Below are 137,804 nucleotides of genomic sequence, written 5' to 3' on the forward strand. Positions count from 1 at the left end.
CATTCTACCCCTGGGTGTGTCTCGAGACATCCTTGGGACTCACATTCACGCCTGCCCCTGCGGTCCCACAGCCCACGAGGCCCACAGCCCTTGGACTTGGCGGCCCTGAGCTCCACACTTCCCACCCCTCTGTGGGGGCGTGGCCACGAACAGGGGGCACCTGTTCGCGGCAGGGGCGCGCACTGGTCAAGGCGGGGCGCGCACTGGCCAAGGCGGTGCACGCACCCCTGCCGCCCGCGCCAGGTCTCTCCACCCGACGGCCGCACCGTCACCGGGGCCCCGGACGCCCACCCGGCGGCCGCACTCACCCATGTTGACGAAGCTCATGACCAGGTCGGCGCGGCCCTGGGGCCGCTCCGAAGGGCCGCCGTCCTCGTCGTCGTCGTCGGCCATGGCGTGGTACAGGTCCAGCATGAAGAGCGGCGCCGACGCGGGCAGCCGGGCGGCGGCGGGCGGCGCGCGGGGCCGGGGCCGTCCGGGCAGCCCCAGCACCGCCAGGATCTCGCGCTGCATGTCGCGGCGCTCCCGCGGGCCCAGGCGGCGGGCCGGGCAGCCGGTGCCGGGGCGCGGGCCGGGCCGCCGCCGCTCAGCGCGCACAGCGCCAGGCCCACGAGCCACAGCGGCCCGGGGCGCGCGGCCATGGCGAGCCGGGCGGGCGCTCAGCGGGCGCGCATCCGCTCCGCGGCCCAGCCGAGCCCGGGGCCGCCCCGACGGCGAGTGGCCGGCGAGGCTCGGGCTCGGCGGCTCGGGGCGGGTTTGCCGGCGGCCGCGACGCTGTCTCCGCTCGCCTCCCGCGCCGCACCTGCTGGGCTCTGGGCGGCGTGGACGAGGCCTCTGCCGCCTCACGGCAGGAGCTCCTCCGGGGCCCGGGGTCCGGCGGCCAACGTGTCTGTGGCCGCCGTACCGACAGACTGCTGCTGCCGAGGCCGGCTCAGAGGCAGGGGCGGCGGGCGAGCTCCCGTAGGCGCTGCGGGCGGCGCAGACCCGCGGACGCCTCTTCGGTGGGACCGGCAGTCTGAGCCGCGCGCCCCGCCTCCGCCGCCCGTGGGGCCCGCGCCCCGCCGTCGGGCCCCGCCCCCTCCGGCTCCGACCAATGGGGGCGCGGGGCGGGGCCAAGGGCGCGGAACCCACGCCGGGAGAAGGGGCTGTGGATCTCGGTTGGTTTCGTGGGTGCCGGCGATCCCGAGGTGTGAGCAGCTGTTGGGTGCTGGACGGTTCGGGTGAGGGGTCCCCTGTCCGGACGTCGGGACTTGGGGGCCGTGCTGGGCTCCTCTCCCAGCCGCTGGTGGCGCCGTCGGCGAGCGTGGGGCCTCGGCCTGGGGACGTCAGGGTAGCGGCGCTGTCGGGGGAAATCGGGGACCTGCCGTCTCGCGGGCCGTGTCCTCGAGCGCTCTCGCCGGGCGGGGATCCAGAGTCTCCGTCCCGCCAGCGAGTGACCCGGCCGCTCCGCCTGGTGCGCGGAGTGTCGCTCCGGGACCTGAAAGGCCTCAGTAGGGTCTAGAGGGAGAGGGGCCTCTCAGGTGCCAGTCGCGCCGGGTAAGTGGGACGCATTCCTCTGCCAGCAGCCTCCGCAGTTCCTCGCTGGCCACCCGGCGCCTTCCCCGCTGTTCCCCTGCACGCGCTGTTGGGGGCTTCTCCTACCCCGACACCTGCTCCGTCTCTGCTCCCGGGCGCCTAGCCACCTGGCTCCCGCGTGCTCCAGGCCCGCGTCCCAGGCGGGCTCCCCACACTCCCCGATGTTCCCGCGATGGCGCTGTCACTTCCAGCTCTCGCTGTGCGCCCTGCGGCCTCTGGTGCCGATCTAGCCTCGCACAGGAGTCGCGCACCAGCCTCCAGCTGGGCCAGGGAGCTCTGAGGCCCTTCCGGAGCGCCCGGAAAACTTATGCGCACCTTTATTGTCAGGGCCCCCAAGGGCTTGCAAGAGAAGGCTCTACACAGAAACCCCTCCATTGACTTAGCCCCCCTCTGCACACTCTGCTCTTCCTGGCGCTCTCTCGCTGCATTTATTCATTTATGGCTAAGGCGCTGCGCTGGGAGTCAGTGACACCTAGACTGAGCTCCGAAGGCTGGAAGAATGGGCCTGGGATGACAGGAAGGGTCAGTGGGAGAAGAGTGTACCAGGCCGAGGAAACTGCTGATGTCGTGAGACTCTGGGGAGCGTAATGCAGGTACCACTCTGCACTTACCATGTGCCATGCGTGCTCTGAATCACTGCTTTAATGCGCGCACATATAGGGTAGACGCCATTTCGACCCCCTCTTTGAACAGATGGGGAAACTGAGGCACGGAGAGGTTAAGGGACTTCCCCTTCACACAACAGTGGAGCTGGGCATGGACAGGTGAGCTGTTCAGTGGAACCTGGAGAGCCTGGGGGCAGATGGCCCTGGGTGAGGCTGAGGGGCTGACAAAGGATGGACCCAAGGGGCCTTTCAGGGAGACTAGATGAGAGCCCTGGACAACAGATGGTTATGGGGCCCCAGTGTGGATTCAATATTAAACTTCAAAATAAATTAAGAAGTCCACCAAAATGAAGAATTTCCCATGATCACTTCACACTTTTAAAAAGTATCAAAACGGGGCACTTAGCTGGCTCAGTTGGTAGAGTGTGGGACTCTTTGATCTCGGGCTGTGAGTTCAAGCCCCATGTTGGGTGTAGAGATTAGTTCAAAAAAATCTTTTAAAAATATCAGAACTTTGGGCCACCTGGGTGGCTCAGTTGGTTAAGCGTCTGCTGTCAGCTCAGGTCATGATCCTGGGGTCCTGTGATCAAGCCTGGAGTCAGGCTCCCTGCTCAGCAGGAGGGTCTGCTTCTCCCCTTCCCTCTGCCTCTAACCCCTGCTCATGCTCTCTCTCGCTCACTCACTCTTTCTTTCAAGTAAATAAATCTTTAAAACAAATTAAAAATATCAGAACTTTTACATCACATTTTAAATCTGAGCGGTCATTTGCTGGGGCACCTGGCTGGCTCAGTCGGTAGAGCGTGCGCCCCTTAATCCTAGGGTCCTGAGCCAAGTCCCACATTGGGTGTGGAGCCTACTGTACATAAATTAATAAACAAAGAGTCATTTGTTGGTGCCTTAAGCCCATGCTTAGTCTGCTTTTATCCAACGGGTAAATTTCCACACTGCTTATACGCCCCTTATGGGTGTTGCAGCTTAGCCACCGAAAGTGCCCAAGACAGAGTCTGCCGCAGGGGTGCATATGGATCAGAGGGCGAAGATTAGAGTCAAGGCCCACAGTTGGAGGCAGGTACGGTAATGAGGGCGGGGGGACAATGACCATGATCCTTTTCCAGGACAGGGGGGAGGGCGGAGGAGAAAGCCATTGAGGAGGCTGCATCCCCAGGGCTCGGTGACTGCGTAACAGAGGCAGGGGCAGTCAAGGGGGCATCCCCATGTCAGACTTGTTCAGGGACTCTGAATCTCCCGTCTTCCTCACTGTCCTCTGGGCATCCTTCTGTACTCCCCTTGGAGTCCACACCACATCCTCTGGAGTCTCAGATCTAGCCTGTAATCCGCAGGTCGTGTATCGTGCAACACTGGGCTTCCAGCCAGATTGTAAGCAGCCCAGTGTGGGCCTGATTCTTAGAGCAGAAATCATTTCTCTCAATTTCGGGTGAGCAGAGATAGCTGTGTTCTTTTAACAATGGGCCTCACATTCCCATAAACCTAAACATCAGGTTTTAGCCATCCCAAAGGGTGTCACCCCACAACTCAGTTCAACAGCAACCTCCATGGGCTGCTCCGTCCGCTGCCCTGAGCCAGAGATGAAGCCGACCAGTCTCTGCCCGAGTGGCTCGCCCCCCAACGGAGGTGATAAGTCAGGTGATCATAGTCTTTACAGAAGGCAGAACCAAGGCTGTGCTCAGAGACCCTGGGCAAAGCACCTGGAAGGACAGAGGACAAGGAGCTGGGACGTGGGGGCGGGGATGTGAGCGGAATCCTGGAACTCAGGAACCGGAAGGGAACCGAGGTGGGGAAGGTTTCGGAGAAAGTAGTGTCAGACAGGGCTTTCCCCAGCCTCCTGCCACGCTGTGACCTTGGGCAGTTTCTGAACCACCCAGGCTGTTGCTCATCTGTGAATGGGGTCACGATGGTGGCGTTGTAGATAGAGCACTTAGCACAGTGACTGGCCTATGGCAAGCGGGCAATAAGTGTTAGCTGTCGTCATTATTAAAATATTATTATTACACTATTCAAAGTACTAAAAAAGTAACTTGCTTATTGTAGAAACTTTTGAAGATGTAAAGAGGTAAAAAGAGAACAAAAATCACCCAAACCCATATTCCAGAGAGAAATACTGGTTAATATGTGGTATGTCTTTTTCTTATATACATCTATATATTTTTAGTACAAAAAACAATCATGTTTGCTTTATTGATTTCATAATTTATTGCAATATTTCACCATGCCATTATTTATTTCACATGTAGTATTTTACCGGTTTCATATTTTTTTAATCATAAGACTATCCTAATGTTTTTAACCAGTCCTATGTTATTGAATAATATGTTTCTTTCTTAATATTACAGGCTATGCTGTTATGAACAATCTTGTTCATCACCCTCCATGATGATTTCCTTAGGATAAGTTTCTAGAGATGGAATATTTCGATCAAAGGGCATACTCGGTTTATAAGTTTTTTGCTACTTATTGTCTGTTACCCAAATCATATGAGCGTGCCCATTTTCTTTCACCCTTGCCAATAGCAGCTATTCTTGTTAAACACATGAATCAACACATCTCTGCTGATGGACAAGTGAATACACCTCTCTGCTGTTGTAATTTGCACACAGGGGGATTACTAACCTCTTCTCTTCCTGAAACCCTCTCCTGCCTTGGCTCCCAGGACACTGCTCTCCTGTTTCTTTCCTTCCAATTACTCCTCCCTGCCCATTCTTAAACACTGATGTTCCTCTGCTTCTGTCCACAGTCCTGTTCTCCCTCTTGGACTTTGAACCTGGTGATGATGAGCTGACCCACCAGAGACTTCATTGCCGTCACACGGTCATGCCTGACTCCAAATGTATCCTACACAGACCCTCTCCTGAGCACCGGGAGTTACACCCAACAAGTGATCAGACATGGTCGAAGCCAGAAACCTGGGAGCCAATGTGTGTTCCTCCCTCCAAAGGCAGTTCAGTCTATTGACTCCTCCTTCTGATGTTTCTTGAATCCCCTGAGACTCTCCATGCCCTCCTCCTGTGTGGTTCATGGAGGGTCTTTTCCACCCTGCATGGCTCTAACGGGCTTCCTTTCGACTGGTTTTCTTGTTTCCCATTCCCCATCCCTCCCACACTCCTCATTCCCCAGAATGAATTTCTAAATGAAAATCTGATTTCTGTAATGGCTTAAAACCTTCCATGGCCTTTCGTTTCTTACAGCAGGATTACCCAAACCCAGGTTCGTGAGGGGGTTCCTACAAAAAGGACTTTGGTAAAGGTCACACACCACATTTCTCCCTTCCCCCAGGGGAGCCCTCCTGTAACCGGCAGGAAGCTCTGGCAAGTCCTGCAGTGAAGGAATTATTTAGCTCTCGTCCATCGTCTTCCAAATGCACTTGGCCATGTTAGGGGGCTGGGGGCTGAAGGCCACATCTTGGGGACCAGGAGGGCAGGATGTGATCTGTGATCAAGTGCCGTGCACTCAGTGGTCCGGCCTGCACCCCTGAGTCCCTGCTGCTCTTCCCTCTTTTTTTTTTTGTAAAGATTTTATTTATTTATTTGAGAGAGAGAGAGGGAACACAAACGGGGAGTGGGAGAGGAAGAAGCAGGCTCTCAGCAGAGGAGCCTGATGTGGGGCTCGATCCCAGAACGCCGGGATCACGCCCTGAGCCGAAGGCAGACGCTTAACGACTGAGCCACCCAGGCGCCCCTGCTCTTCCCCCTTTATAGTCTTACTTAGCCTCCAATGGTGGACGCTTTGATGCGGTCACGTGGGATTACTTGTGGTCCCTTCACCTGTCCTGTTGCAGACATTTCTGTCTCGCACCTGTGCTCTGTCAAATAAATAAAATCTTTAAAAAAAAAAGAGAGAGAGAGAAAGAACAGTTTTCCATAAGAAAGATACTACAGGAATGGAGATTATGCAATGTTCCACCAACATATTTAACCTTTGCATTGTGTGATCTGAGCACCTGTTTAATGCTATCACAGGATCCTGTCCAGAGCTCCTTTGTCATGACTGTGTCAGACCCAGAGGCTGCCAGGGGCACTATCTTGCTTCATTAAATGACTGCTAAGAGGCCCAGAATGCGCCTCCCTTACCTTCCTGGTTGGCTGCATCTAGAAGGCTGGGAAAGCCGGCTCATTGTGTCCCCAAGGTGTGCTGACATGCCGAGAACAAACCAACATAATGACACGGTTCCTTTTTCATGGGGGATCTCCAGCCAGTGGGTCAGGTCACCTCCTATTAATGGACTAAACGCTCCAATTATAAGTCAAAGATTGTTAGATGACTTAAGGGAGGGGGGAAAAAAGCAAAAGAGCAAAGGACAAGCTCTCTCTAAGAGATGCACTGTAAATACAACAATACAGGTCGAAAGTAAATGGATGGAAAAACAATGTTATGCAAATAAAAGAGCAGGCTGGAGTGGCTTAGTAATATCAGGAAAACTAGTCTCAAGATAAAGAATATTGGGGCGCCTGGCCGGCTTGGTCGGTAGTGCCTGGGACTCTTGATCTCAGGGTTACGAGTTCAAGCTTCGTGTTGGGTGTAGAGATTAAAGAAAAAAATCTTTTTTAAATATTTTTTTAATTTATTTGAGACGGAGAGAGAGAGAGAGAGTGAGCACAAGTGGGGAGGAGCGTCAGAGAGAGGGAGAAACAGACTCTCCGCTGAGCAGGGAGCCCGATGTGGGGCTCGATCCTAGGACCCTGGGATCATGACCTGAGCTGAAGGCAGATGCTTCACCGACTGAGCCACCCAGGTGCCCCCAGAAAAATAAAATCTTAAAAAAAAAAAAAGGTAAAGCATATTAACAGAGATAGTGATAAAAGTGCCCCGTCATCAGCATCCTTCCTGCCGAGACAGGAGGACATTATGTGGCTCACGACAGGCCACGCTACATCCTGAAGTGGCTGGTTCAAAGTGCTTCAAAAATTCTCACATTTATTTTGGGAGACCGTGGAAATGGGTATGTTTGAAATTTCCACCTGAAATTAAACCCATTTGTGACCCAAATGAGGGATGTGACCCCATGGATGAAAGGACTGCGGATGGGCAGGGGTGGGGGGTCCTCTCAAGGTGAACTTTACACACTGCCAAATCGGAATCAAAGCAATCGGTAAAATCTGTGTGACTGACGCAGAATCCCAGTAATAGTCTAAGTACACAGAGTGAGGAGCGGCCGTCTCTCCGACGAGGGGAGACAGGCTCATTTTGACGTCCTTTCTCCCCCGGATGGGGAGCATGAGCAGAAGGCCCGCAGAGGCGGACGACCCGCCGGCTCTGGCTTCAGGCGGCCCGGCTCCCGCCCCTCACCTTATGGGCGTCCATGAGGTTCATGACGAGGTCGAGGTCCCCGTGCACGGGCTGGTCCTCGGCCAGCTGCGGCTCCACCTTGTACAGCCAGTCGACCAAGGCCTGCAGAGCGTCCATGAACTGGCCCGAAAACAGCAGGGCCTCCTCCAACTTGTGCTGCCTGAGAAAAGCACACAAACCTCACTGTCTGCAGAGATCCCTTTTCTTCGGGTGGCTCACAGTTCTGACTGCGGAATGGAATACTGCTTGAGCTCGAGAGAGAGGGCCCTCCATGCTGGACTGGTTTGCAAAGTCATTGGGGCGCCTGGGTGGCTCAGTCGTTAAGCGTCTGCCTTCGGTTCAGGGCATGATCCCGGCGTTCTGGGATCGAGCCCCACATCAGGCTCCTCTGCTGGGAGCCTGCTTCTTCCTCTCCCACTCCCCCTGCTTGTGTTCCCTCTCTCGCTGGCTGTCTCTCTCTCTGTCAAATGAATAAATAAAATCTTAAAAAAAAAAAAAAGAAAAGTCATCAAGATGTGTTCAGGAGCACAGGCAACAAAAGAAAAAATAGATCAATTGGACTCTTGGACTCAAAATTTAAAACTTCTGTGCATCAAAGGACACTTATCGATAGAGCAAAAAGACAACCTATGGAATGGGAGAACATATTTGGAAATCATATATCCAATAATATCCAGAATATATAAAGAACTCTTACAACTCAACGACAATAAAACAGACAACCAATTTAGAAATGGGCAAAGGACTTAAGTAAATATTGATCCAAAGAAGATGTAGAGATGGCCAACGAGCACAAAAAAAGGTGTTCAGGGACACCTGGCTGGCTCCGTCAGTAGAGCGGGCAACTCTTGGTCATGGGGCTGTCTGTGCAAGCGCCATGTTGTGTGTAAAGCTTACTTTAAAAAATAAATAAAATGGATGTCTGGGTGGCACAGCGGTTAAGCGTCTGCCTTCGGCTCAGGGCGTGATCCTGGCGATGCAGGATCGAGCCCCACATCAGGCTCGTCTGCTATGAGCCTGCTTCTTCCTCTCCCACTCCCCCTGCTTGTGTTCCCTCTCTCGCTGGCTGTCTCTATCTCTGTCGAATAAATAAATAAAATCTTTAAAAAAATAAAATAAATAAATAAATAAATAAATAAATAAATAAATAAATAAATAAAATGGGTGTCTGGGTGGCTCAGTCGGTTAAGCGTCTGCCTTTGGCTCAGGGCATGGTCCCAGGGTCCTGGGATCCAGTCCGGCATCAGGGTCCTTGCTCAGTGGGGAGCCTGCTTCTCCCTCTGCCTGTTCTGCCTGCCACTCCCCCTGCTTGTGCTCTCCCTGTCTCTCTTTCTCTCTCTCACAAATAAATAAATAAAATCTTTTTGAAAGAATAAATTAATTAAATGGGTCTTTTAAAAAAAAGATGTTCAATATTCCCAATCATTAGGAAAAGGCACATCAAAGCCACAGTGAGATACTTTACATCAATTAGGATGTTTATTTTGAAAAAACAAAAGCCAAAACAAAAGAAAACTATTATAAAATAAACAAACAAAACAAAACAGAAAATCCCCAGTGTTGGTGAGGATGTGGAGAACCCGGAGCCCCGGTGTGCTGCCGGTGGGAATGCAAATGGCGTGGGACGGTATGGTGGCTCCTCAAAGAGTTAAACACGGAATTACCGTAACGTCCGGCCGGTCATATGCCCCAAAGAACCGAAGGCAGGGAGTTGAACAGTTACTTGTACGCCGATGTTCATAGCAGCATTCTTCACAATAGCCGAAAGCTGGAAACGATCCAAACATCCCTCAACAGGTGAACGCAGAAACAAAATGTGGAATATACGTACGACGGAACATGATTCAGCTTTAAAAAGGAAGGAGACTCTGACACATGCTACAGCATAGATGAACCTGGGGGACATTTATGCTGAGTGAAAGAAGCCAGAAAGAAAAGGACAAAGATTGTATGATTCCACTTAAACGAGATACCTGGCGTAAAGTCAGAGACAGAAAGTGGAAGGGTGGCTGTGCGGGGCTGGGGGGGTGGGTGAAGAGTTATTCTTTAAGAGACACAGAGTTTCATTTTGGGATGATGACAAAGTTCGGGAGACGGATGGTGGTGATGGTTGCACAACAGTGTGAACGTACGTAATGCCACGGAACTGTACGCCTACAAATCATTAAAATGGTAATTTTCATGTTATGTATATTGTACCACAATTTTAAAAGTGGCCAAAAGTAATATCTAGACATTTTTACCCAAACCACACTCTTGAATGAAGCTAGCAGAGTGCAGGGGGTGGGTATAGACTACCCCTGGCATCTCACAGTCCAAGGACAAGGCCTACAGACACACGCTCATGACCGAATGCCTGTGCTGATCATAGGCTCCCACAGCAGAGGGTCGTGGTCGAGGGCAAGTGGCAGTTTAGAACACAGGCTCTGGAATCCCACAGACAGGCGTTCCTATCAAAGCTCCACACCAGCCCTGGGACACTCACCGTCTCTCAACCTCTGACTTCTCATGCACAAGTTGGGGTCATGAATGTACCTACCGAGAGAGCCCAGACGGCCTGAAGCTGCCCCTGTTCACCGCAGGGCCCAGGGCCCCAGGATCCCCCGCTCTGGACCCTGGGCGCCTCACTTCCTCTTCTGTAGAACAGGCATCAGAGACACCTGCTTCCCTTGGTTGCCAGGCAACCTGCTATTCATGATGAAATAGGAACACACAGCATTCACTTCTTGCGAACTTCCTCTGGGTTAAGTGCTTTGCATGAATCCTCCCAACAGTCTCGCGAGGGAGGCGAGGGAGGCGCTCCCCCCATGTTACAAGGAACTCGGGGATGACTCCGTGATGATGAGACTTGCTCAGGAAAGGGCAGCTGTATCCGTTCTGTGCGGGGCCACGGGTGTCTGTGGAGTTCACAGCTGGGGTCAGAGCCCCGGCCACCGTCCAGAATCCAGGCCCAGCGTGTCTCCCCCCAGGTGCTGAGGGTCACCTGAATCTAGGCCAGGGGTCCAAGCAGCTGGGAGGCTGGAGTCTTGGGCTCCGGTGCACTTCTGCTCCTGATCGGCTCTGCACCCCCGCGTGGGTCCCTATCCTTCCCTGGCCTCAGTTTCTCCCACTGTGAAGGGAGAAAGAGGGGGTCAGATCCCTTGATCACCAAGGTCTCTGCCCACAAAGGAAGGCAAAGGAAGTTCAGGGAAACAGGGAGCCTGTGTCTGAATTCTTGGCTTCTCTCTGCCCCCTGGTGGAAGCCAGCAGCCTAGCACCCAGGGGAAAAACTTCCTGGGTGACCCCCTCTGGGGAGTCCAGCCCCAGCAGCCCCAGTCCCCATCTGCTAAAGGGGGATAATAAGAGTACCTACCTCTTTGGAGTGCTGTGAGGATGCAAAGAGATAATACACGAGAAGTGTTTGGACGGACGCAAGTACACCCTCGTCAATCAACAGGAGCCAGATCCTACAACTGAGATGGCAAGTCCTGTCATCAGTGAAGCACGCAATGACTACAAGCTTATAAGACTTGTTTGTTATTGGAAACCGAAGTTACTTACTTAAGCTGTAAGTGAATTCACTGTGATAATTAATCCACCTCTGGATATCATTTTACATATATTTTATTACATACATTTACATATTTTTATATTTTTTATTTAATATATTTTATTTATTTTTTCAAAATACCAAATTTATTTTTCCTTCTTTTGTTTGTTTTCTTTCCTTGGTTTTTGATATTTTTATTGTTCCCTTCCTTCCTGTTGTTTTTTTTTTAATTTTTTTTATTTAAGTAATCTCTACACCCAACGTGGGGCTCTAACTCACAACCCAGAGATCAAGAGTCGCGTGCTCCTCCGAAGGAGCCAGCCAGGGGCCCCCTTCCTTCCCGTTTTTAGATGTTTGCTTCATTGCTCTCTTTTCACCATCTTAAATTGAATGCTTGCTCTGTTTATTTTAACATTTGATTGAGGTATAATTTCCACACCATAAAATTCACCTGTTTCAAGTGTACAATTGAATGTGTAACCATCACCACAATATAATTTTAGAATATTTCCATCACCGCCAAGAGTAAGCGACGTCATACCCATTTGCAGTTTATCCTTAATTCCACTCCCAGCCCTAGGCAACCAATAATTTACTTTCTTTCTTCATAGATTTGCCTTTTCTGGACACTTCACAAAAATGCAATCATACAATACAAAATATTTTGTGTCTGGTTTCTTTTACTCACTTAACATAATGTTTTTGAGATTCATCTGTATTGTAGCGTGTAACAGTGCTTTGCTCTTTTTTTTTTTTTTTTGCCGAATAATATTCCCTTGTATGGACATACCACATTTTGTTCATCCATTCACCAGTTGTTGAGAATTTGTATTGCTTCCATCTGGGGGCTGTTGTAAGCAGCTGTTGCTATGAACATTTGTTTACAAGCGTTTGTGTGGATATATGATTTCATGTCTCTTGGGGGGTTGTTTATGTTTATCCATGTACTGTTTCCTAATAAGTATCTTTAAGATACAAATTTGCCTCTAAGTGAAGCTTTAGCTGTGTCTCACAAACTTTGCCGTGTGGTTTTTGTCATTATTATTCGAGCTAAATACCTCTCCGATTTCTTTGTGATTTCCTTTTCTGCCAAAAGTTGTCAATACAATAGTTACCAAACATATAAGCCTATTATAATTTGTAATCTCACTGAATCTTGGTTGAGAAACATAGACTGTATGACATTAATCCTTTAGAATTTGTTGAGACTTCCTTTATGACCTTAAAACACATACTCTGTTTTTGTAAATGCTCCACCCATGTTCCCTGGTAACGGCTTGAAACGAATGGTTTCTGTAAAAGATTGCAACCTAAACACAATGTGAAATCACCAAGATCCTCTGAGAAGTTCCTGCCTGCAGAGAAAGACACAGGACCACCGTCCATGACTCTGCTCTCCGTCCATGACTTCTCGTTCCTCATCTCCTCACCCCCAGTGACCTCCTTCTGCACTTCACTACACCCCTGATGTCCGTGACGACCCCGTGCACCCTGTCAAAGCCCAGGATCACTGTAGCCCACAGACTCATGTCCTCCCAATTTGCTTGCTCCACCAGTCAAGCCCCTCCTCTTCTTGGACCTCCTCAAGGCCTCCGATCCACTGAACACTCCAGCTTCTCCCTATCCACCGACTCGTTTCGGCCTTCATTTTGCACTTCAACCAACGTCAATGTCATGTTCCATCGTTTTGAACACTTCCTCGCAAACATCCTGAACTCCACCGCCTTCCACCACCCCTTAGCACTTACCTATCAAAACCGCAACCTCTGGATGAGCCCAACCATCCATCTCCTTCCTGCCTGCATCCAGGCGGCAAGCATCGCTGAAGAGCATAAACCACGCGGCATAGGTGACCCCATAAATTCACAGTCACCAACCTCAGCGCTGGTCAGCACTTCTGTGTTTGGTTGTTTAGATACAGTGTTCTCAGACGTCTGTCTTCCCTTCTACCCCTTCCCTCTCCGCAGATGACCTAATGTTCTCCCTGACGGAGAAAACGGAAGCTATCACACAGCCGCCTAATCCTCCCTCCCTCCCCTCCTGTCCGAGGACACTCCTGTGCTCGGAAATCCACCCTTCTCAGGAACCTCACGCTATTCATTGGAGAGAAGTGAGCCAGGGTAGGGGAGAAAAATCAGGAAGTAGTTGCGGGGGTGCTTGTTTGAAAATGCAAATCTGTGGGATTTGCTCGGTTGGTCGGCGGACCATGTGACTCTGGCACACCGTGCGACTCTTGATCTCACAGTTGTAAGTTCCAGCCCCATGCTTGGTGTAAAGATTACTTAAAAATAATAAAATGCAACTCTGCTTGTGTTTGTTCCCAACAAGTAACACTTCGACACCTGCCCATGGCTCTGAAGAGTAAAAACAAACAAACAAAAAATTGCTTCACACGGTCCTCATCAATATATAATTCACAAAACAGAAGATGAAAATAACCACTGCGTGTATTGAAATATACCAATTTTACTCATTATGATAAAAGTACAAATTTAAATTACACGGAGCTAAAAAGCTAGCTTTTCTCACCTATCAAAAGAGCAAACAGTTAAAAAGATTTTTTAAAAAGATTTTATTTATTTTATAGAGAGAGAAAGAGCATGAGCAGGGAGGAGGGGCAAGGGGAGAGGGAGAAGCAGGCTCCCCACTGAGCAGGACCCTGGGATCATGACCTGAGCCGCCCAGGGGCCCAAAAATTAAAGTTTGACAACACAGACTGATGGTGAGGCTGTGAGGAAACAGGCACTCGTAACTTGCTGATGGGAGTACAAACATAGTGCAGTCCGTATGGAGGGCAATTTGACAACATCGACCAAAATTTCAAATGCACACTCTGACCCAGCAATTCCTCTTCTGAGAACTTATTATATAGATATATCTCTGTACTAAGAAATGACATATGTGCAAAGGTGATATTCCAAATACATAACTGGGTATGATCATTAAAATGTATAGGTATGTGTATGCATGTCAATAATTTTATAATAATTATATAATAAATTTAAAGTATTCCTTGTATTCTCTAATTTATCTAAATTATACTTACATGACCGTCTAACGAGATGCAAATTGTGGGTGCTAATCTACTTACCAGATTATTCTAGTGATGCGCAAATCCCACGCGACGTTGGTTTTTAGACACTGTTGGCCTATCGTTTGTACAATGCAGTCGTCACTAGCTAAATGATGACCTTGTCTGAGCCATGATTTGCCATTAAACTCTTCCAATGCCATGTCCATCAAATCGACCATCCTAGTGTGACTTGTACTCTCGAAAGAACATTTTTTCTTATTTCTTGTCTGCTTCATTCTATCCATTGCTGAGAAGTATGTCAAAATTTTTCACTGTAATTTTAAATTTGTCTATTTCTTGTTCACGTTCTGCCAATGTTTGCTATAAATATTTTGAGGTTATGTTATCAGAGAATATAAATTTAGAATTATTTATCTTGGGGCGCCTGGGTGGCACAGCGGTTAAGCGTCTGCCTTCGGCTCAGGGCGTGATCCCGGCGTTATGGGATCGAGCCCCACATCAGGCTCCTCCGCTATGAGCCTGCTTCTTCCTCTCCCCCTCCCCCTGCTTGTGTTCCCTCTCTTGCTGGCTGTCTCTATCTCTGTCAAATAAATAAATAAAATCTTTAAAAAAAAAAAGAATTATTTATCTTTCTGGTGAATTGAATTTTTTACTCTGAAGAGTCCCTTTTTATCACTAATACTATTTTTTTGCCTTAAATTTTTTTTCTGATATTAATTATCCATAACAGATTTCTTTGGGTGATATTGGCATGATAGATCTTTTCTGATCCTTTCATTTTGTTTTTTATAAACATTTTCGTCTGAATTAACTTCAAACTTGCACAAAAGTTGTGAAAATTGGACAGAGACCACCCATATACCCTTCACCCAGATTATCCATTTGCCTATCTTTCCCAGTCTCTCTCTCTGTTTCTCTCTCTCTCTCTTTGGAAGATATATATTATATCTTTTGTTTTTTGGTTTGTCTTTTGAGATAGATATATATATATATATATATATATTTTTATATATATATATATATATCCCTCTGATGGAATATCAAGGATGTAGGAAGGAATAGACAGACAGATAATTAATAATAGATAATGTCTTTGGTTTTTAGTTGCTTTACCCTGATGTGCATAAGTGTGCTTTTCTTTGTATTTATTTATTTTTTAAATATTTTATTTTTAAATAATCTCTACACTCAATGTGGGGCTCGAACTCACAACCCCAAGACCAAGAATTGCATGGTCTTGCAACTGAGCCAGCCAGGTGCCCCAAGTGCTTTTCTTTTCTTTCCTTTTTTCTTTTTTTTTTTAAAGATTTATTTATTTATTTTGGAGCGAGAGAGCATGCGCAGGGGAAGGGCAGAGGGGAAGGGAGAGAGAGAATCCCAAGCTGACCCCCCACTGAGCACAGAACCCCACGGGGGCTTGACCCCAAGACCCTGAGATCATGACCCAAGCGGAGATCACCACGTGCTGAAATCAGGAGTCGACCAATTAACCGACTGAGCCACCCAGACGCCCCAGTGATTTCTTTTCATAGTGTTTGGAGTTTGTTATGGAATGAATGTGTCCCTCCAACAAATTCTTATGTTAAAGTCCTAAACCCCGATGTGACTCTGTTTGAAAACAGGACCTTTAAGGAGGCGATTAAAGTCAAATGAGGTGATTAGGCTGGGGCTGTCATCCAATATGACTGAAGAGGGCTACCAGGGATGCTCGCAGGTGGGCAGAAAAGGCCGTGTGAGGACACAGCCAGAAGGTAGCATCTGCAAGGCCATGAGGCGAGGCCTCGGGGGAAACCAGCCCTGCTGACACCGTGGTCCTGGACTTCCGGTCTCCTGTCGTAAGCCCCCGTCTGTGGCCTACTGTGATGGCAGCAAGGTAACGCAGAGTCTGTAAGCCTTCCTCAATGTGGCTTGATGTTTAACTGTGTCTTGACGATTTTTATCAGTTTGGGGAAATTATTGACCATTCTCTCCAAAATATTGCTTCTGCCCCATTCCTGCTCTCCACCCTGGGAATACAAACACGCGTGGGTTAAACCCTCTCACGGAATCTCTCTCCGTTGGAAAGGCAGTCTGCCATGGGCCCTCGGCCTCTGCCGTCCTTGCCGAGGATGTCAGACTTCAAGGTTCCTTATTCCCTGACGCTGTGCAGTTACCGTAGCTAGTCACAGAGGATCAGCTGTGGGGGAGCCCACTGCCTGTATAGCTTCCATATTGGCCCACGTGTCACCCCACGGGACATGTTTGGGGGGGAAGGGTGGGCCGTGGAATTTCCATTAGAGATGGGGGTTGCTTTCCGGCTTACCTATCATCTTCTGTGATTATTGACAATGACACTGCCCCTTGGGCCATGTTTCCCTTGTCGGGTCCCCAGGTGAAGAGGGCAGTCCTGCCTGGAGCAGACACTGACTCCTGGTTCCACAGAGCTGTGTGAGTCTTGGTGTCTCCCAACAGAGACCATGCTGCAGACCCAACGATCAGAAACCTACCTTCTACTCTAGCTACCACAGCCAGAGAGATGGCACAAGGCCCAGGTTAGCGGGTCGGTGTCAACTCTCCCGCGTGGCTGTAACAGGTAAGGGTCCGGCGTTAGACTACATCCTGAACGAACAGGGAGGAGCACGCAGGGTCGTCAGCACCTTCTGTTCTATTTGGATGAAGAGCACAGTTCAAGCACCGCGTCCATCCACAACACAAGAAAGGAAGCTAAAGGGTCGTCTGAAGTCATTCCTACCAGTGCCCCCCTGGGACTCATTCACTTGGCTGAGTCAGAGATCCTGAGGTGCGTGACCGAGGTCAACACTGCCTCATGCTGCTGGTTGGGATTCTGTTCGCAACAGCCTAATCAAGTGTTGTATGAGTCAGACTGAACGGATTTGTTCCCGGGCCCAGTCAGTATGCCCAATCTGCGTTTCTGACAGGATGGCGTAGTCATGAGAAAATTTGAATTCACTTATGAACATGGAGGGTGCAGGGTGGATTGTTGGAAAGGCAGGCCGCCACGGGCCTCGAGAGCCCCTTTTATCCTTCTTGAGCTAAACTAAACTAAACTACCTGATACGGGGTAGTCCCTGTAGCCTCACACGAAGGTGACGAGGCAGGTCAAGGAGACCACGGGTGACTGCATGCGCCTGTCCACTCTCCAGAGGAGGGGGCTGGTTTGCTGCTTGCTGCAACAAGTGCCGGGCCTGGGAAGCCTGGGTGGCTTAGTCAGTTAAGTGTCTGCCTTCGGCTCAGGCCATGATCCCAGGGTCCTGGGATCGAGTCCTGCACTGGTCTCCCTGCTCAGTGAGGAGCCTGCTTCTCCCTCTGCCAGCCATTCCCCCTACTTGGTGTGTGTGCGCTCTCTCTCTCTCTTTCTGACAAATAAATAAATAAAATCTTAAAAAAAAAAAGTGCCATGCTCTTAGGACACCTGGTTGGCTCAGTCAGTTAAGCGGCCAACTCTTGATCTTAGTCAGGTCTTGATCTCAGGGTCATGAGTTCAAGCCCTGCATTGGGCTCCACACAAGGCATGGAGCCTACTTAAATAAAAATAAAAATAAAAAATAAAAAAATAAAAAGTGCTAGGCCCTTGGCTCTGGGTTCCTCAGCTGTGGCTGGGGCACAACTCATTTCATGTGCCATTTCCATCATGTCACCCCCATGGGACTTGGAGGCAAGGGAACAGACACCCCCGTGCTGCTGTTCCTGCCGTTGGCTGTGCTGCTCACAGCTGTCAGGGCCTGTTGTCGATGTTCAGCACCTATGGACTTGTGGCAGGTTGACTACCTGCTGCCCTCTAGGAGGTTAGAGTTCTTTCTTGACAGACTTTTACTACCTGTTTTGTGTTCGCCATCCTTTTGTCTCTCCGGGCTTCGTTCTGGGTACTTTTTTCTGACCAGTCTTCTGGTTCACCAATTCTCATCCACTGAGTTTTTACTTCCAGTTATTGTATCTTTCAACTCTATGCTCTCTGGATTCATCTCTTAGGGCTGCAGGAACAGGGTATCACAAACTGGGTGGCTTAGAACAGCAGAAATGTACTCGCTCACAGTTCTGGAGACTTCTGGTTTCTGCATGGCCATCCTTGGTGTGTCTTGGCTTGTAGATGCATCACTCCGATCTCTGCCTCGGTCATCACATGGCCTTCTCTTCTGGTATGTCTTCACCTCCTCTTGTTTAAGGATGCCAGTCGTACTGGACTCTGGGCCCATGCTACTCCAGTATGACCTCATCTGAACTTAACTAATTCTATCTACAGTGACCCTATTTCCAAATAAGGTCCCATTCTGAGTGCTCAGGGGTTAGGACTTCAACATATCCTTTTGGAGAACACAACTCAACCCATACCACTTTCCTTTAGGTTCTTTTTTTTTTTTTTTTAAAGATTTTATTTACTTATTTAGAGAGAGAGAAAGATCATGTGTATGAGCTGGGGGGGGGGTTGAAGGGAGGGGCAGAGGGAGAGGGAGAAAGGATCCCAAGGAGACTCCACCCCGAGCACAGAGCCTGACAGGGGTACTCAATCTCCCGACTCCAAGATCACAACCCGAGCTGAAACCGAGTCGGTCGCTCAACCCACTGAGCCACGCAGGCGCCTCCCTTTTGGTTCTTTTTATAGTTTTCAGTTCTCCGCTGAATTTCAAGCTTGCCTTTTTTTTTTTTTTTAAGATTTATTTATTTATTTGAGAGAGAGTGCAGGGAGAAGGGCTGAGGGAGAGAGAGTCCCAAGTAGACTCCGTACTCAGCATGGAGTCCTACACAGGCTCAAGCCCAGGACCCCAAGATCACAGCCTGAGCTGAAACCAAGAGTCAGTTGCTTAACCGACTGCGCCACCCAGGCCCCCCCTCCTTTCATATTTTTTAATGTAGGAAGCTATTTGAACATCTGTGTCTATAATTCCAATATCTAAAGCCTCTGAGGGTTCATTTTTCTTGCTTATTGATTCTACTTGTTTGGTTTCGTTCATGTCAACTGTTCACGTACTTGTTGCATGAATGTGCTGGGCATTGTATTTGCAAAGTTCTTTGTAGAAACGATTTCAGGCTGAGCGTAGTATTATCTTCCTCCAAAAGTAAGTCCAGAGAGGACTTACTTTTGCTTCTACTCAGCACCCAGGGACTTGCAACCTGGGATCACCTTAACACAATTTCAGGGATTGGGATGGTACGGAGCTATGGTGCGTTCTCTGTGAAGATCTATCTACTCCCCATTCATCCTTACTTACGCCTAGAGTTTAGCCTCTCGGGGCTCTAACTCAAAGCCAGAGGATTTCACTAAGGAACTCTCCTTGATGGTCTTTGACTCCAAATCCTGTCCCACTTGCCCTGCTAGTTCATGGAAGTATTAGTGAGCCTCCCAGCTGCCCTCTTTCAGCACCAAACATAAGGCTCACCTCCCTGAGCCTTTAAGGGTCCTGGCCCAGTTGGTAATTCTTCACTAACTTGTGAGCACTCCACCGCCTTTATGTGAGTTACCTATTGCTGAATAACAAATTACTACTAAACCTAGCATCTGAAAATAATAAGCATTTATTATCTTGCACAGTTTCTGAGAGTCAGGATCCAGAAGTGGCTTTGCTGGGTGGTTCTGGCTTCACAGGTTGCAGTAAAGCTGTCAGCTGGGACTGTGTTCAGTGCTGCTTGTTGGTGGGAGGCCTCAGCATCTTCACCTTGCAGACCTCTCCATGTGCTTAGGTGTCCTCGTGACATGGCAGTTGGCTTCTCCCAGACTGAGTAATCCAGGAGAGAGAGAGCAAGGAGGAAACCACAATCTCTTTAATGATCCAGCTGCTTGCTGTCACCTCCACTTCATTCTCTTCATCAGAAATGAGTCATGAGGTCCAATTCACATGCTAGGGAAGGGGAATTGGGCTCTACCTCTTGAAAAGAGGAGTATTGGTGACTAAAGGGACACATTTAAAACCCGTCACGGCTGTTAAGTAGGATTTTTAAGTGATTTTGTTCAACTTTTTTAGTTGTCCTCAGGAATACGGTTGATTAAAATTACCCAGTTCATCATAACCTGAAGTACAAGTCTGTAAATTAGTTTTTTATTCTAGAAATACAAATTATTTGTCTTATGTTGTATTGATTCTTATTCTTTTTTTTTTTTTTGAAGGAGAAGGCAGCCTTTAAAAAATATATATTTATTTATTTGTCAGAGAGAGAGCACGAGCAGGGGGAGCAGCAGAGGCAGAGGGAGAAGGAGACTCCCCGCTGAGCAGGGAGCCCAATGCAGGACTCAGTCCCAGGACCCTGAGATCATGACCTGAGCCGAAGGCAGACGTTTAATGACTGAGCCACCCAGGCACCCTGTACTGATCTCACACGCTAGTCAATATTCTACTGTCTTCAGATTTTTGCACAGTAATAAAAGAATATTCCAGGCTGTGACTGATTATTATTTTTTCCTTTCTTCTTCCTCCCAGGAAAGGAAGATTCATGTTTAAGACAGTTAAAAGAAACCTTACGAACACCAAATTTTCTCATCTCTGTTTATTTCTAATATTTTACTACAAATCTTAAATTTTCAAACATCAAACACTGCATTCATCCTACTTAACAAGAATGAAAACAAACCAATAAAAAGCCCAGTGGAAACAATATCTATGAGCAGTAGCAACCAGATAACTAGGGGACAATGATAAACCGGTGACTCTTCTTTTTTTTTTTTTTTTAGGGATTTTATTTATTTATTTGACAGAGAGAGACAGCCAGCCAGAGAGGGAACACGAGCAGGGGGAGTGGGAGAGGAAGAAGCAGGCTCCCAGCTGAGGAGTCCGATGTGGGACTCGATCCCAGAACGCCGGGATCACGCCCTGAGCTGAAGGCAGACGCTTAACGACTGCGCCACCCAGGCGCCCCACCGGTGACTCTTCTAAGACACTGGGTGCTCTGTAAAGAATGCTTAGTACGGTCACGCAGTCACGCAGTCACAGGGCTCCTCTGGCTTAGGCGGAAGTCCCAGCTGGCCCTCGGGTTTCTAACAATCTAGACGCATGTATGGCAGGTGGTCCGCTGAATGAGTCCTGACGTCCCACAGCCATAGCTTGAACTTCAGAATTGATAACAGAATTCATATCCTTAATTATGTTTATCGATTGTTACTGTTGCAATTGTACTGTTTACCAAACACTAGGAAAGTATTTCAATATTTTAATAACCGAGACAACCACGCCCTTGATACCCCTGCCTAATCATCAGCCCTGAGAAGGGAAGATTATTCATTTACAGTATTGTTTGTGATAGCAAAAACCCCAGTGCCCCTTAATAAGGAAGGAACCGGCTAAATAAACAAACAGTGGCACGTCCCCACTATGGAATACTAGACGGCTGAAGAAAAAAAGAACAAGGAATTCTCTCCGGATTGATTAAGCCACAAAACACACTGTTAAGTAAAACATGAAATGCAGAATACTGTATGCCCTTCTTTGAGTAAAAAGGGGGTGTGAATGAGTAAGAATGCATATTTATATTTGGTTTTATTAGTCACATGAAAAAGATACATAAGAAACTAATAAAATCGAACACTTATCATTCCATATATGGTTTCTTGGATGTTGTGAATATATTATTTAGCCGAAACATTGAATAGAATAAAAATGAGTTGGGGCGCCTGGGTGGCTCAGTCAGTTAAGCATCTTCCATCAGCTCAGGTCATGATCCTGGGATTCTGGGATCGAGCCCCACGACGGGCTCCCTGCTTGGGGGGTGTCTGCTTCTCTCTGCCCCTCTGCAACCCCCCACTTGTGCCTCTCTCTTTCTTGTTCCTGCTCTCTCTTTCTCTGCTGCTCTCTCTCTCTCTCTCTCTCCTGCTCTCTCTCTTTCTCTAGCTCATGCTCTCTCTCAAATAAACAAAATATTTTTAGAAATGTGTTGAATTGGGGCGCCTGGGTAGCGCAGTCGTTAAGCGTCTGCCTTCGGCTCAGGGCGTGATCCCGGCGTTCCGGGATCAAGCCCCACATCAGGCTCCTCTGCTATGAGCCTGCTTCCTCCTCTCCCACTCCCCCTGCTTGTGTTCTCTCTCACTGGCTATCTGTCTCTGTCAAAATAAATAAATAAAAATCTTTAAAAAAAAATGTGTTGAATTACTGAATGCTCAGTATAACCCTAAGAAATTTATTTCCCCTGATCTTGATCTCAGTTTCCCTGAGTGGCCTGGAGGACTGCTAAGGGCCTCCCCCTTCATCAGCTCCCCCCACTTTCCATACTGGCTCCAGGACCCTGGTCCGCCACTCTGCCCGCAGCCCTGCCAGCCCTCGCCTCTGTCCAAACACTTCTCTTGTATTATCTGTTTGCATCCTCACAGCACTCCAAAGAGGTAGGTACTCTTATTATCCCCCTTTAGCAGATGGGGACTGGGGCTCCTGGGGCTGGACTCCCTGGAGGGGGTCACCCAGAAGTTTTTCTCCTGGGTGCTAGGCTGCTGGCTTCCACCAGGGGGCAGAGAGAAGCCAAGAATTCAGACACAGGCTCCCTGTTTCCCTGAACTTCCTTTGCCTTCCTTTGTGGGCAGAGACCTTGGTGATCAAGGGATCTGACCCCTCTTTCTCCCTTTACAGTGGGAGAAACTGAGGCCAGGGAAGGGTAGGGACCCACTCGGGGGTGCAGAGCCGATCAGGAGCAGAAGTGCACCGGAACCCAAGACTCCAGCCTCCCAGCAGCTGGGACCCCTGGCCTAGACTCAGGTGACCCTCAGCCCCTGGAGGGAGACACGCTGGGCCTGGATTCTGGACGGTGGCCGGGGCTCTGACCCCAGCTGTGAACTCCACAGACACCCGTGGTCCCGCACAGAACGGATAGAGCTGCCCTTTTCTGAGCAAGTCTCATCATCACGGAGTCATCCCTGAGTTCCTTGTAACATGGGGGGAGCGCCTCCCTCGCCTCCCTCGCCTCCCTCGCAAGACTGTTGGGAGGATTCATGCAAAGCACTTAACCCAGAGGAAGTTCGCAAGAAGTGAATGCTGTGTGTTCCTATTTCATCATGAATAGCAGGTTGCCTGGCAACCAAGGGAAGCAGGTGTCTCTGATGCCTGTTCTACAGAAGAGGAAGTGAGGCGCCCAGGGTCCAGAGTGGGGGATCCTGGGACTCTGGGCCCTGGCGCCCACACTTGCCTCGGAAGGGCCTCTTTCTTTGGACTACTGCTCATTCGTTCATCTGACTGAGTGTGTAGGATGCTCGGTGAGCCTGGTCCTGTGATGGGCACGGGGGCTGTGCCCTGGGCCCAGAGCCTTCAGGCTCCCTGCGTCTGGGCACTGAGTGTGGGCCCGGGGGACAGAAAGCCGGGCTGGAGGGTGCAGCTCCGGCCACCTTTGCCTGACAAGGGCTTGCTAACCGTCCGCACAGAGCCACACTGGGGGCAGAGCATGTGCTGGACAGCATTCTGCCCTCAGGATAGCCTCAAGGTCATACCCACAGCTCCCTCATCCAGGGGCTACCCCAAGGCCAGCCGGTTCTGCCTGGGAAGAAGCCTCCCGCCGTGTGGTTACAGAGAGCTACTTCTAGGGAACCCCTCCTGAGTCCCTCCCTGTTGCCTAAAGTGGGTTCGTGCTCATGAAGAGAAGCCGCCTCTGGAATGGCCGCCTGCTGCCCAGCCCACGGACGATCCCGACCGGGGGGAGGATTTCACCCGGGAATCCGGGGTCCAGGGGCGCGGTACAGGCACCGCCCCCACGAACGGCAGCAAAGGTTGGGTCTGCTCCAGCTTCTAGAGACGCGAAGCAAGCGCGCTGAAGCCCAGCTGCACTTAGCACGGCCGGCGGCCTTGGAGGACGGAGGTGGCCCCTGCAGGAAACCGTCTCTTCTTCTGAGTCATCACAAGGCAGCACATGGGCTGGAAGGGGCCCTGACAACAGCAGTCACTAAAGCCTAGGGTTAGTGGGGAGGCTTACGGCTGGCCTGGGGCTGGGAGTTGGGCCGGGGCTCTCTCGTCCAGATCCATGCCCCTCTGGTCTTGCTCATGAGACGGGGGGAAGGAAGGAGAAGGAACTGGTCACAGGCTGGCCACCCCTTCGGGAGGCCAGCGCTCACCTCTGAGGAGCAGCTAGTGCTTCGCTCGAGAGGCGTCCAAGGAGGAGGCGCTTGGTGGCCTCAGTCTGTAGGGCATGAGACTCTCGATCTCGGGGCTGTGAGTTCGAGCCCCCTGGTGGATATAGATTTTACTTAAAAACAAGGTGTCCAAGGAGAACCACACTACTACCCTTGCGGTCTCAGTCTTTGCGTTTCATCCTCCCAGGCCTCTAGTCCAGATCTACTCCCCCAAATGCCTGCTATTGATAATGCCCAAACTTCCTTACGGGGCCCCTGATTTCGCCCAGACCACATCCGTCCACTCGGCACCTGACAAGCCATTGCTATGAGACGGACGTCCAGGCTGGGGGATTCCAGGCCCAGCGCTCTGAAGCCACCTGCCCTGGACACCAAGGGGAAGGGTGGCTGTACGGGAAAGTTTGGGCAGCCCAGCAGAGCCCCTGGGGGAAATCAACCTGGAAGCCTCTGAGACACCCACCCCCCAACCCGGGGGCAGCTAGGGAGGTGCTCCAGGCCGGGCCCTGACGCCTCTCTGCAGCCTCCTGAGGCTGTGTAATGACCTGACCCGGCCTGGCCTGGAGGTCAGGTTCCTTAGCGGAGGAGCTGTGGGCACAAGGAGAGGCGGCCAGTCGTGGCGGGAGAACTCCTTTGTTCCAGGTATTTTCTCAACGGTGAGGCTGGGCCGCCTGCCAGGTGCCAGGGCGCGGCTCTGGCCTCCCGCCCCACAAGCAGCTTTGCCGCCAAGCCCTGTACCTGGCTCGGCGGCTCCTTCCCGCGCTTCCTCTGCCAGGCCCGGCAAGCGAGAGGCAGGACCGGTGGGGCCGACAGAGGGGGCCGGCCTCCCCGCCCACCCAGCCTCATTTCAGAAAAAGGGACTCACCCAGGGCTTCTCATGTGTTTGGCATGTAGAACTACATTCTTCTAGGACAATGGGCTAAAAACACAAAAATACAAACTTCTGCTTGACAAAATATGGTAAAACTGCCACATTGGATGTAGGCTCGGTCTGGATTTGAACCCCACCACTTACTAGCCGTATGACATGGCAAGTTACGGAACCTCTCTGTGCCTTAGTTTCTTCATCTAAAAACAAAGGGTGATCGTTGCACCTACCTCATGGGAATGTTATGAGGCTTTAACAAGTTGTTACACGCAAGGTCTCAGAATAGAGTCCGGGCCTTGTAAGCACTGTAAGGTATTTGCTGTGATCATGGTGTGACATCAATGAGGATAATGTTAGTCAAGACGCTTGGTTGCACAGAACAGAAACCACTCAAGCAAGCTTAAGCAAGAGAAGAATTTAATACAAGTCTTCAGAGGTGTCACATGGAACCAAAGGGTAGGGGACAACCAGGCCTCAACAGTAATAAGAATCAGGATCTTAAAAGTCATTGAGCAGCCAGGAAGCTGGCTCTCTCTCTCTCTGAGCCTCACCTCTGTCCACTTCTCTGAACACATGGCCAAACACGGCCAGCTCTCCGTCTCCAGGTCAGGAGCCCAGCAGAAACGGACTGGCATCTCTGAATCCCAACAGCAAAATCATGGGAGGGAGAACCCATTGCCCTATTTGGGTCATGTACCAAGAGTCCATCAACTATGGCCAAGGGCACTGCCAGGGACCCAGTCCTGTGGGCAGTCTAGTGCCCAGACACAGCAGCATGGGCTGGGCAGACATTCTTTTTTTTTTCTTTTAAGATTTTATGTATTTGTCAGAGAGAGAGAGGGAGGGTGGAAGGGAGCACAAGCAGGGGGAGCAGCAGGCAAAGGGAGAAGCAGGCTCCCCACTGAGCAAGAAGCCCAATTCAGGACTCGATCCCAGGACCCTGGATCATGACCTAAGCCAAAGGCAGACACTTAACCGTCTGAGCCCCCAGCCGTCCTGTGGGCAGATGTTCCTACAAGCATCTCTCCAGCGGTGCTCCGGAGTGAGGGTCACAAGACTTGTGCACCAGTCCCGCTGTTGCCTCAGAACAGCTCCTACGTCTCTGGACCCTTCCCCCTTCTGTTCACTCAGTGCCTTCTGCAGTCCGTTATCACAGAACTCGGGCTGTATTATAATTATTTGTTTATGTATCTGTCTCCCTCACTAGACGGTGATTTTCATTCATTCTTTCAATGTAATAAATATCAATCAAGGTGCACAGTCAGTTAAGTGTCTGCCTTCGGCTTAGGTCATGATCTCAAGGTCCTGGGATCGAGTCCCACGTCAGGCTTTCTGCTCAGCAGGGAGCCTGCTTCTCCCTCTTCCCCTGCTAATGCTCTCTCGTGCTCTCTCTCAAATAAATAAATAAAGATTTTATTTATTTATTTGACAGAGAGGGAAAGCAAGAGAGATCGCCGAGGGAGAGGGAGAAGCAGACTCCCTGCTGAGCAAGGAGCCTGAGATCATGACCTGAGTGGAAGGCAGACGCTTAATCGACTGAGCCACCCAGACGCCCCAAATAAAATCTTAAAAAAAAAAAAAAATCTGCTAAGCACCAGCCATGTGTTAGGGACAGAGAGAGGAATCCAGCAATGCTTGCTGCCCTCCCAGAGGCTCGGTCTACGCCCCAGAGGCACGGAGTCACCACATGAATCAGGTCGGCCTCATTGTCCAGCTCCTCCCACGTTCAGGTGCTGGGGACTTTCTTTCCCACACCATTGATTCTCAGTGTAAGACCCTACCCTTCTGGGCACCTGGCTGACTCAGTCAGTAGGGCATGCAACTCTAGATCTTGTGGTTGTGAGTTCAAGCCCGGCACCGGATGTAGAGCTTACTAAAAACAGAGAGAGAGAGAAAGAAAGAGAGGGAGGTTCTGCTTTTTGTGTGATGAGGCTTCCAAGGTTCCTGAGCTGTTATGAAAAGTGGGTGCCCTCAGGAAATGGCTCACATGGGGCACAGCCTGGGTAGGCACCTTTTCTGCTGAGTAACGTAAGGGCAACAGCAGGCGGCTGACAAGAGGACTTCACCAGCAAGCAAGGAGCAGAACGGTGACTGTACCGCTCCGCACAGGTGACGGCAGTGCTGACACAGGGGCCACGGACGGGGGCCACAGACGGGGGCCACGGACGGGGGCCACGGACCAGTACTGTGTGGGCTCGGCTGCCAACATGCCACCTGGCTCTGCTGCTGGGCAGTCGGCTGGTGCTGACTCTGCCCCTCTCTGATCTCCAAGTCCAACTCCTGTCCCCACTCGATGCCTAGGTGACCCCTTTCCAGCCTTCCCGTGAGCAGGATGGGCTGGGCGCTTTGCTCGTTTAGTCCATGACCGAGGCGCACACAGAGAGATTCTCAAAATCTGTCCTCTCCAGAAAGCCCACTGCTAGGCTTCCAAAACTGCTCGTGTGGGTGTCCACGGTGAAGCGTACTTTGGAAGTTGAACAGCTAAACGTAATCTTTTCCTCTCTCCTGGCCTTCTTGTTATAAGGACTAATTCTTGAAGATGATGGGAATGCCTCTGACTGAGTGCGGGAGGGTCCCATACGAGGAAGTGTGCAAAAGAAAAACACAAATAGTATTTCAGGATGTTCCGTCTTACACACGTCATGAAATGATTGTAAATACGTGATAGGGCCTCTGGTTCAGGACGCAGAGCTCCCAGAGTGCCAGCATGTGGTGGGAGGAGGCAGCAGGGAGGCCTGTGCCTGGGAGGTGATCCTGAGGGGAGCCTTGAAGGGGTGGGTAAGAATTTCCAGGGAAACAGGGTCATGGGGAGAGCATTCCAGACAGCATCAATAGGACTGAGAACATGGAATGATGGAGGAAACCCTAACTGTATGCCAAGCACTGTTCTAATAAGTACTTTATTTATTTATTTATTTATTTATTTATTTATTTATTTAAAGATTTTATTTTAGGGGCGCCTGGGTGGCTCAGTTGGTTGAGTGTCCAACTCTTGATTTCGACTAAGGTCATGATCTTAGAGTTGTGGGATCAAGCCCCACATCTGGCTCTGCACTCAGCTGGGAGTCTGCTTGAGGATTTTCTCTCTCCCTCCCCCTCTGCCCCTCCCCCTGCTTGTACACTCTCAAATAAATAAATAAAATCTCACCCACCCCAAAATATATATTTTTTATTTTAAATTAATCTCTACACCCAACATAGGGCTCGAACTTACAACCCCAAGATCAAGAGTTGCCTGCTCTTCTAACGGAGCCAACCAGGTGCCCCTCTAATAAGTACTTTAAGTAATTTAATTAATGTAATCAATTTAATCATCACAATAATTTTTGAAGGTCAAAGTTTTAAAAAGATGAAACGGAGGTCCAGAGCAATTAAGTTACTGGCCAAAGAGTTCGTGTTTGGCAAGTGGCAAAGCTGGGACCCCCGTGCCTGAGGAGTGCGGCTTCAGAAGTTCTGTAATCCACACCGTTCTGTCTTGAGCAACTCCAAGTAGCTTTGTAATGGCTTGTAGGAGACTTGGCTGAAAAAGTGAGCAGAAGAAGGACCACAGAAGACCTGGTATACCATCTCAGGAGCCGAGACTATCCTGAGAGGAGAGGGGAGTCCGTAGAAACTTTCAACCAAGAGAGAGACAAACAAGATGCAATCAGAAGCATAATGGATTAGGGGCGTCTGGGTGGCTTAGTTGGTTGAGTGTCTGACTCTTGATTTCGGCTCAGGTCATGACCTCAGGGCCATGAGATCGAGCCCCACTTCAGGCTCCGCGCTCAGCGTGGAGTCTACTTGTCCCTCTCCCTATGATCTTCCCCCCCGCTTGTCCCCTGGCTCACCTGCTCTTTCTCTCTCTCTCTCTCTCTCTTAAATAAATAAATAAATAAATAAATAAATAAATGTATGTCATTTTAAAAAAATGAAGCATAATGGATTGGAGGGGGGCAGGACCAGAAGCAGAGAACCCACTGCACAATTGGGGTCATGCATCAAGAGCCCACCAACTAGGAGGTGGTTTTAACAACCTAGATGAGACAATGTGCTCTGAAGACTGACAGTTGGAACACATGGGTTCCAGGAATGTCGGGTGGGTGGGATGGTGTTAAGACATCCACTTCCTAATGCCTGGAGCCTGTGAATATCACCTTATTTGGATTATCTTGGTTACCTGGGTGGGCCCTACGTACATCTCTAGGGTCCCTATTAGAGAAGGAGAGGTCAGAGGAGCGGAGAGAGGGCAATGTGAGAGGAGGGCAGAGCCCGAGGTGGTGCGGCTCTAAGCCAAGGAACGTGGGTGGTCTCTAGAGGCTGAGGCAAGGAACGGATTTTCCTTCAGAAGCTCTAGAAGGAATCGGCCCAGCTGACACCTTGATTTTAGTCTCATTAAAACTCATTTCAAACTGTCATAATAAATGTGTGTTGTTTTCAGCCACTAAGTTTGTAGTTATTGATCAGCAGAAGGAAATAAATACAGATGTTAACACCTGGCGACCAGGTAGTTACTGAGGGGTGTCCCAATTGGATGGGGAGGCCACCAAATGTGGGGTGCCCTGATCGGATGGAGGCCGGCGGCGCAGATGGTGATATAACTCACCCCACGCAGAACAAGAGAGAAGTGTATTGAATACACTGCAAGGAAGCAGTGCGCAGGCCAGCAGAGGACAGACTGTCTGCTCCGAGGCGGTGGTGAGGGGCCACAGTCACAGGGCGGAGTGAGGGAGTATGGGGACATAGGGAATTTTCCCCTTTTTGGTGATCTTAGGAACCGCGCCTGGCTATAACTGGTCAGTGAGGGCCTATGGCTATTTAGAGGTGGGTCGTTTCATGAGCCTGTTTGCATTGCCCGTTTGCGTTGAGCTCAGCAGTCACTGGGGGCCCTGATGCCTTGCTCCACAGTTCCAAAAGAAGGAAAGGGAAGGGTCACAGAAAGGGTGGAGGATGAGAGCCAGGATTTGGCTTGGGTAATGGTGCTGGTGGCGAGAGCATTACAGTCAGAATCCAGACTAGCAAGGAAAGGGCAGTTTGGGGAATAGTGGAGGAAAAGTGGCATGTTCAGTCTGGAATGTATGTTTAAAGTGCCCATGGGACGCCCAGGGGAGACATCCAGAAGGAAGGTCTGAAGCCTCGGGCAGAGCTGAAAGCCATCTGTGTGCACTGGTCTGACACTTATTGGGAGACCCTTGCAGCCACAGAGGTGGGTTTCCTTTTCCAGGTCAGACCCTGTGGCATGAGGTTGAAAGTCACTCCTAGAGATGCCTGGGTGGCTCATTTGGTGAAGCGTCTGCCTTTGGCTCAGGTCATGATCTTGGGGTCCTGGAATCAAGCCCTGAGTCGGGCACCCTGCTGAGCGGGGAGTCTGCTTCTCCCTCTGCCTGTCGCAACCCCTGCTTGTGCTCTCTCTCTGACAAATTAAAAGAAAAAGGAGAAGAAGAAGAAAGTCTCTCCTAAATGCAGCTGCTGAGCGCTGACACACCTGTCCACACATCCTCCTCACACCCCAGTTTGGACGGGGTGGAAGACTGACTCCAGATGGGAGAAGCCAAACGGACTCTTCCAAAGAGGTGCCGCGTGTGTCTTCACGGCCGCCGGGGCCTTGCAGGGCAGCCACGGGGCAAAGGTCCAAGCAGGTCCGCTCTCTGGGCTGCTGCTGGGTGAGCGTTACTGGCTCCTGGAGGGCTCCCTGTCACACTGTCCATTTGAAGATGCAGTTTAGTGAATAGGCCGGTGTAACTCGAGGTTTACCTGTGGACGGCACCAACGTGTTCCCAACAGTGACAGAAATATCTCGGTGGAGCTTCCCATGGGTCAAACTAAACATTCAAACACTGAATACAAAGTGCGTGGGGTAGAAATCACGTATCAGTTAAAAAAAAAAAAAAAAAGCCTGCTCACCCTGCAGAACGGGTGTGAGCTAAGGCCTGAGAGCAGATGAGATCATTGGGGAGGGGCTGCGGCCTGAGAGGGGAGGGCCGGGAACCAGCTTCTAGAGGGTGGGCAAAAGAAGGGTGGGGCCCCCCAACATGCTCACCTTATGTATATACCTGCACGGTGGGAATTCAGAGGATGCTTGATGAATGGATTAATTTGTATTTTGTCCTCTGTGGACTATGAAAAGGAAAGGGAAACTACGTAGGCCAAAAACAAACACTGAGATACACATTTAGTATCCGAATAACTGAATAACTCTATTAAGTATAACACTGGTGTTCAGTCAGAAAGGCCTTATTTGCAAATAATATGAATATGAAGTTTTCTCAGGAAAATGTTGAGTCTTACCAGTGAATAAAATAAAAGCAAATTCAATTAGCTTAAGATAATATTACAGGCCCATAAAACTAGAAAAAACAGAAATAGGAGACCAAGCCCTGAGCGGGTGAGGCCGTGAGACACGGGGGAGCACGCTAGCCACAAATGCGACCAAGGCACCCATGAAGGACAAGGGCTTAAACGACATGCTCAGCCTGGACTGCGGTGGGGGGGTGGGGGGCCCTTGAGTTGCACATAAAAGAAATCCATGGAGGCAAAAATAAAACCTCCGTTTTATTAAGGAAATGAGGTTCCCAGGAACCCAAGGAAGCACCTTAGGCCTCGGGAGAATGAGAAACCAGAAACCAAACCAGGAACCAGGGAGTCAGCAGGAACTTCTCTCCCCTCGTACACCTGCATCCTTTCTCCTTCTCTGCAGATCTTTTTGGCCATGCACCCATTCATACAACAAATATTTATTTGGAGTATGTGCGCAAACATTACATTTCCGTGTTCAAGGGTACCCAGCAAAGACGGAGTTGCGGTTTGACATTCTCAGGCGTCTGACTGGCCCAGCCTGGGGTCCTCCACTGGCCTATTGCTGCCGGCTAAGGGTGTTGGGGTCTCTGATCTTCTTTCCCACCAGAGGATCCTTCAGCTCCTTGTAAGTTAGTGAATGCGATTACATAAACCGGGAGGGGATGCCCCAGGGCAGAGAAACAGCTAGCATTAACCATTAACGTACCAAAAACTTCGGAGCTCTAGGCCCTGCTTCCAGCCAGAACATCCAGTTAAACTTTTTCCTGTTTCCTCATTCCACATCCTTATCACTACAGTCTATTCTCCGCATAGCAGCCAGACTAACCTTCTAACATGCACATCAGGCTATATTCTTCCCCTGCTAAAAACAGACAAGCCAAACCCATAACCTAAAACACAAGAACAACAAAGAACCCTCTTTAATTCCTTCAGTTTCAATTAGAATAAAATCCCAAATCCCTACCATGGCCCATCAGGCCTTACCTGATCTAGCACCAGCTATTTCTCTTTTACACAGGTCCCACTCACTCTGCTACAGGTACAATGGCCTTCTTGCTAGTCTGTGAATATGCCAAATGCAATCCCACCGCAGGCCCTTTGCACTTGCTGTTTCCTCTTGCTCCACCGCTGACTCTGTATTATTCTCGACTCAGGTGATGTCCTCTCTTCAGAGGGTCTTCCCTGGTCATCCCACCTAAAGTAGAAATACGTACCTCAACACACACATAATTAGTGACTCTCTACCTTGGTTTTCAGTTTTTTCTTCATAGGACTTAATACTTCACATTCTCTTAATTTTTTACCAGTATATTTTCTTCTCGGGATAGTAGAATGCAAGCTCTGTTTGAGCAGGGTTCTACTCTGTCTTGGTCTTTGATAATTTCCCAGTAGTAGAACTCAGCCGACATTCAAGAGACACCAAAAAACCCTGAATCATTTGGTCAATGCTCTGCCTCGTAGGCATGCGGCTCCGCACTTCAGAGTGAAGGCTTTGAAGCTGGACTGCCTGGGGTCACAGCTCCCTCCCTCACTTGCTAGCCCTGTACACTTGCACAAGGGGTTGAGCCTACCTGGGCATCAGTCTCCCCGTATGCAAGATGGGAAGGATAATAGTACCCGTGGTGTTGAGAAGTGTTCACACATGTGAAGGGCTTACAAAGTGCTTGTACAGAATAAGCACTCAGTGTGTTTTCATTTATTTTATTCTTTATTAATCATTAGTCCATTCACTGGAATTTTTTTTAATTTTTATTTTTGAAATATTGTAAAATGTATTTTATTTTTAAATTTTTAAAATTTAAAAATTGTTTAAATTTAAAAAAATTTTTTACATTCATTTGAATTCTTAAAATTCATCTTTCATTGTTCTGCCCTCTGGATCTCGTCTTTTATTTTCCCACCTTCATCAGTTTCGTCTGTGTTCTCGGAGATCATCTGAAGTCCATGTTCTGTATTTTGTAGACCTACTGTGCTCAACCTGGCATGCATTGCTTGCATGCAGTTTTTAATTCAAGAGCCACAGTTGTAATCTCCTCCTCCTTCCTTATCTCAGATTATTCCATTTGTAGGATCCGTTTCTAAGCTCATGGTGTACTTTTCTTTTGGAAGCCGACTGGAGTATCAATCAAGTACTGGCTACCTTACCTTTTCTTCTGTTCCTTACAACAGGTCTTTTTCTAAGGTAGGCAGTTCCTCTACGTCTTTGGAGAGATGACAGGTCATGCTCTACAACCACAGAACGGTTCTTTTTTATTGTTATGGGGCATCCTGGTTTGCCCAGAGTGAGGTGCTTCCCAGGACATGGGGCTTTTGATGGTGACACCAGGGAAGTCCCAGACGAACTGGCCAAGTGGGGCACCTATCTCCAGCTGCAGAGAGCATCAAGAGGAGCTCTGTTGTATTGGTGCAGACATTCCCCCAAATCAATTTTTTGTTGTTGTTTATTTACTTACTTACTTACGATTTTTTTTTTAAAGATTTTATTTATTTATTCGACGGAGATAGAGACAGCCAGCGAGAGAGGGAACACAAGCAGGGGGAGTGGGAGAAGAAGAAGCAGGCCCATAGCAGAGGAGCCTGATGTGGGGCTCAATCCCGTAACACCGGGATCACGCCCTGAGCCGAAGGCAGACGCTTAACCACTGTGCCATCCAGGCGCCCCCAATTTTTTTTTTTAAGGCATCTCTACCCCCAGTATGGGGTTGGAACTCACAATCCTAAGATCTTAAGCATGTAAAAGTCTCTCAGCAATAAAGGAAAACAACTTTCTTCAACCTTAAACCTCTAGCAGCCACCTTTTCCTTCCATTCATTACTTAAGGAGTGGACCGCTGTCACTATGGCTGGCCGCTCTCCTCCCATTCACTCTTCAAACCATGGAGATGTGGCTTCTGTGTTCTACCCATCGGCTGAGCCTTCTCTTATCAAGGTTACCACGATGTCCTCATCACTAAAAGCCACAGAATGCGTCTTATTTCTTATCAGACATGGCTTCTCTACACATTCTTCCCTGCTGACTACTCCCTTCTCAAAGCTCTTTCCACTCGGTCCATGACCCCAGCCTCTGGTTTCCCTGCTCTCTCACTACGCCTCCATTTCTGATACAAGCACCCCTTCCTCAACTGTCAACTGTTCTGCAAACTCTGTTCTAGACCTTTCTCTTCTCACTACACACCCAGTGACCTCATCTTCCACAGCTTCAAATACCACCAAACCTGATGACTTTGAGATCTCTATCTCCAGCCCAGAATGCTCCCTGGGCTCAACCTGAATATCCAGTTCCTCACTACTTTCCATTTAGGGTTCTCTGCAGACACTTCCATCTCAAGTCCCAAAGTGAAGTCATCCTCTGCCCTGGGCCCAATCCTACTTTTCCTCCGGTGCTCTCCATCTCGGCCAAAGGAACCACCATCAATCAACCGCTTGGGTGAGAAAGCCTTCCTCTTGACCCCTTCCCTCTCCTTCACCACCCATATTTAACCAACCATCAAGTCCTATGAATTCTACGTGCCCTACTTTACCATCTCCCTGCCTCTTGGCTGTTTCCAGCCAATTCATTCTCCAAATTGCACCAGAGTTATCTCTCCAGTCAACACATGTGATGTTTTTATCTTGGGGTTAAAGGTTTACAGGGCCTTCTGTAACCTGGTTCCTGCAGAATTCTCCAGCCTTTTTTTCCTAACACTCCCCTACCTGGCTCACTCCCATTCCTTTTTCTGGTGTTTTCTTAGATGCCATTTCCTCAGAAAGCCTTCCCAGATGCCTCCGAACCGGGTCAGGTGCAATCATGTGTTTCCTGAACATCTCTGTAACAGTATTTATCACATCCCCTGAAACAGCACGGAAGACTCGAACTCTCTGCAGACAGGAATCGTCTTGTTCACTGACATATCTCTAGCACCTGGAATGGCGAATAGTAAGCACTCATTAAGTCTGTTGAATAAATTAACAAACAGAAGTTCCTAATTATAAAGCTCTTATCTGTTTACTAGACTAGGCTCTCAAAGTCCTCTACTTGCCTTCGTGTTAGTTCCTGCACCTCAAGACAGTGTCGGACACCTCAAGGAAAACGCCACTACTTCGTCGGAGTGCTCTCTCCGAATAGCTGGAAGCAGCATGACACGGTAAAGAGCCCAACTCCTGAGCTAGTAGACCAGGGCACCAGTCAGCTCTGCTCCTGTGGGTGCTCTTGTGGGTGACCCACTTAACCTTTCCGGGCCTGAATTTCTCCATCTGCAAAATAAAATGGCTCATCTAGATCAGTGACTTTCAAAGTGTGTTCCATACGGGAAGAGACGTGAATCGGAGCGTCCAGAGGCCCCTATGACCCACCAAGACCCAAGCCACTCTGCTTCGATCTGTATTATGTGTTAGGAGTTTTGGTAAGGTTTTACTTGGGGGAAAAAAAAAGGATCCATAGCCAAAGCTAGTTTGAAAACAACTCTACCAGATGTACAGTTGAATTCTGCGCATGCTGACATCTAAAACAATTGAAAGCATGAGTGTCAGTATCGAGAAGGCAGTTTCTAAAAGCATGTGAAGATTCTGTGGAAGTTTGGAGAGGGTGGGCTGGCCCTTCCATCTGCTGGCAAGAAACTACTGGTTTTCATGCCATTCCACCTCATTAGGCACATCTAGGAGGACACAGAGGCATTTCTGAACCCACAAAAACAAGTTATATAAAGGTCTATCCCGCAACCCTCGATATTAACAGGGAAGCTCAGGCAGAAGGCGTAGGCTAAACGGTTTTGTGTCCCGCTTCAGGTAGCTCCTCACCCCCATCCGGTGACTCCGAGGCTGATCCAGCCTCACACCTGAGAATGCACTGTCCTGGGGCCTCGCATAGCTAGGCCTTCCTTTTGTGTGGGACGTACTCAGTAGTTAGCTGTGCCAATGACTATATTCAGACCTGGACATCCCCTAATATGCCACTTGCTGGCCCTGAGTCTCAGTGGGGGACACCTATTGTTTGATCTTTCAGCATCAATCCCACGCCCACCCTCTTCTTAAAAACTGTTTTTCCCACAGCCCCATTTTTTCTAATCAGACAGTTCTTTTTTTTTTTTTTTAAGATTTTATTAAGTAATCTCTACACCCAACAATGGGGAGCAAGCTTACAACCCTGAGATCAGGAGCCATGTGCTTTACCGACCCAGCCAGCCAGGAGCCCCACTAGTCATATATTTCTACGGGGAGTAGCCATATTCTTAGGTGACCGGCTCTCCTGCTTAATCCCGGGGGAAGAACAGAATTCAGCTCTACTACTCCTTTCTCCTTCCTTGGGATTTTTAAGCTTGCAAATCAGGTGTACTTCTTTGCCGGGGGGGGGGGGGGGGGTGCAAAGCTATAAGAGGTGAGGTGTGGAAGCTTCTAGTAACCGTTTGAGGAAAACTTGTTTGCCTGGAGAAAAAGGCCAAGTCAGCAGGCAGAGAAGAGGAAGGGGCGGAGACCAGTGCTGGTTGTGTGGAGTCCCTGATGGCAGCTGAGCCCCATGCCCAACTGCATCCCACCCGCACTTCAGAGGGGCTCGGTTGTTCAATGTGTCCTGGATCCCATGAGCCAACAGGTCTGTCTTTATACCTAAATTAATTCAAATTGGCTTTTAGTCCCTTACAATTGAGCTGACCCCAACTCTCCATTAAGTCACTTCAAGAGTAGCAGTCTGTTTCCTCATTTGCAGAGCCTACTTGAAAGGTTTTTGGCAAGGACGAAGGAGCTATGTAACTTTGTTAGAACGGTCCTAAGCTATAAATATTTAAGGACTGACTAGTGACTATGACATGTCTGATGATGAATATGATGGCAAGTGCTACCCCGGTGGTGTTAGCACAAATCACCCTTGCTGCGAGAAAGACAAGTGTCTTGTTGAGTAGAAGGCAGGTACTCAGCGGTGGAGACCCACTGCTCATCTGTCTAGCTGCCCTCCCCTCCCAGCTCACACACCCTGCTTCTGGGAGTCACTCCACCTCCAGGCCATCCATTGGTTCCCATGGGAACTGCCCTATTCTTTCAAAATCCCACCCCTAGCCTGATGGATTGACGGGCCTCAGGATAAGCACCAGAACCAATCGAGGCTAACGAGTCCCTTTCCTGGGGTTCTTCTTCTTCAAACTGTGGTAAAATATACATAACATAAAATCTGTGATTTTTTTATAAGACTTTATTTGAGAGAGAGTGAGTAGGGGAAGGCGCAGAGGGAGAGGGAGAGAGAGAATCTCAAGCAGATTCCCTGCTGAGTGTGGAGCCCTACACAGGGCTTGACCCCAGGACCCAGAGATCACGACCTGAGCTGAAACCAAGAGTCGGACACTTAACCGACTAAGCCACCAAGGCGCCCCTAAAATCTATGATCTTAAACCATTTTCAAGTGCATAGTTCAGTAGTGTTGAGCATTTCACACTGTTGCACAACTTATCTCCAAAACTTCGTCTTACAAACTTGAAACTCTATACCCATTAAACAACTCCCCATTTCCTCTGCTCTCCAGGCCTTGGCCACCACCATTCTCCTTTCTATCTCTATGAATTTGACTACTTTAGATCCCTCATATAAGTGGCATCATACACTACTTGTCCTTTTTGTGACTGGCTTATTTTATTTAGCATAATATCCTCAAGGTTCATCCATATTGGACCATGTGTCAGAACTTCCTTCCTTAAGGCTGAATAATATTCCATTGTATGTATAGTTCACATTTTGCATATCCATTTATCTGTCCATGGACACTTGAGGGTTATTTCTATTTTTCGGCTACTGTGAATAACGCTACTATGAACATGGGTGTACAAAAATCTCTTCAAGACCCTGCTTTCAGTTCTTTTGGGTACAGACCCACAAGTGGAATTGCTGGGTCATTCGGCAATTCTATGTTTGATTTCTTGAGGGACCACCATACTGTTTTCCACGGCAGCTATACCACTTTGCATTCCCACCAACACTGCACAAGGGTTTCAATTTCTCCACATCCTCGTCAACATCTATTATTTCCTGGTTTTTGATAGGAGCCATCCTAGTGGGCGAAAGATATCCCGGCACTTTTGAACTTTAGAGAAAGAATCAGCACTCCCTCTCTGACGCAAAAGCTCTAAGAGGTAAAGCTGCTACTCGCAGCCTTGTCTCCCACCATGTAGAAAAAGCCTGTTTGCAATGAGAGAAGAGAGAGGGGTCTACACAGCGTCAGATTAGGTAGGACGGGTTATGCCTGGGCCTTTTCTGTCCTTGAATCTGGTGAGGCACCTAAGTAACCCTCTCATAAACTCAACTTTTTGATTCAGTTAGAGTTTGGCTTTTTTTTTTTTTTTTTTTTTTAAGTAGGCTCCACACTGTGTGACCCAATGTCACGCTCCATCTCACGACCCTGAGATCAAGACCTGAGCGGAGATCAAGACCTGAGCGGAGATCAAGAGTCGGACGCTTAGCCGACTGAGCCACCCAGGTGCCTCAGTTTGACTTATTTCATTGGTAACCATGAGTCTCAACTAAAATAAACATCTCAGTGGAAGGGTTCATTCTTCGGGCATCTTTTTTGCTTTCTCTTTTCTTGATTCCTTCTTACAAGCAGTTGGGATATAAATACTTCGTACAGTTAAGAAGCCCTAAAGGAATGCCCTTAATGAAGTAGAGTAACGGTTAGAGCATGGGTCAGAGCACAGAGTCTGCCCAAACTGGCTTCAAATCCTAGCTCAACAAATATTTAGTGAGTGCTTGCAAGCCGCAGGCCCCCAGCAGGTGCCAGGGATAAAGCGGTTAACAATGGACAAAACCTCCTGCCCTCTCTCTTTCCAGTACTCAGCAAATAACTGTGCGTCGACTATGTGCCAGGCACTGGTAAGCACTCTGAATATACACGCCTGCTTAGAAAACAGGGATAGTACGTTACCTTGTCCGTCCGTTTAAAGGAATCATCATAAGGTAGGCATGTGCTTCACACGCAGGGCCTGCCTGACACACGGCAAGCACTCGGTGAAAAGCAGCCACGTTTGTGTTTAGACAGAGTCATGCCTTGCAGGAACGAGCCTCAGTATCTGTTGGGGGCCCCGTGTATGTCCTACATTTGTCTCAAAATGGGACCGACATCTTGACAGAATTTCCTCTCCAACTGAGCCAGAGATAGGTACAGGGGGTATGTGCTATAGCAGGATAACAGGCAAAAGAACACGGTGGGTAAGAACACAGACTTTGGAGTCACCCGCCAGTTTCAAACCCCAGCTTGTGCTCAGGAAAATCAACTTTTCTACTCAGTTTCCTCAGTTGAAAAATAGGGCTGATAACAACAATGATGGTATTATCACAGAGAACTGTTCTGAGGACTAAAGGAGTTATTATATGTAAAGTACTTAAAACCTGTCTGGCACATACTGCTATGTAAGTACAACCTGATGTTACTTACAAACTGCTGTGCAGGGGCACCTGGCTGGCCCAGTGTGAGACTTGATCTCAGGGTCATGAGTTCAAGTCCCACACTGGCCAGAAATTACTTTAAAAAAACAAAACAAAAAACTGCTAGAGGAACACATAGGAAGGAGACACTAAGCCTCCTTAGGGGTGCCAACAAAGCTTTGTCCAAGGAGAGGACATCAGATTTGGACCTTTAAGGATATATAGGAAGGAGTTCACTAGGTAAAAAGTAGCAGAAAGCATTTCAGATGAAGAACACAGTTTAAGTAAATGAGCTAAACCATGAAGAAATCATATGCATTAAAAAACAAGAGGGGTCCTGGGGCGCCTGGGTGGCGCAGTCGTTAAGCGTCTGCCTTCGGCTCAGGGCATGATCCCGGAGTCCTGGGATTAAGCCCCATGTCAGGTTCCTCTGCTGGGAGCCTGCTTCTTCCTCTCCCACTCCCCCTGCTTGTGTTCCCTCTCTCGCTGGCTGTCTCTCTCTGTCAAATAAATAAATAAAATCTTAAAAACAAAACAAAACAAAAAAACAAACAAGAGGGGTCCTGGGTGGTTCATTCGGTGGAGCATTCGACTCTTGATCTCAAGGTCGTGAGTTCAAGCTCCACGTTGGGTACAGAGTTTACTTAAAAAAAAATTTTTTTTTAATTAAAAAAAAAAAAGCAAACATAGGTGGTAGATAATGTGTGAGGCCCTGCTTTTGGCCATTAGCACTGTGGACCACCAAACTAATCAGTTTTAAGTCAGAGCTTGACCTGATAACTTCTGGGAACTGACAGTACACCATAAACCAATACTTCAATGGCATTAACAATTTTTCCACAACGAAGCAAATAAACCCAATTTATACCCACCATTTACTGGGCACTGCATTGCCAGTAAATGGCAACAACTATGCTGTTTTCAGAAGGACCTCATTTAATCCTTACGATGTACCCTGGAATGGAGACAATAACTCCATTTTATAATATAAGGAAACTGAGGCCGCTTGAGCAATTTTCCCAAGGCCACAGAGACAGTATACTAGATAGGAAAGTGTTAGGTTGCAAGTACAAATAGCAGTTCGGGTTTGTTTTTTGTTTTTGTTTTCACATAAACAGAAGTCTGCAGGTAGGTAGTTACAGCCCTCCGTTCAGTGATTCCACAATGCCACCAAAATACCTATCATTCCTCCCCACCATCTTTAGAACACTAGCCATTGGCCCCATGGCTCCCGCGGTCTCGCGTTCCTTATGATCGTTTTTAATACCCATCTTTAAAAATCTCACCAGCCAAGATTTTGTTCAGCTTTAATTTTTGAAATATTTCAGCAGTCAGCTCCTACAGCTCATTGACTTCACAGATGGGGAAATAGATTTGCCCCTAGCAAGATATCAGAGCTAATTAGTTACACCAGCCTGGAGTCCGGTGCTCTTTCCACGCTACAAGTATTTAGTGGAGACTGCAAGTTGCCCACCAAAGTCTGTTCTCCCATTTTTTCTTGGCACATGGCTTGACGACATTTCTCAGCCTCCTTTGCAGGTACGTGTGGACGGCCATATGACTAAGTTCTTGCCAAAGAAAAGTGCAAGGTATGTGTGCCACGGCAGGGTCCAGGCCTTAAGGCTCCGGGTGTCTCCTCTGTGCTCTGTGTCCCCTTCCCACTGGCTGGAACCAGTGATGACCCAGCTTCACTGATGCAGATGATAAAATGACAATGCCCCCAGAGGATGGAAAAGCAACGTGATATAAGGTACTCATGTCCCTGAATGACTGCTTGGAGCACAGCTGACCCACTGACCTGGACCGCTCACTTCGGAAATGTTAACTCCCCCTCAAGAGTTGTTATGTGAGAAAGAAACAAATTTCGTTGCTCCTTAAGCCACTGCACTGTCGGGCCTCTTTGTTATAGCAGCTTAGTCTTTTACCCTCATACAACCATGCAGCTTCCTCTCGTACGTATTCGGAATAGCTTTACAAGTGACCAGGTACCATCTTTTTAGAAAATAGCCCTAACTGCCCAAGCAGGTGATAAATAATGAAATTCCTTCCTGTGGCTACCATCTCAAGATTTCTTCATACTGGTTAAGGTTATTTAATGATTAAAGCAGATCATTTATGCAGAGACCCACTTAGCTGTTATGCTTTCATGTAATTGTTTCAACAAATATTTGATTTTCGAGATGCTGGGGATATACAGACAAGTTACTGCATTCATAAAAAGCTTGCCTTCTAGTGTTTTTTTTTGTTGTTGGTGTTGGTGTTTTTAATGTTGTGTTTTAAGCAGAAAAACCTCTCCATAGGAACTGAGACTAAGAAGACAGTTACTGAGGTTACAAAGGATCAAACCATGTACCTAGAGTATAGATGAACTGTTTTCCTGCTTAGCCCTAAAAATCAAGCAAAATATTTTAAAGACTAAGAACCCAGCTCTCTAGATTTTGAGTTGAAATATTTCCCACCCACTTACAAACAGCATTGCCTGAAATACAAGAAATGTAAAGCCTAGTTAAGATTGTTTACTTCCTATGTCGACTTTAACTCAATAAAACTGGGGCAAAATTTTTTTTTACTGACAGAGGTAGATGGATCAAATACCTTGCTGAGTGCTGGAATTAATTACCAAAGCCATTTAGAGAGCACTGCTGTGTACTGGAGACTCTGAGCACCTGGACCAAAGGGCTCTGCTTGTCTGTGGATTAGCTGAGGCCAGATGGTACAAAATGGCACTCTTCATCCTCCCTCCAGGCTGAACAAATAGCCCAGAGCTGGTCTCCGTGGTCCTTTCCAGCTCTCAAATGAGATCTGGAATGAGATATTTAGTAGTAGTAACAGAGGGAAGCGGAGGTTTGTCCTGGCTTTGCCACAACTTGCTTTATGGCTATGGGACATCCATGTATTGGGCCTCAGTGTCCCCATCTGCACAAGAAGGTGCTAAGGCTCCTTTCATCTCTACATTCATGACAGTCACTAGGAAGAACGACTTTCCTTCCCNACACGCAACAGCAAGGGCACTCAGAAGGCAGCCGGCAGAGAAGGGGGAATCTGCCTCAGGGCAGCGCATCGGACCGGGCACCAAGCTGACTCCTAGCGGGTGTTCCTCCTCCGCAGGCTCCCTGCTGATGGTGAAGGAGTTCCACCTTGTTGAATTTACAGTGTCTGAGAACAGGGGCAGTGGGCACAACCACAGTGCCTTCAACTTCGTAGGTACTTCGTAAATATGAGCACTTGGATTTCTTTCTTTCAGGAAATTCCTATTTCCAATGGCCATAGAGATAGCAGTGAGTTCAATGAGAAGCTGCGGCCCCAGGTATCTCAGATGAAAGGATTAAAGGCTTTTTGAGGTAGGATTATTAAAACTAGTTTTTCCTGCTTCTCCACTGAAACTTTTTTTAAGCTTTACAATATATTTAGTGACTTGAGTGAAGAGCATTTCAGAGACTAAGGCTCCTCCTAAAATTACAGCCAGCTGAACGGTGCCTCAAGCCCCGCGCTGCTGCTCACCGGTTGGGCTGAGGCCCTCTGCCCGCTGGTGAGTGGGAAGAGAACAGCGTCTCCCTCACAGGACTACGTGAGAAGAGAAAGTATAGAGAGCGCTTGGTCCTGTTGGACTCACAGTTAAGTATTCATGCCACTTCCGGTGGGAAGATGGGACTTTCTGCTCTGTCAGCTCCTGGAGTAGCTCATATAAAACTGACCGGGAAAACTATATTATGTTTCATGTAAAGAACAACACGGGGTAGATACAAAGATAACTTCTTCTTTGAGTTAGAAAAATTTCTTCTTGAAATTCGAAGTCGTTAAAAATGGGTAAAGCTCAATAAAACTCAAGGGGTCCAAGATATCCCACAGAGTAGGGAAGGAGGGAGGAGAAGCCCCTGAAGTCATGTCGAGAACCCCAGCTTTCCAGGTCACATGGTACCATATCTGCAGACCTGGCTCCAAACTCCTGCCCTAGCCTCATGCTGTGCCATGTCACGTGCCTTCCCCCAACACATGCACACACTCCCACACACCAAGGGGGCAGGGGGCAGGTCCTCGGATTATTTGTCCTTACAGCAAGTGTGATTTCTTTGCAGCTTTATTACAGCTATAATTCTGTAATTATTTAATCAGTGTGGACTTTCAGGATCACCACTGTATCCTCTGAATCTAGCAAAGCACCAAGCACATGGTAAGTTCTGAGGTATCTGCTGGCTGAATGAATACACCGGCCATAGCTTAAGAAATCGTCAGAGACAGGTTTTGGCCTAAACCCTAGCATCTGAATGAAGTTCAGTATACAAGGTAAGTGAACCCGCTGGGGTTAACTGCGGAAACCTAGGTAGATGGTTAAGGCCCCAAACAAGAGACCCGACAGAGGTGGTGGGAGAAACGCACGCACACCCAGATGCTGCTAACAGGTGAGGTGACAGATGAAGACAGTATGTGCTAAACGCTATCTTTTCGGTAAGGGGGGAAACAATATATATTTCTACTTGTTCATTTTTGCATTAAAAAACTCTTGAGAGAGATATAAAAAACGAATAAGTAACCATTTGGGGAGAAGGGGATAGAGATGGAAGGAGATTTCTCCAAGTATATCTTTTGTTTGTTTGTTTGGTTGGTTGGTTGGTTGGTTGGTTGGGCATCAGCCTTCTGCTCAGGACATGATCTCTCAGGGTCCTGGGATGGAGCTCCACATCAGGCTCCTTGCTGGGTGGGAGTCTGCTTCTCCCTCTGCCCCCCCCCCCCGCCACCCCCTGTTCATGCTCTCTCTCTCAAATACAGAAAATCTTTAAAAAAAAATAAAGATTTATTTCAGAAAGAGAGAGAGAGCCACCCAGGTGCCCCTCAATGAATGTCTTTTGATGTCATTTTGATTTTTGAACTATATAAACAAATTTAGTGAAAAAATAAAACTTTTAAAAAACGTTAGAAGGAAAAAGAAGAAAAAGGTAAGGTATGGAATGCAGCACTGTTTAACAAGGTCAGCCAAGACCGATAGTTCTTTACCCTCTCCTCCTACACACAGCTAACCAAGAACTACTTTTTAAAGTCCAGCAGAAATGCTCCTTCTTCCACGGTCCTCCCCCCCCCCGCATCCTTCCCTCCCCTCCAAAGAACAATTCTACACACCTCTTAGGCCTTTAGGTATTCTCTTCCCTAGACTGGCTGTTTGTACAGTATGAACAAAACTCCCTGAGAACAAGAACAACATCTCATTTTATCTCTGTACTCCCTCTAGCCTCTCATCTCGTAGATTCTGAACAAATAATGTATTACTTGAGTGAGGTTATGGCTTAATGGATACACCCCATTTGGGGTGATGAAAAAGTTGTGGAAATACAGGTGATAGTTACATAGCACTATGAACATAATTAATGCTGCTGAACGGTAAACATAAAAATGCTTAATTTTATGCTAAATACATACATACATATACTCAACATTGCTGGAAATCACACATCTCCAAGAACCCTCTATGTCTTCCAGGAACATAATAAGTGCTCAATAAACACTTGCTAAATAATGAATAGACAGTATGACCATGTGAAGAATGTCAAGTTTGAGAAAAGACTATCATGGTTTGGTTTGGTTTTGTGTGCGTGTTTTTTCTAAGTAGGCTCCAAGCCCAGGGTGGAGCCCAACGCAGAACCTGAACTCACGACCCTGAGATCAAGACCTGAGCTGAGATCAAGAGTAGGATGCTTAACTGACTGAGCCACCCAGGTGCCCCAAAGCTATCATGTATGTTGATAACAGAGCCTACTGTGTATAAACTAGACATGGAATTTATATTTTTTTAAGGACTAAAGAGACTCTTGGAAACTTTTTATTTAACTTTTAATAAAAATATAGACTCCTAACTCAATAGAAAGACAGCAGTGATAGTAATTATCACACAGGAGGAGCTCAACAAATGTCAGTCTTTAGTTTTCAAGTGTCACGTCATGACCACCTCCTTCTCTCCTCAGTGGAATTCCAAGAACTGGCTGAACTCACTTAATCATCTCACTGGGGCCCTGCCATTCACGCAAATCCAGAACTCCTGATTTATGGCTCACAGTACTTTAGTCATCTTTTATAAAATCTGGAAATGAGATATTTTTAGCCAGACCAGGGACATAAAACTTCTTTTTTAAGGGATATAGGAAATTCAGGTATTCATTACCAAAAAGATCCTCAAGTATTAAAAAGTACAAACTGTGCCTCTTTCAAAAATAGAACCTTTAAGGTTAAAAGAAAAAAAATTCCTTCCCAAAATCATCATTACCACTGGGTACATCAGCCAAACAAGGAGGTAACAAGCCCTGCTGTTTCCATGACAGAGAACACAAGACTTCAAAACTACACCACTGAAGAAAGAAAACAGTGGCGGCTTTCTGCATAGTACTCCTCAGTCCAGACGGGGACACAGACATAACCGTCCCTCCTGAACTGGGTCCCTACCTGTGCAAAGGCTACTGGACATGTCTCTTTAAACACCAGATTTCAGCTCTTTCTCATTCTGCCCTGGGGATCCTTTCTCTTTAAGCTCTTTGTCACGGTCTGGAGAAACACTCTGACTTTCCATGGTAGCAACAGCATCCAAGTCCAATCTTCTTCTCTTCTTCAGTTGGTGCAAGTGGGATTTGGATTTTATATGTGCTAAGACAAAACAAAACAAAAACAACTCATTAGAACTTTCTAGAATCAATCCTAGAAGCACACAATATTAACTGTACAATCCTTTTCTTTAATAATAACAGGATCAACATGTACTGGTGTAGCTGCTTACCATTTTTAAGGGAAGGCAAAGTTTCATGGCCAGCAAGCTACCATGCATTAAGTGTACCCTGCTGGGCACTTTACATCACTAATCCTCACAGCCATCTCCCAGGACAGTATTATTCAGCTCATTTTATGCCCGAGGAAACTGAAGTTCACCGAGGACTTAGATTTTGTCCAAGGACACACCGCATGTAAGTTCTTCGGCTCATCTACAGCTCGAAAAAAGACCAAATTTTCCAGAATCAGGGCTCTAGACTCGATTTTCCAGTACGGGGCTTCTTGTTACACATAGATTACCTTTCAACTCATTCAGCTAAAAAGGAACAAATCCACATCCTTGTCTGTACTGCAGGACAGATGCTCTGTCCCACATCAGACCTAGAGCTGTCCTTGCACTTCTTCCCTGCTCACACAGGTTGCTCCTCCTGATCTGACGTCCCTCTGCCTGGGTTAGACAGGCCATGTGAATGACTAAGCCACGAGGTTCACATTCTCCAAGCACACAATGCTCCAGGGAGATAACAGGAAGCATTCTTCTCTGTCGATCCTTTTTGAGGGTCCACAGAAGCAGTAAAGCTGAAAGGCCACTGTTGCCTGAAACCAATTTCTGACCTCTCACCCCAAAGACTGTTCCCACCCTCTGACTAACTCATACTAGCTTCTTTTTACTTATTCTTTTACAAGGAAATTTTCTTTGAAAGCCTCTAAAGAGATAGATAACTAGATTAAATGATCTTTGATATCTATTAAAAACATCATTTTAAGGGTTTCAAAGCAAAAAACAAGTACGGAAGAGGTTAGAAGTCAAAGAAAAGTTTACTTGGGGGAAAAAAGTCAGCTTTATTCTCCAGCTAGAGCCTAAGGCAAAAAAAGGCTTCTGGCCTGGCTCTCCATGGCAGCAGGAGATGGGAGCAAGGACTTGACAGATGGCACTATAGAAGGGCTCACACAAGCTAAGCTCACAAAGGCTCACAAATGTTGTTTCTTTAAGGCTAACCCTGAAGGACATTCGACAAATCGAACCACTAAGTTTCCTTTAGAAAAAAACAATCAGACACTCTCCTTCTCTTCCCCTTTCATCATTATAAACCAACGACAATCGAGGCTTCTTCTGCTGCTTGGGCAAATCACAGCCATCCCCAGTCTCTGACAATGAAGTTCATTTTGCCAGTGTTACCAGTTAACAGAACTAATCCTTCTATTGGTTGGTATGGGGAGAAAACTCTATTTCTAGGAGAATCCCATGCAAGGCAGTACTCTGAACAGGATTCCAGCCACTGGGTCCCTACAAGCCCTGCTGTGCTCAAAAGGAGTGAGCCTTAAACAAGTTTCCAAACCCAGTGTAAACTCAAGACTTGGGAGGCCCTGGCCCTTTATGGGCTTTGACTAGAGGGATACAAGAATCTGACAGGGGAGCTCAGTGTGGCTCTGTGGCAGAGGCAGATCCGGGCTCTGAAACAGGGGAAGAGAGCCTTAGGTCAGGGCTCATGCTGTTGGTCAGGAGTACCTTTAAAGAAAACATCGCCCTTTGGCCAACTTCTTTATATGAGTCTGACAGTCTTGCTTTCACAGCTGCTTTTTTTTTTTTTTTAAGATTTATTTATTTGAAAGAGTATGTGCACATGCGCGGGGGTGGCGGGTAGTGGTGACAGAGGAGAGAATTCCCAGACTCCCCACTAAGTGCGGGGCTCGGTGAGGGGCTCCTTCCCACAACACTGAGATCATGTCCTGAGCTGAAACCAAGAGTCGGACACTTAACCTACTGATGCCCCTGCTTTCACAGCTTAACACTTTTCATCACAGTTTTAGGAATCACCACCATTTCAATATATTACCTTATAAATCACCAAAGAGACCCCATTTTCAAAGAATGTACTCGGGAGGAGTAATTGCACTTCCTCCTACCCTCCCAGCTGTTTCTGCTTCTTTGGTCTCCTGGGTGAGTTGACTGGTTTCCCACCTCACCTGCACTGAGTTCTAAACATGAAAGACCAAGAAACTCCTAGAAGGTAGGATCAGGAAAAGTCAAAGGAGCTCGGGAAAGTTAACTGCAGACCTCTCGGTATGAAATATCTACTCTAGCTGAAGTTGGAGCACATATGATCTTCCTTTGAAATTCAGAATACAAAGATAACTCTCCAAAATGGGAAAGTCTCCATGAAATTTGAGTACTTAGGGGCTCTTAGAGGAATCTGGCCATCCCTTTACAAATAAGCAGACTCCAGCATTCAGCCTACGAAAAACCTTAAATATCACAAAGTCACTGTGAGCCACCCTTACAGATTTCTCTGTGCCCTTCCCCAGACTCTACCTGCCCATTCACGGTCCCCAATGATGATTCGATCACAGAGGTCACACATGTGATAACTTCTCTTGTTCTCCGTTTCACTGCACGGCATCTTTACTGGAGCAGCTGCAGGCTTGTGGCCCTGAAAAAACGGGGGGTGGGGGGGTGGGAGAGAAGCAATCGACTCAAAGAGATTTGGGTCTCATTCTCTGATATTAAGGGGAGTGGGATTTTCCCAAGGTTCCTTTTTCTTATCCCAGAGAACAGGTGGACTACGGACAGATTTTAGCAACAACCTTTCTAAATGTGAAAGTAGAAACACAGCCTCCAGGGATCTAAAAGCAGCCAGCTCTCCTGCTCTATTCCACGGAAAAAAAAACTTGGTTCCCCACCAACAAAGGTGCCAGCTAAGGAAAGCTCTCTGAAAGCCAAACAATATGCAGTACTGTGATTAATAATCACCTGGACGAAACTTTGCACGATCTCAAGAGCAGGTTCAAGAACAGACTCTTCCCACTTCGAGACATCAGATACGTCTAAGCCGTATACTGGGGGGACACTGGGACCAGGTCCTAATGATGACAAAGAGAAGTGTGAGAAGTCAGCCTCCAAGACCCAATCAATTCTGCTCCCAGGACTCCAAAAGCCTCCAAGGAAATATATGGGGTCAAAAGAATAAACATTCTGATCATGCCATTCATTCTAACCAGAAACATGAACCAAACAACTACATACAATCCAAGAATGACCTAGAAGGTTCACTGATCTGTAGCCAACAAGTCTAGCTGTATAATCCAGAGACTTCTAGAGACAGCATCTTCCAGATCAGTCAGAAAAACAGAACAGAGTAACGGCTCTAGTAACTACTACATGGGCCACAATATGAAGATGGCATACATAGGAGTAAATAAACTAACAGCTTGAAGTAAATGCCTGTTCTAAGTTGCCTCTCATGTTGCAGTGACGTTGCTCTTGTGCCAAGAGAGTTCACAGCTTTCTTTAGGAGCAGACACTAGTCTCAGGTTTGTATATGCCCCTTCAGCAGTAAGGCATTCATGAAACTTGCTGATACCATACAGATAATCAGGGACTGGGAACAGAAGAATATCAATCAGTGAGCCACTATATCTGAGAACTAGAAAGAAGCCTGGAAACTGAACTAGTTAAGCCCCTTCTTTTAGGAAAGTGATCTAGAGGAGTATTCAAGAAACATCCTTTGGTAAATACTTCTGAATGGAAAGGCAACTGGGGATAGCCTAGAGTACAGCTCCAGGCATTCTGTCCACTGGAGCCAACCCTGTTAAGTCTCTGCTGGTAGCTTCCCCTGTCTATGGACACACTAAATTGCCTTCCACAGCTAGGTCAAGTCAGTTGCCTAAAGGCAAAGAGCATCTCCCCATGGACAAAAACATCAAAGTCCTTAGGATGCCAACGGCTGGCAGGTGCTGGCCTTTTGATTGTGCCAACCACAAGTAAGATTCTTCATAAAATGGACTGGGCTGCACCTGCCACCACACGGAAAGGTGAGACTGGGAGGGTGCAGGCAGCACCCACAGCACACCTGGCCTTGGCTAAGCTCTGCACCTGTTTCCAGGCCACTCTATATTTTCCTTTCCCCTCTGAGTCCTTTGTTGAGCTTCTGTGCCCTGTCTAAGCACCTTTCAACAAGTTCTCGGCTCCCAGCTGCTATTTCTGGCTTGGGTCCAAGGCCAAGTTGGGGCGGGGAAGTCCCTCTGGCTTCTTGCCAGAACCATGTCCCAGCAGACTAGCCCGGGCCAATCACACACAGCTCCTGGTTTACAAGGCAGCTGTGCCTTTCACTCTAGCACCAGGACCGAGCCGGCGTACACACGAATGAGGAATGCAGATGATGCGCGGTGCCGTCAATCCCTCCCGACTCAGAGATGGGGGAGTTACTGTGGCTTTACCACAGGAGGAAGTTTCAAATCATTACAAAAAACATCTTTTGTTACAGACTAACTGTCAGTCCTGGAGAGAAGAGAAGCTGCATTAGAAATCTGTAGTAGTGAATTTCAGTAGATGCAATTCAATTTCGATTTTAGCTGAAGCGAAGAATTCTCCCGACAGGACATGCAGAGGAAGGAGGGTAAGCAGAAGGAAGTATAAAGAGCCCCTTGGTGCCAGAACTACCCCAGAGAGGCCTGGCAGAGAGCGGGTGTGGAAGAGAGAACTTCAGCAATCGGTGGTCAACAACGTGGACGGAGGTATTTCTGTTCAGAGACCCTGAAGAGCAGCGTGGAGGCCTCAGCTGTCCTTATCTATAACTGAAAGCAGAAGTCTAATGGCAAAAGGCAAGCAGGGGATGATTCAGAAGTGTATTTAAAAGGTGCCTATAAGATAAAGTTGGGTGTTTCGCTCAATCTCCTTTAAGTTAATCTCTTTTTAGCTCATAACCACACAATTTCTTACCTGAGGCCCAATTCCAATGCTGTCTAGCTAAAGTTATAGCTACCGGAAACAAGAAGAGTGCTCTAAAGTACAGTGTATGTGGGGGGGGGGGCAGACCTGCATTCAATACTGCTTATTCAGCTGGCAGATTTTGGGCAAGATATTTAACTTCTTGAAGGCTCCATTACCTTATCTGCAAAAATAAAAGAGTAACATCTACCTCGCAGGGTCAGTAATATATGTAGAGCACCAAATTTAGTGTCAAAGACACAGAACAAGGTCAAATGAAGGAGAATATCCTTCCCTGTTCCTTAAAAGTGCTGTTCAATTAAAGGCAAAGCTGCAGCACTCGGAAGCACCGAGAACCTGAATGTGAAGGCAATGCTGGGAGAGCTGGTGAAGGTTTGACTCTTTACACTGCTCATCTGGCCTAAGAACCATTTTCTCTCTTTCTTTTTTTTTACTAATCTCTACACCCAACTCGGGGCCCAAACTCACAACCCCCAAGATCAAGAGATACATGCTCTTCCAACCAAGCCAGCCAGACGCCAGAGAACCATTTTAATTAGGAAAGCCTCCCTACAGAAATCTGACTGCACTTGAGGTACAAACTCTGAAGCTCAAGTCAACCTGGAGCGCCGACTGTGCGGAGATGTTGCTATTATGCTCCTACAGCCGGCACTCTTGTGTTCAACTCCTCACTGGAAAGATTTCCTTTGTTTTCTGAGACATTACAAAGAAGCATTCCTGCATAGTCATTTATATAGTAGACCCTCTCCCAGATCAGGTCCCCAAAGCTTAGGACAGGTCCAGACACTAAAGTTCCTTTTCTGGGTGAGCTAAGGACATCTATATTCTACTGGAAACAGACCAGGGGATAAGGAAAAACACGAGACTTACTGCTCAAAAAACGGTTTTTAACCCATCGGTTTTGCTTCCGGGCATATCTCTTAGTCACTTGTTTCAGAGACTCAATACCTGAAAGACAAGGTAGATCTAAGAACCTCTAAGTTCTGACCCAGCCGAAAGGCAAGCCCTCCCAGCCCAGCAGAAGAGAAAATCAACCACAGCAGCACACGGGAGTACACTTGTTAGACAAAAATCTCAATTCTGAGTTGAAGGCCATTTGGGACTCTTCTGGCCTCAGCTCTTTCTCAAACCATACCAGCGGGGTACTCTGCCACCCAAGGATGTCCAAGGCTAGGTTACATGCAGGAATTCACACCTTTCTTTAGGAGCTGGTTACTAGTCTCTGGTGTGCATTTTCCCTCAGTGACCAGGTACTCGTGAAATTCCTTGAAGCCAATGGATTGGAAGATACCATGCTGATAGTCCTGGCTGGGAACAGGAGAGCATCAGCAGATGAGCCAGTGCATCTGAGAGCTAGCAGGGGGCTTAGAGAGGATCTAGCTGAGCCATTTCATCCCACAGATGAGAAACTGAGATCCTGAGCAGTTACTGCCTCTCTAAACTCCTTCCTCCACCACCCCCCACCAGCTCCCTGGTTAGTTCCCCTGAAAATTAACTCCTGGGAATGTCTGCCAGATTAGAAAAGTGCAACTGTAGCAAGAACACCAGACCTCCTTCCAACAAGCCTTGCCAAAGCCAAGGACAAAGGCTAATAAACAAGTAGATCGCAAGCCAGAATTACATTTATGGTCTTTTGACTATAAGCAAGGGAGGGAGAGTAGGTCAAAGAAATGGCCAAATCCTCACCTATTTTCTGCAACCTTCTTCTGATTATAGCGCCTGTGAAAATCTCTTAGTTCATCCAAGAGCCCAGCAGCAAGCATGTCATCCACCCTCTTATCCAAGCGCTCATCTAGAACTGCAATCACAGCAGCCCGTCAACCAGCAAGCCTGTTGCAGGTGCCCACTGATACTTACATGATGAACGGACGGGCTGCCACAAGAAGAACATTTGTTCAAACGGGAGAAAGGGTTCAAAGGCCAAAGATCACAGAATAATTCATTTTATATTGGTCATACTTAAAACTGCACTTCAATAAAAACAGCCAAAATGAAGCACATGTCTTATTATATACAGAGAAAGCATGCGATTACAGCTATTAGAAAGGACAAATATTTTATTATGGAATGTATATTCACTGTTTACTTTAGAGGCAGCTGAGAGACCCTGGGTTACCCTTCTTACTTTTTTCCATTATATTTGTTACTCTTAGTGTTCCTGGACAGGAACAAGGAACTTTAATCCAAAGCCATCCTAGGTACATCTTGAACTACTGAGCCAGACAAAGGAGCAAAGTCAGTGGTCATAACCACTCAGATGCGGTGGTCAAATTTTATTATGACCAAAGGTGGTGGTCAGCTTTATTATGAATCAGATTCCATTATTTATGCCAAACTGCAATACATGTTTTTATTTACAAAAATTTCATTTAAAAAATTACCTTTTTCTATAAACTTGCACCTGAGATTAATTTAACAGCAAATTTTCACCATTTCAACCATGCTCTACAATATCTGCCATTGCTACTTCTCAGCCTGCAGTAACGGTAACCTTTTATCCTATCTTCCTAAACAGTTTGTATTTATTAAGGACTCACCACATGTTATGCACATTCCAAGCACTCTGTATGTTGTAATTCATCTAATCCTCAATACATGTATGTATTATTACTATTATTATCATTAATTCCACTTTACAGAAGAGAAAATTGTGGCACAGGAAGGTTAACTAACTTGCCTTGAAACACGCATAGCTAGAAGACGGTGGACCAGGAATCTGAATTCAGACAGTTTGGCTCAGAGACCATGTTCCTAATCGCTACACAATACTGCCTTTCACATACACACCTAGCTCATAGGTTACCCTTAAAAAATGAGTATTCCTTCTCTATGGCCTCACAGCACTTTCTAGCCCAGCATTTATCACAATGTAGTATCTATCTTTGTTTGCTGTCCCACTAGACTGGGAGCTCCTAAAAACCAGGCATGGTTTCACATTCATCTCTGAAATCCAAGTAACTATGCAGCATACTTGGCACTTCACTGAATCCTTACTGAACGTTAGCTGGTTGAAGAAGTTAGTACTATCACAGGGCATTATCATACTTTACAAAAAAACCCACAAAAACATAATCAGGCTAGCTAACTAACTATCATACCCATTTCTTAGGCCTGCTACTTCTAGAATAATCAGTGATGCAGCCTCCACCCAGCCAGTCCAGGGAGGCAGACCTCCTTCCACAGAGCCTTCCTTCTCTTTCTCTTCAGACCTTCCCTGGATAGCAGTCTCTTACCCATCCCACCCATCTCCTCTTATCCCACCCTTGGTATCTTATCCTAGTGCCAGGGCCACCCTTCTTCCCTTTCCAGACAGATACCTAGCGGAAGGGCACTATGCCTTACTAAGTTAATGAATAATGGTGATTATAAAATTAACAACTAACACTTGTTAAGTGCTTATTATGAGCCATTTGTGGTTCTGGGCATTTTATTTATATATTTACACATACATATATGAGCTCTATCTCAGTTGGACTCTAAGGCATCAAAGGGCTTTTACCTGTCTGGTCAGCATGAAGCCAGAAGATGCAAAGGTTAGGGAACTTCAGAGGGCCTCCAAGGGGACCACCACCTTCCTCTGCATGTTGACGATGAAGAAATTCACTATGAGTGATTCCCGTTTCTTCAAACACTTGCAAGCTCCTAAGTCATTTAAAGGGGCCGGGGCGGGGGGGACACCCATAAAAACCATTAGAAAAGATTGATTCTCAAATGAAACAAGGAGAGAGGCTATTATAGAACACCTCTTTCTCAATTTCACTGCATAAGCTCCCGAAGCCATGAAGGTCTGGGGTTACTCCAATCCTACAGCTACTCAGACAACAGTCCCAAAGAAAAATTTAGGTAAAGTAAGAATAATACTATTCTTCTACACATACATTAGTTTTTCTGAACTCAGGTTCAGAAACAGCAGGCTTCTTCCACAGAAACAGCATGGGGCTCACTCACCTTCAGGTGAGCAGTAAAAGAGCTGTCTGGGAGACTGGTACAAGCCAGCAAGTCCAGTCTCGCCGGAACGCCTTTCCCACAGTACAAAAGTATGTCGTACACCCAGCTCATCAACTTTTTTTTTACATACGTCTAGAATTAACGAAGAACACTTCTGGCTGATTTGGTACTCTACTAGCACAAAGACCACTAAAGAAAGAACTCACATACTTACTCTTCGGCCACTCTCTGCTCTGTCCGCCTCTATTAGTTATGCAGCTCTAGGTAATGTAACTCTCAAATCTACACTCCCCCACTCTGGGTGACTGCAACTTAGCAGCTTGAAAGTGATCTTTCTCTCCCTGACCCAATTCTACACCCTAACACAAGAGTAGAGACCCCCTGTCTTTCCATACCATTGGTCACTCAAAGAGGACCTGTGAGGGAAAATCGTGTAATAGGTAATCCCAATCATCTGGAGGTTAGGATACAGTCACAAACTAAAAGAAAGATGAGGAACGCCTGGGTGGCTCAGCTGGTTAAGTGTCTGCTTTCAGCTCAGGTCATGATCCCGGAGTCCTGGGATCAAGCCCTGCATCGGGCTCCCTGTTCCGTGGGGAGTCTACTTCTCCCTCAGCCCCTCCACCCCCACCCCTTGCTTGTGCTCTCTCTTTCTCTCTCAAATGAATAAATAAAAACCTTAAAAAAAAATAAAAGATGAACAAAGTCCTCCAGTCCTCTCTAAAGACGAGACTCTAGAGCTCTTGCTTAGAAGCAACTGACTCTTACTAAGACACAATTCTTAATTTATCACTAGTTTAGATGTAGCAAAATGAGGAGAGGTGGAAAGAAAGAACTCATTAATAAATAGAGAGGATAATAAAGACCAAGCTCTAGAACTGTCATAAAACAACATAAAAATGAATGTTCATCTTAATGTTCCTGTTTTCCAAAAATTTTTGAAAGATCTCTATTAAAATGTTTTAAAATAAAATGTTTGGATACTGAAAGTATAAATTTCATTTATCTAGAATGTGCATTATCACCCAAGGTGACACTGCTCTCAAGGGGGGCAGAAAAACTTAGACATTACAATGGTGTGTGACACTCCAAGGGGCAACCATACCCAAAGAAATATTATCCTTTAGTACTAAACTTCATGGAGGACAGGGAGGGAGGGAGGCACAATTAAGAAAAAAAAAAAAATTCTAAAAAGGCTCTGGGTGTGTGTGGGATGGTGGGAGATAATGAAAAAGGATTAAGAAACACTGATCTAGAACATTTCATTTGAGTGGAATACTTCATAATCCCTACCAATACCAGATGGTGCTATAATATTTAATCTGTGTAATCAACCATCTTTCATTAGATCTTCTAACCTGCCAGATACAGTATCACTCCCAACACTACAGAAAATTAAACCTAACACACGAGGCTGCAATTTCAAAACAACCTAAGAAAACGTGACCTTATGAGTTCATTCACCACCTCTCTCTTCCCTTCAAGAAAGCCTCCATAAGCAAAGGCGAGCTGGTCTATGAGACAGTTTATAAAATCTACCTCTCACTGGGAAAGCTGCTGGGGCAGAACTCAGCATTGCGCCATCAATTATGAAACTCAAATCACAATGTAAACCAACTGCATGCCAGAAAACATTTATATGAAAACTGTTATACAAGCAAAGATCAAATAGAAAACGAAGCACAATTACCTAGGCCCTAGGGGAAACTCTATTGTATTATACATTCTAAATTAACAACAAAGTTGGGTGCAATTATTTATTGAGGGAGCTGGACTCAGGCAGTACGTCAGGGCCTCGCGACCTGTGAGCTGGGAACACACCAATCTCCACCAACTGCTATTACCAAACCCCTCTCATGACCCAGGCACACTGAAGAATTGACTGCCCAACTCCAGAGGCTTTTTCACCTGGCCACTTTGCGTTTGTCATGTGGGTGCAGCCTGGAAGCCATTTCTGGGTCCACTTGGCTCAGGCGTTTGTGGAGTGCATGGCGATCCTCCTTTTCAAGCTCTACTTTCCGGTCAATCACTCTCTCAGTGCCCATCTCCTGAGGCTATTAAAAGAAGGTTTAGAATAAATTTAATTCCACAGTTCAACAAGCATTGTGACAGTGTATATGCCAGGCACTTTGCTAGGAGTCAGGAATACAGAACGGAGAGAAATCAGAAGGTCTTGCCATATAGTGAGAGACAGACCACAGAAAATTCCAATACACTGTGGTAGTGTTGTGAGCCCACAGCACACAAAGGACTTACTGCCCAGGGAAGTACTCAGGTACCTGCTTCCTTGTCAGAAGTACAAACAGGAACCAGGGCTAACACATCTGTATTAACATATCCAGGAGTCCAGTCTTCTCAGCAAGCGACCCGGGGGGACCAGGATTGCCCACACATTACAGTGTGCGAAGTATCACCCTATTGCAATAGCATCTCCATAAGAAAGGTTAGTGTTGGACATCTCACTGATGTACAGACTGTTACAGCCAAGAAATGCTGAGTCAGACTGATGTACTGTTAACTTACATGGAGATGCTAATTAATTCAGAGAGGAGCATTTTTCCCACACACGTCCCCTGCCCTCAGGCCACCCTGGAGGAGCACACTTCACATATGGAGGTGGCATTTGCTTGAGAATATTAAGTAAGAAAATTACAGTTGATGAGTTTAAGAAATAGACAAGAGTCAACCTTCCTCCCACTAAAATTAGCTAGCGAGAAAAAGGAACCCATTTCCTCAGTGACTTATAAGTGAACTAAACATACCTTAGTATTGACAAGAACTTTCCAGAGCAGAGACTCAATGTAATAATTGGTTCCTCCCACGACAATAGGAATTTTGTCTCGGGCAAATATATCTTCAATGTGAACGTTAAGAAAGACATCACAATATTTAATAGCAAGAAAAGCATCCTGACTCACTTGGGAAGGAGGTATTAGCAAGAAACCACACTCATTTACTTGTCTAGAGACCAGAGGAGAAAGGGTGGAAACCAAGATGAACTGATATCAGTCTTCACTGTTTCCCATGAGTTCTCAGAAGCATTTCCTCTTAGTTCTGGAGGGACTTGCATAAACCAGATACAGATGCATGATGGTAGTTCCTCCCAGTTCTAGAAATTTCTAGGCCTTGCTGCTAAAATTCAAAACTTGCCTGGTATTCCAAATCAGTTTAACAAGCACAAGCCCAAGGGCTCTCAGAGAACCAAGTGTCAGCTGCTCAGGAAGCCTCCAAGGTGACGTCCATTGTGTGACTGCCTTCTAAAATAAAATACAAGCTGGTTTCTCTACACCATGGTTCTTAGACTCAGTCAGTCCCCACCATCATGTGGTAGTACCGCAATTTCAGCCCCACTTGAGACTCCGCCAGATAAACCGAGAAGCAGCAGTTCCAAAGACAAATAGATTTCAATTACCAGCTCCAACTCTGACAAGTTATTCAGCCTGAGCTTCAGTTTTCTCACCTGTAAAATTCTCCCGAATTCTAAGGGGCATTAAATGTGACAAGGCATATAAATCCCCTACCATGATGCCTGAAATATTGGCTTTCAATTGAGTAAGCACTGAATTAACTTGAGCCACTATTGTTTTTATATGCCTGCTACTTTGAATTCTTCTCTTTAGAATCCCTGTTGAACAGATAATTATCTGCTTTATGAAGGGCTTTGCTTCTGAGGATAATTGATAAAAAGAGACTTTCAACCTAGACAAAGACTCATTTACACATTCCTTCCCCTTGCCAGCCTGTCTGTGGGCACAGATAGATGACCTCTTTTCTACCAGAAGCCCACTAACCCCAAGAGGTTGGGGTGGGGTGGGAAGAAAGCTGTTACCAATCAAGGATCTTAAAGAAGAAACATTGTTTCTGTATTTTTTTTTAAGATTTTATTTATTTATTTGAAAGAGAGAGTGAGAGACAGCATGAGCAGGGTGAGGGGCAGAGGGAGAAGCAGACTCCTTGCTGAGCAGAGAGCTCAATGCAGGGCTCCATCCCGGGATTGCAGGACCGTGACCCAAGCCAAAGGCTGACACTTAACTGAGCAGCCCTCTCTATTTGCTTTTTAAAAAGAGAAATACTATACTCGCCCTATTAAGTATAGGGAGCATACAATTACAGTAATTGTAATAGAAATTCAAATATATACTATGATTGACAAAAGGGAAAGGGAGCAAGGAAAGTAAAAAGGGAAGGGGAAAATGGTGAAATGCCAAAAAGAGAGAGAGTGGAAAAGAGGGAAGGAGATGGGATAGGAGATATTTGTTGGGAAAAGATTTAACTTGTTTGCCCAAGCCATGAAACAACTGTGATCCTGGGCAAAACCCTTCTCTCTGGGCCTCCGTATCTAATACCTTATTTAGCTTGTCAAATCAAGAAGGTTAACTGGCTACTTCTTAAGGTTCTTTCAGTTCTGACATTCTGATTTTAGGTTCTTACCTAAACTCAGAAATCTCCAATCCTGTAGGTGATGTGATTAAGTCATCCCTACTGCCCTCTGAAAACTCCATTTTCTATCAGCTCTTTCTAACAACCGAACTGTCTTAAAGCAACAACATAATTTGGTGATATGTTTTAATTTGCCAAGGGCTTTCATATACATTATCTCATCTGATACAACTGTCTCGTAAAGCAGGTAGGGCAAGAATTATCTGCATTTTAATCTCTGCCTATTTGATAGGCAAAAAAATATGATCTCATTATTTTGATTTGCATGGCCTTAACAGCAAGGGTAAACCCTTTTTCATGTTTACCATCATTTATATTTCTTCCTTTGTGAATTACTACTCAGGCCCTTTAAGTATTTTTCATATTGATTCATATGCCTTCTTTATATATTAAGGATATTAACCATTTGCCTTTCGTATGTTACAAATATTTTTTCCTCTGGTTCGTAGTTTTTTTAATTTTATTTATAGTGGGCTAATTTTTTAAAAATTATAAAATATTCAATACATACAAAAGAACATACATAAATTATGAAGCCTAATAACAAACATATACTCATGAACCCAATGTAAGAAAAGGAGTATTATCAATTCCTTTGAAGTTTCCTGTGTATTCATTCCCACCCCAACCCCCTACTTCCCCTTTCTGTCAGGAAACCTGAGATTTGCTATCCTGAATTGTTTGTTTTTTCTTGTTATCATTCCCTTGCTTTTCTTTACGTTATTCCTTATGTATATGTAACGACCTAAAAGATATATTGATTAGTTTTGCTTGCTTTTTAACTTTTATAATAAATGGTATGAATGTGTATGGCATGAATGTCTAGAATTTCTCACATTTTACATTGTTTCTGAGATTCTTCCACATCGATTGCCATGTATAGCTACAATTTATCCATTTTCACTGCTGAAAAAGTACTTATATGAACAAAGCAAATTTTATACATTCTTCTGTAAGAATTTAGGTGTTTATGTTTTTGCCATTAAGAGCAATGCTGCCATGAATGAGATCTACCACCTATCTCCAGTTACACTTGTGGCAAGGTTACTCCATGGTGGATACTTAGTTCTGGTTGGTACACATTCTTGCCGACACAAATTGTTAATTTGTACATACTCAAAGTTAGCTATTTTCCTTTAAAAAGGTGGGAGGTGCCTGGGTGTACAGTCAGTTGAGCATCCGACCCTTGGTTTCAGCTTAGGTCATGATCTCATGGTCCTGGGATCAAGCCCCTTATAGGGCAGGGAGTCTACCTGGGATTCTTTCTCCCTCTCCCTCTGCCCCTCCTACTCGTGCTCTCTCTCCCTCTCTCAAATAAATAAATCGTTAAAAAAAACAAAACAAAACAGAAGGTTATGGGGATGGATGGTGATGACGGTTGCACCACACTGTGAATGTATTCAATACAACTGAACTGTACACTTAAAAAATGGTTAAGTGGTAAATTTTGTGAATATTTAACACAGTAAAATAAAGGAAAAATTGAGTTAAAAAAACCCATTAAAATAACTTTTTTAGAAACTAGGTATCTACAAAGTCCTTCCCTACTCTAAAATCACATAACTATTCAATTATATATTATCCTATTTGTTTTAAAGTTTCAAAAATACATATATTTAATTCTGAAATCCATCTGCAACTTATATATAATGAGGTCGTGATTTTATTTTTTTCCAAAAACATTAGCTGTCCCAGGAATACTAACTACTGCATTACTTCTCTATTGTTTTAAATGCCACCTTGATCATAAGGTAAATATATACATCCATTTTAATTTGTATCTGAGTTTTCTATTCTGTGTCATAAATTTGTCTAGTGTAATTTCCATACCATTATAATTATTATGAATTTTCCTTATGTTTTAATATCTGGCAGTCCAAATTTTTTTTTTCTAAAGCAATCTCTATACCCAATGTGGGGCTTGAACCCACAACCCAGAGATCAAGACTGGCATTCTCTACCAAGTGAGCCAGCCAGGCACCCCATCTGGAAGTCTGGACAATTAAAATGTAAGGACAATCCCCCTTATATTATTCTTTTTTTCAAAATGTATTGGTGTTGAAACTAATATAACACTATATGCTAACTATACTGGAATTAAAATTTAAAAAAATAACCAAGAGGCACCTGGGTGGCTTAGTCGGTTAAGTGTCCGACTTGATCTCAGCTCAGGTCTTGACCTCAGGGTTGTGAGTTTAACCTCCATGGTTGGGCTCCATACTGGGTGTAGGGCCTACTTAATCAATCAATCAATTAAAGATCACTGATCACAGAAGAAAAATTTTCTATTGTTTTGCAGTCCTCCCTCACCCAACAATTCCTATTAAATTCTAACTATAACTCCATTATATTTATAAATTGATTTTGTATCCCCATACAACAAAGGGTGGGAAACTGAAGCTGAGTCAGGTAAACGCTCTACCCAATAAAATTCACTTGGTCAACAGAGGCAATTCTGGGACTAGAACACAGATTTTCTAATTCCTAAATCAGTGTTCTCTCCACTAAAACAGCTTCTCAAATTTTAATATGCAATGAATCACCTGGAACTCTTGTGAAATGTAGATTCTGATTCAGCAGTCCTGGAGTGAGGCCCAAATTCAGCATTTCTAATAAACACCCAAGAGATGGCTGATGATGCAGTCTGACAAGACTCAGACGCAAGAGTATTGTATCTCTTGATCCATATAGTTCTGATGGGGGTGCTACCTCTTGGTTGTTAAGTCTGGGTACCCCTGCTTAGAAGAAATTGTCACTGAAAAGAAAACTTCCTTCTTGGCTTGGACTGGCCTGCACCCACCAAGCCTAGCTGCTGTCTTTCCTAAGGATATCAGAGCAGTTGCCTTGTTCCTGAAGTCCACAACTGTGTAATTTGTCACCAGAGGATCCACAAAGCTGAGCATGTGGTGCTGGCACATTCTCTGCTCTTGGGCAGAAACCTTGTTGGTGATGATGTCTAGGCCTTCATAAACCTAGGGGAAAGAAAATTAGCATGAGAAAGTCACCTGCCTCCATAAAAGGCACCCTTGCCCTCCAGCCAAACACGTGACTGACCCAAAGCACCAGCATAGATGTATTCTAAGCGTACATGTTCAGAGCACAGCAGATAGACAAAAACCTAAGACAAAGGAAGCAGAAGAAAATGGAACACTGGTTTTCTTATCAAATAGTGGCTATTAGCTTAGACTTCAAGATAAAAAGTGTATGTAAATCAATGCTCAAGTGAGAACTCATTCTGCAAGATTAACTGGAGGTTCTTTCAGTATTTAAAAATGGGCAGGTTGTTTTATTTTAATTATCATAAGTCTCCAGAAAGGTAACATTTTGCATTGTTCATAGTTCTACTTCAAATGCTTAGATATTTCTTGGATTTAAATGGCTCTGAAAGAGTTTTAAAATCTTGGCTCCATTTGTAGAGAAGTGGCCTATTTACAAAGATACATATAAAACACACACATACACACTTTGAAGTCAGACCCCCTAATACTGCTGTACTCTAATGGAAACATTGTGATCTAACCAAATTACTGCTTCAGGGGGTCAGCACATACAGTCTAAATACTCAAAGGCAATATCCTGTCTGTAAGCTCTTGATCTGCCAATTCAACTAAAAAGTTCAAATGTACTTTTTCTAAATGCAAGGTCTCAGATGGAGAACAGATCTGAAAATACTACTTTGAAAATAGGGATGAATGCTTTGAGATTAAATGTTCCCTCTGTAATCACTGATTCTACAGGGAGCATTGAATGAACAAATAATAAGTTCCATAGAGCCCACAAAGATGTTAAAAGCATTTTTTATCTCACATTTCCCTTTACTTACATGAGTGTCGATTAAGCACAGTACAGTATAATGGTTAGGAGGAAGGACGCTGGCGCCAGGCTGCCTCAGATCAATTCCTAGCTCTGCCGCTTACCAGTTATTTGTACTTGTGGAGTAGTCAGTTACTAACCTCCCTCTGCCTCAATCCCTCATCAGTAAAACGAGGATAACAGTATCTATCTCATGGGGTTGTTATGGGGATTAAGTGAGTTAATACATGTAAAGCACTTAGTTTTTGCCTAACACACTGCATACGCTCTACAGGGTCACTGTATAACTACCTATATTACAATCACTAGGACTATCACAACGCCAGGAGAATGGGAAATAAGTTTAGTGTCATTATCACTCTGAAGCTTCTGTGCTTTTAACTACTGAGGTTATTTACCCAACAAGCATATAAGCTATCTTCAAGTAAAAGAAAATTGTTAATTGGTAAAATAGTCCACAGAAGAAATATAAAGAGCCATAGGGAAAGAACCAGCTCTGCCTTTAACTCCTTTAATCTGTGCCTGACAACAGACTTGCCTTCTTACACCTGAATACTGATGGAATCTTCAATCATAGGGTGTTCCTTTTTGTGTATCTTGAACAAGACATCCTTCTGACATTATAAAGTGCTGCAGCATATAATGCACAATGCAGTCTCCTGCACAAATTAAGAAAACTGAAGGAGGGAAAGGAGTTAATAATTGTGTGTTCTGAGTGCATGGGTGGCTCAGTTGGTCCAGTGTCCGCCTTCAGCTCAGGTCATGATCCCAGGACCCTGGGATGGAGTCCCATGTCAGGTTCCCTGCTCCACAGGGAGTCTGCTCCGCCCTCTGCCCCTCCTCCCATTCGTTCTTTCAATCTCTCTCTCTCAAATAAATAGAATCTTAAATTAAAAAAAAAAAAAAAAAGGAAAAGCATAGTTGCAAATGCACAATTACCATCCCCCACCTCCAAAAAAAGCCAAAATGTAAACATCTCTACCAGTGAATTCTATCAGATACATAGATAACTTTGTAGATAAAATTTCGTCCTGAGTCCTGCCTTTATGTGTCTCTTCTAGAACTCCTAAAAATGGTTAAGTTTAAATAAACACATCGACATAAATCAAACAGAAGGGAGCCCCAGAACAAGGCTCACCTTATTAAAGGAAGTGGCTTACTGTACTGTTTATGGTATATACAAATGCCAATAAATACCAGAAAGAAGAAAAGAGTTTTAATGGTTTAAGGGAAATAGACATCTTGCTCACATAGTTAACAAACTAAAAGCTGTAATACACACAAAAGTACTACATCTTGGTTACCAGTGTAAATTGTCATCTTTGAGTGATCTGCCAACTTTTCATTTCCTGTACCACCGGATTAAAAGAAACTGGGCATAAAGATACGGGTGATACTAACTAGATGTTTGACGATAAAAGGATTGTTTATTTTTAGGAATCATATGGTTTTATGGTTATGTTTTTTAAAAAAAGGAGTCCTTAACTTTGAGGTATGCAATATATTGAGGTACATATGAATGAAAGTATATCTTTTGTTAAAAGAAATACTTCAGTCTTCCATTCTAATATGACTTCTTTCAACAGTTTACTCATGTGCTATTACAGTTGAGCTTACGAATGACTGCAACTTGTGATCACAGCTACTATGTATTTTTTCATTTTACCCATGAATAAATTTTTTTAAAAGATTTTATTTATTTATTTGTCAGAGGGAGAGAGAGCACAAACAGGGGGAGCAGCAGGCAGAGGGAGAAGCAGGCTCCCCACTGAGCAAGAAGCCTGATGCCGTACTCGATCCCTGCACCCTGGGATCAAGACCTGAGCCGAAGGCAGATGCTTAACCAACTGAGCCACCCAGGCATCCCCATGAATAAATTCTTAACAAGCAAGAAAGCAAGGGTAGATGAAGAGCATATGTAAAATACATCTATATCTGCACTGCATGAGAGCAAGAACGATGCTGAAAAGATATTTGTTAATAATGATACAAGAATTATAATCACTGGGGCACCTGGCTGGCTCAATGGGTAGAGCATCTGATTCTTTTTTAATTCAATTAACCAACATATAGTACATCATTAGGTTTTGATGTAGTGTTCATTGATTAATTAGTTGCAAAGAACACTCAGTGCTCATCACATCATGTGACCTCCTTAATGCCCATCACCCACTTACTCCATCCCCCCCCTTCCCCCTTCTGTAACCCTCAGTTTGTTCCCATGGTTTGTCTTCCTCCCTGATTTCTTCCCATTTAGTTTTCCCTCCCTTCCCCTGTGGTCCTCTGCACTATTTCTTATGTTCCACATATAAGTGAAACCATATGATGATTGTCTTTCTCTGACTCTTGATCTTGGGATGGTGAGTTCAAGCCCCATGCTGGGTGCAGAGATTACTTCAGAAAAAAAAAAAAGGATTATGATCACTGAATGAAAGGCAGAACAATGATGCAAGTAAAATTTGCAATTACATTCATAACATTAAAATTTTATGTTTATAGGGCACCTGGGTGGCTCAGCTCGTTGAGTAACCGACTCCTGATTTTGGCTCAGGTCATGATCTCAGGATCCTGGGATCAAGCCCCGCGTTGGGCTCTGTGCTCAGCGGGGAGTCTGATTGAGGATTCTCTCTCTCCTCCCTCTGCCTCTTTCTCTGCTCTCACATTCTCTCAAAGAAATAAATAAATCTTTTTTTAAAAATTTATGCTTATTTTCTGCTTTTAATCATAGGGAAAAAAAAGAAAGTATATGAAGACTGAGATCTGCATTCCAATAATCGGGTAGGAAGGGCAGACTAACTGAAATAAGTTGGCCAAGTGTTCCTAACTACTGAAGTGAGGTGAGACACATAGCAGTTCAACTGGTATTCTGCTTTTTTGTATGTTGGAAACTTTCTCTAACAAAAAGTTTCTTTTAAAAAATTTGGATGCACTTCACACCCACTGAGATGGCTATTGTCAAAAAAACAGAAAATAACGAACATTGGTGAAGACGTAGAGACATTAGAACCCTTGTGCATTGCTAGTGGGAATATAAAATGATGCAGCTATGGATGGAAAACTGTATGACGATTCATCAAACAAAAAATAGAGGGGTGCCTGGCTAGCTCAGTCTGCAGAGCATGTGACTTTTGATCTCAAGGTTGTGAGTTCAAGCCCCATCAAAATATAAAAAATAGAATTACCATATGATCCAGCAACTCCACTTCTGGGTACATACCGAAAAGAACTGAAAGCAGGGAGTTGAACAGATATTTATGCACCCATGTTTACAGCAGCATTATTCACAGAAGCCAAAAGGTGGGAGCAATCCGTGTCCAGCATGAACGAATGGATAAACGAAATGCACTGTATACATATAATGGAATATTATTCAGCCTTAAAAAGGAAGGGAATTCTGACACATACTATAACATGGAGGAACATTGAAGACATTATGCTAAGAGAAATAACCCAGTAACAACATGACACAACTAAAGTAGCCAAATTCAAAGGCAGAAAGTAGAAGAGTGGTTGCCAGGGGCAGGGACAGAGAAGAATGGGGAATTAGTATAAAACAGGTACAGAATTTCAGTGTGGGAAGAAGAAAAAAGTTCTGGAGACGGAGGGTGATGATGACCGCAGAAAAATGTGAATGTGCTTAATGTATGGTAAAATAGTAAATTTTATGCCATGTATATTTTACCATAACAGAAGACTTGGAAGACATTTTTGGTACAATGAGAAACCAGTGATTATTAGCAAAGAAATGAAATTTTGAAAAATGTGTTGAATTTTTTAATTCTTTTTCTTTTTCATTTTTTTAAGAGATTTTATTTATTTGAGAGAGAGTAAGAACGCACAAGCAGGGGGAGCAGCAGAGGGAGAGGGAGAAGCAGACTACGCTCCTGAGCAGGGAACCCAATACGGAACTTGATCCCAGGTTGCTGCGATCATGACCTGAGCCGAAGGCAGACGCTCAGCAGACTGAGCCACCCAGGCACCCCTTGTATTCTGCAATTCTTTTCAATATATAGGAATTGAAATGGAAATGGAATTATTGGATCATATCATAACTTTCAAAATTATTGAGAGGACTGGTAATGTTCTATTTCTTGAACTGAGTTTTGATTACACAGGTATTTTCACTTTTTTGATAACTTACTGAACTGTACAGTTATGAATTTTTATGCATTTTTTAAGATTTTATTTTTAAGTAACTCTACACCCAATATGGGGCTTGAACCTATATCCCCAAGAACAAGAGTAGCACACTCCACCCAACTGAGCCAGTCAGGAGCCCCATGAATTATGCATTTTATGACAAACATTATTTATCAACTAAAGTCATACCACCCAGCCAAAAAGCAAAAACAGAACACATTTTACATTTGCACTAAGGATAAATATCTAAACAAATTTAGAAACGAATCAATTTTGTAAAGGTCACATTTGGTCCATACAGATATTTGCATTGTAAATCCCACAACTGGGCTTATTTTATTACCTGTCCAGAAAACATCATCCTACCCGAGTAAGTTAGGTTTGTAGCTGATCGCCTTATATTTTCCAGCTTCAATTACAGTTTCAGTGTGACTCCACTTATAAAACAGTCAGCCCTTGGTGCTAGGAAGAGCCTGAAGGATCTGTTTTATCTTCTAAAGGCAGCATGTCACTCTGGTCCACCTCCTACTCTCCTAGAGGACACCTGTGATCTGCGTACACAGAAGCGACTGGATAAAATGTTTCTCTCCGCACAAATCAGATTTCGTCAATACTAAGGGAACTCTGACCTCTTTGTGAGGTCTGATAACTGAATACTTTGAAAAATTACAGGTTTAACCTACTTAGCAAATTATCAACATAACTGAGTTATCTCAGCAAATATTTACTGAGAGTCTACTATGTGCCAGGTACCCTGCAAGACGTTAGGCATGCAAAAAAGATTTAAAAAGGGTCCCTGTCCTCTAGAAGTTCAGGCTAGCAAAAGACACAGATACAAATAACTGTACTACAGAGATAAATGATATAAAAGTTTCTGAGACAATAAAGTTTGACTGTAACCATCTTCTTTAAATTTCATAACCATGAAGCATTTAATGTTCTAGGTATTTAACTGGGTATTAGAAGGAAATACGCTTCTGTCTCACCTCTACTGAGAGTTCATCTCCAGATTGAAAATGTTTTGGGAAAAGGCCACAAAACTGCAATAACCCGAACTCTCCAAACCAACAGAGCTAAAGTGCCCAGAGGCGCTAATGAAAGGGAGTGAAATTTACAACAGAGACCTAGCGGAAAACCAGCAGAATGGAGAGCTGTGTTATCAGCCAGAAGTGAATTGTCCACCAGGGGACATTTGGCAATACCTAGAAACATTGTTGGCTGTCACAACTGCAGGAGTGGAGGTACTGCTGGTATCTAGTGGTTAGAGGTCAGGGACGCTGCTAAACAATCCTACAATGCAAGGACAACGCCCCCCACCCACCCACCCCCACACACAACAAAAAATTATCTGGCCCAAAAATGTCAACAGTCCTGAGGCTGAGAAACTCTGATCCAAAGAAATTCTACCTTGGAGAAACTCCCCCAAATCTTTAAGTGTACAACTAAAGATCCACTCGTGTAAGGCTCCATCCCTTTATGGTTGTCAGGCTGTAGGGTGGTCCTACTGAGCGTGTTGATCAGCAAGATCCTGGGCACTGGGAAGATCATGGAGCTCTGAGTGCAGGCTGGCTAAGACTGCCCAACACTGCTGTCTACAAGCACGAGGAAAAGCTGGCCCCCCTTATTTGTTCTTCTTTTTTTCCCCCTTTTGACTTCATTTCTTTCCCAATCCAAATTAGATCCTGAAGTCCTTCAATCACTTTCTTGCCTCTATGGATTACATCTGCTTTGAAAAGCACAATCACAGATTATGAATCAACACAATCACCTACCTTCTCTGCTGGCCGCTCCCCACTGCTCCATGGATATTTCATTCTCTGAGATCACTAATGAACCCTGTCAAATATTAACACTTTTCTACTAAGCTTTCAAAACACGTTTAATAGAAAAACCAACAATCTGATACTACTCGTCTCTCTCCATAATTCATTCTCCTTTGGAGTTTCAATGGCAGCAATCTCTCCAGTTTTTCCTCCTATCTCACTGGCCCTTCTTCAGTTTCCCTACTGAAGCCAACCACTAATCTATTAGCAGTATCTGTCATGGTGACAATATTGAGAAATGGCCATCTCTATGGCATCTACCTGCCATTTCTATACTACAAACTGTCTGACACTCATGGCTTCTATAACCATTTTTGTGCTAACTCCCAAAATTCCTATCTGCAATCTAGTTCTCTCTTGATGCCAGACCTGTATATTTAACTGCCTAGTGGACATTTTCATCATCAATGAGAGGCATTTAATATAGTGAAGTTGTTAACAGTGAGGACTCTGGAGCCAGGTTGCCTGGATTCAAGTCCTGGCTCCACTACTTATTAGCTACGTAACCTTGAGGAAGTTATTTAACCTCTCTGTGCCTCATATTTCTCAACCAGAGAGAGAGGGAACACAAGCAGGGGGAGTGGAAGAGGAAGAAGCAGGCTGCCAGTGGAGCAGGCGGCCTGATGCGGGGCTCGATCCCAGGACTCTGAGATCACGTCCTGAGCCGAAGGCAGACACTTAACGACTGAGCCACCCAGGTGCCCCTCATATTTCTTATTTATAAAGTGAGGATCATCTTAAACCTAACCTCAAAGGACTATGGTGAGAATTAAATAATTAATACATGCAAAGCGTATGGAATAGGGCCTGCTCTATAGGAAGCAGTCAATAAATGTTAGCTATCATCCTTATCAGAGTCATCATCATCACCCCAGACACCTGTAACCTGATATAACCAAAACTGAACACCTTATCTTCCCAGCCATACTTGAGTGAACCATGAGATAATCAAACCAAAAACCTCCAAGTGATCCTAGTATCTCTGTATCCCTCTCTCTCCCCACATTTCCAATCCCTCAACTTTATCCACACTAGTCCCTAAAATGATCTCAAAGCTCACCATCACCACTTCATCATCACTTCACTGCCATTACACCAAATGAAGGCTTCATGATTTCCCAACTAGACTATTCATTCCATCAGCTTCCTCACTGATCTTCCTACCTTCACAGTATAATCCCTCCAATTTATGTCCACACTGCAGCCGGGGAGCTTTCTAAAATGAAAATCTGATCTCATCCAGCCCCAAACTCTTTAGCATCACCCCCTGATGAAAGCCTGCCTAGAGATCACTCCTCATTCCTACCCCATGTGTGTCCTCTGTAGCCTCACGGTACCCTGCATTTACCTCTATCACAGAAGTAATTTAGAGTCTTATACAATAAGTTTTATCTCCATTAGACTACAAGTTCCAAGGGAAGAAACTGGGTATTTTATCGCTAGCCCCAACACGTAACACAGTACCTAATGACACATGGAGTGTACTCAGTAAATACTCTGTGCCTGAGGTAGAGGGCTAAATCCTATGTTAAAAATTCCACACCCTATGAAGTTATGTTGGCCTCCATTTTACCAATGAGGAAATGAAAACTTACACACGTTAGGTAACCTGTCCAAAGTCACACAGCAAATTAGTGGCAGAGGAAAATTTTGAATCCACGTCTTCTGACTTCATAGTGTTCTTTTCCCATCATGTTGCTAATCTCTGTTACATACAAATCAGCTCTCTGACTCTGGGAAGTCAGCTTTCTTTCCTGGAACCTCAAGTTCCTCATTTCTAACATCCCCTTTAATTCTAATAGTCCAAACTTCAGACGAAAAGAATCATGGCATAGAAGGGTAAAAGGAAAAAAAATTTTTTTTTAAGGATATTGGCACTCTCCAGAAAGCTGATTTTCCTTTTTTATTAAAGGGATTTCAATTTGAATTTGATTATTCAACCGAAGAGATGTGGAAAAGTAGGGAAAAGATCAATCTCTTGCCTAACTTTTCTTTCTTAATAAAAGGATGACTTTTTAAAAATTTTACACTTTATTAAGAAAAAATGAGTTAGCCGCAGGAACATCATGGCAGGCAACTACTCCTTTTAGCTTTGTTTGGCAGAAGTTCAACTGCAGACATGCAGACTAAATCAGACAGATTACGATGCTCAGAAAGTAGAACTCGTACCTGACGTGTTCAGTCAGCCTGGTGAGAGGAGTGGTTTGGAAATTGCAGTGCAGTCCTGACTTTTATTCTTCCAACGGCTATCCCTACTTAAGAGAAAAGGGGGGTGTGCCTGGCTGGCTCAGTTGGTGGAACACGTGACTCTGGATCTCAGGGTGGTAAGTTCAAGCCCCATGTAGGGTGTAGAGATTACTTAAAAACAAAATCTTTAGGGGCACCTGGGTGGCTCAGTCGTTAAGCGTCTGCCTTCGGCTCAGGGCGTGATCCTGGCGTTCTGGGATCGAGCCCGCATCGGGCTCCTCCTCTGAGAGCCTGCTTCTTCCTCTCCCACTCCCCCTGCTTGTGTTCCCTCTCTCGCTGGCTGTCTCTCTCTCTGTCAAATAAATAAATAAAATCTTTTTTAAAAAAATAAATAAATAAATGAAAATAAATAAAAATAAAATCTTTAAAAAAAAAAAGGAAATGGGACTGGAACCTTAATACAAGGCCATGCTTCTCAAACCAAGAAGTGCATACATAATAAGTATACTATGCATTTTTTGAGAGCATCAATCTTACTAAATGGTAAAAAGAATCTGAAACATTTTTATATCTAAATAAATATAGACAGATCAGGGCAGAGAATGCAAAACTGGCACATACTTTTAAGTTAAAGCATGAAAAAGCGCAATGGAGAGCCTCTGTCATGGCTGCTTAGAGGTTCACCTGCAAACCCTGGCGAAGCACGGATATAAGGAAATTCAGAGATCATGCACCCAGTCCGATCACTTGAAATTTTATACTTGAGAATATGGAGGCTCAGAGAGCTTTCCTGGACATATACACTGACTGGCAGCAGAGACACAACTAAAGCCTGGATGCTCTGCCTATAACACAAGCTGTTTCTGCTGCCTCTTAGCAGTGGAATTTTTATCTCCATTTGACTCTGGTCTGTTTGTATGCTTGAAGTAATGAATTCTTACTAAGGTGAAATTAAATTCCAGAAACTGAGGAGAAAACCACTTCCATACACTGAACCCCTTCACGGTTCTGAAGAGTAAATGTGACAAAAAGCTAAAAATATACACAAAGACAATGCCATGTGACTATAATGCTGGGACAGAAACAAAAGGGGTCTTTTGAGAAAATAAAATTAATAATAAAGTTTCTCTCCGTGGTCACTTTTACAGCCTCAAGATTGGCCCACCTTTGAGGGTTTCAGTGTTATCTTATTTTAAGATCCCTATGATAGAGTATATATTATTTGGAGGTCTGTGTCTAAGTTAGGGAGAGACAGTAGAGTATAATGGAGCCAGAATGCCTAGGTTCATGTTGCAGGTTATTTAAGTATCTAATTTTTCTTTGCCTCAGGTTTCCTAATCTATAAAATGGGAATTATAATAGCACCTACACTCCTCACTGGGTTATTCTGAAGATCAGAGTTAATATAGGTAAAATATTTAGAATAGTGGCAGGCAAATGGTAAGCACTATATAACTGCTTGATATTATCTATATTTAACTGGTGGTGGTTAAACAAGATTTTCCTCGGTTTTTCTGGGTGAGACCTCTGGCCAGGGTTTGAAAGAAGAGAACCACAAAATGCCAGAGCTAAAAGGAGCTTTAGACACTGTGACAGACAGACACTGTATGACCCACAAAGCCTAAAATACTGAGTATCTGGGCCTTAACAGAAACAGGCTGCCTATCCCTGATCTAATCTAATCAGTTCCCCTCCCTAACATAGCCAAAGAGGAAACTAAAGCCCTCTCTGGGCTTGTCCCAGGTTATAGATATAGTGAGTTAATGGCAAAGCTGGGACTAAAACCCAGTTTTCCCAGTAAATAAAACTGCCTACCAGGCTAAAGAGACTAAATGAAGACCTCAGAGTAAAGCTGTAAATTAGGAAAGAATATGGGCACCTAAAGAGTTAGGCAAATCATCTAATTCTAATCAACAGACACTTACTGAATACTATAAGCCTGGGCATCAGTGTTTTTAATGCTCTCCAGGTAATTGCAATGTGCACCTGAGACTGAGAACCACTGGTACAAGTATTGTGCAAGGCACTAGCAAGATGTAAACAAAAAAGGAGAGTAAGGAAACTGATTGGATAGCTGGGTAGCTAACCAAAAATACCAGCTCGGACAATGTAGAATCCCATATTTCCTCTGCAATTACATAGGGGATTGCAAGGGAAGAACAACAGGCACAGTGAAGGCAAGGGCGTCTTGGATATACCTTCATTCACCCTAGAGCATCAACAGCATTTTTTATTCACATCGCTAAGTTCCAACAGTTCAATAAATTATATATCTATTATAACTCTCTCACTTTTTAAAAACAAGCTCTATGACCAACATGGGACTCGAACTCACAATCCCGAGATCAAAAGTTGCACTCTCTACAGACTGAGCCAGCCAGGCAACCCTAGAACATTCTCTTTCTAAAAGAATGTTAAAACCAACTTGTAGTCCTAATAAGTGTACAAGAATATACAAACTTAAAACATTTATGATGGGACGCCTGGGTGGCTCAGTTCATTAAGCATCTGCTTCAGCTCAGGTCATGATCCCAGAGTGCTGGGATGCAGTCACGCAAGGGGGTCCTTGCCCATCTGGGAGCCTGCTCCTCCCTCTGCCTGCCTGTCCCCCTGCTTGTGCTCTGCCCCTCTCTGATAAATAAATAAATAAAATCTTTAAAAGAAAAAGATTACAAAAATAACAAAAAATAAAATATTTATGACCAAAAAAAATCATACAAAAGACAAATGACCTACTGAAAAAATACTTATAACACATGAGACTGCACAAAGGATTAAAACTTAAAATACACAAAACCTCTTACAAATCAATAAACACGAAAACGAAAACCATTATATAGAAGTGGACACAAAACAGGTATAAGCAAGACATTCAAAAAAGAAAAACACAAATGGCCAATGCACCCTTGAAAAGAAAATTAAACTAAGAAATGAAATTAACATGAAATCCATTTCTCCTTTACCAAACTAACAACAATGAAAAGAGGTAATACACAGAATTGCAAGAGTGAAGGAAAACAGACATTATCACTGGCACAAACGTTCTTGAAAGCAGTCTGGCAATATATATCAAAATGCAATGTGCACCTACTCAGCAACAAAAAGACAACCAACCCAATTTATAATTGAGCACAGGATGGGGCGCCTGGGTGGCTCAGCTGGTTAATCTCTGGGTCCTGGGAATCCCTGCTCAGCGGGGAGTCTGCTTGTCTCTCTGCCCCCTCCCCTGCTTGTGCGTGTCAGCATGTGAGTGTGCGGGCATGGGCACCCGCGCTCATGCTCTCTCTCAAATAAATAAAATCTTTTAAATCTTTTTAAAAATAAAAATGAGCACAGGACCTAAATAGGTATTTCTCCAAAGAAGATATACAAATGGCCGCTAGGAAAATGTAAATCAAAACTACAAAGCGATACCACTTTTACACACAGTAGGATGGCTTTAAAAAAGGGGGGGGGGATAACATATTGGAGAAGAGGTAGAGAAACTGGTACCCTTATACATTGCTGGTGGGAATGTAAAATAGTATAGCCGTTGCGTAAAACAGTTTGGCAATTCCTCAAAAAGTTAGACACAGAATTACCACATGACCCAGCAATTCTACTCCTACACATATACCCAAAATAAGTGAAAACAGATAAACAAATAGATGTACGCGTACATGTTCACAGCATTATTCATAACAACCTAAGGTACTAATGCCCATCAACAGATGGGACAAATTGTGATCTATACATAGGATGGAAAATCATTCAACCGTAAAAAGGAATAAAGTACCAACACATGCTACAAGTGTAAGTGAGAGAAGCCCGACACAAAGGTCACAGATTATATGATCCCATTGATATGAAATATCCAAAATAGGTAAAATCTCTAGAGACAGAAAGCAGACTGGTGGTTGCCAGGGGCTTGGTGGGGGAAGGAAAAATGTGGGAGTAACTGCTTATGGAAATGCAGAATAGATGCTTAATGGGTATGGGGTTTTCTTTTGGGGCGGTGGAAATATTCTGGAACTAGATAGAAGTGGTGGTCGTACACCACCATGAATACACTAAATGCCACTGAATCGTTTTATTTTTAAATAATCTCTACACCTGAAGTGAGGCTCAACCTTACAACCCTGAGATCAAGAGTCACATGCTCTACTGATTAAGCCATCCAGATGTCCCTGAATCATTCACTTTAAAATGGCTGATGTTATGTGAATTTCACCTCAATAAGAAAAATAATGTAAGTATAACCTCTAATAATCTTAGGAAATTGGAAGAAGGGGAAAAAAAAGGTAATGTGTGCATCTTCTCATCCAGTATTCCCATTCTAGGAATTTATCCTGAACAGAGAATCACACAGTCCAAAAAGATGTGTGTGTGAAGATGTTCATCTCAGCATCATTTATTATAGCAAAAAAACCAAAAATCAAACAAACAAACAAACCCTCTAAATGTCCTTCAGTAGAAACCTAGCTAATTACAATACACTGATAAAATAGACTACACAGAGATTAAAAACAACAAAGTAGAAAGTTGGAGGGCTTACACTATCCAATTTCAAGACTTATTATAAAGCCACAGTAATCAAGACAATGCAATATTGGCAAAAGAATAAACACACAGATCAATGGAACAGAATGCAGCCCAGAAATAGACCTGCACAAATATAAACTGGCTTTTGACAAAAGTACAAAGGCAATTTAATGGAGAAAGGATAGCCTTTCAAAAACAATGCTGGCACTACTGGACATCCACAGTATCTCACACTTTATACAAATATTTATTCAAAATAGTTCACAGACCTAAATGTAAAATGCAAAACTATAAAACTTTTCTTTTTTAGATAAAACGTCTTTTAAAAAAAATGGTGAGAAAATCTGCATGACCTTGGGTTTGGCCATTTTAGGACAGGAAATCAAAGACACAATCCATTTTTTTAAAAAAAAGATAAATTGGACTTCATGAAAATTTAAAACTTTTGTTCTGTGAAAGACAAGGTGAAGAAAATGAAAAAATAAGCCACAGGGGCGCCTGGGTGGCACAGTGGTTAAGCGTCTGCCTTCGGCTCAGGGCGTGATCCCGGCGTTGTGGGATCGAGCCCCACATCGGGCTCGTCCGCTATGAGCCTGCTTCTTCCTCTCCCACTCCCCCTGCTTGTGTTCCTTCTCTCGCTGGCTGTCTCTATCTCTGTCAAATAAATAAAATCTTTAAAAAAAAAAAAAAAGAAAAAGAAGCCACAAAGCAGGAGAAAATATTTGCAAATAACATATCTGATAAAGGATTTGTACCCAAGACATATAAAGAACTCTTATAAGTCAATAAGACAAACACACACCCAAAAGATCTGACAGACACTTCAAAGATACAAAGATGGCAAATAAGCATATGAAAAGATGCTCAACATCATTAGCCTTTAGGGAAATATACACTGATCACCGAGATACCAGTACACACCTATTAGAATTGCTAAAATTAAAAAAAAAAAAAGACAATACCAAATCCTGGAGAGACTACAGAAGAACAGAAATTCCCATTCACTGCTGGTCGGAATGCAAAATGGCATAGCCATTTTGGAAAAAACTTTATAGTTTTTAAAGTTAAACCATCAGCACATGAATGTCTACAATAGCACAAAGTAAGTGCCAAACTGGAAACCCAGATGTCCTCTCAGAGGTGAATGAACATACTAGGGTACATCCATACAATGGAATGACACTCACCAATAAAGAGTAATGGACTCATGCAACAACATGGGAGAATTTAAAATGTACTTTGTGGGGTGCCTGGGTGGCTCAGTCAGTTGGGTGTCTGCCTTTGGCTCAGGTCATGATCCCAAGGTCCTGGGATGGAGCCCCACATCAGGCTCCCTGCTGAGCAGGGAGCCTGCTTCTCCCTCTCCCTCTGCCTGTGGCTCCCCCTGCTTATGCTCTCTGTGTCAAATAAATAAATAAAATCTTTAAAAATAATAATAATAAATAAAAATAATTTTAAAAATAATAAATAATAAAATATACTCTGCTAAGTGAAAAAGTCAGACCCCAAAGGTTGCATATTGTATGACTCCAGGTACATTACATTCTGGAAAAGGCAAAACCATGGGGATGGAAAACAAATCAGTGGTTGTCGAAAGCTGAGGTAGGTAGAAAAGCTGACTACAGAGGCCATGCAAGGCAATTTTTAGAGTGATAGAACTGTTCAGTATGGTACTGTAAAGGTGGATACCTGACTGTATTTGTCAAAACCCATAAAACTGTACTCAACAAAGAATGCACTTTACTGTCTGCAATTCTTAAAAAAAAAATAACCAGAATGTCGAAGGATAGGATGCAGACCGCAACAAATGAATCTACCTGTATTACAAATGTATAGCATAACCTCACCGAAGGGCAGTGGAAGGGGAAAAGGAGCTTACCTAAGTGTGTAAAACATTGTTATGACTGGATACTATAAGGCTAAAATGAACAAAAAGAACTGCACACAAAACATTATACCTAATTGGTAAATTTGTTTCTCACATAAGTAACTAGTGAAACTACTATACAGGTTGCACAAATTGGTAAATATATTGTAGACAATGAGAACCAAATTTCTTATTCTCTGAGAAAGAAGTCACAGATAGGCAAGGAAAGGTACACTAGAATGAAGAGTAGAGTCAGAGATATTGGTATAAACCCATGTTTATTTTCATATATATGCAGATACAGACATAAACATAGATATTTGTGTGTAAGTGGAATAGTGTACATACGTATGTTTCCTCGCTTTGTCCACTGAAGGGACAAGAAGTAATGATATCCCAGTAGCAACAAGCACATGCAGCAACCAGATTTTGGTTTCTAAATCCCACTCACCAAAGCCCAAAATAAAATAAAATAAACAAACAAAAAACCATTCATCAATAAAAGGAACCAGGGCTCCCTGGATAAATGGCTGATTCTTGGGGTGGGGCTGGACAAATACTAGCTGGGAATATCTTGTACTGCCAGAAAGGAAGTGCTAAACAAATACGGGGGCATGCCAAAGGACACAAGAGTCAATGTGAAAGAGCACCCAATAACCAAAGTTGGAATAATCTGAGCAATAAATAACATAGTATTGGGGTATAACCCAAGAATAAAATAAATATCCATAAGGATGTAAGTAAATGAAGTTAACAAATAGGAGAGAAAGGACAAATCATTCCAGAAAAATTACAATTCATAAAAGAAGGAATAAAGGAAATTATAGTAATTGCAGCAAGAATGATCAACTGATAAATGCTAAAATTAGTGAGTGAAACTTAAAGAAATCTCAAAGTATCTCCCCTTAAATATTTATTAATTATTGTGGTGCTTTTAATGTACGTTAACACATTCTCTGCTATCCCTCCCTCCAGGAGGTAGAGCTTAAATCCCCTCCCCTTCAATATGGGCTGAACTTAGCAACCCGTTTCTAACAAATAAGAGTATAGAAATGGACTTCACAGTGGTGAAATCTGGCAGACACATCCCAAACCAAATGATCAAGGTTAACATCACCAGAATTAAGTCATGTTGCCAACATACCCTGATATGATGTAATGAGAAGGGTACTTTACCTCTGCGGCATGCTTTCCCCAAATCTATAATGCTAGTGTAATCATGAGAAACCATCAGACAAACCCAAATTGAGAAGCATTCTACAGAATAGCTGACCAGTAGTACCCTTCAAAAGTATCAAAGTCACAGACTGCAAGAACCTGAGAAACTGTTACAGATTGGAGGAGCCGAAGGAGACATGACTAAAGGCAATGTGGGACACTGGATAGGATCCCAAAAATAGAAGAAAGATTATTAGTAGAAAAACTGATGAAATCCAAATAAAGTCTACAGAGAACAGTACTGCACCTATGTCAATTTCTTAATTTTGGCAAATGTGTCAAGATGACGTAATATGCTAATTTTAGGAGAAGATGGGTAAAGGGACTCTCTGTACTATCTTTGAAACTCTTATGTAAATCTATAATTACTTCAAAATCTAACAAACAACAATAATGTAGAACAGAGCTTCTTAACCTCGGTACAATATACTGATATTCTGGGGCAGATAATTCTTTGTTGCGAGGAGCTGTTTTACGCATAGTAGGATCTTTAGCGGCACTCCTGGTCTCTACCCACTAGATGTCAGGAACCCACCTCCCCAGTTGTTACAACCAAAAATGTCTCCAGAAATTGCAAATGTCCTCTGGGGGGCAAAATGACCCCAGATTAAGACCACTGATGTACAATTACATACATTAACACATAAAGATATCCATAACATATTGTTAAGGGAGGGAGGGGCAAGCAGGATACAGAAGAATATGAAATGTATGAGTCAATTTATGTAAAAACATATACACATAGATGAACCTTGAGGACATCATGCTAAGCGAAATAAGCCAGTCACAAAAGAGACAGATACTTTTGATTCCATTTACGTGAGGTACTTAAAAGCAGTCAAAATCATAGACAGAAAGTAGAATGGTGGTTACCAAGGGCTGGAAGAAAGGAGGAAGGAGGTATTGTTTAATGAGTATAGAGTTTCAGTTTTACAAGACAAAAAAGAGTTGTGGAGATAGATGGTGATGATGGTACACAACATTATAAATGTATTTAATACCACTGAGCTGTACACTTAAAAATGGTTAAGATGGAGGTGCCTGGCTGGTTCGGTCGGTACAGCACGTGACTTCTGATCTCAGGGTCTGAGTTCAAGCCCAACACTGGGCGTAGAGTTTACTTTAAGAAAAAAATGTTAAGGTGGTAAATTTGATGGGTATTTTACCACAATAAAATTGGGGGCAAAAACCACATAAACACATGTGCATAAATACACACACGAATATCTGAAAGGATGTGCACCAACATGTTAAAATGGTTACCTCTGGATGCTAAGACTACAGCGGTATTTCCTTTGCACTTTTCTGTGTTCATCTGGATTTTTTTTTTTTTCAGGAAGAACATCTCTTTTTTTCTAAATATGAAAAGGCTTTGTTCTCCATCATTTTTTCTCGTAATACTTCCAGTTCAATAACCAAAATCCTATGGATTCTGTCTCCAAAATGCCAAAATGGTTAACTCTTCTCCCCAGCCACAGTTCAACACCAGTACCTCTCACCCAGGTTAATGTAACCGAATCCTGAGCTGTTTATCCCTCTCTAAATCACTCTCCACTTAGCCATCAGAGTTACCCAATGAAGCAGATTTACTGTCACTTCCATGTTTAAAACCCCACACTTCCTGGTATTCCTTTCAAGGGCCTCTACAATTTATTCACAGGGCCCTATATTTTTATTTTCACCTCCTACTACTGTCCCTCAAGTATCCTCTATGCCAGATAATTGCTGGTCACTCTTTGAAAACACACTATACACTTTTATTCTTCCTTAACTTTGCTCATGCTGTTCTTTTGTCAGGAAGTCTTCCTCCTCCGCCTGATAAAATGTATACAGTGGTAGAGAGGAAAAGAATGGGATGCAGGGGGCACCTGGGTGGCTCAGTTGGTTAGGCAGCTGCCTTCAGCTCAGGTCATGATCTCGGGGTCCTGAGATCGAGCCCCATGTCAGGATCGCTGCTCAGTGGGAAGTCTGCCTCTCCCTCTCCCTCTGCTGCCCTCCCTTGCTTGTGTTCTCTCGCTTGCATGCTCTCTAACATAATGGATAAAATATTAAAAAAAAAAAAAAAAGAATGGGATACAGGATGAATGGATAAGAAGAGGTGGAAGAAAAAACGTAGAATAGTACAGAGATAAGGGTTCAAGAAAGTAATTTTCTGTAGGTAATTTTCTGAGATAATAATAGTGCCTACCTCACAAGGCTGTGGTGAGATTAAATGAGATAATATATGTCAAACTTTTAGAACAGTACCTGGCATATACACTATTATTGTTTTCTATGTTGTGATGATGATGATGATGATTCATGCTATTGTGGTAAGACCTTGAGCTCCGGATGCCACAATAAGGAGCAGTGGTGAAGCTCTAGCTCGGAACCAGGTACCCAAAGGTAAGCAAGGAGGCAAACAGGACCCCAGTCTGATTCCAACTTATCTGAAGAATTCAAACTACCCAAGAAACCAAAACCAACTTAGTTAAGCCACATACAAGCACTTACAAATCACAGAGGTGAGTCCCTGTATACCCCAAATAACGTTTACCCCTTGCATATATATTCCTTTTGAAGAAGAGCTGCTTCAACACCCTGCCCCAGGCACTGAAGCATCAGGGGAGCACTTCCTCCTCACAAATCAGAACCTGCAAGTCCCATCTGTGCTCTCCTACTCTTTCTCATTTGGCCAGTAGTAACTTCTCTTTCCTTAATAATATAGGATGTTTGATTCTGGAGTTCTTCCCATAGCTGCAAAAAAGTGAATATACAGGGGCGCCTGGGTGGCGCAGTCGTTAAGCGTCTGCCTTCGGCTCAGGGCGTGATCCCGGCGTTCTGGGATCGAGCCTGCTTCTTCCTCTCCCACTCCCCCTGCTTGTGTTCCCTCTCTCGCTGGCTGTCTCTATCTCTTCAAAAAAATAAAAATAAAATCTTTAAAAAAAAAAAAGTGAATATACAGTATATGAACAACCCACCGAGGTTTAATACTGTACGCAAAGAAAACTAAACTCAGTCACAATGGAGGTGATCTAAAGCATCTAAAAACTCATACGGATTTTTTAGATGAGTCAAAAATTTTGAGATTTCCTTCTTAGCTTCATCAGGCTTAGTCTTTTTTTTTTTTTTTTTTAAACATCGCCTCTGTCAGTCGTGGCAAATAGCCTCCAGAAAGCTCCCACGTCTCCTGGTTCACAGGTTTTTGTGACTTTTATTTCATGTCCTACTGAGCCACTGTGATCCACTCTCCCATCTCTCCTTTCATACCCTCTTCTCATCCCAGATCTCCCTTGGGCACTATCATAGACAAACAGTCCTTTGGTTTGACAAAAAAAAAAAATACTGCTCCTAAATTATGTCCCGAAGCAGGCAAAGGACGCAGAGCTCCGCATCTATTAGATGACACACGGCCTGCTCACTAGTCAGACTGCCAAAAATCGTTTGCTTCTCCTCCCGTAGGTTTAGACAGACACAAGGGAACTGCGCTCCTATGTATGACCACTGCTTCTCTACAGGACTTGAAGAACTAAGGCCTGAGAGATACTTCCTCTCTATAAACCCAAATAGAACACTTTGTTTATTTTTCCCTTGGCATAGAGTTGGCAGTCTGTATTTCCAGGCAGTCACTGTACATCTCTTGGCAAGTGCCTTCATGTTTCTCAGTACAATGTTTCATCCAGTGACTGAAGGCGAGGCATTGTACCTTGAATTTACATGCCAAGAAGAAGACTCAGACTGAAAAGAAGACCTTCAGTATCATCTTCCTGCAATATATCAGACACCACAGAGGAGTCAGAAGACCCAGATCCAATTCCCAGGTGTACCCGTGTCTTGCAGTGCGATCTCTAGTCTGGGCCTCAGTTTTTCCATCCTGGAAAACAGGGATTGCATTACCTGTCCCTCCTTAAATGTAGACTCTTAATGCTGACTAACAATATTTAGTTTCTGTAATTTGTGAAACTGGGGTTTGGAAAACTCAGGAAATTAAGCACAAATGTTGTTTCTCACTTTTGTCACACCTGCCGTGCATAAGTCCAAAGTAGAGCCCAGCAGCAGTCCCTAAGGAAGTAATTCCTCAGACAGTGTTTATGACGTTCCACTCAACAAATTAAGTGCGTGAGAATGGGAAGCAAGAAGCCAGGCAGGCCCTTCGGATGCTACATGGCTACAGAGGCAAGTCATTATCTATCAGGCTCCAGGACCATACTATCACCCTAGATATATTAGCCTTAACACTCCAGTGTTATTTTCCCTCAAAGAAGCTACCTCAATACTTAAAGCACTTACTTATTCAATGTTTACAAAAACAATCACTTTCCCTGGACGGGAACTGCCCAACAGGGATCGCCCTACTGTTATGGTTGGACAAAGGGATGACAAAATAAGTATGAGGTGCAAGACAATTTAAATTTTAAGACCGTGTTTTGCAATCCTTTTTGAATTACTAGTACACTTATGAAATGCAAAATTCTGGACATGATTCCAAAAGGGATTATTAAAATGCAAATATTTGTTTTTTAAAAAGATCAACTTGGGGTGCGCCTCGGGGGCTCAGTCGTTAAGCGTCTGCCTTCGGCTCAGGGCGTGATCCCAGTGTTCTGGGATCGAGCCCCGCATCAGGCTCCTCCGCTGGGAGCCTGCTTCTTCCTCTCCCACTCCCCCTGCTCGTGTTCCCTCTCTTGCTGGCTGTCTCTCTGTCAAATAAATAAATAAAATCTAAAAAAAAATAAATAAAATAAATAAAAATTTAAAAAAAATAAAAGATCAACTTGGAACCTTGAAAGAACTTTCTAATTATCACACTTTACATTTGGTCACCCTTTGGTCTGTGTGGCTGTACGACAAAGTTTACTGCTCCGGCTAGGCTTTCCACAAGGCCAAGTTTCCCCTTTGTTTCAGTAAACATTCTCTCCAGGTATCATTAAATTATTGACATTAAACTATATCTCTTAGTTGCAGCAAGTTTTTATCCTCCTAAGCAACGCATCATGTGGCCACCACTAAGCTCAACACTCCATCTGGCAGACATCACTATGAATTCACACTGTGATTCACAATATGAATCCTAAAATACATTTTATATCCTGATCAAAATGTAGCACACTCCTGGGAAAAGAAGAGTGGCACACAACAAATACTCTCTAATGACCGAGTACCACTGCTCCCGCCTCATCTAAAGGGGAGGGCTTTGTATGGAAAAGGCAGCAGGCAATGAAAGTAAACACCTATGCTCAACTCCAGGTTTGCTACTTACTGGAAGACCTTACAGCAAAGCCTGTTTCCTTACCTGTGAAATGACAGGATCTACCTTACAAGATTATTGTGAGCATAAAAAGCATCTGTAAGTATTTTATAAGCAAATTTGCTATACAAATTTAAGTTATCATTATCATTCTGCCAGTGTATTTATTCGAAATTGAAAATGCTCTTTCAAGGAGCTGGTAATCCAACATTAAGAATGTCATTCTTTTTAAGAATGTCATTTTGTACACTTGAAATAATGTAACATGTGTGTCAACTATACTTCAATTCTTTTTTTAAATGTCATTTTGTTCATATGTTTACCAAAAATTTTGAGTCGACCTCAAGCCACTGAAAAGCACCATCTCCCTCCACTGGATAAAAAACAAGTGAAGTAGGTAACAGGGGCATGTAAGCAAAGGTAGAAAGGAAGAACTGTGTACAGCCACATAAATGGGGCAGAGATACTTTATGTCATTATTTGTATTGAAAAGTAAAATCAAAGGTCAGAGTTTTCCAAAGGGGACCAACAGGAAATGTTAAAAATATCCATGGTATAATCGAAACTCAACACAGCGTACAGCCAGTACAGAAAGCTCAATAATCTTCAAAGTGTTCCCATACATTAATCCTCAAGGCATCCCTGGGATGAAAAAAATTTAAGTCTCATATTCTAGTCACTTATACAACCACAGGAAAAATCTGAATGAATCAAGATGTGCCATTTTAATAAGGCAAGTCAACAAATATTTCATCAAATATTAAGGGTCTACCATACCATCAGCACTATACGAGGCACAGTGTCACACTGACATGACCTATTTTACACCCAACAAGACCTCTGGCAACCTCAACCTTATGGTACACAGCTATGAGTAAAGAAACACTTCTGAGAAATGGATAATAGCTATTACAGAGCTATATACAACACTCATGGCCAGAACCCACTAACTTACTTAAAAATAGATGTAAAATTGGGGTGCCTGGGTGTCTCAGTCAGTTAAGTGTCTGCCTCTGGCTCAGGTCATGGTCCCAGGTTCCTGGGATCGAGCCCCAAGTCAGGCCTCCTGCTCAGCGAGGAGTTGGCTTCACCCTCTCCCTCTTCCCTCGCTCATGCTCGCATGCTCTCTGTCAAATAAATGAATAAAATCTAAAAAAAAAAAAAGATGTAAAATTAAGATGATTTACTGAGAACATTCCCCTGACAAGGACTATATTTGCTATGTAAGAAAGATGGGGAACAGGTGGTGTGTTATTTTAATTGGGATGCTCAGAGAAGGCTTAGCTTGACATCTGAGTAAAGACGTGAATGAAGAGAGAAAGCGAGCCAATAGAGGTTAAATAGAGGAACAAGTGCCACCAGGCAGAGGCAGTAAGCACGAGAGTCCTGAAGTGGGGTCGTATCTGCTGCACTCTCCACCCACCCAGCAGACTTTCCCCTTGGATGTCCCGCTGCCACTCCCACTGTGCCCTGACAAATCTTCCTGACTTCCAGGCTCACTATACTCTCTTAGGCATACAGACCTGAATCCTGAGTTACATATGCATTATTCTTCTTTCAGCAACCAGTGACCAAATCATCTTTATGTGATAATACCTTCAAAACGTTACATCTTGGGGCACCTGAGTGGTTCAGTCAGTCAAGTGTCCGACTCTTGATTTCATCTCAGGGTCCTGGGATGGAGCCCCACAGTGAGCTCCACACTGAGAGGAATCTGCTTGAGATTCTCTCCCTCTCTGCTCCTCCCCCAGCTTGCTCAAGCACACTCTCTCTCTCTAACAAATGTATCTTTAAAAAAAGTTACATCTTTCCTTTCCCCTGCATTCCTAACACCCACTCCCAAATCCAATTCATCATGCGTACTCTTCACAAATGAATGCTTCTTCCACACTGCCCGCATCATGTTACTTATCCCCCATGCCATCCACAGTATCTACAATACCTAATGAACCCCCTCCTCTCACTGTCCACACACTATGCCCAGTTCACTTTCTAAATCTTCATGCACGTTCCTTCCTTTAACATGCCTTTTCTTCTTTCTTATCTATCCAACCTTCACCCTTCAAGTCCCTTTTCAGAGAGCTCTCCAAGACTAACTATACCAGTCTTCACTGATTTCTCCCTTCTCAGAAATTGTATGGTTTAGTATAAAATCTAACACTTATAGTTTCTCTCCTCCCTACCACATCCACTTTGCAAAGCATCATTAATTTCACAGTTCAAACACTTTCTGTTTTGTTTCATGTTTAGCTGGACTAAAACTCCCTGAAGACAGGGATTATGATTTTCTCACTCCAAAAGAGCCTTGTAGAAAATAGCATTTTTAGCACTATGCACCATACATTAAGTGCTTTACATACTTTATCACATCAATCATCATAATTAATGTTGTGTTATTCATATCCTTTTTCCTATTTTACAGAAGAAATAAAGGCACAAAGAGGTCAGGCTGAAGTCATATATCTTAGAAATGACAGGGCTGGGATTTGAGGTAAAGTCTGTCTCTCAAAGCTGACACAAAATAGAGGTGGCAAACCAACATTTGTTGAATTATCCTAATCATTTCATGTGTGTTGATGGTCATGTCCCTCCAAATGAATAAAGGTAGAAACCACGCCTGGAGGTGTATGGGGTGCAGCGGGAACGAGGAATGCCCTTCCTTGCTGAGTACCCATCAGGTAGGTGCCAGGCATGTCACATCAAGCACCTCATTTACTCTGTAAAAACTCATTAACTGCAAATTATCTTCAATAAATAGCGTTTATAATTCCTCCATTAGAGATTTACCCAAAATGTCACCCACTCTCAACCCGAGCCCAAACGCACCCAGGTGCCGCGTGTATTACACTCCTCAGCTTCCTTCTAACTCAAGGAAGAGGACAAAGCCTCCTGACTCCCATCAGCCAGTAGGGAGTTAAAAATCTCAACTTAAACATTTACCAGGTGCCTGGCCCTGGCCTTCTTCAGGACTTTGCTCTTCATTCTAAAACTCACGCTCTCACTTACTAAGCACCACAGCCCTGTGAGGTAGATGGCATTTTTTCCGCTTTACAGATACATTAAGCTCACGTGGCGGATGGCAGATTCGGAACTAGAATGCAGGTGTCCTGAATACCCACCCTGTTCCACTCCCTCAGGAGTTACTCAGACGATAACCGATTTATACCGTTGTCCCTGAGTACTCTAAACAGCAAAAGCTCTGCAATAATTTTCATTCAACGGGTATTTACTGGACGCCTGTCAACCCTGCAGGTTCAAATGCCATCTCCTGCACTTATTCCTATGTGACACGGAGAAAGCCGTTTCATCTCCCTAGGTGCATTCCCCCAAGCGTCAATGGAGATAGTATCTACCAACCGCAACGTTGTGAGAAGCAAATGAGATGAGGAAACTGAATCAATCGCCCGACACGATGTCTGGCACACGGTGGGCATCTGGTAATTATGGGTTCCCTTCACCTACCCACTCCGCCGCACAAGTCTCGGGGTTCACCCACGACCACCATGCGACAGGGCATTCACTCGGCCAGAGGCCCGCAGGCGGCCTCTGGGTTTTGCAGGCCCGGGGCCAGCCGTACTGTCATACCTGCATGGAGTCAGCGCTGACGATTTCGCCACCGAGCCGTTGGCCTAACTGCAACGCCAGGGTGGATTTGCCGGTGCCCGTGGCCCCAAGAATCACTACAAGAGGCAGTGTCCGTGGCAGGCCCCGTAGCCGGGAGCCCGCAGAAACTGCTCGTGCAGCCGCCGCCGCCGCCATCTTGAAGAAATCTGCGCTTGCGCGGGAGCAGCTGTCCCCATGGCAACCGTCAGAGCGCCTGCGCATAACTACGGCTCCATGAAGAGGAAGAGAAGAGGGGTGGGAGGGGCGAGGCCGCGGTTTCCAAGCTTGAGAAGCTCCCGACGTGACGGCCATCAAATAGCTGGTGTCAGAGCCTCAACCATCTCCTCTCTCCTTTTTGTTGTTTTAACAACTGATTATCAATGTATTAAAAAGACTGATTTTTTTTAAAAAAACCATCTCCTCTCTTAAATGTGGGATGGTAGTCCTATCTCAAGTCTATCCCCGTTATTCTTTCTTTCACGGCACCTAGTTCTTTTCTTCATAACACTAATTATAGTATAAAAATATATACTGATTTCTTGGGGCGCCTGGGTAGCGCAGTCGTTAAAGCGTCTGCCTTCGGCTCAGGGCGTGATCCCGGCGTTCGGGATCGAGTCCCACATCGGGCTCCTCTGCTGGGAGCCTGCTTCTTCCTCTCTCACTCGCCTGCTGTGTTCCCTCTCTCGCTGGCTGTCTCTCTGTCACATAAATAAATAAAATCTTAAAAAAAAAAAAACCCACATGCTTTAGGTAAGCATTCTGTTTGGAAACAAGTTCTGTGCTGGGAATATATATATATATATATACTGATTTCTTGTGTATTGTCTGTCTTCCATTCCAGGCTGTTAGTTCCAAAAAGGCAAGGAACAGATTCTGCCTAGGTCATTGCTTTATCTCCAGGGCCTAGCACAATGCCTGATACGGAACAGACACTCAATAATTGTTAAATGGAGAGGAGAATGGTTTGCTATCTAGTGCTCGAGCCAGTGAGCTAGACATGTGGTGTTCTCCAGGATCAGATCTGCCCGGTTCTCGGGCAAGGGCGGCTGCTCTAATGTTGTTATCCCAAAACGCAAACCTAGACACAATCAGAAGGACAAAATTTGCAGGACAAAATTTTCCATCTCTTTGGTGAAAGGATACAAGAAATGGGTTGAGCACAGAGAAAAGCAAGTTAACAACCCACAAAATATGAAGAGGAAAAGTAAGGAAGGTGGAAAGGATAAAGGAGTAGTAACCCTCAGATTAAAGTGCAGATCACAGGACGGAAATTCAGGACACCCCACAACCTTTAAGAACAGGCTTTGGGGTGCCTCGGTGGCTCAGTCGGCTAAGTGTCTGCCATCGGCTCAGGTCATGATCCTGGGGTCCCGAGATTGAGTTCCACGATGGGCTCCCTGCTCAGTGAGGCATCTGCTTCTCACTCTTCCTCTTTCTCTTCCTCTTCCTCTGGCCCTCTCCCCCTACTCACGTTCTCTGTCTCAGATAAATAAAATAAAATCTTAAAAAAAAAAAGGAAAGAAAAAGGAGGAAAGGAAAGGAAAGGAAAGGAAGGAAAGAAAGAGAGAGAAAGAAAGAAAGAAAGAAAGAAAGAAAGAAAGAAAGAAAGAAAAAGAGAGAGCTAGCTTTGAAATCAGAGAGACCTGGGTTCAAATCCAGCTCTGCTACTTTTCAGCTGCTGCCTGACCTCACAGAATTAACTACCTCTTAGCCTCAATTTTATCATGAAATACCTCACAGGATTGTCATAAGGATAAAATGAAGTTATATCCAAAAAGTGCCTGCTGCAATACCCCAGCACAGAACAACCACCATTCGTTGAACACTTTGTATTATTATAATGGTAACACCCCATCTGCCTTACTAAGGAGGTAAGAGCAGCAGCCTAAAAGCAGAGAAATTTTCAGTACTTTGTAAAAGTACCTAAATATATATTCTACTAACCCCCTGTTAGCCAATTTAAGGGTTAATTTTTTTCTCCCTGAGATTACTTGGCTCTGCCTAGCTCTCAGGTCATATCACCAGGATCCCTTGGGCCAGACGAATTACTCCTGGAAGTTTAGACCATATGATAGGCCTGCCTGGAGTAACTGCCAATACATTTCTCAATCGCTTGGATCACTGCTGGCATAATGGCCACTCTTGGAGACCCAGCCTAAACCTTGTAGCCACATATATTGTTTGGAGAACATCAGAATCCAGGGTACCCTATACCTCCTTTTCTCAATCCAGTCTGCTTTGATCAAAAGCCTGTTCTCTTCAATTTGTGGTACCCGCCTGGGGCTGGTTTTAAAATCGAGATGTGTGGCCGTATATTGGCAGACACTCTCACATGATGGTTGTTAACTGTAGAGCCTTTGCCTGGAGACTTTCAGAGGGTACGGTTACCATGACAACCACTAGAAAGATGGCAGGCAGGAGAAATGATGCAAATAAAGCAAAAGGGAGGCTAATTTCATGATGACAATCTGACCATGACAGAGTGTGCTCACTCACAGATGGGAAGGCACTGTCCAAGTCATGACCAGGTGACTGTTACTAGAGAGAGAAAAAAAGAAGGGAGTGGAATTTACCACTGAGAGACCCAAAGAGGGAGAAGCTGGTTACCAAGGCAACTGGGGAGAAAGGAATGAAAAAATGGGGCTTCACCACAGCAGCAGAAAATTGCTTCTAGCCAAGCAACACGGGACTGTTGCTATAGAAACAAAGAGAACAGGGATCCTATAGACCATGGGGAGAATTATCACTGAAATGCTGAGCAGGAAAGACTCCTAAATCAGAATGGAGCCCATAGTCCAAAACAAATCAGGAGAAGTGAGAAAAACATCATACCATTTCCATTTGTGTTAATTCTACCAGTCCTACCAAAAGAGAATAGGAACATATTTTTAAAATACCTTTAGGCTATTTCATTTGTAACTCTGTTTGTCTCCCTAATGATCTTCTGAACTCCAAATTATACTAAGAATAGTTCCTTCAAGATAATCTGTAACTCGAAATCCTCACTGGAGTGTTTAAGTTCAAGGGAAAATTGGGAAATTGAAGTCTATGACCAAGAATTAGTAAGAATTTATTTTAGAGACAATATAAAATCCTCTAATGGGAAGCTTTGCACGGTAATAAGAAGACAAAGGGTGACAAAAGGGAGCCAAGAAAGCTATCTGGGGGTGCCTGGGTGGCTCAGTCAGTTGAGTGACTGGCATTTGATTTTGGCTCAGGTCATGATCTCAGGGTTGTGGGATCAAGCCCCGTGTTGGGCTCCTTGCTCAGCAGGGAGTCTGCTGGAGATTCTCTCTCTCCCTCTCCCTCTGTGCCTCCCTCCCTCCCTCTCTCTCTCTCTCTAAAATAAATTAATTAACTAAAAAAAGAAAAGAAAAGCTATCTGTAGTCATGACCAAGTATTGGCCATGACCCCCACCCCCTTCTCTGAGGCCAGATGGGAAGTAGCTCAATATATTCTGGAAGATAACTCAAGAGGAAAGGGGATCTTTCACTTAAAGTGTACTGTATATCTAGAGGTGGAAGATGCAGAAGCCCATTTGCCATACTCCACTGCTTACAGATTATTTGGGGTAAAGAAATTCCAGTTGAAAAGGCAAAAATGCTGGAATGGCTTCAGTCCAGAACGTACCTAAAATGTAAGAATAAGAAACTAGGGATACTCGAATTACTTGGAGGGTAATAATTCTTAGCCTCCCCTTCTGAAAGTCCACAGCCAGCCACCTAATTATTATTCCCAGTGCATGTGTGTACAGTGTCTGTCTGTAGGACAGATGTACAGTCAGGCTTGGCAGCCTCTGCACCTGCCTCACCTTCTTTAGAAAATTGACAGCAGTGCATGGGGTGGGATGGGCGTGGGAACATGGCAAAAAAGGAGAAAGGAGGAAATGCAGAGAGGTAGAGGGGATATCTGACCCACTAGTGTTCATTATATTATTTCCAGTCCTCTGTGTATTTTAAATAATTTATTTAAATTTTTTTTTAGAAAGAAAGAAGCGACACAGGGAGAAGGTTAAAGGTGAAGCCATTAGAGTGGAAGGGCCACTCGAAGTGAAGCACCCAGAAAGCTCAAATGTTCAACTTGGAAGTCTAGAGGATGCTGTGATAGGGCAGAAGGAGGAACATGCCATGGGAGGTCTGAAGCCTCTGTCTGCAAGGCAAGAGAAGAAAGTTGAGTTGAAGACAAACATTAGCTTTTTATGAAACCCTAGGTGCCTTTGCAGCCTGACCCCTGTACTAATTAGGTACCCCAAATAAAATATATATCCTGTGGGATTATTTCATGATAAACTTGGTGCCTGTATTGGTCTCCTAGGGCTGCCATCACACATTACCACAAACTGTGGGGCTTAAAACAACAGAAATTTATTCTCTCACAGTTCTGGACCCCAGAAGCCCAAAATCAAGGGGTTGGCAGGGCCATGGTCCCAAGCCTTGCCCTAGGGAAGAATTCTTCTTTGCCTCTTCTAGCTTCTAGCGGTTGCTGGCATTCCTTGGTTTGTGGCAGCATGACTCCAGTCCTGCCTCTGTCTTCATATGACCATCTTCTCTGTGTGTCTCTGTCCACATTTCTCCCTCCTAAGATGCCAGTCATTGAATTAGAGCCCACCTTAATCCACTATGACATCATCTTCTTTTTTTTAAGATTTTATTTATTTATTTGACAGAGAGAGAGACAGCAAGAGAGGGGCCACAAGCAGGGGAGTGGGAGAGGGAGAAGCAGGCTTCCCGCTGAGCAGGGAACCCGACGCGGGGTTCGATCCCAGGACCCTGGGATCATGACCTGAGCCGAAGGCAGACGCTTAATGACTGAGCCACCCAGGCACCCCATACTATGACATCATCTTAACTTGATTACATTTGCAGACACCCTATTTCCAAACAAGGTCACAATCATGGGTTCTGGATAGACATGCTGGTGGGGGACAAAGTACAACCCAGTAGAGTGCCTGTGAGTAATCACAATACTTTCCATGGTTGCTGTTTCCATTGACGAACTGTCGATTCAAATTTGGGAGCTAAGAATTGCTCAAAACAGGTGAGGTTCCCCTCACAAGAGAGTGGAGCTCACCATGATGTAGGGTTTATGCTATACCTAAAGTTAAGTTATAGGGTTTTCTCCAGAGCTCACCAGAATGTTCTCAGAGGGAGCTCGCTTCTGGTCTTCTCAGCTGTCTAAGAGGGCCTGCACACCCATAGCGAAGTCCCGAAGGCTATAAGATCAGAGTGGGGGAAGTGCAAAAGGGAAAACATGCAGAGCCATGAAGAGCTCCTTTCCAGTCCTGAGCTTGTGGCTCTTTCAAGCGCTCTCCTCTGTGTCTCTGGCCCCTTCTTTTTCTCACGGCTTGGCAGGTCGGGCCTTCATCATGGTTATATCCTGATGAGTCTCAAATCCGGACCTTCACTGCAAACCCCTTCCTAAAGCTTCAGTATCACATCCTCAACTTCCTGTTGGGTGCTCTGTCTTGTGTGACCCCATCACCTCAAGCCTCATGGTGTCCCAAACCACAATCAGTTTCTTTCCCCGACTTCCCTATTTCAGAGAATCGCTGAGGATGTTTGCTATCAAAAAGTAGAAATCCCATGCAACTCCTCTTGTTTTGTAAAAATGTGACCGCCCAGCCAGCACATCAAACCAGATTCTTCCCCATTCCCCAGACTCCATACAACCTTCCCAATCCCCTCTTGCCCCCAAACTATTCTCTCAGCCTAGAACACCTTCCTCCTCTTCACTCGGCTCCATGCTGCAGGGACTTCCAGTTCCAGTTCTAGTCACAGTATCTCCGCTAAGAACTTTCCTGATGACTCCGAACAAAGTGCTCTCTTCCCCTTCTGAGGCTCGGAGCCCTCGTCTGAGACATGCACCGCCTTATCTTGTGATTGTGTTCACACGCTCATGAACTTCCACAAGGAGCCTAGCTTCACAGATCACTGCTCTCACTCTGCGGCGGACACTGTTCTAAGTGTTTTACATATAATTGCCTGTTGACTCTTTACAACAGTCCCGTGTGGTAGGTATTCATATTATATCCATTTCAGTGAAGAAGGAAACTTCTAGGACTCAGGGAGGTTAGGGGATTTGCCCCACACCGCACAGGCAGTAACTCCAAATCCCCGTTCTTCGCCATCGTACTGTGTCACCCCCACCACTTTCTGTGGCGGGTTTTTTTTTCCTTTCTTCATCTCCGCGGGACCTGACTCCAACTCCTCTTTCCAATACTCTTCCAAGCGTGGCCTCAGGATTCCACCTTCCTGCTTGCTTGTCGGCCGAGCAGATTCCCGCCTCTGGCCTACCCCGTCAGGTAGGTGCGGGGGGATAGGTGTGAGAGTTGCTGCCTGAACAAAATAGGCATTCGAGGGGTTCCCTGGCGAAGTGGGGTCGGTGGAGTCCTGCTCAGCTCAAAGATACCGCAGCGCCCAGGAAGGACACAGGGGGGGCCCGTAGGTGCCCCGGCAGCACGGACTCACGGCTCCTGCCTGCCGCGGGTGCTGGGCTGCTGGGGACCCGCCGGAAGCTCGGGTCTGTGCCTGATGTTGCCCCTGGGCCTAGCTCAGGCTCCCCAAAGCCTGGCCACTCTTTCCCTGATGACTTCTTGCCTCTTGAGGCATCAGTCTGCACACTCCAGATTACTTTAAGTACTCCTTCTGGGAAGACTCATTTTACCAACCCCTTCCACCGCTTTTCAAATATGACTCATCTGTATCCTAGGTGTGGCTTGCTACCTGGTTTGAAAACACTAATCATTTACTGAGTACTTACTACTGCTCACAACAACCCCATGAAGTGGGTGCTATTATTTCGACCTGTTTCGCCGAGAAGGTAATCATTTGCCCAAGGTGCTGGCCAAGGTGCGGCTGGGAAATGCCGCGCCAGATTGGAACAAAGAGCTGTTGGGCGTGGGAGACCACGTAGCTGTACTGCTTCCTACAAGTGTAAAGGCGATCCAACACTTCCTGGGCACCTACTGGGCCCCTGGCACTGAGTTTAATTATTTAATAACTCACCTGATGAGAGACTTTAAGAACATATTTACATTTCCTGGCCCCAAGAACAGTAACGTTAATACGGTGGATCCCTTTGGCAGCAGTTCCAAAGAAAGACATGAGCGAGAGCTGCCCACTGGGCTTAAAGTAGACATGCACACAGCCGACACATTTAGACACCTCCCCTCCACCCCTCCCCAGTCACCCACTCATCAATCATCTTCCAACTGGCTATCTTATCCTCAGAAAGGAACCTCTTTCTCACTCCCTCCTATCACCTTCCAGAGCAACAAAGCCGTCCCCATCCTCCCGGCCTCCTTCTAAAGTGAATATTCTGGAATAGCCTACCCCCCCCCCCGGGGAGCACTTTAGACAAATTCAGCTAACTATCTAAGATAGTTCAACCTGTCTCAGTCCCCCCAAAATAGCTTCCTACAGGGGCGGGAATTAGCACACGTGTTAGCCTTTTATTGTCTAACAAGGAGGGTGACCTTTCTTTTTTACACCAAGTGTGGCTTCTCAGCTGCCCCTTATTGTCCACGTGCGTGTCCTGGAGTTGGGTGTGTAGTCCCTTAGGTGTACTATTCAGAGTCAAACCTAATTTGTAGAAATTGTTCTCCGAAATCCAGGAATAAACTCCTGGCTATTTTCAGACAAAGATAGAGGTAGGAGTCTGTAGAAATGAGCTAGGAAGGAGCTTAAAATACTTCACATTCCAGAAACACCCTCCCTTCCCCCCAGGAGATGGCTTTATTCCCACTCCTTTCGCAGCAGAGCTGGACTCAGAGGAGCTGAAGCTTGGAGACAGAGCTGGCGCTGGCTGTGTGCGCTTGGACAAATGATCTCACGGTGTGTGAGCTTCAGTCTGCTCATCTGTGAAATGGGGCTGATGCCGCCCTGTTCTCTCGGTTATTTTGAGAATTAAGGTATGTAAAACAACTAACACCAGTCCCCGTACCTAGGAGTCCCTACTATTTTACCAAGGGCCCATGAATTCTTTCAAGACTGGGAAAGGGAGAGGAGTCCTACAAATTACTCTCTCGATAAATGGCATCAAAGAAGCAGGATGAGTATGCTGGGAGCAGAGTGACTAGAACTGAAAGAGGGAACTGGAGTTTTAAGAAGAGAGTCCCAACAATGCAAGCCTGTTTTTATCAAACTGCTGCTTACAAACTAGGTTTGGTGACTTAGAGGCAATGAGGATGGAGTGGAAAGTTTACCTGACAGGAGACTGGGTTTGGGATTCTGATTTTCTTCTGTGGCCTTGAGCAAGAATCCACCCTGGGCTCCGGTACTCGGTGGCAGAGGTTGTATTATTACACAGTGTGATGAGGGTCACTTTGCAAATGCGAGGAATTTAGCGTAGCTTTTTGACTCTACTCTGGTTCCACGCGAGAGAGGGAGAGCAGGCAGGCAATACCAACCAGGTCTGAGCTGTAAGGAAGGACTGGGTGAGGCAAAGTGGCCTCCCTCCACCATGATGCTCATGGCCTTTCCAAACAGCAACTGTTGGCCTTTCCCAGTCCCAGGAGGGGCCTCTCTGGGGCAAGACTAAGCCACCCAGCCCACAAATGCGGCACAGTGACTGGTCAGGGAACACTGGCTCCGCTTCATCCCAATAAGTGGCAGGCACAATGGCCCCAAGGAGAGACAATTCCAACAAGCAGTTAAGTGATTGAATTCCATGTTTACCTCCCCACACACCCCATGCTAACAAAACAAACTGTGACACAGTGATTAAGACCTCAGGCTGTGGAGATAGGCAAAGCAGGTTTCAATCCCAACTCATTTACTTACTATCCCAGTAACTTTGGGCAGTTCTGTTTTCACTCTTAGAACCTCAGTCTCCCTCCTCCCTGGCCCGGGCAAGTAGTTGGTTGTGGTGTCATATGTAAGAGGGAGCAGCGTGTTGCCATAGGCAGTGTTCTATCAGGAATGGCGATTGTTCAATTCTCCCTTCTTGCATTTATGGCAAGTTTATGAGAATGGTGGGAGGGAAGGGGAGCCTTCATTTTCTTTCATTGAGGGAGAAAGAAAAAAAATATTACATTACGTCACAAAATCTTAAGAGAATTTTTAAGACATCCTGCAAAGTCATCAGATCACCAAAGTAAGAACGGTACCACCCTTAAGAATATAAGGCTTTATACTTTAGAAAGGGGTTTAGGGGCGCCTGGGCAGTGCAGGGGGTTAAGCATCTGCATCTTGGTTTCGGCTCAGGTCATACATGATCTCAGGGCCCTGAGATCGAGCCCCGTGTCAGGCTCGGTGCTCAGTGAGGAGTCTGCTTGAGTTTCTCTCTCCCTCTTCCCCTCCCCACCCCAATAAATAAATCGAAAGAAGAAAGAAAGAAAGAAAGAAAGGGAGAAGCTTAAAGTCTACTACTTCATTAATATCTGCCAACTCCCTGTGCAGTAGTATTTATCCCCATTTTACAGATAGGGAGACTAAGGCCGACAGAAGTAAAGCTAAAAGGCACAGAACAAGTTAGGTAGCAGAACCGGGGTTCCAGACCTCCTAAAGTACAACTTCAGCACTCCTTGCAGCTTACAAGAGACTTTCACGTTCACCAAGTACACCAAGTACTGAACTGACATTGTCTAGACATGTCTGAAATGGCATTTCAGGAACCCAAAGTGGAATGACCTGGTTAGCAACATGGTTAGAGAAATGCAACCTTCTGCATGACGGGCGGTTACCCTGAAATCATTTTCCTTGGCTCAGGGGGACTTGATTGGCATAAGGTGCCCCCACGCTGACATGTTTGAGAAATCTTTTATTAGCAGAAGTCCCAGAAGGCAACAGTTTAAAATCAGACAATCAATAATTACAACTAAATACAAAACTTCAGGTAAACTTGCCTTTCAAAATAAGTCAGACTCTTGCAACAGGAGAATTGCCCAAGAGTTTTTTTTTTTTTTTTCTTGTACAAAAACAATGAACACCACTTTGCAAAAGGCATACAAAAATACAGTATTAAAAAAACGAAAAACAAATAAACCACTGCTCCCAGCCTAATACCCAACAGCAGCTTATAAAACACAAGCTATTCAGGTGATGATACATCTGTAACCTACATCCCACCTGTTCTCCAAAGACAGTTCCAGAATCAGTTGGCTCCCGAAAACCATACTCCAGAAGGGAGAGAGGTTTTTTTCCCAAACTTCCACTGGGTTCTCTGAGGCCAGGAAGTGACCTCAGAAACAGACCATTGTGCATAATAAGTTTCGAAGTAGCAGCTGGGTTTCCAGAGCCACAGAGAGTGTTCTACCACCCTCCCCTCCCCCACTTTCAAAACCACAGCCAGTAGGCACCTGCTGCCCTGGGCAGGGTTCTGAAGGGGTTGCTCTTTCTTCCAGGCCAGGCTTAGGGGCTCCTGAGTTTGCCCACAGGACACCTGTTGGGTTGGATGCCTTTCTAGACTGGAGGCTGCACCTGGAATCCACTCAGAGGTACCAAGTTCACCTGGGGCAAAATCCATGGTCGGCTAAGCAGAGCTCCTGGAAGCTCCTTTAAAACCCACCAGGAAACTAGTCCACCTTCTGGAGCGCTGGATGAGTCCCAGCAGCTCTCTGAGCAAGAACTTCAGTAAGGCCCAGACGCTAGGAAAGAGATCTGACTCATGTCAGGCTGGCAAGGGGCCCCAGGGTGGCTGTAGAGCCAGCAATCAAGCTCCTTGGAGTTGCACTAGGACAGTTTGCATGGTTCTAGTAGAACTTCAAACTTACCAGTCAGGGATGGAGAGGAGAGGGAAGTGGGAAAGAGGAAGTGGTAGAGTTCTCCCTCCGGAGATGCCTGACATCTGCCTTGAGAAAAAGATTCCAAGACGGAAAACACCTGGGCAGATAACCCCCTTCACAGCCAGGACTCCAAGCCCTCCCCAGGCCGCAGGCTAGGACCCATTTCCCAGCGTCTTGGGGAAATATTTCTGACCTGTGGGAAAGGGGTGCAGGCAGAAGGAAACAAAAAAGTCCCTTGTGGGGACAGAATGCTTTCTCCCTCAGAGGAAAGGGCCCAGAGGGCTTTGAGACAAAGAATCGAGAGGCCAAGCTCTTTAAATGTTCTCAAGGTCGCAGCATTTAGAGTGGGAGGAGGGGTGTTGGCTAATATCATTATATATATTTATATATATATTAAAGGTTTCCAACTCCTCAGCTACCGTAAAGTGTCTGACAGTGAGGTAATGGTCCATGTTGATCAAGTCTGTGAGCCTGTCTTCACCCAAGACAGCTCGTGTGTCTCCTGGAAAGAAGAGCCTCAGGGAGAGCGTCCGGGCCCAGCTGTCCTAGCGTCACCCCAGAGACACCAGTGGGAGCATCCTTTCCCAGCCTCAAGCTCAGCCGGAGTGTGAGATTTCATGCATGCGGGAGCCCCCCAACAACGTCCACCACCTGTTGCATAGCATCTGTCAGGCTTTTCTCCCGAGCCAGTGAGCTAGGCAGACCCCAGGTCTCCTCAGTCCGCTGCCTGCCTGAGAAGCCAAGGCGCCGGAGAAGACCCAGTGCTCCTGTGAGTCAGGGAAGAGGGAGAGCTGGGTTTCAAGGTTTGCGAGAATGCAAGCCCTTAGAGTGTGTGCACCGGCCGCACTGCATTCTGGAATGCACTCGGACTGTCCCACTGTAACCAAGATGTGCAAATTACGAAGGGGAGAAGGAAGGTGAAAAAATAAACTCAGGCCTCTGTAAGGCAGAGCAGTCAGGCTTTTTGGTCACCTAGTAGCCGCTGAGGTACGCAATTCTCTTCTGCAGCTGCTGCTGCCGGCATCGGAGCTGCCTTTTCTCCGTGGCCATCCTCTTCTCGGCCCCCACGAGGGCTTGCAAGTACTCCAAGGCCTTGCTCAGGATCACCACTTTGGGGGCCTTGGAGCAGCTGGCCAGGGTGGGTACCTGGTCCCTCAGGGCCAAGAATCTAGAACGGAGGTCATTCCGCCGTTTGCGCTCCAGGAAGTTGTGGTTCTTCCTCTTGGTCACGTCCTCGGTGTCAGAACTGACAGGTTTGGGGTGGCAGGACTGGGGAGCCTCGCTTTCTACAGGTGGGGGACTCACAATCTCCTCGTCTGCCTCTTCTTCCTTTTCCTCTGGGGCGTCCCTCTCCAGAGCCTCTTCGTGGGGACCTCTCTCTGGAGCCCCTCCTTGCGAACAACTTTCTGGAGGAAAACGGGCAGCGTAGTTGTGCTGTTGCTGATGGATGGAGATGTGGAAGTGTTTCATGCAGGGGTCCAAAGGGTCTGCCCGCACTGTGATGGTGACTGGCTTCCGTACACCCAGGGACTGTCTCTTCTCCACTGTCACGACATCAATTTCTTCACCCTCTGTCCAGGAAGAGAGATCCAGAGAAGAAACACACCCCATGAGAAACACACACACACACACACACACACACACACACCCTACGCTGGGGCTTGGGAAAGTAGCTGACATTTTCCCCATTTAGATATAAACAGATTGAAGTGAGGAGAAAGACAACTGTTCATTTGTAAGGGGGTAAGGGCAGCGTGAAGGAAAGCAGGGGAAATAAGCAAGAAGGAAAATATTCTCCAATTTCCTTTTGCACAGCAAGGCTTAGATAAGAACAAAAGGCAGACCCAAGCCAACAGCCCCCAGTCTGCCCAGGCGCTCCCCTCCCCCACGGAGGGGATGGAGAGAAAGAGCTATCGGCCTGGGACAAAGTTTAGCTATAAAGATCTTCCCCAGTCGGGCTCTTTCCTGCCCCATCAGAATTGTAAATGAGGGGTCTGTGGGCAGAGCTGCCCTTTGTTCTTGCCCAGCACAGTCTGCACTTGGGGAATTGTTACTTTTCACTAGTTATAAATCCTATTATTCCCCCACCTCTCTATTCTGCCATCCCTTTCAGCTGAAGATTCAGAGAAGGGAGGGCTACAACCCATCCCTCCTCACCCACAGAGGGGAGGGAGCGGGTTTCCCTCAGGAGCATTTTGCTCCTGGTTTCAATGGGTTTCTAGTCATCCTTCATTTATAGGTCGCCTGCCCCACCCCCTTCCCTGGACCAGAAGAGGGCTGGATTTGTAATCGCATGTCGGCAAAAGCTGCTGGAACTTCACAAAGGTACAAGCGACCATTTCCAAGCGACCTGTGCAGGGGGGACAAGGAACTGAACAGCAACAGAATATCCCAATAAAAGGGCCAAAACACCCAGGGACCTAGAGACGCCTGGAAATGCCCCCGTCATTCCCTGGCTGAAAGGTCTCAGGCTACCCAACCACGGAGAGGTGCAAATGGGGGAAAGCCTTCCTGCTTCACGCATTTTGCAGCCCCCACATAGAAGGCCACCTTAGTGCATTTCAGCCTGACAACAGAAGAGCTCAGTTCTCGGCCTCTTTTAAATATCAGGATGCTTGAGCCCCTTTGTCAGGAAGGCTTCCATTGTGTGGACAATCGCATTATTTCTCCATTAATAAAACCTGACCATTCAGCCCTCCTGGCCACAAGGCCTGTGATTGGCTGGCTAAGCTGTGTTTGGAATGCTATTTTACCCAGCCCCTAGCCCTTATTGGCTGAGCCTTGCCGTCAGTCACTCTCCCCACCACCCCCCCCCTTATTGTTTGCAATCTGTTGCATTTTGTTCTGGGCCATGTGGCCTGTGAGTGAACCAGGAGCTTGCAAACAGGTTCAGGTTAAAGGGCAAGTCAGAAAATGATTCAGGAGGCTTCCCCACATCCCAAACCTTTAATATTTCAGTGTTAAACCTCATAGCTGGTAAGGTTCTGCCTAAGGAAGAAATAATGTAAGACACCATTCTTTTCAGAGATGCTCTAACTCTACCCAGACCAGGAAATGGCCTCAGCTGGACAATCAAGTCCAACCCTCTCGTGTGCAGAAGGAGAAACTGAGATCCACTATCAGCCAAGTCCACATATCACCTCTGTAATGTTCTGGATCTCAAACTAAGATCTCCAAACTCCCCAGACAATGCTCTTTCCACTCTACCACTCCATCAGCTTTTGTAAAGATACATCTTTATTGGTTTCTTGATCTCAAAACTCCCATTCCAGCCATTAAACAAACACGAGCTCTTGGTGTTGAAAGCAAGCAGGTTAAAAATGACCTTAACACGGTGGACCAAAAAGAAAAAAAAATTGACTTTTAATTTCTTGTTATCCTTATTTTTCCCCTCAAGTGTGTAACAACTTCCATACCCACTCCCCAGCTCCTTCTCAATCGGTCATGCAAAAGTTATTCTTTGAAAGCTATGGCGAGTTTTCTAGGTCCTGCTTTACCTGATGCTACTCAGTTGGCACTCTATAAAAGCGCCGTCTCCAGTCTTTCTCATGGGTAGAGGTCAAAGAGGCTAGGCTAAGAATGTCGTAGTTTGGTGGCACAGGATGCTAAGTCTGCCCTTAGTGAGGTTTAAATTTGCATCCAAGGGGAGGGGAGGAGGCTGGAGTTCCACATCTGTGACCCCAGCACCTAGCTCAGAGCTTGGTACCCAGCAGGGGCCAGCGAACATTTGTTGAATGCAAGGAAGCAGCTTGCACAAAGCCCACAGGTGAAATTAGGAGGGAACTAGAGGAGCACCGTTCCAACTCAGGCCAAACCAACAAAACAAGGGGTAGCCCTTCCTGGATAAGCTACCAAGACGACCCTGGAAACATCAAGGAAGTGCCTGGTTGCAATGGAGGGTTGGGCAAAAGAAGATGGGGCTCAGTTCTAATGATTTCCTTTTTCTAAGCCTCAGTTTTTCCATCTGTTAATGGGGAGTGTTCATTGCTCTGCTGCCTGTCTGGTGGGTGATTGTGTAGGGCACAAATGGTAAAGGGTGGGAGGGGCCCAGGGGAGAGCATTATTGGCATTTTAAAGTAAAGCAGAGAGGAAACTAGATTTTTTTTTTAAGGGTGAAGGCTGTGGCTTTGCACAAAAGGCTCCTCAGCTTCCTCTCTCCCTAGGGGAGTGTGAGTTTCCCCAGGGAAAGTGGCAGCAACAAAAAACTTCAAGCCTGGAGTGACCCTTAAGGGACCCCTTCCAGCCTCCGGAGGACAGAAATCCCCTACAGTCCAATCCTAGTATTGTCCTCTCTAAGCGCTAAGCTTCACCCTGTCTCCCTTGTCCCCCGGGGCTCCAATCATCATCAAAAGGACGCTGGCTCCCACGCCACTTCTTCAAACTGTTTACTAACACACCCACGTGCCAGACAGACACCGCTGGGGGCTACACCGGCAGCTTCAGCCAGAGGAAGGGGGAGGTGGCCGAAGGGCTTGCAAAGACCCAATGCCAGACCTCAGACAGCGGCAGAGTTTTGGCCACCCTTGGGGTGCCCCCCTCTTGGATGGCCCGGCGCTGGTCCTTACCCGAGTCGCTTGGGCTCTCGGACCCCGAGCAGGCCTGGGTCTTGGGCTCGCCCAGCGGACCGGGGGCAGCGGGAGCCGGGTTGCCGGCTTCGAGGCTGGGAGCGCAGTCTGGGGCGGCGGGCGCCTTGGGCGGGTTCCCCCGGGGTGCGCCGGTGGCGAGCCGGTCGCTCACCGCTCTCTCTAGTCGTTCCCGGGCGGAGAAACCACTCCACATGCAGTCGCGACGGATGATGGAGGCGTAGTTCCTGCCCCAAGCTTTCGAATGGCCCCGGGATTCCGCCTCTTCCCCGGCGCCCCCTCCGGGCCAAGGCTCCGGGGGACCAATTCCAGGGGCTGAGTCCCCGGCGCCTGGACCTGAGCCCCAGGGCGGCGACGTGGGGGGCGACGGCACCAGCTCGAATTTCTTCCAGATGTCCTCACTGGGCGCCGTGGAGCGGTAGAAATCTTCCCCGCAGTCATAGTCGTAGAAATAGTGCTGGTACGAGTCGAAGTCCATGTCCGCTCCCTGCGGGAGGGAAGGGGACTGGCTGATGGGGTGCGGGCCGGGGAAGGAGGCGTCCCCGGGTCCCCCAGCACAGCCGGTTGCCAGGCTCTCGTCCCTCCCCAACCTCCCGGCTGGCAGCCCGCGCCCTTCCCTCGCGTCCCGGGAAGCCCAGCCCTGGGTCGGCGTGCCCAGGGAAGCGGCTCACAGCGCGCGGACTCGGCTGCGGGGAGCGAGTTCAAAGCAAACTTTGCCAGCGCCGCCCGGAGCGCAGCTCCCAGGGTCCGGCCGGGACGGGCGGGGGCGCGTGGTGCCCAGGAGGCAGCCTGCAGCCCGCCCCCCGGCCGCCCGTAGCCTCACCTCGCTCCGGCAGCCCGCCACCTGGAGCGGACCGGCTCCCCGCCGGCTCGGGGCAGCCCGGCAGCCCGCACACAGGCACATGCGCGCCGCTGAGCGCGCGGCCCGCACTCAAGAGCGCGCCCCCCCTCGCGCGCGCCCCCGCCCTCGCTCGCGCACGGCAGCCCGGACGCTCCCGGGATCGGCGCGGGAGCGCGAGATGCAGGCGCATTGTTTCCGGCTGCCTTATATCTCGTCGCGCGCCCCGGGCTCTGGGGCCGGGGGCGGACCCTACGGGACAGGCCCCGCCCCCGACCCGCCCCCGACCCGCGGCCGACAGGTGGGGGCGGTGCAGTCTCCGCCCCACCCCTCCTGGAGGCTCTCTCACGCCCTACTGTATTCCCTGGACCCCCCCCTCCAATGAATTGCACGGTGGGTCTTGCAGGGCAGGCAGCGAGCTGACACAGTTTGAGGGTCGTCTAGTGGAGGCGTGACTCTTCAGCTAGGCTTGGGCGGTCCCCAGCACGCAAACTAAAGCCGCACTCCTTGCCGGCTGTGGACTAGGGAATACGGTTACTCCCTGCTCCGCCCCTCGAGCCCGCTTGGCGGGCTTATTTCAGGTGCTTTTGCCCCGAGGTCCGGGTGTAGGTGGGGGGACTGGCGCACCTCCACCGCGCCACCTGGCGGCCCTCGGCCCTGAAGTGGGACTGGTCCCGGGTATCCTCTTTATCACCTGTTGGCCAGTTTCTTTACCGCGGTGGTCCAAATCTGGACCTCAGAGAAGCGAGGTAGGAAGATTCCGGACTTTGGAGCATGAAACTTAACGTTTCTGAGCTTCAGTTTCATCTATAAAATAAAGGGATGGTAATCCTTACCTTACAGGAGTATTGTGAGATTTCTTTGAAAAGATAGAGTAGGGAAGGTACTAGGCCAAGGGCACCGGTGGTAACGAGGAGAATTTTTTCCCGGGATCTAGGTCTGGGGTGAATCTCCTTTCCCTCGCATCACACACAAAACATCGCTGTAGGAGCTGTAGTACTAGAGGAAAGAAAATGGGGATTTGGCGTCAAGAAACTTCATTCAAGCCTTTGCTTTGCTGTTTGCTAGCAGTGGAGCCAAGTCACTTGAAGCCTCTGTTTGCTTATCTGTAAAATGGGACCATTGCTTGCAGTTGCATCTATGGCTAAAATGATGGACATATAAGCCCTTTGAAATGTCATCCATCTTCTGTGCCTTCAGTGGGAAAAGAAAGGCGAAACTATACGGACATTCTATTTAGACCAAGTAAAGTAATTTCGGTTAGCAGCCAATACATCTAGAACGTTCTATGTGGCATTCAAGGTCTGGTCGCTGTCTACAATCAGCAGCCAAATTGCCTGCTGTCTCTTTTCCTCCCACTCCTGTGGTCTAAGAACACCAAAGTACTCACTGTTGACATTCCAGCAGAGGGAAGTGAGAAGTGCAAGCAGTTCATTGTGGCTGGAGCATACACAAAGTGTGAGTTGATGTATGGGTTGGGAGAAAAGGCAGGGAAGAAGGCACCCTCGGTTTTGAATATATTGGGTCTAAAATGTAGGGGGGACATGTTTGAAGGCAGCAACTAGTTCTTACTAGCTTTATAACCTCAGTATCTAGAACAGTTTCTGGCAGATACTTGTGGACTTAGTAAGTGACTCAGCCAAACAGATTTTATTGAGACAGCCTGTGTGCCCTGCTTTGTACTGAACTTCGAAAGGTGCGGATCAGAAAGGTTCCAGGTTTGGTTGCAGTCCTAAGGCAGAGGGTTTGGAAGTGCCTTTTGGCAACTTGCTCTCTGGTCCACAGATGTCTGGGATGGTTGCTGTACCAGTCAGGATTCTTGGTTCTACATGACAGAAACCAACTCTAGACAAATTTAAGCATAGAATAACTTGGGGCACCTGGGTGACTAAGTCGGTTGAACGTCTGCCTTCGGCTCAGGTCATGGTCTCAGGGTCCTGGGATCAAGCCCCATATCGGGCTCTCTGTTCAGCGGCGAGTCTGCTTCTCTCTCTCCCTCTGTGATCCCTCTCTCTCTGTGATCACTTTTGCTCTCTCTCAAATAAATAAATAAAATCTTTAAAAAAATAAATAAATAAAATAAGTTTATTGGAGGGGTTTGGGATATAGAAGACACAGGAGGTTGGGATCTATGCTTGGAAGATGGGTGTTCTTTCTTTATCTAGATGAAAGTCCTTACTCAACAGCCCTTCCCCAGGATTCATTGTAATAGGTGATATGTGGGGTCACCTCTTGGTGACCCCACCTCAAGAACTAGGATAAAGGAAATTGTCTCTGAGAGTTGGGCTGCTCCTTCACTTTGCACACTTTTTTGGGGGTGGGGGAGGAATCAAACCATTTTATTGAGGGGCTTTGGGGAAAGGTCGAAGGGGAGGAGGGCCGTGAGATCCGATGACCCCGGCTGGGCTAGAACCTTACCTTTCCGGCTTCACAATGGCCAAAAGCTGTACACTGTTTAATGTTTGTCTTCCTTACCAGACTATAAGCTTAATGAGGGCAGAGACAAATGTCAGTCTTGTTGGCCACTTGTAACTCCAGGGCTTAGAGCAGAGCCTAGCACATCATGGGTGCTTTGTAAATGTGTTGCCTGTTTGACTGGACATAAGCCTCTGATGTTGTAGAGATGTGCCCACCTCCCTGATGGAGACAGAATAATTGTCAGGCCTGGTCTAGACTGTAACCTGAATAAAGTTTTTTTTTTTTTTAAGATTTTATTTATTTATTGGAGAAAGAGAGAGCAAGCAGTGTTAGGGGTGGGGCACAGGGAGAGGGAGAAGCAGACTCCCCACTGAGCAGGTAGCCCGATAAGGGGCTGATACGGGCTCGATCCCTGGACCCCAAGATCATGACCTGAGCTAGAGGCAGATGCTTAACCCGCTGAGCCCCCCAGGCACCTCCTGAATAAAAGCATGAAAGCAATAAAGAAAGAAGGTGACAGGAGGAGGCTAGATGGCCAATGAAGCAGAGAGCAGGAAGAGTTGTCAAGGCAATTACCAAAGTGTCTATCCTCGTGCTGTCTGGGGACAAAGATGCTGGTCCAGGAACAAGGGAGATGGAGGCCTCATTCTTTGAAACCACCCAATTCACGGCCACCTCACTTGTGCTTTTGATCACCAAACAACCTGCTGAAAATCACTCTATCCCCTAGGTAGATCCGCCCAGAGGGAGAGAATGCTCTCATCAGTGAACAAGAAGATCTAGTCTGCTTCAGAGCCCTGCTTCCCCTTATAAATTAATGAATTGGCATCTGATTTGAAATATCAGTCTCATGAGCCTGGTTAATGTGTGTCTGTTCCATAGAGATGCTGCTGCTTTTAGGGCTAACAGCTTTGTTTTCTGAGGTGCTATCTGGACCCAGGATGGTGATATGAATTCCCCAAGATAACAAATGCTACCCTAGGAATACTCAATTTTTCACTTCCTTTATTTTTCTTAAAACATTTTAAATCAAAATAATACGTGTACATGGATTTAAAAATCAAGTAAGTGTATGACAAGGTTTTAAAAAAAAAAAAGGCAGTCTTCTGCCCTGCCCTCACCACCCCTGATTCTCAGTCCCCAAAGGCAACTACTCTTTCAGCTGTTTTTTGTCCCTAATATGTACTTCCATATTTTGACCAATATAATCTATTTTTCCTGATTTTTTAAAAAAGATTTTATTTATTTATTTGACAGAGAGAGAGACAGCCAGCGAGAGAGGGAACACAAGCAGGGGGAGTGGGAGAGGAAGAAGCAGGCTCACAGCGGAGGAGCCTGATGTGGGGCTCGATTCCAGGACCCCAGGATCATGCCCTGAGCCGAAGGCAGACGCTTAACGACTGAGCCATCCAAGCGCCCTTATTTTTCCTGATTTTTAAATTCCTGTTGACATTCTACAACAGGAGACGTAGCTCTTATATTTCCCTTCCCTCTGCCACATACTTCGCCTTCCCGTATTCTCCCAGTTAGATTTTTAAATATTAAGTATTTACAGTAGTTTGACTATATGACTATGGAGAACTCTGACTACATTTCCCTTCTTGCACAATTTTTCTTCAGAGTTAGATTGTTTTGTTTTGTTTTGTTTTACTTTTGTATAGGTTTCTATTTGTATATGATGAATTTAACCCTACGCTCTCCCATCTGAGTTACAAAGATCACTTCGTGTGGTCAAACCCATCAAGTAATCAATCTATCAGTTCCATTTTTTTCTTGGAAACATATCCCTTGGAGCCCTTTATCTTCCTGTTCTAATCTGAATTTCTTTTTTTTTTTTTTTTGAGGATTTTATTTATTTATTTGAGAGAGAGAGAGCACGCACAAGTAGGCAGAGCAGCAGGCAGAGGGAGAGGGAGAGGCTGGCTCCCCGCTGAGCAGAGAGCCCGACGACGTAGGCTCCGCCCCGGGACCCTGGGGTCATGACCTGAGCTGAAGACGGACGTTTAACCGCCTGGTGCATCCAGGTTCCTCTCCAATCTAAATTTCTTGGTCGAGTCTATGCCTACTTCACAATCATTATTCAGCAACTTCCCTTCACCATCATCCTGGAAATTCCCTTTGCCTCTAGTCTGTGTTGGCTCCCTTATTTTCTGGAACTCATTGCTCTTTCTTTCTTGGTTTACTTCCTCACATTGTTGGAGCACACCCTTCTGCAGCTGCCTGAGAAAAGGTCCTTGGGAAGTAAAATTTTTGAGACTTTGCATTTCTGAAATTGTCCTTATTGTCTCTTCATCTTTGGTTCATAGTATGGTTGGGTATAGAATACCAGATTAGAAATAATTTCCCCTCAAAAATTTAAAGGTATTGCTCTCCTGTTTCTTAGCAACCAATGTTGCCATGGAGGTTGATATTATTTGAAATTTATTATTTTTAAGTAATTTCTATACCCAGTGTGGGGCTCAAACTCACAAAGTCAAGATCAAGAGTCACATGCTCTTCTGGCTGAGCCGGCCAGGCACCCAAGGTTGATATCATTTGAAATACGAGTCTTTGTGACCTGTTTCTCTCTCTGGAAGCTTTTAGGGTACGTTCTTTGTCTCTGACATTCTGAATTTTTTCATTGACATGCCTTGGTGTGGGTCTGTTGTATAATAAATAATTTGATTAGTACTTGTCTCCAGTCCCTGGGAGGTAGACTCTATATCCTTGGAATTTGCCAAGCAATAGGACTTTGTTTATTATTCATAATGGTTGCTGATAGTTCATGCTAATGGTTTACTCATGGTGGGCCTCTAGATAGTTTAGGATATGTTAAATTAGATAAACTGGATAGCCAGGTAGTTAAGAGACCCAAGACAGGGACTGACCAAGCAAGAAAGGCCAACCATGTAATTAGAGGGTTGGGGCTTTGGGTCATGTGATACCAGTCTGACCTCTGGGAAGGGGCCAAAGGGGGCTGGAGATTGACATGAACGAAGATTCAATCAGTCCTGGTTACCTTACGAAAGCCCAATAAAAACTACACACTGAAGTTCAGGTGAACTTTCCTGGTTAACAGTGCTCTGTATATGTTATTACCCATACATGTATTGGGAGGGTGATGCATTCTGACTCCACAGGGCGAAGACACTGGAAGTTTCATGTTGGGGACTCTCCAAGACCTTGCCTTGTGTGTCTCTTCTTTTTGCTCGTCCTGATTTGTATCCTTTTGGCCATAATAAATCTGTAACCATTAGTATAGCATTTTCCTGAGATCTGTGAGTGGTTCTAGTGAATTATCGTTTAAAGGGGTAGTGGGAACCCATGAATTTGTAGCCAGTTGGTTATAAGTGTTGGTGGCCTGGGAAACCCTGAGCTTGCAGCTGGTGTCTGAAGTGAGGGCAGTCTTAATGGAGGACTGTGCCCTTAACCTGTGAAGTTTCGCCTAACTCTGGACAGTTAGTGTCAGAATTGCATTGCAAGGTCCTTTTGCATTCTTTGCCCTAAGCTTTTTAATCTGGAAACCCATTCACTCTGTAATATATATATATATATTTCCTATAATTATATATGTATATTTTTTATATATTATATATATATGTATTTTTTAAAAGTTTTATTTATCTGATAGAGAGAGACCCAGTGACAGAGGGAACACAAGCAGGAGGGGTGGGAGAGGGAGAAGCAGGCCTCCCGCTGAGCAGGGAGCCCAGTGCAGGGCTCAATCCCAAGACCCTGGGATTGTGACCTGAGCCGAAGGCAGACGCTTAATGACTGAGCCACCCAGGCGTCCCTGTAATTATATTTTTGAAAAATTCCCCCCCCTCCATTTTTTTCTTCTCTCTTTCTGAAACTCCTGCTATCCTTTTTTATCTTCTCTCTCATTTCTATCTCTGTGTGTTTCATTTGACTTTTTGGGAGTTTTCCTCAACTTCCAATCCTTCTGTTGATTTAAAAATTTTTTTGACTATTACATATTTTTTTTTAAGATTTTATTTATTTATTTATTCTACAGAGATGGAGACGGCCAGCGAGAGAGGGAACACAAGCAGGGGGAGTGGGAGAGGAAGAAGCAGGCTCATAGCGGAGGAGCCTGATGTGGGGCTCAATCCCATAACGCTGGGATCATGCCCTGAGCCGAAGGCAGACGCCTAACCGCTGTGCCACCCAGGCGCCCCTGACTATTACATATTTTTTTATTTCTTTTTTTTTAAAAAAGCTGTATTTATTTATTTATTTATTTTGAGAGAGAGAGTGCACATGTGAGTGAGGGGCGGGGAGCAGAGGGAGAGGGAGAAAATCCCAAGCAGACTTCCCGCTGACCACAGAACCCAAGGCAGGGCTCGATCCCACAACCCTGAGATCATGACCTGAGTCAAAACCAAGAGTTGGATACTTAACTGTCTGAGCCGCCCAGGCGCACCTCTTGGGTATATTACAGTAGTGGAATTGTTGGGTCATATGGCAAGTTTATATTTAACTTTTTGAGGAACTGCCAAACTGTTTTCCATAGTGGCTGCACCATTTTATATTCCTATGGGTAATGTATAAAGATGACAGTTTTTTCCACATCCTTGCCAACACTTGTTATTTTCAGTTATTATTATTAAAGCCAACTTGTGGGTGTGAAGTGGTCTTTCATTGTGGTTTTGATTTGCATTCCTCTAACAACTAATAATATTGAGTATCTTTTCATGGGTTTATTGGCCATTAGTATACCTTCTTTCCAGAATGTCTACTCAAATCCTTTGCCCATTCTTTTTTTTTTTTTTTTTTTTTGAGAGAGAGAGAGAGAGAGAGAGAGCAGGGAATGGGGGACACAAGGAGAGAAATAATTTCAAGCAGACTCCACACCCAGCACAGAGCCCAACTCGGGGCTTGATCTCATAACCCTGAGATCGTGACCTGAGCTGAAATCAAGAGCTGGACACTTAACAACCGAATGAGCCTCGCAGGCAACTCACCTTTGCCCATTTTTAAATCAGGTCATTGGTCTTTTTGAGTTTTAAGAGGTCTTTATATAGTCTTGGATTTGAGACCCTTCTCAGATACATGATTTAAAAATATTTTCTCCCATTCTGTGAATTATCTTTTCACTTTCTTCACAGTGTCCCTTAAAGCACAAAAGTTTTTAATTTGATGAAATTAATCTATTTTCTCTTTTGTTGCTGTGCTTTTTTGGCATCATATCTAAGAATCCATTGCTAAATCCAAGGTCATATAGATTTACTCCTGTTTTCTTCCAAGAGTTTTATAGTTTTAGCTCTTACATTTAGGTCTTTGATCCATTTGAGTTAATTTTTGTATATGGTGTGAGGCAGGAGTCCAGGTTGTCCCATTTGTTTCTTTCTTTTTTTGTACGTGCAACCATCACCACTAATTCTACAACATTTTCATCACCTCCAAAGGAAACCCTGTGACCATTAAACAGTTATTCATTCCCTTCCCTTGTGAGTTTATATTTTTCCCCCAATCCACTTACTGCCATTTTAGTGAAGTTTCAGGGCTGAGTCGAGATAAACACATGTGATCAATTCTCATGTTTAGCCAGAAATCTCCTCTTCCTTTCAAACTGCAACAACTCTCACTTTCATTAGGCAGATTCCTGAGCCAGATGCTCTGAGAGGGTTTTCTGGAGAAAGGAAATTTGATCTGAGCCTTAAAGATGTCTAGAATTCCAGTGGAAGTTAAGGAGATAAAGGTGAGAGAGGATGAGAAGGGAGAGTTGGGGAGAAGGAAGGGGAAGGAAGGGAGAGGAAGGACTCTGGCACCAACACCAGAAGAATTTAATCAGATAAAAATCTGGTTTCTTATCCCTTGTCTCTGGTTCTATTACCTCTGCTCGAGTTTCACTGAAAAGCAGTCCTTTTCTTAGAACCCTAAGGAATGTAGCCTTGTTTTGAGTGCAGTGAGAAAAAGGTTCGGGAGATTTTGTTTTGATTTTTAAGATTTTATTTATTTATTGGAGGGAGAAAGACAGCGAGAGAGCAGGAGCAGGGAAGAGAGGGAGAAGCAGGCTCCCCGTTGAGCAGGGAGCCCGATGCAGGGCTTGATCCCAGGACCCTGGGACCGCAGATGCTTAACCGACTGAGCCGTTCAGGTGCCCCGAGGATTTCATTAAAAAAAAAAAAAGCCTCTACTGTACTAATATAAGTCTTTTCATAAAAGCCAAGAGCATCATGTAAACTTTCAGAATGCGGGTTTCGCTTTATGCTTGTTTGGCTTCCGAAAGATTTCATAGGAACTCTCTACCTTCAGATAGCAGGAGAAACCTGTATTTGCTGTGTTTAGCAAAGTGTGTAGCCCAAAGGAGAATTTTTTTTTTAATTTTATTTATTTATTCGACAGGATAGAGACAGCCAGCGAGAGAGGGAACACAAGCAGGGGGAGTGGGAGAGGAAGAAGCAGGCTCCCAGAGGAGGAGCCTGATGTGGGCTCGATCCCATAACGCCGGGATCACGCCCTGAGCCGAAGGCAGACGCTTAACCGCTGTGCCACCCAGGCGTCCCCCAGAGGAGAATTTTTAAAATGCCAGTTTTCTTCTGTTTCCTTCTTTGGCAATTTAAGGTAAACAATATGGATGGGGTCTCAGCCAAGGCCTTGAGTGCCTGTCTAAGGAGCGTGGGCTGAAGATAATGAGCAATGAAGAATTACAGGAGATTTGTGAGTGGAAGAGTGACAGACATATCTATCTTTGGAAAGATCACTTTTGGAAGAAGCAAGTCCAAGCGTTAAATGCAAGAGAGGGGGTCCTGAGCCCCAGCTCTACGTGGAAGAAACTCCATTTTCTCATGTGTCCAACACATATGAAAGGTCCCCATCAGTGTTTCCCCAGTGGGCTATGAGTCGTGTGAAAGCTTAATCCTAGTGCAAGGAGGAAAAGCAGTTTGTCTCCTTAGAGATAGACCTGATGGAAGGTGTGTCCCAACCTTGAAGGGCCAGTGTAGCCAGCCTGAGCTGCCACCTGGGGGATGAGACGGAACTTTTGAGAAGCTCTAGAGATTGTGATAATGGCTGAAGCCAGAGGCCCCTGGCACTGCCCCTCATAGAGGAGGAATGCCAAGTGCCTAGTGCCTGAGGACGATTTTGAAACCATACGGACCCTCATTAAGAAACTTTTCCCACGAGGGATAACCAGCCTCATCCACACCCTCTGGGCGCTGAGCTCTGGACACAGGTGGAGCGAGAGAATCACCTGGAATGACTCTTCTGTCCACTAGAGGGAAACCCAGGCTAGAGATGGAGAATCCTGTGCGTAGGCGCCCTGAGGCTGGAGGCCAGCCCGGAGCTGCGAGCCTGGGGACCTGGGTGACCTTGGCACGGTGTTCCACTGGACCAGCACGGATCAGCTCCAGGAGACCCAACTGTTGCATTTTCAGGAATCGGGCAAGCGGGTTGTAAAACACGGTCATTAAAAATTAAATTCTATAAATTGACAAAGTATGTTAAGAACAAAGGTAGTAAAGACTCCAAACTCATCTTTCCTTACTTATTTTACGATTACCTCTCTATTAGATCTGCTACGGTGGAAGTACTGTGCAATGGTGTGCTGCTGTCCAGTTTCAAATGGGGTAGCTCGAAGTTGGCCGTGGTGGGATATTTGCTCCACGAAACCTGCAAATGCTACAAATCGGGGCTCCCCCTCCCCATCCCGTGCCAGTTGCCAAATATTTACCAGGACATCACTGCCTCAGCCTCTCCCACATCGGGTCTTGTGGGGAGGAGATGGGCTTTTCCGGTGGTCTTGCTAACACAGACACGCTCAGCGATGTCCCCATGGATGCAGCACCCAATTTCAGCAGGCAGAGGCTTGTTGAGGGGGTACAGCGGCGGAAAGCCTTGTTGTTGTCTCGGTGGCTTGGCCCAGAGGAGCTCACCCAGTATCAGCCCAGGCTTTGTGCAAGCTGTTCGCGCTGCCTAAAACCTGTTTGTGTGTAAGTGTTCAGGCATGCCTTCCTGTCTGCATAGAAATGACGTGAGTTTCTAGATCATCCAGCACTAGAAAGCATTCCCCATCAGAAGGGGAGCTTCATGAAGGCCAGGGAAGCACCCACCCTGGTCTGTACCCCCCGGACTGGTGCAAGTCCCTGGGCGGAAATGTTGGAGCAGCTGGGCAGAACAGGGCAACGCCAAGCCAGGTCTCAATATGCTAGAGTAGACAGATCTGGGCTCTGCCACCCCCTAGCCACCTGACCTGAGAACCGCACTTAACCCATCTGGTCTTCAGTCTCCTAATTTGTGAAATAGAAAGAAGAATAATCAACATGCTTGGCTGTTAGAAGATTACATGAGATTATCCATGCAAAGCTCTCAGCCAGTGATTCAGTCACCTCGGAGGTGTTCCATGATGTAAAAGCTATTGTTATTTTCAGACTTGCAGAGGGATGGGGTGGGAGCTGAATTTAAATTGGCTCTGAAAAAAAAAAAAAAAAGGCTCTGAGTGCCTGACCACCTTGATGCTCTGTGTCAAGGAGGGAGGGCAGGAAGCGCAGGGCCAGGAGGCAACAAATCCGTGCTGGTACCGGGGGCCGACTTGCCCCAAGCGCACAGCCAGGAAGTGGGCAGGGGGACTGGAAACCAGCCCCCCCAGTGTCGGGCAGGGGCGCCTCCTCGTTCCCCCCTCCCACCCAACTCCAGGGCTGGCGCTTCGGGGGCGGGAGGGCCGGCAGCCGGACGTCTAAGGCCGGGGGCTGTGCGCAGGAAGCGGCGGCCGGGGCTGCTCTGGAGCCTCAAAGCGGCGGAAGGGAGGGAGCGGCCGGCACCTGCATTGTGCGAGCCCCGCTCCCCGCTGGCCCGCCTGGGGCCCCCCGACGCGCGTTCCTGGCGTCGGCTGCTGGGGCAGGCCCGCCGGCAGTCAGGCAGGTAGTAACTGGGCCGAGGGGACTAGAGCTGCACGTTCATTCATTTATACACGCATCCATCAATTATTAAGCCGTGGCAGGAGCTGGAGAGCAAAACCAGTCCGTGATCCCAAGGACCCTCCCCGTTCGTGGCTCTGTGCTCAGACGGCTGGGTTGGAATCCTGGCTCCTTCACTCACTAGCTGTGTAACTTGAGCAAATTACTTGACCCCTCTGGGCCTCAGCGTGTGGAGGGCTGGATTAAATGAGTTGCATGTGAAGCATTTGGAACCAGTCTGGGAATGGTAAGCATTCATTAAGTGTAGGATTTTTTTTTTTAAGGTTTTATTTTTAAGTAATCTGCACACCCAACGCGAGGCTTAAACTCACAACCCAGAGATCAAGAGTTACATACTCTTCTGACTGAGCCAGCTAGGTGCCCAAGTGTAGGATTTTCTTAAAAAATAATTTTTATTATTGCAAAAGATCATTTCAAGAACAGTGTGGAGGACACACTTAGAGGGACACAAAGTTGCATACTGGAGGCTGAACCCTGGTTTTAAAATTTTTAAAAAACTGATTGCTAACATTTAAGATTTTATCTACAACTCAGATTTTGGCTTCTTTTAAAAAGACTGAAGGTCTGGGAAGCTTGTGTTTCTTTCTTCCTCCCCCCCCCCCCTTTGGAAGCTTGTGTTTCATAAGCTGTTATTGTATTATGCTAGAGGCAGTTTCATTTTTTTAGACTGTATTTTTGTATGCCTTTTGCAAAGTGGTGTTAATTATTGTACCGGAAAAAAAAAATCTCTTGGGCAATCCCCCTGTTGCAAAGATCTGCAAGACAAGTTTATTTTGAAAGGCAGATATTGTATTTAAGGTATGATTATTGATTGTCTGATTTTAAAGTGTTGCCTTCTGGAAGATGTTCTTCTAACAGATTTCTCAAACATGTCAGAATGAGGCAGTTTATGCCATTTGAGTCCCCTGAATCGAGGAAAAGTTCTGTGGGCCTTTGAGTTTTCCCAGCTGGGCTAGAGGCCAGAGGCGATGGTGTGTAACATGTGCACACCTTAGAGGAGGCGGGGCCGAGATGCAGAGGCGGAGCAGACAGGTGATAGGTATTTAGAGTAGAGCTGATAGGAAGTGGAATGCAGAGGCAAAAGAGGAGTCTCGGCCTGGGAGAACGGGTGGGAGAATGGGTGGCCGGAAGACCCATTCACTGACCTGAGGGCCCAGAGGAGGAGAATGAGTTTGTTTTAGCCACGTAGGGCCCGAGAGTCTGGGTCCGTCATTAGAACAGTGGGATATAGGGGGTCTGGTGCTCAGGAGAAAGAGCTGGCCTTAGGATGCCCTGTTGGTGACACGGGAGGCCTGTGGGTATGTGGGGGGAGCCGGAGGCCCAGGATGGCCCCTGAGGACCTGTTAACATTAACGGATTAAGGACGTTTAAGGGATTAAAGGATGTTTTGTTTTGTTTAAGATTTTATTTATTTGAGATAAAGGGAGAGAGACAGCATACTCGAGTGAGCACAAGGGGGTGAGGGGGGTGCGGGGAGCAGCAGAGGGAGAGAGAGAGAAGCAGGCTCTCTGCTCAGCAGGGAGCCCGACACAGAGCTCATGACCTGAGCCCAAGGCAGACACTTCACTGGTGAGCCACCCAGGCGCCCTGATTAGAAGGATGTTAAAGGAGGGGCGCCTGGGTGGCACAGCGGTTAAGCGTCTGCCTTCGGCTCAGGGCGTGATCCTGGCGTTATGGGATCGAGCCCCACATCAGGCTCCTCCGCTACGAGCCTGCTTCTTCCTCTCCCACTCCCCCTGCTTGTGTTCCCTCTCTCGCTGGCTGTCTCTACCTCTGTCGAATAAATAAATAAAATCTTTAAAAAAAAAAGAAGGATGTTAAAGGAAAAGAAGGGGAGCCTGGGAGACTGTACAGGGTCCAGGTGCCTCTGCAGATGGCCCTTGCCTCTGTCCCGCAGGAGCAGACCCCTCCCCAAGCCCTCCCAGCACAGGTGGGCTGAGGAATAGGTGGGGAGGAGGGAGTCTGACCGGAGCCTGCTGTAGCCCAGTAGAGGGCAAGGTGGGGCAAGACCCCAATCTGGTTCAGGACATCTGAGTGTCCTCCAGAAGTTCCTTCCTTTCCCCAGGCTCACTTGGTGGGCCTCTGGGACACTACTGGGAAGAGGAGCTCAGAGGAGGAGCGCAGCTGGGCCCCACTGGCTGGAGAAGAAGCAAACAGGGCACCCAGGACATTCTTTTCAGCTGCACGGCGATTGCGAGAGTGGAGGTACCCGGAGCTGCCTGCCACGTGGCAGGATACTTGCAGGTGGGGCTAAGTCACCCCTTGTGACCAGGAGGTATTGCGATTGTCACTGATAGAGCCTGGCGATCTTTCTTGGGAGCCAGAGATCCGAGCTGGGGCATGGCTGAGCTTTGAAAAATGAACTGTGCTGGATACCATCATACGTGTTTTGTCTAATCTTCATAAAAACTCTATGAAGGACATAAAAATTTCCCCATTCTACAGAAGAGAAAAACTGAGGCTCAGGAGGCATAAATAACAGGCCAGGGACAGGCAGTTGGTGAGAGGCCAAGTTGGGAGGACAGGTTGGAGCACAGGCTCTGTCCCTATAGTTCCTCCTGGGGTGACCCCACCACTGCAATGGCCTCTCAACCTCCCTGACACTTGAGCTCTGCCCTGGGTGTCCTCCTAGGTCTCACCCTCTCCCTCACACTCAATCAAAAAGTGATCACCAAATCCTGTCAGTCATACCCCCTCTGCAGACCTAGCCTCTGTCCCCTTCTCTCCAGTCCTGCAGTGACCGTCCAGCTTGGGCCTCACCACCTCCTGCCCTGGCTATGACATCAAGCTTCCTCCTTGGTCTCCCCGCCTTCCAGCTCTCCCATTCCCACCTCGAGGCCCTCGCCCATACCAGCAGCCAAAGGGCTCTTCTCAAACACAAGTCTGACCTGGTCGTTGTCCTTAGAACCTACCGATGGTGTCCCGTTGTCCTCTAGATAAGGCACAAACTCCCCAGCAGGTCATCAGGGCCTCTGGGCTCCGGTCACTAGCCTTGCCGGGCTCACGCTCGCTGTTCCCTGGCCTGTCCCGGCGACATAGGATGCTGGCTCACCCTCCCCTGAACAGGCCAGGGGCTGGGCTTTTTCTCGCCTCTGGGCCTCTGTTCCCAATGCCAGCTTGGCCTGCCGCGGTCTCCCTCATCCATCTCTTGTGACTGAAGTGCTGGCCGCCCTTGAAAGCCTGGCTGCGTGGAGGGTCCTTTAGCCAAAGGCTCGTGTGCCTTGGATTGAAGTTCTGTGTGTCCCTGTCACTCTCCTACTGAGTGGCGTGAGCTTCTGCACATCCCTCCCTCGGGGCCCAGCATGGTACCTGACACAGCGTGGAGATTCTGTAAGCCTCCATCTCTCATCCCTCCGCTCTGGCTCGGGCCTGGCCTGGACTCACTCCAGTGACAGCAGCAGTCCAGGCCCAGCCCCCTGGCTCAGACCATCTCTGATTCTAGCTCTGACCTGCTTCAAGCTGTAGCCCCAGCTCCAGCCCTAGCACCAGCTTTGGCTCAATATCCAGGACTAATATGGGCTTAGTCTATGGCATTGGGTCCAAACTCACAACGCATTCATCTGTTTCCTACCTGCCCTTTTTAAAAATTTATTTTTTATTTTTTTAAAAATAAACTCTACTCCCAACGTGGGGCTCAAACTCACAGCCCCGCAAGAGCCACGTGCTCTACCGTCTGAGCCGACCAGCCAGCTGCCCGGTGTTTCCTACCTTCCCAATCCCCAGCTCCACTTTCCTGGGCTGAAGTCTCCCACCTCGGTTACAGGTTTCCCCTGCATTCCTATGAAATCTTTTGTAAGCTGAGATGGCATAAAGAAGCGATTGCCATTAATTGATATGGAAAAATTCTTCAGCATTCCCCCGAAAAGCGTCTGTTAGGCTTTTCTGATATGCTTACTTTAGGACACATCTTGCTAACGTAGGTACAAAATAAATGGTGAGAAAGCACAGGTGCTTACAGACACAGTTCACATCTCTGGTGGAGTGATGCTGAGCTGCTGAGCGTAGCTCCCAGGGAAGGAGATTGTAGGGGCCACTCTGGCTGCCAGGGGGACTCGCTGCTTCTGGGACAGCTTAATGCAAAACAAACACCGAGCGCTCTTTTTGCCATTCGCCATCTTTTATAAAAGTGAAAATCCTCTTCGGATTTCTTCGGTCAACAGAAACAGGTACTTACGTGGGTCTTTCGTAAAAGCAAAATGGTGTTTGTTTATTTATTTATTTATTTATTTTTAAAGATTTTTATTTATTTATTTGACACAGAGAGAGGAACAGCAAGAGAGGGAACACAAGCAGGGGCAGAGGGAGAGGGAGAAGCAGGCTCCCCCCTGAGCAGGGAGCCCGATGCGGGGCTCGATCCCAGGACCCTGGGATCATAACCTGAGCTGAAGGCAGACACCGAACAACTGAGCCACCCGGGTGCCCCGCAAAACGGTGTTTAATGCAAACTTTTGTAAAGCAGGGGTATCTGTACCTCCAGTGAGAAGGAGGGAGAGAGACTGGGAAAAGACCGGAACAGAGCCCCGTGTGGCCCATCTGCTTCTGGGATTACTCCTGCCCTAGAGCTGCCTGGCTGTGGTGTCCCAGCCCCACCTTGGGGCCCTGGTGCTGTAGGGACATACAATCTCAGGTTCGAGGCCAGACCCTAGCACTTACTGGCTGTGAGCCTTCGAGTACCAACATGGGCCCTGATTCTCTTGTCTATAAAGTGGGACAACAGATGATGGGCGAATGATAAGAGACAACGTCGTGGAGGTCTGGACAGGGCGCCTGACACCGAGTGGATGTCAATAACCCCCAGGGCCTTTCCTCTCCACTGTTTCCCCAGGTCCACTGGGGCAGCTCCTGTAGGCGTCTTGCACATTCCATGGTGCCCATTGCATAAGGGCTGTCCTGCCGCTATGACATTGGTAGGCCTGGCACAGCCTTGCTTCCAGGCTTCTGGCTGGGACTGCTGTCCCCAGGGCATCTTGGGCAGTGGGGGCAGAGCCAGGGCACCATACTGGATTCCCTGTCCAGAACTCCGTGTCCCTGACGTCAGGGGCAAACATGGGTCCATAGGGTACTGGGGGAAAGGCTGGTCTTCCTTCTTCGCTGTGGACTGAGTATACGTATTTGGGTTGCGGAGGTAGGGGTGCTTCCATCTCCCCTCTGACTGCCTCCTGAGTTCTGTCCATCAAGGTTCCTATGGATAAGGGAACCTGGGGGGCCCTGTACCTCAAACACAGGACCCAGCATCAGTGGGGGTCTGGGTGTGATGTGTAGATAGGTGAGTGAAGGTGTAGGGTGGGTGTGTTTGTGGCGTGGTGTGTGGGCGTGTTCGAATGCCTACGTCACAGGTATACATCTGTGTGCAGTGGGCGTGCGCTGTAAGTGATGCAGGCAGCTGGAGGGCTGTGTCTACATGCAGCACATATGTAGTGTGTGTGTGTGACTTTTGTGTGTGAATAACTACGCGGAGCGGCGGACGCAGATCTGGGTCCGTGGTCTGAGCAGTGTGTGTTGGTGTGTCTGTATTTGCCGTGTGTGTCTTGTGTGAATGGGAACAGGGGCAGAGTGGGAACTGGAGAGCTCTGTTAGGGGAGGTGTTCGCGTACTTAGAATGCCCTGCTGAACTCTCTGAGGTGGCCCGGAAGGTCATTGTCTACTTGCTGTAAGAGCAGAGAAGGGCGGTAGGGGCAGAGTCAAGGGGGTTGGGTCTATTCTCTAGAGAGCCGGATGTTCCACACCCCACTATCTTGCCCTGATGTCTGGGGGAAAAAAAAAACCAGGGAAATAAACACAACCTTTGGAAGTCCTGGTGATGTGTCTGGGGAGGACGCCGCAGCTGGTAGTTCATGTGGGCAATGTCCTGCCTTTGACCAGCAGTGGAGCCTCGTGAGGCCAATGGCCTTGTGGCCACTAACAGCTCCGAAATGATTACCTCAGTACTGTAGCCTCACTCCAGTACTTCCGGAGCCTTCCTGCCGAATCTCTGTCCTTCAAAGTTCACAAGGTGCAGGTTCCTAAGGATAAGAGAACCCTGCCCCCCACCCTCCCCAAACACAGGAACCAACATCAGTGGGGGGTCTGGGTGTGACGTGTAGGTGAGTGAAGGTGTAGGGATGACTGTGCTTGTGGCGTGGTGTGTTGCAGTTGCAAGTCAAGGTGTCTTGGAACTCCAGGCCCGGGGAGGAAAGTTAAGGGACTTCCAAAGCCAAGCCACACCTAGGCTGTTACTCTCTGGAGAAACCTAATTTTAACACAGGTTGGCTTCTCCCTGCCCCACCTCCAGATGCGTCTCTTTCCTCAGAATGGGCCATGACTCCCCCCTCAAAATGACTCCTTAGATAACGTGATCTTGTCTGTCTCTTCCATTACGCCCCAAGATGCCCTCCATGCGGGACACCTTGAACCATTTGCATTTCCAAGAATGCACTCCGCAGCCCACTGCCTAAACCGTGCTACTCCTCCAGGCTAACTCAGATTGATCCCTCAAAATTCAAGTTGAGTGTCAGCTCCTCGGGGTACTTTCTGAGGCTGTAACTACTTTCCATTATTCTGCTTGCCCTTAGTCATAAAACCCTGATTTTCAGCTGGGCACACAGCTGGCCTGGAGTAAAAAACCACATTTCGCGGAATTCCTTACAGCTAGGTGTGACTCTGTGACTAAGTGCTCGTCAACAGCTTAGGAGCAGAAGTATTTTGGGCGACTTACAGGAATTGTTTGTTAAAGGGAGAGTGTGCTGTTCTTCACACCTTCCTCCTTCCAGCCGACTGGAATGCAGACGTGATGACTACTGCTTGAGCAGCTATGCCGGCCAATGAGAAAGAAGCATCGTGGTAAGGATGGCAGAAGACGACTGAGCAATAAAACAGAAAGCACCGGGCTCTGATGATCATGGAGCCACCGTACCAGCTCCGGACTGGTTATTTCCAGGTGATGTGGCTGTGATTTGCGATTCTCGTCACCCACAGCCAAACCCAGGCCTAACTGATACACTTTCCTGGTATCGACTCTCTCTGCCAACACACTCCCTTCCAATTGCCTAGTTTTATCTGCTCACCTGACTGTGAGCTCACGAGGGCAGGGTCCATGTCATCGATCAAGCATGGTGCGTAATAAACCAAAAACTGTCAGTTGTATTACCAACTGTGTGAAATACACATGCAGGCATCCGGATTGTGTGAAGCTACAGATCTGGTAGTTACAAGCATAAACGTGGTCACTGACAGGGTGGGGGGGGATAAAGAGAAGAGAGCGTTAAAGGAAGAGGTCCTCAGAGCACTAACATCGAAGGTCACCTTGAGGAGGAGAAGCCCTAGAATGAGGCTGAGAAAAGCCCACCTGGGCCTGTGGCGAGGCCACGTCCACCCAAAGTTAAGGGCGCTAGTGTGGTGGGAAGCAGTGGTTGAGGGCTCAGGGTTCTAGAGTCCAGGACATCTGGGTTTCCATCCCGGCTCTGCCATTCACTAGCTCTCTGACCTTGAGCTAGTTCACTAACTTCTCTGGGCCTCAGTCTCCTTATTCGCAGATGGCAGGTTAAGAAGGAACTTACCTCGTGGGGTTGTTGTGAAGTTAAAATTAGAGAACTCATGCAAACCGCCGAGCACAGTGCTTGCCATAGAGCGAGCGGTTAACAAATGGGGTGATTACGATTTTTGTAATTATAGTCTTTCTTGATTCATTAACTCACTCAACAAACAAGCTCTAGGCATCCCTCCACATGTGCCCAGTGCTGCGGCCAAAATGTAGTTCCTGAAATTTCCTAACACTTACCGTGTGCCTTCACCCCGTTTGGCCTCACACATGCTGTTTGCTCTGCCTGAAGTGCTCTTTACTCCCCATCTGCCTGGCAAACTTGCCCTTCAAGCCTCAGCTAATAGCTCCTCTCCTTAAGGGACCTGCTGAGACCTCCTACGCTGGGTCAGATGCCTCCTCTGGGCTTGCACATGACCAGAGCTGTCTCGTTGCATAAGTCCGGCAGGGGACCCGTCATACAGACCCCTGGAGTTGTGCAACGTGGCAGCCGTGGCCCTATCACTCCTCTGCTTACCTGTCACATAGTTGGGTTTCTTTTTTTTTTTTTATCAGTCTTTTACTGTACTGAATTATTTATCTGTTGATCTCTCTCTAGACTCTGAACTCCTCAAGGACTCTGCCTGACACCAAGTCAGGTTTCAGAGACTGGTCATTTGAATGAAGGTATCCGGTCCTCATCCCTGTACCCTGGGGTTTCCAAGCTGGCTGGGGAGACAGAATGAACAGACATGAAATGTGTCATGAACTGAGCATGCCCTGTGTGTTTCAGATAGAGGCTTTCCCAGGCTGGACAAACAGAGCTCTAAGGGAGGGTGCAGTGGTCAGTGTGGGGGACTGGGTCTGAGAGGTAAAGAGTGAGCATATACTGGGAAACCCAATGCCCCACACTTCTGGATTGCTCCTCTCAGGTGTGGGGAGAATTCTAGCCCTCCACCTCCCACGACTTTTATCTGGCCCAAACCAAAGAAAGTAATCTTTTCAAAGCTCTTACAAGGGCGTTACGTTATCTAAGAGGGCCCAGCATACGTTGACGCTCCTTGCCAGGCCCAGTGTGATGCCGGCTCACGGCCTGAAGCAAGATAAGGTGCCCAGAGGGTCTGAGGCTGCTCTAAAACATAATCTGAGTCACCTCCACGTGGGCAGGGACCAGATCGTGGGGCTCGTAGGAAAGTGTCTCTCCTCCTCAACATGGATTTAGACCACGTTGTTGCTGAGAATAAACACTTGTAGGCGTTTTGTAGGAGTGTGAAAGTATTTGATCTAACCACTTGATTTAACCACTCTCCTGCCATTCCCACTCACCCCAAAAGGCCAAATCTGAACAACGAGGAGGAGGCATAGCTCGTCACTTCTCACTGGCGGGAAAATGTCAAAGAGACAGGACACCGAAAGTCAAAATTTCCAAGCCCATCCTGGGCTGGTTAGTGAAGGCTATTTGCCTGTGCCCCTCCATGTTCCTGCTGTAATATTCTTTTAGACCGAATAACTCAGACTCTGGGAAGTGTTCTGTTAAGTGTTTCTTATCCTGTTGATCCTATCCCATGTGGCTTAGGGGGTGAGGTTTCCTGAACAGAGCCTGATGGAGATTTTGCCCAGGGGAGAACCGAAAAGGTGGTCGGTCTCTTTCAGTGGGTGTAAGGGAAGGAAGACCTGAGACAAGAGAATAAAGTTAGGAACGGAGTGTACTCACAAGGGGACATCCTGTTAACAGGTTTTGGTTGTTTTTCCCTTGGGCAGTCATACAACATGCATAATTTAAAATGATTTCTTCTACCCACAGGAATTCCTGCCCCTTCAGTGAAGTCTGTCACATGGAGGCAGGCTTTGCCTTCATGGCAGCCTCATGGAGAAAGCATATCCAGCAGAGGGGCTAGGGAGGAGTCCCGCAGGGTGGAAGGCTCCGGAGCAGACATGGGAGGAAGAGGACCTTCCCTGAAGGGGGATAAAACGTAGAGCAGTCCATTGTGAGGGACAAGGCAGTCACGGTAAGGGTCAGGGCTTTGAGTAGTGGTTTAGGGTGAGCCCTGGGAATGACCTCTTCTGGGGACTGACTCCTGGCTGGAACAGAGGGTGCGGTGAGGTCTCGGGAATGAGGTAGGAAAGGTGGGCGGTGGGAGCCCCTCCGTCAGTCCCAGGGTCTGTGTTGGCCTGCTTTCCCACGGGAAGCCAGGCTGTGAGCTGTGCCTCTGTATCATCACTGCTCTTTGCTCTGTGGGAAGGTCCTTGATAGCAAGAAGGATGCCTCGTGGCCAGGTGAGGACACTTCCACATGCCACCGGCCCTACCCTTCACCTCATTTCTTACTGATGGCCGGGGAAGTCCTTGGAAAGCTCAAGGAAGGCTACTACCACCTTCACCTTGGCCCTGTCTATTAGGAGGGGGGAGCAAAGCTGGAAGTCTCCAGAAAGGAGTGGGGTGAGCAGAGAGGCTTAAGAATTTGCTACTTTCCCTTCGGTGGCCTCTTGCTCCCACCCAGCATAAGCTCAGAGCCTGGAGTTCAGAGGAGAGATCATAGTTTACTGCCTAGGGTTTAGAATACAGCCCAGCCCAGCCCCAAAGTCCAGCTCAAAGCCTGGAACCCAGAGCCCAAACAAGCCCAGCCCAGATCCAAAGTCCAGCTCCAAACGCAGCACTAATGCCCAGAACCCAGAACTCAGACCACAGAGCCCACAACATAATTCAGTTCCTCAGTTCAGACCCAAAGCCCAGCCAGAGCCAAAGACCAGATCTCAGAACTTAGAACGAAGTCCTGGGCCTGTAACCAGTTCACAGCCTAGAACCCAGATCCAGAGGGTCTGAAGCTCAGAGCACAGAATTCAGACTAAAGCTAAGCCCAAAGTCTAGAGCACAGAGCAGCCCAGAGTCCAGCTCAGAAGCACCCAAAGCCTAGAACTAACACAGACCCATTAGCTCTAGGATGCAGAGCCCAGCCTAATAGTTACAGGGGGCCTAGAACCCCACACCCAACCTAGCAGACCACTGATGTTCCTCCTAGCAGCAGTCCCAAAGGGAGAGATCGAGGCTGCAAGGTGAGGACGAGGAATTCCAGATTTCAACGCTACTCCTGGCAGGAGGGGAAAAAGAGCTGGTGTTTGTGTGGTGATGGGGGAGTGTTCTGCGGGCTAGGAGGCCCTGGTCTGGAAGGTCCATCCTGGGGACTCAGATACCAGGCAAAACAGGGCCTGGGGCTTTCTCTGCAAGGACTACCCCTCGAAATCCCAGTGGGACGGGAAGCAGTCCCACTGCTGTTGACTCACTGGGTGACTTTGAGCAAGTCTCTTCCCTTCTCTGGTCTTACTCTTCCAGAATGGAAATCAGAAAGTGTTTTATTTAGACCCACAGACCTAGAAACATAGAAGAAGGGCCTATTACAGTTAACCCCTTCATTCAATCTTTCATTCATCAAATACTTGTTGAACACGTATAATAAATAAACTTTAAACAGGGGGATGAAATGGTTGGATTTGTTTTTGTCTGTCATTGAAGCCTGGATTAGAGGAGGCCGGTTAGGGCACCATTACAACAGTCCAGGAGAGGGCAAGTGACAGTGCCATCTCTGTAAAGTACAGATATACTCCTTTGCTCAGAATCCTTGTAATGGCTCCCCACTGCCTTCAGGACGAGGACGCAAAGCCTCTTTCCATGTTCTCAGCTTCAGGGCTTTTCAATTTCCCATCCAGCAAATGCGCAGCCCCAGCTCACTGTTTCTACACCCATCACCCTCCATCACTCTTCCATCTGTGCTGTTCCCTTTGCCTAGCGTGCCCTTTCCTATCTCAGGAACTCTTACTCATCCTTCAGGGTTTGTCTCCATCATTACGTCCTCTGTGAAGCCTTCCCAGACTTCCATCTCTCAAACAGAATCTGGTATTCTCAAGTCTGTGCACTCTGAGAGATGTCCATTAGGCCTTTGCCACATTGCGCAACTTAGTCTGTGTATGTTTGTTTTCGTGATTAGTTGTGATTACCTCAAAGGACAAGATCATCCATGTGTTGCTGGGTGGGCCCGGAGTAGGCTCAGTGAACCACTGACAAGGCTACCTTTATGCCTCCTCCAAGTAGCTTTTATTTTTTAAAAAAATTATTTTTTTTAAATTTTAAGTAAACACTACACCACACATGGGGCTTGAACTCACGACTGAGAGACCAAGTCTACCAACTGACCCAGCCAGGTGCTCCTAAATTAAAAAAAAAAAAATTTAAGGCCCTGGAGCACCTGGCAGTCTCAGTCAGTTGAGTGACCAACTCTTGATTTTGGCTTGGGTCATGACCTCGGGGTCACGGGATCAAGCCCCGTGTTGGGCTCCATGCTAGCACAGAGTCTGCTTGTCCCTCTCCCTCTGCTCCTCCCCTTGATCGTGTGTGAGCATGCTCTCTCTCTAAATAAATAAATAAATAAATAAATAAATAAAATCTTTAAAAAAAATTGGGGGTACCTGGGTGGCTAGGTTGGTTAAGCGTCTGACTTTTGGTTTCTGTTCAGGTCATGATCTCAGGGTCCTGGGATCGAGTCCTGAGATTGGCTCTGCACTCAGCAAAGAGTCTGCTGGAGATTCTTTTTCCCTCTCCCTCTGCTCCTCCCCCCGTTTACTCTCTTTCTATCTCTCAAATAAATAAGTCTTTAAAAAAAATTTAAGGCCCTCATGTTTTAATATTTTATTTATTTTTGTTTTTAAAAAATTTTTAAATTCTAATTTTTAAAAAGACTTTATTTATTTATTAGAGAAAGAGAGTGCATGACTGGGAGGAGGACCAGAAGGAAAGGGATAAGCAGACCTCCCCCTCCCCCAATAAGTGGAGAGCCCAACTGACCCAGGCCTTGATCCCAGAACCCCGAGATCACCACCCAAGTTGAAGTCAGATGCTTAACCTACGGAGCCTACCCAGGTGCCCCTATTTATTATTATGTTTAAGATTTTGGTTTTTTTTTTTTTTAAGATTTTATTTATTTATTTGACAGAGAGAGAGAGAGAGAGAGAGAGAGACAGCCAGTGAGAGAGGGAACACAAACAGGGGAGTGGGAGAGGGAGAAGCAGGCTCCCAGCAGAGGAGCCTGATGTGGGGCTTGATCCCAGGACCCTGGGATCACGCCCTGAGCCAAAGGCAGACGCTTAACGACTGCGCCACCCAGGCGCCCCTAAGATTTTGTTTTTAAGCAATCTCTGCACCCAAGGTGGGGCTGGAACTTACAACCCTGAGATCAAGAGTTGCACACTCCACTGACTGAGCCAACCAGGCAGCACTTTAAGTTTTTAAAAATTTTTTATTTATTTATATTTTTAATTCTAGTATAATAAACATTTAAACATTTTTTTACCTCATATTTTAAGTTTTTAAACCCAGAACAGAAATGTTTTCCCACTGCCTCTTAAGCAAAGATATCCTGCCAATCAGAGGGAATGGACCAAGGAAAGAAATGAGCATATGCTAAGAGCCAACGGTAAGGTTTGTTTTGCATACACACATCATCTCACCTGATCCTCAGGATAACTCTGTGAGCTATTATTACAGATCAAATGAATGAAGTTCAGAGAAGTGACCTGCCTAGAGTCATGGAACTAGCTAGAGACAGAACTATATTCAAACCCTGACAAGACTGACTCCAGGCCACTCTTGAAGGCCCCAACTATGCTGTTCTCTTGCTCCTTATCAGCATGGGATCACGGGTTACCAGTTCTCCAGCCAGTTCTCCACATGCCACAGAGGAAGCAGAAGCAGCCATTACTTGGTGCTAGGTTGTCCAACCTGCTTTTTTTGGGCAGATGGGTAAAAGGAAGTCTAGAGGGCAGGGACTTCAGGCTTCCCAAGGCAGGCTCTGCTCCTGCCGTGCTGGCCTTAGCCCAGCAAGACACTTACTCTGAAAATCTTACTCGGACAGGGTCAAGGCCAGCAAACCAAGGCAGGGCCTCCGTGCAGGGACGTGGTGTGAGCATATGGAGAGCCAGGGCAGAGGGCTGGCCAGCGTACGAAGGGAGACGCATCGCTCAGGCTTCAGCCCTGACCCCTTCTTCTGAGGCCAGACTCTAAGCTCCTGCTCAGAGAGCGCTTTGCCTGACCTTGTGGATTCTGAGGCTACCTGGTAGGTTGGTCCAACCATCGGGGCTGACTCTGAACTACACCATGGCCTCAGATGGTGTAGCTCTCTGAGCCACCCAGCTCAGAAGGGCTCTCTGGCCTACTCAGCTTCTTCTATTCTATCATCATTCTTACCTCTCCTCAGCAGAGTCTTCCTAGAGAGTAGGGAGTTCTCTCTCTTCTGGGAAGAATCTTGAACGTGGGGGAGTCCAGGATGGGAAGATACAGGGATACTGGCTGGTTGGTTTGGGGAGACAGCAGGTGTCTCAGGGAATCTCTGGGCACTCTTCATGCCCCTCACGCCCTGACAGCTGAGGCTCAGAAGTCAGAGCCATCACCTAGCCTAATCCCAAAGCCCAGGATAGGGGATAGGGGGCCTCCTTGTGGAGTGGTCTGTAGCCTCTTATGGTCAGACGGATCAGTCTTGGGGCCTCTCCTGTCCTACAATTGCCCAACCCACCTCCAGGCAGGAACTAGCAGCCTCCCTGGTGACTTCAAGGGCCCTCAGATACTTCCTCCCCAAAGAGCCTCTCTTGGGACCATCAAGAGTCCCTCCTTCCTACTTTCTGCCCTGCCTCCTCCCCACAGGACAAACAATAGGGGCTACATGGTGAGCAGGCTGGGGCATCCCCATCACAGCAGCTGTTCCAGGAAATGCTTGCTCCAGGGCCTGCCCAGTCCTTACCTCTAACCATTCCCTGGTCTCAGAGCACCCACCACCCAGAAGGTAAACTTACTAGTGGCTTCTGAGCTAAGTATATTTTAAAGTATGGGCTGATTTCTTTTTTCCAAAAGTCAGGGTGGTGAGTCTGCCAGTTAGGCATGGAAGAGAGCTTCCATTGGATAACAAACTACAAGTTATCACACTTGACAACTCCTTCACTTAGCACCAACACTTCAACCGCTCTGCCTGGAAATCATGCCCTGACAGCATCCAGTTGTGCTAGAAATACCACCTTATGTAACCAGCCATAAATCTAGCCCGTGTCTATTAACATCAAAATTTCCCCCCTCTGACTTAAGTGGCCTTACTTGGTGAGGTTTTGCCAAGGGTATTAATAAGGTTAATCACCATCATCATCACCATCCTTTTCAAGTGCTCACTCTGTGCCAAGCACTCTTTTAAGCACCCCACTTAATCTTCATGCCAACCCTATAAGATAGGTACAATTATTATCCCCTTCAGACAGTTGGGGAAAGTGAGGCTCAGAGATTTAGTAATTTACCCAAGAGTAGACCGTAATGGTAGAAATATGAAGCCAGGTAACCTGTCTCTGGGATCTTTGCACTTAACTCTGTTGCTCTGCCTCCCAAAAAGCTCTGGGGACCTGCTTGCCTCCCCCTCAGGGGACTATGCTAGAGCATATGAAGAAGCCTCCCAGGCTGGACATGGTGCCCATGAGGGGACAGACAGTTGGAGGGCAACAAGGGGGGGCGTGTGCTCTGAAGTTCATTTGCTCTAGGCTGTGAGGTCGGGTTAGACTCAGAAGGGGTCAAGGATGGCTGGGAGGGTAGTCCTACCAGAGGGGGGAGCTGTCTGTCTGCCCTGCAGGGAGAAGCCCCTGTCTTCACTGCTGTCCTAGAGGGAAAGAATGTTGCTATGAAGCATGGCCCAGGTCTCTGCTCCAGGCTCCTGAGGCTAACAGAGCCCTCTGTCCATCGTGGACTAGGGCCTCAGCACAGCCCCTTGGACTCCAGGCCTGGTGGTGTGGGGGTAAAGGGGAAGGAAGGAGAGTGGCCAAGAGGGCCAATGGAGACACGTGGTCAGAACTGGAAGACATCTCTCAGTGACAAGTCTATAACCACACTCATCGTCAGAAAAAGGGGCCTCACTCTGGGTTTATAAAATTAGTCACTGCTTCCCCTCTCTAAGCCTCGGCTGCATCACCTCTAAAATGGGGGGGGGGGTGAATATAAACTACCCTCCCCAGTGGCATTGTGAGGAGTAAATGAGATGGCATGTACAAAGCACTTAGCCCTGTGCTTGCCTGGCATACTGTGGGTGCTCAATAATTGGGAGTTTTTGTATTAGCAGTGCTCTGCTTCTATTGCTGGTGAATGAGTGTCTCTGGAGGTATGTTATGGGGCTCTGTTCCCATCGACAGTAGGGATGGTGGAGTCGAAGTTGCAGGGAAAGAAAACAGTGAGCAACAGAACAGCATTCAAAACAATTTCTCCAGGCTGGAATAAGCAAGATGACATTGTCCTTCTGTGAGCTTCAAGACATTCACACAAAGCAGAGGATGGGGAGAGACCTCACTTGACCCCAGCTCTGGTGAAAAGGATCTGAATGATTTAGTTGCTCACAACCTGATGGGAACTAATCATGGGAGAGAAAGGCTCTGGAGCCCAGCAGTCTTAGCCTGCATTAACAGTGTGTCGCGTCCAGACTGGGGGAAATAATAGGCCTATTGTGCTGGCGTGGTCAGGCCATATCTGGAATCTTGCATTGCTACACTGACAGGCTGGAATCAGGCCAGGAGGGGGACCAGCCCAGCTTCAGCTCCCAGGTACTTGTGCTAAACACTTCCTGTGTGTTTTCTTGTTTCGTACCCAAAGCAACCCTACCAGGTAGTCACCGTTAATATCTCCACTTTACATATGGGGAGGGTAAGTGAGCTGCTCAGGACCAGCCACACAGCTAGTAAATGGAGGAGCCTGGGGCTTTTCCAAATGGGCCCCTCCTGTGCTTGTACCGGAGGAAGACAGAGCACGCATCACTGAACACACATTTATGAAGTTCCTACTGTGAGTCAGGTCCCAGCTAGTTCATGCGGACAGCAGTGAAAGAGACATGGTTCTTGTCATCCTGGTGTTCACGGTCGGGGGTGGGGGGATCGAAATCACTTGTGATACGGCGTGACGCTACAGGAGTGAAGAGTTTAGGGCTGGAGGGATCACAGAGCCCACCGCAGCCGACTCAGGCCCAGAGAAGGGAAGGGACAGAAGAGGGTCACACAGCATGTGGTGGAGCCATGGGGGCCAGTCTGTGCCCTCTTCACAGTATTCAGCTGCCTCGTTTTGGCTCTCTCTGCTCAGCAGTGACCACGAGCTGTGTGCCACGATGGGAGCTGCTACGGCATATGAGGAAGCTTGCTGTGGCCATCGTGGGGTAGCCAGACCTCATCTCTCCTGCAATCAGGGGTCTTAACAAAGAAAGAAATAAGGAGCCGGGAGCTCAGCAATCACAGGAACGGGTGAGTGGCCTTGGAGAATCCCAGCAGCCCCTTCACTAAGGAAAGCAAATGGGCCCCCACCTGGCCTCTGGAGTGTCTGGGAAGCCTGGGGCAATGTGGGCCAAAGGGACCCCAAGGTGGCAGAAAAGCATGTTTTCTGGATCTGTGTCCGGGGTCTGTTCCAGGCAAATGTCCATCTTCTTTCAAGGACCAGATTACTCAGTCCTCTCTTTTTCAAATCTTTCCTTGATTGTTTCAACCCAGAGTGCCACCGCAACTCTGTATCTCCCAGGGCTTTTTGTTGGGGAGACACACATATCCCAGTTAGCCTTCTGGTAATTTTTGCTGAGAGGAACAGAGCAGGGCTGTTAAGAGAGAAGGCTCTGGAAAGGGGCAAAACCTGCCAGGCCTGGCTCTGCCACATAACAGCTGGTTCACTCCTCTGCGTTTGCATTTATTTCCTCAGCTATAAGATGGGGATGATGTCCCACGCTCACATCGTTGCCGAGCGGACTGAAGGAGATCATGTCAAGCATGGAGGAAGCTCTCCATAAAAGGCCACTGTTATTATCACTGTGGACTAGTGGTTGTGGTCCTGTCCCCTCCCCCACGACTCGCGAGCCCCCAGCCAGCAGGCGCAGCGGCTGCGTCGCGGCCTCATCTTTCCCCCCATGGCACAGAGCCCCAGAGAAACCAACGTTGGAAAGAGGGAATGGTCAGTCTTGCGGGATGAAAGAGGGACATCGATCCTGAAAGTGGCAGCACTACCTCCTCCATCCAGGTTTGGGGGCGAGGGAGACTCGACCTGACTCCCTATTTCAACCCGGCGCTGGGCTTCCCAGCCCCCGGCGTCTCCCAGGCGTGGGGGTCAGAAGTCGTGGGCTGCAGGCCAGACCCAGGGAGAACTCACTCTGGGGGACCTCGGGCAGCTCCCTTCCAGCCTCAGGCCTCAGTTTCCTCGTGCGTGTCAGGTGGGTGCCCGGTCTTCCCCCGGGGTTACGAAGAGCACGCGCAGCCAGCCGGATGCCGGCTTTTGAGAACGTGGCTCTCTGTGGCGGAGCTGCGGGGCGGCCTCGACTGGCGGGAGGGCGGCCCGGCGGGCGCGGGGATTGGCTGAGGCCCGGGCAGCCGGCTCCGGGATTGGACCCGAGAGGGCGGGGCCGAGCCTTTAAGAGGCGCGAGGGGGCGTGCTGGGCACTGTGAGCCTCGCCCGCCGGCCGGGTTTCGGAGCGCGCGCGGCGGCCGTGGCGGCGGCGGTCACGACGGGAGCCCGGGCGGGAGCGGAGGCCCGCGCAGCAGAGGAGCGTCCCGGCGCCCCGGTCCCAGGCGGCGTGGCCCGCGGGTCATGGCCAAAGGAGAGGGCGCCGAGAGCGGCTCCGCGGCGGGGCTGCTGCCCGCCGGCATCCTCCCAGCCGCCGAACGGCCGGCCCAGGTGAAGGTGAGGGTCCGGCTCCCCCCGGGCGGAGGGCTGGGGAGGGGGTGTGAGGGAGAGCTGAGATGGTGACGTCGAGGGAGACGCTTGGTTCCGGGACGTCCTGGGCTAGCCGGGGACAGGAGGGCCCCGCTGCAGGGGAGGGCCGGGGGCGCCCCGGGGACGGGGGCCGATGGAGAAGTAGGCACCGGCGCCCCCTTTTGCTCACCTCCCGCCCCGCATCTCCGCGGAGCGGCGCTACTAGAGCTTCACGTGGTGCCCGGCTCTGCTGTGCGGGTTCCCGTTTTTTCTGTGACGAGTGGCTTAGGTTTGCCGCGTGGGAAGCCAGGCTGACCCCAGAGATCTGGGGGAAACCCCGTTAGTTCCCCAACTCTCAGCCCCCTACTCCCCACCCCCATAGGCCCACGCTTGCGCCTCAGCTCTACGGTGAGGGCCGCTCAAGTTCATTCATAAGAACGAGCTACTTCCGAGGCGTTTGTTTGAGTGTGGGCGTCGGCGCTCGCGGTGCTTTGCGCCTCTTGACCTTCGACCCCATCCCCAGAGCTCTTGGACCTGACTGAAGAACCGAAAGAAATCGGGAGGCTCCAGGGGGAGTGGATCCCAGGCAACAGATATCTGCCTGGGAGGTGACTGCCTTTTCCTTTTAGTTTTATTAACCAGTCCCTGCAAGGAGCCAGGGTGAGCGGTTACGCTGCTACTCCATCTGAGTAATCTCCACTTTCCCCGGGCAACCTCAATCTTCCTAGTGCCCCACCCAGATAGGGCCCTGGCACCGAGAGGAGACGCCTTTCCTCCCCTCTCCAAGGTTCCCTAGGAGCTGGAGATGGGGGATAGCAAGAGGGAGAGTAGGACAGCTCCTGGGCTGGCCTGAAGCTCTAGCTGCCTACAGGGTGGCTCGGGGACAGATGAAGGAACAGCTGTGCCCATAGCCAGCTGGGCTGGGCCCCCACAGCTCTCTAGAGTCCTCATCCAGTAGGCAGGTGGGTCCTGGCCTCTGAACTAGGGCGGGAGCAGGGGCTGGGCTTAGGTGGCTCTTGGCAGCAAGAGGATTTTCAGGTTGTGGCGGTTGGTGCTGGGTGGGGACAGGTCCACTGCTGGAGCATGCTCCCCTTCTGACTTGAAAAGAGCATGGCTGAGACCTTAGGGCGAGTCTTTTAGTGATAGTGGGCTGCTAAATTAACTCAGAATCTGGGGATGGGATGGCTTAGGGACAACTTCCACAGTATGGATTCCCCTTTTCCAGGTTCCTAAGATAGAGAATACTTTTTTTTTTTTTCTTGTGGGAAGTGAGCTCTCCCTGGGTGGGAACAGGGCAAGGCCGACTTGTTCCTCCTGGCAGAGTTGGCTGGAAGGATGGTCCTGCCTCTGGAACGTTCTAGGATGGAGGCCAGGATCTTGGGTCTTTTTTTCATCCTTTCTTCTTCTTCCCAGAAGGAACCCAAGAAGAAACAACAGTTGTCCATTTGCAACAAGCTTTGCTATGCAGTTGGGGGTGCCCCCTACCAGGTGACAGGCTGTGCCCTGGGGTTCTTCCTGCAGATCTACCTGTTGGATGTGGCTCAGGTAAGTGGGCTGAGCCTTCCAGGGCTCCTCCAGCATCCTGAGGTGGGAAGGACTAGGGACTGTCCCATCTGTGAAATGGGACTAGAATCCTTATTTTGCTGCCTCTCAGAGTCAGCAGTGGATGAGAAATAAGAAGGCTTTGGAAAGTATCCAGCAGGGGAATCTATCCGCTCCAGGAGTCTCAGCTGACAAGGTCAGGCAACTTCTCCTTGCCTGGCAAGAGCAACAGAGCCTGGAGGGGTAGGCGATGGCATGAGGGAGAATGAAACCTGCTAGTGANNNTCTAAGAAGAGAATGGCACACGATGTCCCCATTTGGACAACAGTCAGCTGGCACAGCTCAGGGGTTGCTAGATGTTGCCAGGCTTATAGATAAGGCCTATCTCACCTTCACCTAAGAAGCAGAGGCATGTCAGTGGGCAGAGGGGCCCCCAAGGGCTGGGCTCAGGTAAGGTGCCCAGTGCACAGGGTGTTTGGGAGAGATATTAGGGGGTGAAGCAAGTGCACAGGGTCTTTGGGAGAGATACTTAGGGGGTGAAGCAGGGCTCCGCTCTGTTTTAAGAAGCTTTGGCCAGGAGCCTGGCATCCTGAGAATTCACCTTGCCTGGATGGGAGAATGGGAAACTCAGCAACCATGGCTCTTGGGGCCCACACACTGCACCGGCTATCTTTTCTACGTAGCATCTGACTCTGCAAGCAAAGCATCTTAGTTGTATCCATTTCTAGGTGGGGAACACTGAGCCCCAGAAAGGACAAATAACTTCATTCAAGCAGCTAGTTTTGGAGCAAATCCCATGGCCTGGGTCCTAAGTGGGGTGTAAATATGAGGAATGTGCAATCCAGGTGTAGAACTGTTGTCAGGAGTGGGAGGGTAGGGAAAGTCAGACTGGGGAAGCTACAGTGTGGGAGAGACCACTAGCTTCCCTGCTCCCTGGAGCAATAGTAGAGCTTTGATGGATATAAGGAAGAGTCTTCTCTTTCAGAGAAGCTCTCTCTTCCGGTCTAAAAGGTTTGTGGAGAAGGGAATAGCTTGACTGGATAGTGACAGGCCACTTTCTAAAAGCATCTAAAGATTCCTTTTTCCACATCCAAGATAGAGCTTGACCTACAAGACAGGGATTTTAACTCTGGTTCTATAAGACAGGGGTCATAACTCCCATTATACAGATGGGGAAATTGAGGTCCATCGTGGTCACCCAGCAAATGCTCATTCTGACAGGTGGCTGGAGCTCAGGGCTGCGAGAGTGAAGCAAGGAAAGGATTCTGGATTCATTCTAATGGGTGGGAGTGTTTTCAAGGGCAGTGGAAGGGAGGACATAAGGGAGCAGATCTGGGAAAATTTCTAAGGCACATGCTGCTACTGACTGCTCTCAGAGAACTGTTACTATGGCCATTAACAGGCAAGTGAAGATGCTTAAGGCCCGGGTGAGAGCAGTGCACAATGCCAAGGGTCTGGCTGAGATGGGGAGGGAGCCCCTGCTTTGGCCTACCAGTGAGGATTGAGGTGAGTAGAAGGACGAAGGGGTCATCTTCTACCTGTGTCCCATTCCAGGTGAACCCTTTCTCTGCCTCCATCATCCTGTTTGTGGGCCGAGCTTGGGATGCCTTCACAGACCCCCTGGTGGGCTTCTGCATTAGCAAATCTTCCTGGACCCGCCTGGGCCGCCTCATGCCCTGGTGAGTAGAAGAGACTCCTTCGAGGTGGCAGAAGGCAGGGCATCCGGCACGTCTACTAACCCTCGATCCTTCCATCTGGCTTGTCACAGACTGTGGGGTGAGGAGAAGAAATGACGAAAAAACCCCAAGTGCCAAAACCCTGGATGAGGCCTCAGCTGCCCCAGGCGTGGGCGCTGGGATGCCCTGCCAGTTCATTCCCGGGCTGGCCAAATTGCTAGACTGAGCAGCTTCCTTTCCTCCAGGCGCCCTTGCCCCCTGAGGTCCATTCCCTTCGGTGAGACTGGAATTCTAACTTCTCCCACTCAGTCATTTACCATAGTGGCCGAGATGGTGCTGCATAGCGGTTGAGAGGTTACACTCTGAAACCATTCTGCCTCAGTTTCACCACCCCCAGCTGTGCAACCTTGGGCAAGTCGCTTAACATCTCTGAGCCTCAAGTTTCTTCATCTGCAAAACAGAGATAATATTTATGCCTATCACTTGGGTTTTTTCACCTATTTTTTGTATGTGAAGTACTTAGAACAGTGCTTGGCACATATGAAGTAATATATAATTTGGCACCCTTCGGAGTAGCTCCTGGTGGGATAAGGGTGGAGGGCACTACCCAGAATGGGATAGCAGACCCATAACCTCTGGCCGCTTGGATGATGTCAACTACATTTTCCCTTGATACAGAGCCTACACCACTCAGCCTCAGGCTATAGGGCAAGGCTGGGGGAGGTAGCACCATAGATCAGACGGCAACGGGAGACACATGGGACAGGCTGACAGGCTGGAGCTCTGGTTCCCTCCAGGACATCCTGCTTGGTGGGGGGAGGCGGTGGACATACCCCTTTCATCTCCAGCCCATCCAGGCTCAAGTGGGCGCCTTCCTGCCCCAGGGGTGCCCATACCTGGTCTCCGGCCTTCAAAGCTCTTCCCACAGCCCCCACCCCACCCCCACAACTTCCTTTCCCACGAGGCCCCCCTCCCATCACAATCACGCCAGCCTCTGGCTGAGGCCCAAATTGGGGCCTTTGATCCAGGCTTCACGCGGGGGGGGGGGGGGGC

At 46.8% G+C, this 137,804-nt stretch overlaps 4 protein-coding genes and 2 long non-coding RNA genes across 10 annotated transcripts in view; 2 read left to right on the plus strand and 4 right to left on the minus strand.

Moving 5' to 3' along the window:
* Positions 1 to 641, minus strand: part of LOC103682405 (bone morphogenetic protein 8B-like) — a 27,311-nt gene extending 26,670 nt beyond the window's left edge. The window contains 2 exon segments of the mRNA XM_040619313.1: positions 309 to 569; positions 572 to 641. Of these exon segments, the coding sequence (XP_040475247.1) occupies positions 309 to 569; positions 572 to 641 (331 nt within the window).
* A 490-nt stretch (positions 642 to 1,131) lies between these two features.
* On the plus strand, positions 1,132 to 5,350 carry LOC121099802. Its single transcript, XR_005831558.1, has 2 exons — positions 1,132 to 1,536; positions 4,933 to 5,350. It is a non-coding gene; the product is annotated as an uncharacterized LOC121099802 (long non-coding RNA).
* Positions 5,351 to 8,890: 3,540 nt separating this feature from the next.
* On the minus strand, positions 8,891 to 13,377 carry LOC121099803. Its single transcript, XR_005831559.1, has 3 exons — positions 12,759 to 13,377; positions 10,834 to 10,933; positions 8,891 to 10,590 (listed from the first exon to the last, which is right to left on the minus strand). It is a non-coding gene; the product is annotated as an uncharacterized LOC121099803 (long non-coding RNA).
* Positions 13,378 to 31,459: 18,082 nt separating this feature from the next.
* Positions 31,460 to 88,034, minus strand: TRIT1 (tRNA isopentenyltransferase 1). Of its 4 annotated transcripts, none has more exons than XM_008712003.2 (12): positions 87,836 to 88,034; positions 62,289 to 62,429; positions 57,780 to 57,878; positions 56,926 to 57,071; positions 54,569 to 54,711; positions 52,756 to 52,867; positions 52,265 to 52,377; positions 51,940 to 52,017; positions 49,093 to 49,202; positions 48,655 to 48,772; positions 46,023 to 46,220; positions 31,460 to 32,410 (listed from the first exon to the last, which is right to left on the minus strand). In XM_008712003.2, exons 1-11 carry the CDS (start codon positions 88,007 to 88,009, stop codon positions 46,051 to 46,053), a joined length of 1,404 nt encoding a protein of 467 aa, XP_008710225.2. In that variant the 5' UTR covers positions 88,010 to 88,034; the 3' UTR covers positions 31,460 to 32,410; positions 46,023 to 46,050. The 4 variants fall into 4 exon arrangements, with proteins under 4 accessions (XP_008710225.2, XP_040475249.1, XP_008710224.2 ...); XM_040619315.1 differs by lacking the exon at positions 31,460 to 32,410 and adding an exon at positions 35,238 to 35,447 and having other exon boundaries at positions 87,836 to 88,033; XM_008712002.2 differs by lacking the exon at positions 31,460 to 32,410 and having other exon boundaries at positions 45,400 to 46,220; positions 87,836 to 88,033.
* A 9,699-nt stretch (positions 88,035 to 97,733) lies between these two features.
* MYCL (MYCL proto-oncogene, bHLH transcription factor) lies at positions 97,734 to 104,101 on the minus strand. The gene is made up of 3 exons (XM_040619316.1): positions 103,984 to 104,101; positions 103,143 to 103,647; positions 97,734 to 100,148 (listed from the first exon to the last, which is right to left on the minus strand). The coding sequence occupies exons 1-3, from the start codon at positions 104,062 to 104,064 to the stop codon at positions 99,550 to 99,552; spliced, it is 1,185 nt and encodes a 394-aa protein (XP_040475250.1). The 5' UTR covers positions 104,065 to 104,101; the 3' UTR covers positions 97,734 to 99,549.
* A 29,295-nt stretch (positions 104,102 to 133,396) lies between these two features.
* Positions 133,397 to 137,804, plus strand: part of MFSD2A (major facilitator superfamily domain containing 2A) — a 12,488-nt gene continuing 8,080 nt past the window's right edge. Inside the window, exons 1-3 of one of the 2 annotated variants that reach the window (XM_040619317.1) lie at positions 133,397 to 133,521; positions 134,947 to 135,078; positions 136,630 to 136,754. In XM_040619317.1, the coding sequence (XP_040475251.1) occupies positions 133,429 to 133,521; positions 134,947 to 135,078; positions 136,630 to 136,754 (350 nt within the window). In that variant the 5' untranslated portion in view covers positions 133,397 to 133,428. The remainder of the gene's footprint in view (positions 133,522 to 134,946; positions 135,079 to 136,629; positions 136,755 to 137,804) is intronic. The other variant, XM_040619318.1, reaches the window with a different exon arrangement.

This window comes from Ursus maritimus, unplaced genomic scaffold (genome assembly GCF_017311325.1).
Source record: "Ursus maritimus isolate PB19 unplaced genomic scaffold, ASM1731132v1 scaffold_32, whole genome shotgun sequence".
In the NCBI taxonomy this organism is placed as follows: domain Eukaryota; kingdom Metazoa; phylum Chordata; class Mammalia; order Carnivora; family Ursidae; genus Ursus; species Ursus maritimus.

Coding starts and splice junctions, on each gene's coding strand:
- TRIT1 (XM_008712003.2), bottom strand. CDS start 88,009: ATGGCGGCGGCGGCGGCTGCACGAGCAGTTTCTGCGGGCTCCCGGCTA. Junction 62,430..87,835: donor TCAGCGCTGACTCCATGCAG/GTATGACAGTAC, acceptor TCTTTCCCCTAG/GTTTATGAAGGCCTAGACAT. Junction 52,018..52,264: donor TAACCAGCTCCTAAAGAAAG/GTGTGAATTCCT, acceptor CTTGTCTTTCAG/GTATTGAGTCTCTGAAACAA.
- MYCL (XM_040619316.1), bottom strand. CDS start 104,064: ATGTGCCTGTGTGCGGGCTGCCGGGCTGCCCCGAGCCGGCGGGGAGCC. Junction 103,648..103,983: donor TGGCGGGCTGCCGGAGCGAG/GTGAGGCTACGG, acceptor TCCCTCCCGCAG/GGAGCGGACATGGACTTCGA. Junction 100,149..103,142: donor CGAGAGCCCAAGCGACTCGG/GTAAGGACCAGC, acceptor CTTCCTGGACAG/AGGGTGAAGAAATTGATGTC.